Below are 103154 nucleotides of genomic sequence, written 5' to 3'. Positions count from 1 at the left end.
GCCATTTCTCCCCATGCTGAGGTTGACACAAAACTTCCCAATCTCCTCAGCCGTTCCCTTGTGGCCTTCCAACAGGCCCCTGACTCGAGTGCCTGCAGCTGCGGGTTCCCTCCCAGCGTAGGGCTGTGTTTCAGTGCATGGGGCATTTCTGGATGCGCCTCCTACAAGAGTCAGAAACGTGCGTGTGCAAAAGTAGCGCCATCCCCTGGGCTTTTGTTTTCAATCACTCCCAGTTTGTTTCTGGCAGTCAGCTTTGTAAGCAGGGGGTAGCCAAGCTGACTAGGAAGGAGTTGGCCTAAAGTGAGCTGTGGTGGCCAGCCGTGGCAAGGCTGGTGCGTGCGAGAAATGTGCAGCAAAGCTACGAGAGGTGCTTAATTTCCCAGGTAGAAAGCATGGTTCTCTTTGACGTCCAGCAGCGGCTGCAGGTTGGGTGCAGAGCGCATGTCAGGAAGGGGCATTTCGTCAAGCAGTTCCATCACAGCAGATGAGGTTTTTGTGTTAAATGTTGTTCCTTCCTTGTACACATGCAGTCCCTTGGTGAAAGAGGGAGCACGCTGGTTTCCAGACCCACGCCTGCAGACTCTGGTCTTAGATTAGGACACTGAATCTGCTTTGAAATTCTCTTGATGCCAGCATCTGAAGAAGCGGAGGCTGGTGCACTCGCTCCTTCTGCAAAAGGCAAAGCCCCCCCGAGGTTTCCCCAAGAATGGCAGGAGAAAGCACCCGATGAGATTGTGAATCAGAATCTTTATTTGAGAAAGGTTTGAGAGACACTTGGGGTGGGGTGGTGTGGTGCGGAGGCGTGCTGAGCTCTCTTTGTCCATAGCTGCGGGGCCTGTTGGTGTGCTTGAGGACTATGGCCGGGTAGAGACAGGGTCCTGGTGTGCTTCCTGCTCCTTCGGTGGCTGTGGTTGTAGAAAGCTGCACCTGCCTTCAGGTCAGTGGCTGCGGAGGGATTGGGCAGAGGAGGGAAAGGACAATGGCAGGCGTTGGTGTGCTTGGGGCTCTGAGATGGGGTGAGAAAGGAAAATGATCAAAAAGAGCAGCCGCAGCCCATTGCCAGGGTCAGCCCCTGCATCCCTGAGTGAGGCTCTCCCAGCCTCACTCCAAGGCTGCCCATCTCACGTCTCCCTGACAGCCAGGAGATGCCCATCATAGCTGAACCATGTTATCTCCTGGCATGCTGTGAGATCGTGGTGGGATGTGGGTTGGGGATCGCTTACGTGTCCCATAGTTTGGTCCCATTGCTGTGTGTCTGCTTTAATAAGAAGGAACAAACAGAGCAGCAACCCCCTGCGACCCCAGGCTCCCCCTGCCTCTGTGCCTGAAGGTCTCAAGTGTCTCACCATGTCCGTCTGTGTCCCGTCATCCTGATGGAGCGGTCACTGCCGTCCGGGCCTGATCATGTCACCCAGCTGCTTGCTGTTAGAGCCTGGTGGCTGTGGGTTGGGGTGATCTTACCTGTCCTGGACAGCGTTGGCAGCTCTTCCTTCCAGCTGAGTGGTTGAGGGCAGTGAGGCCAGGATTGTGCCGTGGTCTGGTCCCATCGCTGTGTTTCTGGCTGAAAGAGAAGAAGCACCAAACAGAGCAGCATCCCCCTGTGACCACAGGCAGCCCCTGCCTGTCTGCCCAAGAGTCCCTAGCGTCTCACTGAGGCTGTCCATGTCCTGTTGTCCTGATGCAGCGGTCACTGCTGTCCCGGCCTGAGCTTGTCACCTTCCTGCTTGCCATTACAGCCTGGTGGGTGTGGGTTGGGGCGATCTTACCTGTCCTGTAGGGCGTGGAGAATTGTCCGGCACTGTGCTGGAAAGGAGTGGCCAGGAGTGTGCGGTGGTTTAGTTTGGTCAGTGTAGGGCGCTGAGAGCCGTTTGAGGTGAGGCCCTGAGGAGAGAGGAGCTGAATTCCTCTGCCTGCATTTGTGTCCGGAGCTGAGGCTGGAGCAGCAGGAGCAGGCAGCTGAGCAGCCTCCCTGTCAGCACGGGCAGCCATCGCAGGCCTGCGTGGCCACTGGGGCGTTGGGGCCAGTGTTCCGGGGCAAGGCTGTCCCCCCCCTTTGTGCCATGGGGCACCCCGTGCCTGCTGTGACATGGGCAGTGCATCACTGGGGGGTGGCAGCAGGTGATGCGGAGCCCAGGCCCGGGCCGGGCGGTGGAAAAGGTGCCCGGGTGTGTGTGCAGGGCTGCGGGGCCGTGCCAGCAGGCTGTGGGAGCAGGCTGGGGTCTGGCTGGGGCTGTGCTGCCTGCCCTGCAGAGCTCTGAGAGCTCCCCTCTGAGGGGGCCAGGAGCGTGCCCGGGTTCGGTCCCATCGCTGCCTGCGCATGCGGCTGGGTGAGGAGAGGCAAGCAGAGAAGAGCCCCCCATCTCTGCGCAGGGGGACACGTCTGTTCCTGCCCACCATGGAAGCACGAAGGAAGAACTAAATGAATAATAAACATTGAAAAGCCCGAGGTCGCGGGTTGTGATTCTGGGGAGGGGAATCAAGTAGCTGTAGCAGCAATTGCAAGAGCAGCTGCTCAGCAAAGGTGAAACGAGTTCGTTGAAATGAACTTCATTTCAGCTAAAGAGTAAAGTTGAGGGAAAGCTAAGAAATCCCAAATCTCTACTAAAAATGAAAGCAGCTGAAGTGGTGTCAATTTTATACATCATTCGCAGGGACGCTTCCATTAAAAGAAAGGATACTCCTGAAGGACATCGTTAAGATCAGTCTGACCTTTAGTCTCCATGTGACCGAAATCAGTCCAATTTTGGGTCAGAATTCTGCCTGACATCGTGCAGGGGGGCTCTGCTGAAGCCAGCAGAGTTCCCCACGCAGTGGGGCCCCAGCCCCAGCGACAGACATCAGTGACCTTTGTTGGTCGCTTACAAGGATAAAGTGGCATTTGGCTTCGTTTGACCGTAAGTAATTCCACAGAGCTTGCAGAGCAGCTTCCATGTTGCTGCATGAGCACATCAGGCCGTTGGGAACTTCAGCCCGTGTTCTTGCAGAGCCCGGTTAGAAAAAGCATGGTGGAACACTGCCTGGATGGCCTGCTGCCTCCCCATAAGGAAGAGAAGGCATCTGTACACAGAGTGCCCTGTATTTTCCCCTCCTTTCCCTACTCACAAATACCAAAGCTGTAAGAGGAAGTCAGACATTTCTTCCCCAAGAAAAAGGGGGAAAGCATGCTGAAGGGCACAACACGTTGCAGGGAACAGTGACCGATCTGGAGGCGAGAGAGGCTGCTGCGTGCAGTGGGAGGCACACCTGAGGCTGTCCAACCTGGCCATGGGTCCCCCTGAACAAAACTGCTGTCAGGGACGTTGCAGCTCTCTGCAGGGATGCTCCTGGCTGTGCCAGCCCAGGGTTTGCTCTGCCCTTGCCCCTCAGGGTGCAGCAGGCTGTGGTTTGCCACGTTCTTTGGCTTTCTCTCTGGAAAAAGGCACATGGCTAGAAGCACGCCTGCTGTTGCAATCCAGTTAAATTTAACTAGAGTTAAATCCAGTTGGAGGCTGGTCACTAGTGGCGTCCCCCAGGGCTCAATACTGGGGCCAGTTCTCTTTAATGTCTTTATCAATGATCTGGATGAGGGGATCGAGTGCACCCTCAGCAAGTTTGCAGACGACACCAAGTTAGGTGCGTGTGTCGATCTGCTCGAGGGTAGGAAGGCTCTGCAGGAGGATCTGGATAGGCTGGGCCGATGGGCCGAGGCCGACTGTATGAAGTTTAACAAGGCCAAGTGCCGGGTCCTGCACCTGGGGCACAACAACCCCAAACAGAGCTACAGGCTGGGAGATGAGTGGTTAGAAAGCTGCCTGTCAGAGAAGGACCTGGGAGTATTGGTTGACAGTCGGCTGAATATGAGCCAGCAGTGTGCTCAGGTGGCCAAGAAGGCCAACAGCATCCTGGCTTGTATAAGAAACAGCGTGGCCAGCAGGTCCAGGGAAGTGATTGTCCCCCTGTACTCGGCTCTGGTGAGGCCGCACCTTGAGTACTGTGTTCAGTTTTGGGCCCCTCGCTACAAGAAGGACATGGAGGTGCTTGAGCGAGTCCAGAGAAGGGCAACAAAGCTGGTGAAGGGTCTGGAGAACAAGTCTTATGAGGAGCGGCTGAGGGAGCTGGGACTGTTCAGCCTGGAGAAAAGGAGGCTCAGGGGCGACCTTATTGCTCTCTACAGGTACCTTAATGGAGGCTGTTGCGAGGTGGAGGTTGGTCTATTCTCCCATGGGCCTGGTGACAGGACGAGGGGGAATGGGCTAAAGTTGTGCCAGGGGAGGTTTAGGTTGGACATTAGGAAAAACTTTACTGAAAGGGTTGTTAGGCATTGGAAGGGGCTTCCCAGGGAGGTGGCTGAGTCTGGAGGTCCCTGGAGGTCTTTAAAAGACATTTAGATTTAGAGCTTAGTGATATGGTTTAGTGGAGGACTTGTTAGTGTTAGGTCAGAAGTTGGACTCTGTGATCTTGGAAGTTTCTTCCAACCTAGATGATTCTGTGATACAAACAACCCAGGCACAAACTGAGATTTGTGTTGAACAGTTCCCATCTGTTCCACCCAAACTCAAAATTGGGTTGCTGAGGGAAAGCTATTGAATGAAACAACCTTGGAGACATAAATGATAGAAATGAACAGCTGGGAGTAGGTTGAGGACAGTAACAATTTCAATTGCATCTGCTACAGATGGACTTGGCCAGTTCACTGTGTCTTCCCCCCCCACATACTCACATTCAAGTCAATGGGCAGCATTCATGTGGGTGAGAACTTGCACAACTGTTTGTGCAACCTGCCTGTCAGTGTGTTCACAGCCTCTTGGGACTCGACAGATGCAGGGATATCAAGTTCAACCTGCACACCATGCAAAGGAGCTTTCTGCTTCCTTACAGTATGTGGCATTCTTTGTGGTGTGAAGGTCAAAACCACCCTTTATGGAACAAGAAACACGTCTATGATCTGGACACAAGAGAGATGTCAGCTACATACAAGGAGCAGCTCGTGTACAAACTCTGAAGCATTAACAAATCTTTAAACAATAAACTTGCTATTCTTAAGATTTTTTTTCCCCCTTTTAAACTTCAAACTGGTCAGTCTCCTATCACTAACCGTTCCCCAGGCTCAAGGGAATGCCTGCTCCTTCCATCTCTAAGGCAAGGTAAGCAATACGGGCATAGAAAATTCAGTTACACAACAAATAATTGTACAGGTTGGTAGTGTACACAAGTCTTCATGAGAATGCAATGTAAGCTAGCACAGGCGTATGGAGAGAAAAGTTGCTGCAGCAGCAAGCCTCATCTTTCAGTTTTTCCTGCCCTCTTCACCCCCAGACTTGTGCTCTATGCTGTTTCCTCAGAGTACAGCATACTCCCTGCCACAGAGGTACAGACCTGAAAGCCAACAGCCTGATAAAGAGACCACTGCCAAGGACAGTAAGGATGCTTTACAGAAGCTAGGAGCGATGAGATTTTACAGTGATAAAGATCCTAATTAAAGAACCATGCTTACAGAACAACTTATACACACACTTCTTGCATCACTCCTTACACACCAAACACTTGAATTGGTCAGAGACCAGAGAGCACACCAGCCGCAGCTCCTCAAAATGCTGGTCAGGGTACTTTGTGGTACTTGGTGCTGAAACCAAGTTCTGCTGTGTCCTCTCCAGCAACATGTCCTAGTAAATGAATGGGGAAGGCAGCAGAGCAGTGTGATCCAAAAGTAAATGTCAGAAGCTCAACATACTTTGAAAAATGTGTCATTTTATTTGTACACTTCGAAAGTTGTACATAGAAACTTATAATACAGTCCTGTAAATTAACTCATTGCTAGAACTGCCAAGTAGAGGGGAAGATATTTATTGATTGATCATCAAGAAGTTAGAGGGGAATAAACAAAAACACAGGAAAATTTTAAAAGTTATGGAACTCTCTTTTTTTTTGTTGTTTTGAATCCCCAGTACAAATTTTATAAATACAAAACAAATTCACAAATTACTTTGAATGCTAAATAAATATCTACTTAATAAACTCAGACTGAATACCTCCAGCCAGCACTGGTACAGTACTTAAAAGATATGCAATTGTACTCATTCATGTGTAGTGTTGAGAAGATATACTCAAACAAGTTTTAAACATGCACAGTTTCTCCAACTGTGCTACAGCAGAAGATTTTATCTGAGTTGATAAAGCCCTCAATACCACAGCTCCTACAAAATCTAGAGGATGAAACAAGTCATTTGGTGCAGGAAAAAAACAATGCATTTCTGGAAGATATTTGGACACATGAATGTATTAAAAATGTACAAAACCTCTGTAAACCAGTACTGTACCCAGTACATCTATCAAAATTATTAGACACTGAATAAAACTGTAGCAAAGGTAATCTTTCCTACGTTCTCCTGAGTGCTTAATATTACATTGAGAATATAGTGCAGGCCACACTTCAAGGTGGTTAAACAGTTGTTATTGCTTTATACAGGTATGACGACTGCATGATTTAACATTTCATTTTAATGAATTTAACAGATTCCCTCAAAAAATCCTTTGGAAGGCAGAGGTTAGATTCGTGACTTCTTTGCCATGGGAGCGGCATGGTCCACATTACCAGATGTGATAGGAAGTCCAAGCTTTTGAGCCTGAATGTGGAAGAAAGCCTGAAGTCTAGTTCCAGCTTTTGCTTCACTTGTGTTACGAGGGTTGTATTCAAAGCAGTTTGAAAACATCAGCTCAATGTCTTCAATGAACTCCGCTAGTAAATAAGAAGTAAGTAAGTGAACTTAGGGTATCTCATGTCATCAAATAGCAGTATAATAAATGAGTATGACATCACTGAATGAGTGCAGAGTAGCCACCCTAAAGATATTTTTACACATGCATCAGGTACGTTACCATGTATTAGTGAAGAGCCACGTATACATTCTTAAATTCCTGATAATCAATAGAGAGTGTACAGAACAAGGAACAACTGAAGCTTTTCTAAGCATTTAATCAGTGTCACACACTGATATCAAAGGCTTGAGAAATGAGCTGGATTATCTCAGATGCTCATTTCTTATCTATCCATACATCATATACTTTGGTAGTAAAAAGCATTTTTAAATGAGATTTGTTCAACATGAATCATGTTATTTCAAAAAAAGATTTCAGATGCCGACACAGCTCTATTTTAGGATAATTTATTTTAAAGAGAGAAGAGGGTTTGTTACTTTTATTGATACTTACATGCAAGCTTGTATTCACATTTATTCACTTTTTCACGGATTATATTTAAGGCAATAGGTTTTTTGATGATATCATAGTAGTCTGGTACCTTTAAAAGAGCAGAATTTTATTCATACAAAAAACAACAGAAGTTTAAAATTCTACTTCAGTAAAAAAAAATGCTTTCTGCTAATGCAAGACTTCCTTTGGTTTTGTTTTTGAACAAACAGAGGAGTCCCAAGAAACAACCTACATTTCCTGAGCTGAGTGGCAGTTTGCGGGTATTGCTTTTCCATTTTTATATATCATTGAAGTAGCAGACCACAGCAAACACCAGCCAGCAACTTAACAAATAAATCTAATCCTAAATGCCCTGTGAATAACTGCAGGAGATAAAGTTACATGAGCAGATAAGCATTAGGGTGTTACAGCTACTCTGATCTGTTGAGAGCAAGTTTTCCAAGATTTAAAAGCGTTTCATTTTCCTGTAATGTAATATTAAAAGCTCCTTAATCATGAGTAATGGCCATTTTTACTCCACTGCTGTTCACCTTTCTGCAGTGTTCTTTGAAATTGCATTTCGTTATGTTGAAAGGAAGGTAGTGAACTTTCTGTAGCAAGCAGGACGCAGTGTGCAAGTGCCAGAGATAGTACCGCTCAGAACAGCGTTTGTGTGTTAAATGTTAGAGGAGAAAAAGGACTGCTTAACCCTTAAGAGTACTGATCATTTGGATGGTTTTGAGGTCCAGGTGAGCACCAAGGTATGGGTGCTTTCTTCTCACCCACAGAGCAAGAGAAGTGCTATCTTTTTAAAAGCACAATCTGCTCTAAATATTGCTCTCTTATAAGAAGAAATACCCCTGAGCACCATTATAAATGTTCAAAAACCAAGTTCTTCATTATTGCCTGAAACTTTACCAGATCAAATACAACCCGCAAATGAACCTAGAAGAAGAATTAGCAGAGCAACAGAATTAGATCAAGTTTTTCCATTCTTTTCACTTTCAAAGTGCTGTTTACGTAAACACTAAAAAGAAATGTAATTTTCTGTTTCTGGCATGATGAAGAAAATTTGGGGCACTCAGGTATGGATTTTTCTTTCTGAACTGTACAGGTCATCCTTAAGCGATTCATTTGTGCAAACCTGAATGCACTGAACTCTCATAGTTTCTTCTCAGGGTCAGAATTAAGCTGAATTCTCCAACCATCCTCCTTAAGAAGCTTCCCCGCGTTCACCAGACTCTTGCACTTCCCAGAGCAATTCCACTATTTTGGTAGCCAGATGCTCGTCCTGAAATCATTCATTCAAAACTCCCCTTCCTTTACCAGTTACCACTGCTAATTTTAATAAAGCACTTGAAGATAAGCACTGAGCTCTAACTCCTGCAAGACGACTATTACTGCTGTCCACGCAGAGTTGCCCCAGAGGGGCTGAAGAGGACTGGCACTTTGTTACGGTGGAATAAATCCAGCAGTCTTACAACTGACAGGCTAGTGCAGCCTGCAGAAAGCCAGACATGCTTTGGGAACTTTTACTGAAATGCAAGTCTCTAACGCGGTACTAAGGATACCTACTTGCCATCAAGCATTTTATAATCTAAATCAGGAGGAAATTAAATTAAGAACTCAGCTAAGAAGTCACCTTTTTATTGTATCACAATTAACATCAGAATGAAGCTGTTTTTACCTTATTTTATTGGAGATCTGTTCTGAAAATACCCTTGCATAAATTGAAGATCAATTGAACTAATTAGTAACCATACGTTTACCTTTAGCAGTGCACTGCTCTGTTTTTTCCAAATCAAAGCATTTCAGTTATACACACTTGATGCCAAGCATATTTAAAATTTGCATTAAATCATGTCATTTGGAAAACTTAGTTCTGGCACCAAGTATTTGAGCTGAAGTGTGAAAATTCTCCTGAATCCCACTGTATTCTCCAGTTGGATAGTGCTATTAAGTTATACTGACAGCAAACAGGATTCTCTAATGTTATCATTCCTTCTGCAGTTCTATCAATTACCTGGATTTTGGAAACCAGTTTCATGAAAGGCCAGCTGTCATCATGTCGTACCAGTTCCACTACAAGTTGTTCGAAAGCTGAGAGTTCATGAACTCCCCCTTGACGTCCTGAACTTCTCCTGTTCAATGAGGTTTGAGGAGATGATTCTGAGGAGGAAAAAACAAAAACATCCCGCCAGATGAAAATAAAAGCCTGACGTAAAAAAACAGACAATGAAATGCCATTATCCTACTCTATAAGAAAAACAAAACAGATAGTACAGGGTACAGGTCGTTAGAAGATGCAATGCCAAGCTGAGTTTTCAGTTCCTGCCCTTTGAGCCCCTGTATCTTGTGAGCTGGAGGTAAGACACAGATTTTTCTTTTTGCTTGGCTCTCTCATCCTACACCCTACTCACAGCCAGCAGGGGTAGATTCCAAGAACAGTTACATTACACTAGGAAAATAGAAAAAAAAATCAAAATTTAAGCTACAAAAACCTGGAGAGAAATTAAAAGATATGAAGCAGATGTTTTAATCCTTAGATTTCTGTCTAGCACAGTATCATATATTGATTTCAATTCTGTGTTACTGTTTTACTCGGGAGAAAAAAAAAATTTCTACTTAGCATCCAATAACAGTTTCTGGTTCAACTGCTCATAATAAAGTTAACAGATCCTGCTTTTGGAGACCTGAGGTATTAAAAGTACTAATGCCATAGTTTTAGGCCACGACTTACGCAGTTTGGCCTCAGGAATTAACAAGACTACAGTTTGTTATTAACCACTAAACATCTCTCTCTCTACATAAAACGCTAAGTGCCAAGACTTCACTGGGTTCTTCCTCCATCCTTCTTTATCGTGTTAGTTTTGGAAATGATTTTTTCCACCAATTTCAATTTTAAAACAATGTTAAACACTTCGAGAAAAGTCTTATTAGAGGAAAAACAGAACAAGCTGCCTGCTCATAACTTTTACTTCCACAAAACTACACTGAATAGAGTTTTTATCTGCTTTCAAGAGTAGTCAGCAGGGTAGTTACAAGATAAGCCCAGGAACTCCCAATGGTGGAGGACAGAAGAGGTACAGAACACAAGGCTGCCACACGGGAGTGCAAGCTCTCTTACACTCTTCAGTCTCACACTGGCTCATTTTTGTTTTTTAAAAAGGTATTGTAGCTTTCCAAGCATTTCACTGCAGTCTAATACCTGGCATTAACTTAACAAGAAAGCACACTGTTGGTCATAAAACAGACAGATGGCATTTGTTTTCTGGTGGCTGTTTCTTGTTGGACAGATATTCCTAATTTCACTACCTTGCCTACATCTGTGCTCTTGAAATGTTTAATTCTTTAATAAAATTATAAAAACTGTAAGTAAACATACATATGCCTTTAACTATGCAGATTTTATATACAAATCACTTTCAGATTTATCTCCTTGTTAGTGACTGTTCCACACTGCATGCAAATATGAGATTTCTAAAATAGATGTGGAAAATCTCCTTGGCCAAATATGTATTCTTTATATCACTGAAATATCTTTAAGGTTCCCTCCCATCACTGTAAAAAAAAGGAATGTTTAATTGGAAATGGCAAAAATGCTTTCAACCATCATTTCTCACTAATTCTAGTCGTCTTTGCTCTACCACACAGATATTTTAGCAAGCGAGCTTTGTTTTCATTCCAGATAAACAGATTTCTCTAACCTGTGGATTGTCGTTTCCTGCCTCTTCTCTTGGGTTCGCTAACAGGAAGAGAAAGGTTTGAGGCAGCAACTGGATACTTTCTAACCCGTTCGTTTGAGTCTGCAGTATCAACAATTCTAAATCCGACAGAATTGGAAGGACTATTTTCCAGTGTGTTATCAGCACTCTTTCTTCCTCTTCGTCTTCTTCGAGGACTGAGCAATTCCACAAATACATCTGCTTGTAATGAACTTTGGCTCTGACGAGTGGTCCGACTACTAAGTCGTAAAGAAGGCTTCGTCACTGATGGAGGGGCCGATTTTACCTTCCTTAGACCCCTCCTGGTAACCCTAGATGAAGATCCACCTTGCTTAGGCGTATTCTGCTGACTCCGAGAAGCGTATCTTGCCTGACGGTGGCTGTTCCGACTTGAGAAAGGATTGTTGAGTTTGGCTGCTCTCATTTTTAATGGAAACTTGACCTGTGGTCTTCCTTGCTTTGATGGGCTACAAAAAGTGAATAATAAGATTTATCCTCAAGTTCTATTCCCCTCAGTTTTCTAATTCAGCATTTAAAAAACTCCCAACCACTCAAGGCTGGTAGGCAACAGGTTTTCACTGATGCATTCACTCAACCACAAGTCTCTTAAATACTGCCCTGAATCCTTTTAATCAAATATTATGTGCTGCACATACTTTAAGGAAATGTTCAGAATTCTGATCGCCGTGGCAGTTTGTGCAATGCAGATGTGCTACCTGGAGCACCACCTATCAAGTTCTTGAAATTGCCTACTTAGTTCTCACAGCAGCTCTAGCTACCGTGATTTCTGAACACTGTCAGCTACAGAAATAAATCAGTTCTATATAGCTAAATGTTTCACTCTAGTCAAAATTTATAACTAATATTCAAGCTTCTCCTGCCATTACAGAAAGATCCCACAGACAAGTTTAGTTATCAAGAAGATGCAACTTCTGTCCTACTCAATCTCAATTTTTGGAGCTAGATATATAGCTTTGCTTCAGTCAATTCAAACAATTGTACTGAACAGACAAAAAGCACTCTCAAATTAGAAGTTTCCTTGAGCATTTATACTCCTGCTCTGTATCAAATCCATCACTTTCCTGAAATTATCACATTAGATTATTTATGTTTTTTTTTTTTCCCCTTCTCCTTAAGTCAGCTATTGCAAAAGTCATAGAATCATAGAATCATAGAATATCCTGAGTTGGAAGGGACCCTTAAGGATCATCAAGTCCAACTCTTGACACCGCACAGGTCTACCCAAAAGTTCAGTCCTCAGTCCTTCCAATGTGACACAGGCTCAACAGGTGATCTTGCCTTCCCTACTGTTCTTATACTTACTATGTGCATGCGCCTAGTCCCCCAAAATTCAAAATTGGATGAAAACAACTGTTTTGTCTGGAGAATCTTTACCGTTTGAAGTGCTCTCCACTGTACATTCAGGCAATAGCTGTACAGAACCCCAACCCTGATGGCCATCCCTGACCCACTACACATCTGAGGGTGGAATTTTCATTCTGAAAAGCGAGTTTAAGTCCAGTGGAGCTAACTTTTCTTAATTTTAAACTCCATTAGTAAATGCCAAATTCGTAACAAGCTTCCCTCTGCCCCACCCCCTCAGTGGATTTTCAAGACATGCTTACACGAACAATTACTCCACCTAATAATCAAGATATTTCAGTAGAAAAACACTTTATTGGATGCCTGTTTACCTCATCTCTTCATCCTCTTGAGATTCTTCATCTTCCTCTTGCTCTTCTTCGTAATCCTCTTCCTCACTTTGTCTCACTTCATCATAGTTTGCGTCTTCCTCCCCTTCTTCTATTCGTTCAGAGGTCTCCTCATCGCTTTCCACAGACGGTCTCTGTCTGGAGGACAGGCGTCTAGAGCGCTGCTTTGGTCGGCACTCTGGACAGAACCAGTCTCCTTCAGGAATGACCTACAAACAGAAGGAAAAGAGGGGGGGAAAGCAAGCATTAGGAAGACACTTAGCTGTTAAGAAGTACTCAAGTTTTATGTGAAAAGGAAGGTATTTTTCCTCAGATACCTTAAGCTTGGGCCTGATACAGTAAGTATGATAGCCTCGATCACAGCCATCACACAGCACCATGCTTTCCGCGTCACCTTTCTTTCGACACACTTTACAGCGAGCATTGAGGATGGACTTAGACCAAATGACACTTCGATCCAATGTAGAGAGATGAAGGAAGACTTGGGATAAGCTAGTAGAAGAAAGAAGTGACTCTCTCCAGCGATCCAAAACAGTTTTATAGGATCGTCCACCATCACTGGCATCTGCCATGAGAGAAGAAAAAAACACAACAGGATCAAACTTCTTTTTCAAACATAGAGGTTGTTCCAGACGGTGGACTAAGGCTTGGTATTTTAAACAGATATGCAGCAGCAAACTTGGATAATAATCTTTGTCTTATCTTTTCAGCACTCAAGTATTTCCTTATTAGTTTCCCAGCTGCTGAAGCTGTAGGATTTTATCTTTCAATACCAATTCAGCTGCAAACTCACACATACATAAGATGTAAGACAAAAATCTTACTCAGTTGTCAGCCTGAAACCTGAAAACGTAGCAATTTGCTTCAAGAGGTCTTTCTTAGATCAAAATCACGTTCCTGATCTATTTTTCCTTGCATGTATGTTGAGATTTCAAAGTGTTTTCACCTGAATAAACTGCCTGACATTGAACAGAGACTTTATTGAGGAGAAAAAAAAAAAAAAAAAAACACACCACAAACCACCAACAACCTACCAACAAAAAGGGCTCTCACACCTTCCCTTGTCCTGCCCCACTATAGCTCAGCAGACTGTTTTGCAGCACTCCCCCCGTGCTTCAGTGCCTTTACTCCCATCCCTGCACTCTGCCTTCACAGGAATTTGCATGTCAATGTGCTCAGACAGACTGGGTGACTGATCTGATAGAAAAATAACCGTTTTCTTGATATTTTATAAGCAATATAGCACATGGGAAGCTGTGGCATACACCTAGTGGCAAAACAAGTTAAGACCTGGGATCCTCTTCAGGTTAGAAATAAATGGGGGGAGAAGTCATATCATTTTTTCCAACAGGTTTCACTTTGAAGTCCAGGCCGCTGAAGTGGTCACACAAATACACATGCAGACCAGTGAAAGGGGTGGTACAGAACAGGAATGTGCAGCTGGGAATTACAGAAGCAAATGGGCTGTTTGAGGAGCTAAAGAAATGAGGTGTAAGTTACACCCTGTATTGCTGCTGCTAAGTGGAAAGGAAATTTGAGTGTTGAAAGCTATTTCTTGCATTTTAAAGCAAGAAGGTTTAAGAAAAATATAGCAGTACCTTTAATAATAGATTTAATAATAGATGTGTCTAAAGATGTCCCTTCTAAAAGTGGTATCCCAGTTATTACTGTGTGATCTCTAGCTGATTAATGATGCACCCAGGTATAAAATGCTACCTTGCCTGCTATACTAGTCACAGCGGGCACAGGAATGGCCTGCAATCCTGCTGTCTGCCAAGTGATTTCTCCTCAGAAACAGGAAGAAAAAAACATCTAACAACAGATAAAATGAAAGAACAAAAATGAGACTAATTGCTTTCTTGGCAAGGCCTTTCTGCCTTCTCAGCTACTGTCTGCCAGGATTTGCCTAATCTTGCATACATTTGCATTAGCAGCAAGCAGCACAGGAGAAACAATGAGCAAAGGCAGGGGATAAACAGGCAACACAGCTCCCTAAATAAAATTTAGCCACTCCTGAACTGCAAATACAGATCTGTATTTCTCATCATTTCTATTACTTTGTCCTTAAAGTTTCCTTCCTCAAGTTCAGTCTCACTACACACAGTGCCCAAGCCCCACTTCGCAGCACTGCAGTACAGCTCTCAGTGTATTATTTAAAGTTCAGTAAGAAGAAAATGACAACAACTCGTCAGGACACTAAGATGATTCATCTTATCTGTACACATACTTTAGCAAGTGCTTCTTTTGCTGACAATAGCAGCTTGAGCATTATTACCTTTATTTTTATTGGCAACTATTTGTAACCTGGATGGTTTACCAATGGAGCTCAGCACACAACGCAACAAATACGTGCAGCACAAAAGTGCAGTTGCAATACAGAAGGAAATCACTGACCATTACCTGCTGAAACATGCCCTAGCACTGAAAGAAAATGTGCCAGGTGACACCCGCTGTTTCAATTTCCAATCTGGGAAACACAAGTAACACTTTCTTCCATCCATCATTTTTCTCATTCATATTGTTATCTGGGAGGGAGAAATGGCCTCTTCCTTTGTGTCTGAGCAGCTCTATATGGCTCAGTGGGATACCCCTCTGTCAGCTAAGCCCTCCAAGCTTTGCTACAATGCAAATGAAGTTGTTTGACAGATCTATACACTCATCTATCAATAGCTAATTGAGTTCAGGGAAGGGTTTTCCATCTTAGTATTTCTAGAAAGGATATGTAGTTGCACAATGCTGCGAAGTTTCAAAAAAAAAAAGGCATTAAAAGAAGGGGGGGGGGGGGAGGGTTTATGTGAACATGCAGATTTCTGTCCCAAAGTGATAAATACAGTTCTTTATCTCTGGATGCAGATTTTATTTTCATTTTTTATTTTAAGTCTTTGAGTCATACGTTTTACTTCCAATAAGGTTTAAACCTTTTAAGGATTTATACTACAATTCCTTCAGCGTAAGGAACTGGCTACAGAATTAAAGTGAAGAAAAAAAAATTTTTTAAGTGCTCTCTAATTCTTAGCAATACAAGTAAGCATTTAAAATTTACCATCTCTCTGACTAGTCTTGTCTTCCACTCTCTTCCTCTTTTTATCCCCCCTGTGGCTTCTTTTATTATCTTCTGCATTACCTAACATTAAATTCATACAGTTATTTCAAATACATTTTTGAAGTGGGGGGGATATTTTCAAATTAATTTTTATAATCCATATTTGCATAATCTAAAAATGTAACTAGAACAGTTGTTACCATATGCATATAGAAGAAGGTAGGCAGGGAAGGGTAAAGAGAATGCTGCGTGTGGAGTGATTGCATAGCCCAGGATTCACTTTGACTCCCACTGCAAGCAAAAGGCTTAGACCAAAAGCTTCTTAAATCAACCCTCCCTTACCTTTATGTCCATCTCTGGTATGAATGGCTATAGAAGCACCTTACTGAACAAAGGTTTTTCTCTCAGCAAACACGTCTGGTTTGTGCTGCCATGAACATACTAACACCGCAAAAGTATACCTGCTTCATGGTCACAGCCATCAAGGACTAAGAAAACTAGCTTGTCTGTCCACATGAAATGACCTAGTTATGACAGTTGCGTGCAGGAACCTTCCTGAGTATCAGAATGAAATTACTCTCCCAAAAAGAGACAGAGTAGACCTTTATATGATCCAAATGCAAGGTACCTTATTTGACTGCCTTTTCTGAAGAAAAAAACAATCACTGCTGGAAGATGCCTATGTTATCATGAGGAGGTCTAATTATAAACAGAAAGCAAAACAACTTTGAGAGTAGAGGAAACAAAAATAATCTGAGTCTAGGAAAAAAGGAATGGAACATAGATGAGCAAAAAGCAGCAAGAAAGATGTATTTTTTAATTTTTCTTTTTTTTTTTTTGTCCCACAAGTGCATGGCAAAAATCCACACAGTATATGACTGTACCTGAAGGATGTTTATTGACTGGAGTCCTGCACTAGTGCAGGAAGCAACTATATTTTCTTGGCTGCCTCACTGGACAATGGGGTGACCAAGCCACATCATTTTAAACCTTGGTTTTCACATCTATGTAATAGGAATGGTGAGACTTGCTTCTCCACTAAAGTATTTTGAAATGTAAGAAAAAGCAATTTATGCTAAAAAAAAAAAAAAAGGCAAAATCCACAACAAGAATTTTTTTTTGTTGTTAATTAATACTTCAGTTTCCATCAAACAGCTTAAGTTTTAGGACAAAAAGAAGTAACGTTTTTGTTATGTTTCAATTCAGAATTTTGCAGGGAAAAACAAGGACTGCAAGCTGTACCCCCCCCCCCCCCTTTTGAGATCCTCCTCAAACATTACTTTGGACTGAAGGAAGAAAATCAAAGTTTTCATGGCTAATTCATAATGAAAGGATTTCTAAAAACACAATTCATAATAAAGAAATGCTTACATTACAATTCAAGTCAGGTACTGTTACATTTTATCACCAAACAACAGAAGATTATCAGTCATCTAGCAGTTCTGCAAGGCAGAGGGTGCTGTTTCTGGGGTTTCTAGATCTCCTTTAACTTTACTATCTTCTGTGTCAGCCTTTTCTTGCTCTTCATCTTTAATATTTTGTATGCAACTCATCTCTAAACTTATCAAAATCACCAGCAAGGCTCTTGGCAGCCTGATAGAGCCTTGGAACAAAAAAGGAGCAAAGAGGAGCAGCTGGTCCTTTTATTACTGTGCTGGGTCCCTTTGTCTGCTCTGCACCCTGGAGGCCACCAGGATAAACTTGCCAGTGACTGCAGTGAATTTCACTACGCTTCTTTAGTGCTACAAGCTGTAAATAGAGCGAAAACTAAAAATTGTTAAGTATGGCTCCAATCCCTGATGGGAACAGGGCACATTGTGAAAAGGGGTGGGGGGGGGGGGGGGGAGGAAATGCTACAGTGAAGGCAACAACTGAAATAACGAAGACAAAGTAAGGTTTAGGATGGTTTAAAGCAGAAATGCAACAGAGTACTAATTTTATAAAAAGTGCTCCCCCATCCTGCTACCAAAACAGACCTCTTGCAGACCTGGTATGTCCTTACTTCAGTGGTAATTCAGTCATCTAAAAATATGGGTTTCTCAGGTTTAATATTAAAAGCAGATATACAAGCATTTACTCTAGGGGAAAGTTTCAGTAAGTAGTTGGAATAACTATTTAAAAAGTTAGAAAAATTGAGTGTACAGACACAGTAATCCATGTAAGAGCAGACAACAAGCAGCCCACAAACCATGTGGTTGCAAATTAAAAACTAGTTTCTGTCCTCGTAGTTCTCTTGTCTATTTTCTAGCGAGGTCAATGAAAGAAGGTATCGCAGTTCTGTGACAAAGTCAGTCCCAGAGTAAGCAGCTGTATCCACTTTTTATTAGGATCTTTAGTAACATACCTAATGCCGCCTTATCTAGGAGAGGAGAGAGCTTTGCCTGTTACACACAAGCAAGATGCATACTAAGAAACAAAATTTGCTTTGGTGACATACGAAGTCATTGGTTCCGCATCAGGAGTTTAAGCTGAATAGAAGACTTTACAAATTTTATAATATTTTCTTTTGTTGTTTTGTTTGTTTTAAACAAATCTGAAACACTGAACGGCTATATCCAGAAAGGGCTGCATCCACATCTGCTGCTTGACCTCTGGAGTACCTCCATTTGCCAGAGGCCTCTCTGGCACACAGGTTTCCTCAACTCTGCAATTTTGCCTTCTGGTCACATCCAAAAGCTCCCAAGTTGAGCTATAAGCGTGCTTTAATTCTTCTGCAACCCTTTATTTCCAAGTCTAACAGCATAAAACAAAACCTAAGGACTGGAAAGTTTGTGATGTAAGTCAATAGAATATTTTACAGTAAAATATTCTATTATTGTTAAACAAGGTGATCCAGATAAACCAGGACTATTGTTTTCACAGAAATGGTATAAAAAGGAGTGTAAATTTTACAACCTAAAGACAAGCAAAACTCATAGTACAGTTCTGTGATACATTACCTTCAACAGCAGTACTGAATTACGGACTATTCACACAGAAAGCTCACTCACTGCTGCCTAAAGGTACAGCTTATTTCCCAATGCATCACTGTAATTGTGAGACCATGTAAACAAGATCACTGAAGTGATCTTAAATAGGTATGTATTTAAATAACAATGTATTTTGCTCTAATTTGTATATGTTCCTTTTTTAAAAAACATGTATTTTTCTTTCTGCATGCCCTGAACTACAAATATCTCCTCATGATCTAATGTGCGTTGATTTTTTTTTAAGCAACGGTACATAGCAATAGGTTAGCTGTTTGTTCTTTTCCCCAACCTATCCCTCTAAAACATTTAGTCCCACAAAAGAAGCAAAGACTAAAGAAATATGACACGAAACCGGAGACACGCAGTTTCAAACCTGAATGCTTACCAAGAGGTGCTTTGAGAAACCTGCGCTCAATTCCTTGTTCTATCTGGAGCAGTGCAGATGCCAAGTAGTGAACCACATTATTAACTGGCTGAGGAGTACTTGTACTTGTTGATGCAGCACTTGGGGCTTCAGTTTTTAATCCGACAAGTCTAAAATAAAAGCGTATTAAGCCCATTTTAACATATTTTGAATTTAACACCAAGGACACTGCATGTGTCTGTATTCACAGGAGGTTTCTTTTTTCCTCCACTTAATTTATATGCACAGAATATAGACATGAACAGATACTGCTCAGGTGTGATTAGTCATGCCAGTTCTCAAATTTGCTAATTAATCCAGTTAATTGAGATAAATCATCCTTAGGTAAACAAAGATATCGAATTTCAAGAAACATGGATGCCTGATTTTGCTACAATTAAGATTTTCAGAAGATTCCACTAGACAATTTATGAGAGATTCCTATAAGGAGCACAGTTTCAATAATTTTTCCAATAAAAATAGATTAAATAAAACCCCAAAATAATTTGAGAATGTTACATTGAAAAGTCTTAGTTTATATTCTTATCTTTTAAGAACTTGTCTAAAATATTAACTCTTCCTGTAAGTTAAAAAGAAAAAAGATCCCACAGCAATAAAAGAAACATATTCAACATCCATTGCAAGTCACTTAAAAATATTTCCAATCTTTTCATTACACAAAGTATGTCTTCAAAAGTTTATACTAAACAAATGAGCAAACTACATAATTTCAATGACAAAAACGAAAACAAACTAAGCCAGTATTTCAAGTACATGGTTTCTCCTAAAGATTAATATTAGGAGCTTGAGCCTCAGAATATAAGGCACCCAAGATCCTGGCCTCAGCAACCATGCTGCATAAAAACAAAACATGCTGACTTGAAAGGGATGTGCTGTGGGTGTTTAAGTTTATATATTTTATTTTCCTTTTTTTTTTTCTTTTAAATTCTCAACCAAGAATTAAGGTAGATTTGCAATGAAACAGTCTTTGGTCAATGAAGGCAGCTAAGTAATCATTTCAAAGTGCAGTTAATCTTCTCAACCACAAGAATAAGTATAGTGTAGGAGAGCAACTAAAACTAATGAAAATAAAATTTCTACTTGGGGTTTATCAAAAAAAATAACTAATTAAGACCGTCTGGATTGTGCTTTATTCTGGTGAATGTGCAAAGCTTTTGGTTGTCCCTCTTCTTTTTTCACACTTAAAAGCTGTTCATTATATTTTGCAGTCGCACATTCAGAGAGCCTGAAAGCAGACAGAAAAAAAGCTGCATGCTTATTTACATTTCACTAGTCAAACCCCACAGTCCTAATGAGATGTCACTTACTCCGGGTGGATAAAAAGCCCAGCATCAAAAAGATTCTGTCATATGATTGCAGAATCCCATAGTCTGGTTTAATATTCAAGACTTCAATATTGAAGTGGCAACAGTTCAGAAACTTTGATGGAGTCTGTATCAAGTGCTAAAAATGAAGCAACAAGCTTCTGCCACTAAACTGAGAGCCAGCAATAGAAGCAAGCGCCCAGGGTAACTGGAGACAGTCAGATTTTAGCTACTTGATAAATGAAAACAGTGGAATATTTTTATGTTACAGTTCTCAGGAAGAGAACTATAGATTGTGTCATTCATATAATGGAGATGACCCTATGTACTTTGCATAGAACTGGAGAACTCAGATTCAAAGGAGAGTCTGACAGAAAAGTACTAGTTCAGCAAACTGCAATAAAAGGGGAAAAAAAACAAAGAACCTTAAAAATTAAATTCCCACACAATATAGGATTCAAGAGTCTATCCAAGAATACTGCTTTCATAAAATAAAAATTTAATTGCAGAAAACCTCACGGAATACATAAGCAAACAGTACACTAGTACAATAATTGCTTCCAGTGAATCTTTTTTGCTTCAGTATTTTAACATTTACATCTTTTCAAGACACAAGTTTATATGTATTAAGTAAATTTAGGTATAATTTTATTTCTGAGAAGTATGTGACTTCTGAGAATTAAATATTTACAAGTTTTCACAGAAAAACCTTAGTCGCTATGGTTTGATTTACAAACACTGATTTAGTGAAAGTCTCCCATCTCTCTCAAAAGTTTAAAAAACATGCTTTTGTAGTTGCAACACTGATTTGAGGATTCTTTTTTTTTTTAGTTTTTTAAACTAGGCCACATTTTGCTCTATAAATTATCGTTATTAAAATTATAAGATTATATTGCTGCTTTGCTACAGCTCCAAAGGCTAATGCAGACCATGGCCTGTTGCACTGACAGCTGTTACTGTGACTCAGATTGGTGCATAGTACATGACTATTACCACCGTCCCATCCCTTTTAAATGCTCTTACTCTTTCCACAAAGCTTTTATTCTGGAAAATGAGAAAGTCAACAGAATATTTCTTCCTTGTATTTTAAATAATTTTTAAGTTTGGAATATGTGAATTCATTCTAAAAAGGACATTCACTTTGAGCAGCACAGTATCTGAGTGGTAGCACCTGTCAAGCTGGCCTGCCGCTGTCTTTGTTTTATTTGGTAATAGAACTGTGTCATTTACAAAATACAAACCCATGCTAAAATACCACGTTTTACAACTCAAAACTTAAAACTTATATTTTCAAAAATATCAACTCATAAAAATTAAGAGTAAAAACAGTTTGAAGATGGAAAACCAGAGTACTGTTACAGAATTCACAGAGAAGAGTCATTATGTAAATGGCAGTTCTTACCGGTCTTTCACAATAAATTTATCTTGATCATCAGTTTCCATTTCTTCAGATTCTTCATTCACAGCTTTAATTATACCATTTTCTTTGTTTTCATCATTTAAGAACTCATACCGCCCATGTTCTAAGGCTGCTCTCCAAGACTGTCTGTCTATAACCTGAAGCAAACATACAAATTTTAAGTTTCTGAAGAATCAAAGGCCACAAACTTCTAGTGCCAATTACTGTCTACACTTAATTATATTACGTTGTCAGTGAAACCCACAGCATGCAAGAGTTCTCATTTAGGTTACAGACTTGACGGCACCACTGTGCTCCTAGGTGCTGTACAGTTCACAAATACCTTAATAGCCCCGAGTGTTCCTTGGTAGATCCTGTCTTCGATGTCCAAAAGGAAGTCTCTGAGTCTCAGTTCAAGCTGCTTTTCTGCAGAGATGTGGGATGCATCATGGGCATTCTGCATTCTTCCACGTCCTGAAGGAGGTCTAATGTCACTTTGAGGTTTGTCTGTAATAACACCAAATAACCGTTAGTGGACTTTGTTCCTTCTAATCACTGGCAGCGGAGGTAGCAATAGGTTGTACAAGGCAGAAAAAATCTAAGAAATTGCTTCCTATAGCAACAGTTGTCAATATCAACATCTCCACACCAACTAAGGCATCTGATCCAGCCAAGCATAGTATCCTTTTAAGAGAAGACCTAAAGACCAGCATCTGTGCATCCCAACACGGGATAAGAAATTCTTGTCAATTTTAAAAAGTAATTGTTTTGCATTTATCTACTACTTTTATCTGTCAGGCATGTTTATTAACAACTCTGCTATGAACACAAGAGGAAAAATCACAAGATGAATAAAGTCACACTTCTGGCATTTTTTGTATTCCACTATTCTTACTTTGCAGGACAAGCACAACTCACTTTTCCTTCGTGCACGGATCTTTATCTTAACATTTAAAACATGCACATGCAATTGTCAAGTCTCAGAAAGCAACAGAACAAGGTATAGTCCCTTTTTATAAAATTACTTTGAAACCAAACAGATAAGATGCCACAGGAATGCACTAGACTAAACTGTGCCCTCTAATTAGAAGAAAGTGGAGCTAAAAAAAAGGAACAAGTCAACAGATATGTTACAAAAAAAAGGAAGAGCCGAAGGACTGATGATGTACTGTCAAGCAAAAAGACCTCTTCAGAGGAGAACCAAACATTTATGCAAAAGTTCAGAAGCCACAGGAAAGAGCTGAAGTTACACACACATCTTAAATTACTGTTTGTAAATCTGCAGAGGTGGCACTCATCTCTTCATACGATTCATCTTAAATCCTCCAAATGTAGTGATGAAGAGAATATGCAAGAACTCAGAGGTATTTAATCAAGTTACCTTAGAGCTGCTGTTGAGGAAGTACAGGACAAGTTTCTAAGACACTCAAGTGCAGAAATAATTCCCTGTAACTGAATGTAATTATGCAAATATTCTGAAAAACCGTACTAGCATACTCTGATGTCTGGATGTGGGAAACGTTCCTTTTAAAAAAAAGGAAGAGAAATGTCTTTTCTTGAGCAGAACTAATACAGCAGCAATTGGCTTGCAAATAATTGATATGGAAAAAGTAATTCCAGTGTCCATTAACTTAATATTACTTAATTATACCCTAAGTAATAGGGTATATCCATTTTCTTTCCTTGCTCTTGTGAGTGTGAGTGGGAAATGGAAAAAGAAGAATGGAAGTTGAGAGAATCACAGAACAGTTCTCAGTTACTTGAGAGTTACTCGGAGTCCTGCAAGTCATGGGAGTGAAGGAACCAAGGCAGCAGCTCAATTCCATTGTAGTAAAGCTCTCTTTAAAGGAAAGCTACATCTGCTTATTGTCTATCACATTAAAAAGGAAGCACTGCATTTTAATTTTCTTGTTATATTACAGTGAAAAATTTGAAGTTCAAAGACAAATTTTTAAATTAATGCCATTCTAAAAATTCTAGCATCAACAGAGAAGAAAAAAATTGATTTGGAAATCAAGTTGCTTCAGGACAGAGCAACACACAAAAATGCATATAAAGGAACTTCAACTAGGAAAATAAGGAAAATCCCCCAAACACGTACACATGCATGTGGCATAGTATAAAGTGAAAGATTTTCCTCACCAAAACCCAGGAAAATAGCTAAGCCCTCCAAATAAAGCTTAATTACTATGCAGAGTCAGTGCTGTGCTAGCTTCCACCAGAAGGGTAGATCAGTTATGGATTAGTACCTGTACTCAAACTGTTAACAGCACGTCCTGGCATGTACAATCCAACAAAAACAGAATTCAGTTCTGCTGTAAATAACTCTCCCTTGCCCGTGTAGAGATAACATGAAGCCTTCACAGTAGTTTTGTTATAATACAAAACAAGATGCCATTTCTTGAACATTACCCTCAGGAGTTTACCTTTGATAACATCCTCTACTCAATACCATTCTACAAACAAACCAGGTGTAAGCTTACATATGCAGGATTTTATCAGCAATTGGAGCCAATGCTTTGGGGCAATAAATGGAAAAAGTACTTGGCCAAGAGGAAAGAGGGGAAAAACAATCAAACAAATGAAACCTAAGTCCTAACTTTAGCATGGTTTTACACATTTACTCTTTTAAACCCATAGGAACAATACTGTTCTGCATACGCCTCCTCCTCTTGTAATCATCACTTGCCAAAGGAGAGGAAAAAAAACAGCCCAATACAGAATCCACAGCATTAATGTTAAGCCATATAACAACCAACACAGCTACACTTTTTCCTCCCCAGATGTTCTAGTACGACCCTGCAATAACGCTATCTTTCCCTTGTTCACAATACTCAGTCCAGCAAAGGCCTTTGAGTAAATTCATGCATTGTTATGAAAGAACATGTCCCACCTACTCAAAAATAAATGTGATAAATCGGCTCCGTTTGTGAAGTTTCCTTCTCCATTGTCACACCTTGACTCTCACCACATTGGAAATGAGGTCGTCAGATGATCAATACTATGACTTTCAATACTATGACTTAATCTTTAACAGGTATTTATCTCTATCCCCTAGTAATCTTTTCCCAAAGCTCAAATTGCTTCCTCAATGAAAATACTGCCTTTTTAAGCATAAAATGTCACAAAGTTAATTCTCAAAAAAAAAAACAAAAAAAAAAGAAACGTTTTCCACAGAGCAAAACAACGCTTAAGAAATAAGAATTATTCTTAGGAATTATAATTAGATGAGAGTTAGAAGTTTCTAGTATATAAGATAAGAATTACAACTGCAGAAGCAAATTAAAATCAGGAACCTTTCCTTTACCTGGAATATGGAATTTTTCCACAGGAAAACTGCTTAGTTGTTCATATATTCTATTTTTCTCCTGTAAAAGAGTTTCTTTTAAGGCACTCTCCCTATGTCCTCGGGAATTGAGAGCCTCTAGAAGTTGGTCCAGTTGTTCCCGAGAACTGTAAAAGCACCAACGGTTTGGTTTATATACTGGCCTTGGCACCTCTACAACAACACTGGTGTGTGAATCTTGGTCAATATTGGAGGTAGATTCAGAGGATTTCAAAGACTCTCCAGTTTTACTGAATACCTGAGGTTCATTTGTGCAAGACTGTACACTATTCTGAAACGAAGAGGTTCGAGGCAACAACATGTCTTCTGTGAGACCAGAATAGTCCTCTTCTATAAACAATCCAGGAACAGAGGGGAAAATCCAGTAGCGTCGGTACATACGGTCACGACCTAAGGGGGTAATATTTGTGCAGGCTGTTGCATTCTGAATCTTTTCTAGTAGTTCCTTCTCTTTCTTCTGTTGCTCCTGTTTTAAGGCTTCTTCGTCTTCAGCAGTAAGTGGTTCACTCTTTTCAGAAGTCTCTTCTTGTCTTGTGAATTCTTTATATCCATTTTGTCCTCTCCTTCCTTAAAAGGAAAAGGAAAAAAGAGTGGTAGCAACATGCTTAGATTTATTTTAGCTAAAGAAATAATTTATATGGGTTGATTTAATTAATCTCCCTTCACAACTACCTAAACTTACACTGTCAAGAACTATCAGCTTAGTCAGGAAACAACTCCAGCTTTATTAAAGAAAAAGAAGCGATTAACTCACTTCCCTGATAAAGAAAAAAAGGAAGCTATCTTCACTGTACTTTCATTTATCAAGATTGAGATTTTTAATAGTATAAAAAAAACTAAGAACTTAATATGTCATAAAACTGTCTTATCAAAAATCTGGCTGTCTTATCACAATAAAGTAAAACTCTGGCAATTGAATTCAAACTCTGTTTTGGACTTTATTTACCATACTCAAAATAATGAGCTTAAATTCCCAGAAAACCTCAAGCAAAGTCAGAAGTCATCAACAATTCATCTTCCTCTGATGAAACCTATGTCTAGTTACAAGCAGTAGGCTATGGCAATTACTGTACCAGAGCTTCTATTAACATACTGCTTAGGAAGTCTGGGACTAAGTCTGATTTCATTCTTATACAAAAGGCACACCCTCTCTTTATCAAAAGCAAACTAAATACAATCACTCAATGTAACATTTTCTTTTGGAAACCTGTTGTTATTGAAGATTTCTAACAAAAAGAATAAAAAACACAACGTATCTTATGAGATTCTTCCAAAGTCACTGAGGTACATTACTTGTAACTGTAATTGTCTGTCAGGCAAGTATACAAGACAAGATGCAGGAGATGAAAAGAACATACAGCTGACAGCTAGATCTACATCAGGCCAGCTAAACTCACTTAATAGCCCACTATAATCATGATCTTTTTTTTCTTTAAAAAGTTATGAAGAAGATAGATGTTTACTGAAAGTTTAAACAAGAACTGCCCAGTTGTGTGCATGCATTCATGCAAACACACAGATGCTTTACAGTATTACCTCTTCTTCCTTTTTTGTTTGGTCCCAGCTCTTCTTCATCTTCTGTCACTGTGTCTACATCTTGCTCTTTACGTTCAGTTTCCTTGCTCTCTGTACTAGTATCAAGGTCTTCCCGTTCCTCCTCCCTGAGGCAATTAAAAAAAAGGTGACAAGCTGAGCAACCACGTATTAAAAGCTGAATGGAATGAAAAGAATACATGATATAACATGGCATCTTCAACACAAACAGTATTTTCCTCTCAGAAGTACTTATCCTTGTCAAAAATGAATGTTTTTTCTCCCTAATCCAACAAATATAATCCAAAACCAACAAATTACATGCAACCATTACAGGGTAACATTTTGCACAAACACACACACCAATTATAGAATCATAGTACAGATCTGTCTTTGGCCCATGCTCACCTCTTGCAAGCAGATTTATTTAGCTAACTACCTTCCTCAAGCAGGTAGGGATACAGTGTTATGTAAACACTTTTTTCCCTGGAATCCAAACAGTTGTATACATGAATCTTACCTCCTAAAATCATACAGTTTTAATAACAGAACAAAAACTTTGGTTTTATGGAAGTCACCTGGGATAGCACAGCATTTTTTTTTTTTTAAAAATGCTACTAAATTTGGTTTGTAAACTGTTATGCAAGGTCAGTATTTAATTCAGATCAGACCAATTCTTCAAATTAAAAAACTAGAATGGGTCTCTTAGGAGGATACTCATAGGTATGAAGCAAGACAAGTAGTGTAAAAAATACAGATTAGATTTTGCAAGTTACTTTTATCAGTAGGTAAAGCTGTCAAGCTTTCAAAGTTATAATAGAAATTAATTTTAAAAATAAAATTGCTTACATAAACTAATTCTAAAACACTAGGAAGAAAAAAACACAAAGGGCTATATACTTTAATGAATATATACCTGTATACATAAACAAGTCAATAAAACTACATAGGCAAGATCTGGCCATGTAACTGAAGAGTGCTATATCATTATGTATCACAGTAATACCACGTTATCATACCCAACAGATACTTCTGTGGCAGGATTTTTTTGCTCTTCTTCCTTCAGCTTTTCTTGTTTCTCTTTCATTTTTAACTCTTGTTCTTTTAACCTTTCTTCTTTCCTCTTACGTATCCTAATAGTATAAAAACAGAAAATCAGTTGCAATTAATGTAGTATCTGATCTGGCTACATCTTTTTCCTTTACAATATCATATAAATATAACAGTAAAGTGGAAGAGCACAATCCTAAGCACAATGAAGTTTCACTGCTCTCTAGGGTCTCAAGAAACAAGTATAAAATACTAACACTAATAGTTTTTTAATATGCCTTTTGCAACTGAAGATTAGACTAATTTGTGTCAACAAAGCTTAGCTTCCTGTATCCCAGGTTTACCTTGCTGCTGCTGCCTCTCGTTCTTTGCGATGCTGTTCTGCCTTTAATTCTCTGAACTCCTGTTTTGCCTGTCGTAATACATCAACAGAATCCTCAATGAAATCTCGAGTGGAGACGAGAGTCAGAAGTTTCCCACAGAGTGCGTGAAGGATCTTCATCTTTTCTCCTAATAAAATTCAGACCAATGTTTACATTTCATTATGAAACTGATAAATAATCCGTACTCCTATACGCTTTGGACAGAAGTATATAAAAACACTCCCTCAAAAAAGTGAGTAGTCAGAAGTCAAACTCTAGTAGTATAATAGCTGCACTTGCAAAGAGGCTTTTCTTGAAATGGCAAAAATATCTTCTTTGCTCAGAAATGTAAGTCTTTTATTTTATCAACTCCTACAGCATGGAAGAGAACTAAAATGCAGTATCACTTTCAAACTAGAGATAAAAGGAACAGTAGATAATTTTTCTCCATTCCCAAATAAACAAAACCCAAAATAGAAAGACAACAAAAAACGGGATTGAATCAAACACTCAGATGCTTCTATCACATCGGTTAGTTTTATCTCTCATAAGCAGCTCTTTTTTATAGGATTATAAAAAGGTTCTCAGACATCATGAGATGCTATCTATGCAATCGCTGATCTGGTGAGACCTACATGACCCCCATAGATCCCTTCAGACCTAAAATATTCTATCACTTAGTTAACTTTGACCATTGTTGATCTGAAGTTACAAAAACTGATCACTTGACAAGCAGTCTAATCATCCCTAATGTTTATTGTCTTTCATTACCTGGCAACAAGTCATACACTGAGGTACTTGAAAGTTTCTTCAGGAGACCAGGATTACTTAATCGCAGCTCCATACAAGCATCATCAGTAGCATCAAACCCTCCTCGTTTCTGGTAGCGGTATTTTGCATTGGCTGATGTTACATCGGCACCTGATGCTAGAATGTGAAGTCTGAGAATCTCAGAAAGAGTGCAGCTATCAAGATCCAAGTTTTTCAAATTGCAGCCTATAGTTGAGAAGAATGAACAGTTATTTTATATAGACATTTAAATATATATAACAATAAAAACATGCTTTAAAATACAGAGTAAAACAAGAACAGTAACAAAACAAGAAGTGAAACCCACACATACCCTGATGTAACTGGGGCCATGCAGCTGCCAAAGTTGCAACTGCAGACAGTGCAGATTTTGTGGGGTCTGCATCTTCATCCAAAGCCTCTGTTAAATCTTTAAGGAAATAAACACTTTATTCTAGTGCAAGTTAAAACTTGTACTGTGGAAGGGAGGAAAGCAAGCCATTTTTTAAAGTTGCAGACAAAGCGAAGGGAGGCCCGATATTTACAAAAGCATGAATATATTCAAAAATCAATTCAACATCCAAATTAGAAGTAACATAACTTTAAATGCAACTAAAACCCAACTAGTAACTACAGACATGCACCACATGCTACACACTATTCTCCCAGTAGTATGTATGTAAGCTGCTAAAGCAACCACAATGCACAAGACATGCACAACGGCAATACAAAAGGCAGTGAAGAAATGAAGCAGGAAACACACTTGAAAGCAAAAAAAAAATCCAAATGCAAACACATCTCCATTTTGTTCCTTCAAAGGAACTGTTACTTCTTATCACTTAAATTTTAGGAAAGACCATCCAAGCCAATTAGACATTTTGATGCTGGTTATCACTATTCACGGTATATTTTTAATATGCAACTTAGAGATAACCTCACTGTTCCACACAAATATGATTACCAAGACTTTAAAAATAAACAATATTTTGCCAAAAGAAGCAGCTGCAGTTAATAAGTACCACCAGATATTAGCAAACTGACAAGGAAAGCAGGGGGACTAGAAAGCAGAAACAGCAAAATTCCTTTTAGACAGAAATGTCCTTAGCACTTACATGTATTTCTCCAGAGGGATGGCAGATTTGTTTTCAGCATTATATGCTGTTTCAACAATTTCACTTTATTCAGTAACTGCCTAATAATTCGGACCTAAGTCACCAATTGAACAAAGTGCCACAAATCCAAACTAAGACTACATAAAATGCAAGTCCACAACTGAGTCTTGAATGATAGATAATTAATGTTGTTTGAAACCTGTTACCAAGACATCACAAAATTAATCTCTCCATTTCTCCCTTCCATCTGACCCATCTTGTAAAACACTGTTTGAGAAAGTACTATACATCAAAACCCTGTGTCCATGATATTTTCTGTCACAGAAGTGCTGCCTGCACAGAATTTAAGTGAGCACACATTCAGGCTGACTACTAACAGTTTGGTTAGCCAGAACTACAGAGGCGAAAACATCTTTTTCTTTTGCAGGAAAGAAGGTTCTAAACGAGAATTACAAAAAATGAAAGTACAAAGGTTTAAAGTGAAAGTAGAAGATAATAGAGCGCTCTGCCCACAACTCTGCCAAACTAGAAATGACGCTGCATGTTTTTGCAATTGCCAGCCCCATGTACTAAAATTAAACAAGAGTTACACTGGATTTTCTTCTACTCATTCCTGTGAACAATATGGAATTTAATCAACTATTCTACAATTACCTCAATCAAATCTTTGCTTATATTGCCCAAGTTGTGCTCCCCGTACTTAAGAGATAAATTTATATAATTACTATTGAATTTAGCAGTTATAGTGCAAATTTCTTAACTCTGCATTTAATCTGTAACTTTACCCAGTTAACAAGAGCAGTATCTCTTTCTGAATGTAGCAGCCATGTCTCACATAAAGATATTTTATAGATTGGACTTAAGTACAAAAGTATTACACAGTTTTCAAGGGAGGAATTAAAGGAATCATCAAATCAAACAGGAAATGTTCTTATATTCCCACCTAACTCTAAGGACATAAGACTAGCGGGAAGGATCGATCAGAGCTTTTTTTTTTTTTTTAAACTATACACCAAGTTTAACAGTCCATAAACACAAGACCTACTGGACAGCAGCAGCATGGCAAAAGCTGTCGTCCCATTCCACCAAGCACTGCATGAAGCAAAAGAATTAGAAGTCTGAGGCCTCAGTTTCAAAACACAGAAGGTACATGCAGCAGTAACATATTGAATATTTTCCAGGCTCCCATTCTGGTGCTTCCTTCTACCTCCTCAATCTTAACACCACATTGTTTGATAGACTGTCACCTTTGATATGTTTGATAGATAGGATGAGCATAACAATAGTTAGGATCAGTTCCCTGATCCACAGCAAGGCTTTAAATAGCTGAACAAAAACAAGCAAGGGAGAAGCACCTTGCAATGGCATAATCAGAAGACTAAGTCTGTGTTATTGACAAACCCTAGGAAAGCACCCTGGGGAGCATCAATAGAGTACAACGCTCTGCAGAACAAACCTTAGAGCATTCACAGGCTACTGGCTGAATCACTGACCTGCCCCAACACAAGACAGAAACAGCTTATTAAGGATGCAGACGTAAAATGTTGTTTACTACATAAATTTGAAATAAATTCTGTGCTTCCTTCTGATAATGTTTATAGTATAATGAATGCCTGTAAAAACATGTGCAACTTTCAGCCTTACCGTGAAGTCTAAAGACAGAGTGACACTGGAAATCTACAAACCCAGTAAGTATTTCATCACTGTAACTTGTATGTCTTGAAGGATGATGGATATTGAAATCTCCATTATACATTAAGAACTTCCCAGCACAACTAATGAGATCCAAACATTTTTTTCCTAAGTTAAAGACCTTTGAAAAGATTTAGGAAAATTACTCTTTTTCCTGACCCTCAGGAGAAAGATCTAGCAGTGCTGAAGGAGGAACAGCGGGAGGACAAAGGTGAACACTAGTTTCCTTCACCTCCAAAGCGTAAGCAGTGCTGTTAAATGCTTATTATGCTTTACTGGATACAACTGAAGTAATAATGAGCTTGCTTTTTCTGTATTTTCCCCAGCCCCCACCCTCCATGCCCAGTTCAAATCTTCAGTTTCACATAAGTGAAAAAACAAGACCATTTATATACAATATCCATGCATAATAAGATGAGGTTAAACAAGGAAATGACACAAATCATGCAGTTTAAAGTTAATTCAAGTGAAGTTTCATTTTTTCAGCAGTAAAATTAAGGATCTGACCTTTGGTCTCAGCATCAGCTATTTGATCTTTGGCCACTTCTTCCTCCTCTTCGGCCATTGCCTGAAAGATGGCAGTCAGGAAGAAAAACAGCAATTCACATAGTGGGCCTTCAGTGTCATTTCCTACAAGAGCTTCCTCTAAAACTTCTGTGAATAAAGTTTAAGAAGCGTCACTTTTGCGACAAAGTTGGAAAACAGTTATGTACTGAAGAATGTAAACATTTTTTATTTTTCCTTCAGGTATGACAATCAAGTTACTTTTCTATAATTTACTGAAAATATTCCTAAGGCGATGCTGTCAGAAAAAGTGCTAACCAAACAAGGTTGTTTTCTTAATATAGAACTGCAAGAATAAAGTACCAGGAGACATTTATAATGAGCAGATTAACAGCTTTTAATTGAAATTAATTTTCTTTTTTTTCTTTTTTTATAAACACTGCAGAAATTGACTGTGAGGAGAAAAATTGATTGATATGCATGTGTAAGCTCTGCTTTATTAAAGCTGCATGGACAGCTTTGTAGCAGTGGTATAAGGGTGCACCTAAAATGGTCAGTAGGAGAAAGGACACCACAGAATTGTGGCACTTGGCCACATAAGTAATAACTTGCCTAAAGTCACTCCTTCAGGAAATTCATCTTGAAGATCAAAAAGTTCACCAAAAGCATATAAAAACTCCAAAACCATCAGAGCATCACCAAAGATCTCAGGAGGAAGTCTTGTCTTCACTGGCATCGGAACAGGAAGTTCCTGCAATCCAAAGGGAACAACTTAATATTTTATCTGGTTCCTGCAGAATACACAGGGTGATTAAAAACAGTTTGTGATTCTAAGGAATCTATCTGTTAGACTTTTTTTGTTTGCTTATATTTTACTGGAAATAGTTCTGCAAGACAACCTATTACCATGGTAACACGTGTAACATTTGCAACAAAAAAACAAAACAGCATGCAACTTGGACATAAGCCTTTTGTAAATACGTAAGTTATTTAACTTCACAAACAAGTAATTTTTTGTCGTTGTTTAAAGGATCTCAAACCCACAAGTTAAGAACAGTGTGTGTAGAGATACTTCATTTAAACTTGTAATATTCCATAAGAGTTTGACTTTAAAGTTTTATGGAATTGTCCAGACAAGCAAAAATAAACATTCTGAAAAAGCTACTCATCACTGCTTGCAAAGACAAGCTAACAAAAACCCAACACATACATATAAAACACACCCATATAACACTAGGATACACAAGGTCATGCCCAATGACTGCAAGTTCTGGTATTTGTCTTTTTGCGTTGGTAAGGCAGTTACACCTGAAGGCATTTCAAAGGGAGTTGATAAAACCATGTAACAGGACTGCTTAACAGACACTACCAAGAACTCACAGACAGTGTCTAACTCTTTGACCTTCAAGTTACTATCTTGATGCAACTTTTCAAGGTTTGTCTTCACATAATGGTTCTCACTAGACGGAGTCAAACTATTTCCAGAAAGCATGGCTTCTTTCCACAGAAGTGGTAGTTCACAAATATGAATGAGAAGAATACTTGGTATTACGCTTTCAGAAGAACACACAAAGCATTTCATCTATCACCTGAGAAAGGTATTTTTTGAGAAGCAGTCTGTGGATAGAACTGTCTTATTGCTTCCTCAGCCAGGCTGATCTTTACATTCTTCTCAGTTTTCACTTCAAACAGCAGCACTGTTTTGCACAGCTTCCTCTCATTATGACAAACCCCTTCACTTTTTTTTTTCAGTTTCTTCTTTTCTATACACTAGCTAAGTTTTCACTCCTCTTCAAAGGCCTATTACAGCTCAAACTGCAAACATATTGAATATGTTTAATATATTCATATATTCTTCCCAACATATGCTATCATTTCAATTAATTTACTACTACTCTACTATTACTTGTCCTCTTTGCTTCTATCGTCTTTCCCTACGTATCTCAAACTCATCCTTGTGCTTTTGACAATTTTGCCTCCTTTTGCTATCTCCTGCCAGAATTTATCATACTAAGTGTTACGTAGATGTATAATAGCAGACAATCTCCTGTTACGTAGAACCACATTACTCTTGTTTAGAACATTACCTTTGGGAGGTAAATTCTTTTTACTTTGTATAGGTTTCCAGTATTATCCAGAAAGATTCATTAAAAAAGCACCTCTCTAGAGTTTAAATCAAGAGTGCACTACAGGTGGTAATGAACTAACATCCTTTGTCTTTTCCATCCAAAAATGTGGCTTCTTCATTACATAAATCTTGTAAATAACTCAGGCTTACTCTAGGTGAACTCATGTTGCATAAATTTAAACAAAAAAAATCTTAGAAATATATCTGTTCCACAGTAAGACTAAGAAGAGCCTATTAAGTTTTTCTGGAGTGTGAAAGTGCAGATACACACTATCCTTGTAGCATCACCATTGGGAAACATATGACCACAGCTGACACACACCTACCTCTGTATAAAATAATCTGGCTTAGAGACCCTAAGAAGTACAAGTTTGAAGTATTCCAAATTCAATCATACCTTAAGATCATCACACTCCATATCCTCTCTAGGCTTACTCCACTGTTTAAGGTATTCCACGTATCTTCTTTTTTCTTCACGCAGCTTTTCTCTTTCCTGAAAAGAAAGAATTGTATTGAAGATACAATTGGATTGCCCCACTACGATTTCTAAAACTATGTCATTTACTGTTTCAATCACACTGAAAAATAAAATCAAAGAGTGTTTCATTAGAACGAAATAATCTTATCACTTATTTTGTATAAGATGTTATTAGCAAAATGTTTTAAAGTGAACTTCAGTAATGCTTTGTTAGATTAGACTTTCATTTGTTTGATATTAAAAGAAGGTGAACTGAAGGAAAAAAAAACATCTAAAATAAAAGTATTCACAAAGGTTGCCAAAAAAAGGCCATCAAAATATATACTGATGTGGCTGTGGCAGAATATAGTGGCATAAACAATTTATTTACATTCAAAGTGACAGACACTTATTTAGCAATTCCAATCCAAAGAGAAACCACACAGAAATCCACATCTAATATGCTGTGAATCTGACACAGCACGGTGACTCTAAACTGAAGACAACTATAAGATCAAACACTATCATGCAAAATTGAAAAAAAATCAAAATATTTCTGAAGTATGTACAAAGTAACTTTCTCTAGTTTGTAACATTAGTTCACAAAAAGTTTATCTAGAATTGCAGTTCCCTAGTATGTCTTACAAATACCTATTCTAAAGCTACATTTCTAGGAACTCAAAAACAGTTCATGGAAAATAACTAGAAGCAGAGAGCAACTAAGAAACAAGTTAGAAAGCCATTATGCTGTTCCTATATGAAACATATACTGCAAATGTATTACTTTTTCCTTTTCGATTTTGAGTCTCTCTTTCTCTTCTTTCTTCTTCATCCTTTCTTCTTCCACAATCTTCTTTAATTCCTCTCTCTTTTTCTCCTTATCTTCTCTCTCTCTTCTCCTGGCTTCTATAGCATTTGCCTTCTCTCGTTTTAATCTAGCTTTTTCAAAAGCTATGCAGAAAAGAAAAAAGTTATTTACAAAGTATTCATTTTATTTAGCTGTGCTTAAATAGACTGATCTTTTTATAACTACCATATGAAAAAGATATTGTTTTGAAGACTGAATTGTTTCTTTGCAACCAGAAATTCAATCACTTGAAAGTTCTTTAGAGAATCAGAATTTTAGTGCTTAAGTATTATACATGTTTTACAAGGTTGTCATCACTGTAATAAAGTCAACATTCTCTGTTCTTAATGAGTATGCAGATGTTTATTGCTTATTTTTTTCTACAAAACAAAGATGACAACAGATTCCAACTGGGTATAATTACAGCATTATATTTAATAATGTCTGCTTAATAAAACCATGTCATAAGTAGGAATGACACATAACCATGAAATACTTGTGATAATAAAACCCTTTAAAGTTGTTTTAAAATATTTAATATAATTATTACTGAAAAGTCAATACATTTCAAATCTAGTTAGTACCTGAGTGTTTTTTTGTGCAAGTTTTACTTCTGTTACACAGCCTAAGCTAAACTTTAGTTGTTAATAAATGTCATTGCCTGAGGAGATCCAGATTTTCTTGCAGCTGTCTGCAGGAAAACAGCAGGACACATAATTCCACTTTCTGTGGACAGACAATATCTGTGAACTGCCACACAGGCTAACAAGTAAAAAGGTATCAGCAGGCTTACCATTTTAATTGAATAAGCTAGAAAGCTAGAATCACAAGTGAAGAAAATGAGAAAAAGATCCTTACTTTAATGCAAAGCATGTAACACCAGAAGAGTTTCCAATTCAGTTTTCCTGTGAAATTCTGAAAATAGGCTAGATTGTTTTTACAGCAAGGTGTGGGATATTACAGTAGTGACTCTCACCCAGAAAATAAAAGCAATGATGCTCATTCCCCATGTTCTTCTACATAACAAGAAGGTTGATCTTCCAAGGTGCTCGGTATTTTGCTACACCTTTTCACATTAGTGAAGTGCTATAAGCAGCTCTTTTTAAGAGACTTCATGAATCTTACTAATTACCATTCCAATTAAGTATTATTTACAGGTAAAAAAAATTTAGCTTAATATTCAGTTTCATTAACAGTGCATTTGAAAGTATATGTTTAAGCTTATTTTACAAATAGGATAATTTTTCAAGAAACTGGTATAGTGTCATACTTGTTTCAACAAGAAAAGATGCAGTTCTTAAAAAATATTTTAGAGTCATGGGACAACAGTAGGCTGAAAATGAACACACACAAGTGTGACAACATGTATTTAAGGTTTTTTTTTTTTTCCATTTGATTCCTTCATTATTTTGTGTCCCCAACAAAGATCAGAAAGCTTTTTTTTTTTTTTTTTTTACCAAGTCTGAATATCAACCTGCTACAAGGGCTTTTTTTTAGCCAGGTGGCAGAAGACATTAAGAATACACTTGGATCTCCATGTCAGGCAACGTATTACAAGACTGGTTGCTCTTTCATTGTTTGAAACCATATGTTCTAAGAGCTTTGGGTTCTACTGTGCAATCAGATAACAAAGGTAAAATTAAGTCAAAGAACATCTGAACTAGCCTTCCAGAAGCTGTAGTGAGTGCCACTCAAGAAAGGAAGCAGCTTTGATGGTGGTCCATTATTACCCTATTCCATGCGGTCAGTTTCAGCACATAAGAAATAAATGCCAGTTGTGCAAAGATGTGGACAGAAGATTGCAGAGCCCCTTAAAACCTAGCATCCTCATCTCCTCAGAAGGTCCTGATCAGCCACATGCAGCTTCACAGTTAGTCCACTTAAAAGCAAATACTGGACTACATAATTTCCCAAGGTCCCTTCCATATTAAAACATTGTATGGCAATGGAAATAAAAGACAGAAACCGCAAGTTCACTGGACTATGTCCAAAGATGAAAGCCTCATGAAGGACCTCTTCAAAAGACCATTTCTTTGTTTGGGCAAGGAGATGTTCTTTACCATGTCTCTACAAGAAGATGTGCCAGTTTACCTAGTTAAACCCCCACAATAGGTATGTGGGTCCTCCTACTGCATTTGAAACCAAGTTTAAATAGACCAGAAACACATCAAAATTAAGCCAAGAAATACTTCTAAAGTGTTTTGTGCTCTTTTAATTAGAAAAATGTTGGTAGTTTTCCTATTTACAGATCTTCCTCAACTCACATATCAGCTTGCGTTAAAAGCCTGTGCTTTGATACACATTCAGCAGGTAAAATTTGGACTCTGAAGATATGTATAAACTTCTGCAAAACTTTACTTTGCTCCTTACTTCTCTAAGATAGAGACCAACATAGCTGGACTGCAAGCCTCATCCCCCTTCCACAGTTTAGTGAAATAAATAGAATCAGGAAATGATTCTAACCACTGAGGTACCCCTTGCAATACAACTGTGGCAGTACATTCTTATTACTTTCTCCCCTTGAAAGGTGCAATTCAAAAATACTTTAATTATGGCCATCTCTCAGACCTCCAAGAACAGGTTCTACAAGTCACAAGACTAAACCTCAACTTACCCATGGCTTGCATATCTTCTTTTTGCCTTTGGAATCTCGTCTTTTCCTTTGTTACTTTATTTTTGTTTCCTTGGGTATTTTGTTTAACTGCTTTAGCTGGAATGTTGTCCTCCTGATAGAGGGTTGGGAGGAGGGAGCGGGAAGAAAGAACATAGCATCTACAGTGAAATGACCTGCAACAAATATTCCCATTTTTTCCATCTACTCTCTAAACCAAAACTGTAACTGTTTCTCAAATACATTGACTATTCAGAGATCCTGTCTTGTAATGGAAAAAGAAAATAACTTTCATCCATCTTTCTTTTTACATAAAAAAATTAGTGCATTAAGCTTTCATGTGTTTAATTACAGGAAACTAACAAAATTTTATCTGAGGGTATGAACTCTGTTTTTTAGCAGATTATTTATTAATCATTTCCAGACAGGACAGGTACTCCATATGCCTTCACAACACACTGAAAAGCTAATTTCTTGGTGGGATTGCAGAAGTAAGAATGACAAGAATGAGAAAATAAAGACAAAGTTTGATCTCTCTCACAAGGTTAAATACAAAGCAAGCTACTTCAGTAACAATTATGCAATATTTCCCAATTTATCCTCAAAGAAAAAAAAGTGTCGATCTTGAATTCCAACTGTTCTGAAAGTTCACAAAGAAAATGGAAGAACTGAAGTCCACACTGATTTGTCTTGATCTGAAGTTTAAAATTTTGTCATTACTTACATGAGTAATGGATGCCCTCTTTGGAGGTCTTCCTCGCCGTCTGCTTGCAGGACTGAAGATAAATGTGGGTGGATCATCAGGAAAGAAGTAGGAGAAATGTTGTTCGGCTAGATTGTATTTTGCAATTGATGTTGCCTTAGTAAGATAGATGAAAACAGATACTCACTGTGAGATTGTTTCATTTTCATACGTGTAAGTTAACTAATGAATCATTCATTCAAAAGGACCATAAAAGTAACTAGATTCACAAGTGGCTACCTTAGTATAAGAAATAAAACTCTGCAATAGTATAAATGTAGAGTTAATACATCAACAGGATAATAAGTAACAAGTACACATTTGAAAAACAGAATTTGGCTTAATTTGAGATTTGGCTCAGTGTACGGTAAAATATTTCCACAGCTAAAAGCATCACAACAGAATATATTAGCTTACTGTATCAAAACTGAAATGGTTAGTTCTACATGACTTAGAAATACTAGCTACAGACTTTGATGAATGTAAACAGACTAAGTAAAAAAAAAATACATCTTTTTTAATGTAGGTAAGAGCTGCCATTTTTATTCAGGATCTTCTCTAAACTGGTAATTAATGAAGATCTTAGAGAACTAACTTCTGCCTGGTGTACAGGAAACTACCATGTTGTTTACAAGCAAATGTTAACAAAAACCCATTTCTAGAAAAAAATACAGTGTTCTTCATTTTGGAAAAATACTAACAATATATTATACTCAGAATAAGCTAAATGCAAATGGAGTTTAAAAACTGAGTAACAAGTAGAGAAGTGCAAGAAAGGACAAAAGGTTGATTGAGGTCACTATTCTATCACATAAGTTATTCCATCTTATTTACCTTAGTTTTAATGACTCCATCATGTGGTTCACAGTGTTGTTTCAGAAAAAGTTTAAGTCTATCACGAGAAAAGAGATGTTTCCTCCGGCTGTTTTAGGAAATAGAGGTAATATCAGCTAACAATGTAATCGTTGTTTAAATGAAGCTGACAACATGTGCAAGAGCTCATGTAACTGATCACATGATTAAGCTTTTTTGCCATTTTCTTAATTATAAGCTACATCCTTACTATTTATGCATATTTAAGCAGAAATATGCATCCATAATTTCTGTTTTGAAAATCCTAGTATGTCCTCTATCTCACACATACACACACCTCCACAGCCTATTCAACCTCACTAGATCCTCCACAAACATTCCATGCAATCAGTGGCATTTATAATATCAAAATAAAAGGAAAATCCCATTGCTTTAGATGAGAGTACAAAACAAACATTAAGAAAAAAAGGGCACAAATGCAGTATTCACAATTCACAAATGACAAGGTAAGGCATGAAAGTTTCAAGCTAGCAAATGTGAAAGATGAAGTTTGGTCAAGCTGTATACCTCCTCTCTACAGGGTGAGTGGGCACTCTAAATGCTTCCTGGAATTTCAGGGAATCTGTACTACTTCATAGAAAAGAGAAAACCAACCAGGAGTTGCTGAGTTTATAGAAACCTGGAAGTGGTTTGGAAGTACCATAAAGTTCAGCAAGTGCTTAAGCGCATGGAAGAATATAGATGATTACCTGAACAAGGACTAATTACATCAAGTGACTTGCTCATGACACAGGAATAATTTATGAAAGAAATAATCCTGATTCATGCTGGAACATAATTACTTGAAAGCCCTGATGTTTTTTTCAGAGCATCCAGATTATAAAGTTTTAATGCACAATCTACTCTTACAAAACATAACACTTTTGTTTTCAACCAAGTTCAAACAAAAGTTATTTTTAAAAGGAAGTCTTTGCAGCTTTCTATTTTATAATAGTAAAACACTCATTGATAATGTCTACTTCAACACTTCAAACCAGTATCACTATAACACAAAAAGATTTCACAATGCCAATATTTAATAAATGTTACACAATAGAATTCTCAAACTTTTTTCACCTACTTCAGTCACAGCAGTAGGGACAGGTATTATTAGCAATAGCAGGTCTCATCCATATGCCAGTGAAAGTACAGATGTGAAAATAACTGGTTTATGCATTAGAACTGGTAAAGCTTAGAACCCTTAATACAGAAATCTCAAGAAACAAAGCAGTTTGTTGCAATGTCTGTAATTAATAGTTCTAATATATTATCATAAAATGTCATTCTACATCAAAAATGTCTTCTCAGTGACACAACTTACAAAGTTGTTGTAGAGAACCACTTTAACTTTCATATACTAGTTTTTACCTTAGCTGAGATGCTTTAACAATGACAGATTCATACAGTTCTTTTTTAACAGGCTGGACTTTGTATTTGAACAAAGAAGGATCAATTATGGCTTTCTTCTTCCTAAAAAAGGTTAAAGAAAAGTTAAGTAAGTTAGCTACAATCACAAAACACTCATTTTTATTCTACATGTTATATGTATTTGTATACATACACAGCAGACCACTTCAGAATACCCAACCAGATTTAACACAGTCCATTGGTACCAAGCTGGACCTACTCACTCCTGCCAACTTTTCTGCTACTTGTTTTAAAACAAAGTCAGTAGAACTGTCAGGAACAGGAAAAGAGAGAATGCAGTTTTGTGGACTGTACAAACTGGGATTTGTTGGGATGACCAATTTTGTTCTTCAGAATGTCAAACCCATCTCTCCATACTTCTCAGAGGTTACTTTGAACCACTGGCAGACACAAATCTTATCAATCCTTCAGTTGCTTTGGTATGGTGACCACTTGGACTGCTGTGTTAGATTCAGTCAGCATAACCTTAAGGTAGCCATTACCACAAAACTACTGAGACAGACTAAAACATATTCAGTCCAGGGCACGACCAGCTCGATATCCAGCCTGAGTCTCATTGGAGCTACCTATATATATGCTGCAGTAGTCATGGAACTACAAAAGTTGCCAGGCAAAATACTAAGGGTTAGAGGATCAGGAATCCATCTAAAAAAATACTGTTGTCCTTTTGGAAACAAGATAGGGGAGTTTCGTCTTCTCCTTGACTAGAAGAGCATTTGGTAACACAAAAAGCTCACTTGGAGAACGCCAGCTACGTGACACAGTTTGTTCTATTTGGAACTCTATTTTCTGGAATCTGACAAAACCTTCAACATGCAAAAACAGGAACTTGAAGACTGATAGCAACATGCTGGTTATACCACTCTGGGGAAAAGGCAACTGCAGTTAGAAACAAAATCCTCACTTTGAACATTTTGGTGAAGGCTTTAAGCCGCCTTAGAGCCAGTACTTCAGTTTTTCCTTACAGTAGGCAGTAGACTTAGACCTACCATCACCATTATTAGATTTGGGATGAAAGAACAGAAGAGAGAAAGAAAATAAGAACTGAAGATGAAACAAGATTAATGCTATTGAAGATACTGTATAGCTTTATTGACAAGCTATGACTATACCTTTTAACATATTATTTTCTTATTTTTTCCCCAAATAAGGGCAGAAAACTAGGATGAAGATTGTAACAGAAAAAAATGAGAATGATGAGGTTCCACTAGCATTATTTTCAAAAAACTCAGTTACCTCTGTTTACATTCCCAAATTTGGGAAAACAATTAACCACTCCCTAAAGTAAAGATGATACAATCACTTCAGATTAAATAAACAACCAAATTTACTGCCACAACCTAACGGGCAAGCCAGTTTTTTTCTTCTAATATTTCTGATGTTGGTGGTTCACATTACCCATAGTCCTTCCAGAAGGAATGCCATGAATTAAGTGCAGCTGATATTGTATATAATCACCAGCACAAGCCCTTCAATCTCCTGTCTGCTGCTGACAGGAAAGCAAGAGCTCAGCCTTACCATTAGCACACCGTGACAGAAGTCTAGCAGTTTGAGGTATGAACACAGCTATTGTATCACCACCGCTGTTCTCCTTTGTATCAGAGGATTCCAGACTATAGCATCAACCATTTAAGAGCCAAGAGGACTGCTACCTTTTGCTTTGTAACTCAGGCCGTGCAAGGCAGCCTGTTTTTCTAAGTACAACAGTGAGACTGTTCTGGCCTCTTTCTCCCAATACAACGTAAGCTTTTACTGCAGAACACACACACACACACACAAAAAAAAAAAAAACCACACCAGGAAATTCCCCCTTTTCTCCCCCTGAATACTTGACTATTTCTGCCCCAAGCAAACACGAGTCGGGTCAGAGAAAGGTTGGGATCTCTAATGACATCTATTTTCAGTTAAGATTCTCTAGCCTTACAGATTCTTTAGGAAAAATATTTGCAGATGGCCCATCAATCTGTGCTGTGCTCCCCTCCCCCCCTCCCAAATACACCCAGCATCTGCTGCACCATTGTTCGGAGGCGCTGCAGCTTTGCATGGAAGGTGGCTCTCAAAACCTGGGGATTTGTCCGCAAACGGAGGCTGAACCATGGTTTTGAGTACATGGACCTGACATTGGTCCCAAGGCTAATAGCATCCATATTCTCCACATTCAAGATTCCCCTCAAAAGAACAAGATACAGCCTCGCAAGGATTAGATCTGCTAAACCATGTCATCAGTAAGGGTGAGATGCTAATACACAAAATCTGACAACAAGGCTCGACTTTCAGATAGCTTTTGCAGGTTTGGCAAATATTTTTTAAGTTGCACATTCCCAGAAACTAATCAGAATGCTAATGCATTTATTAAAATACTAGCTCAAAACTTTTCAGTAGGCATTTTAAAGCTGTAAGAGGCTTACATTTAAACCTTGTAGTATACTTTTTATTTTTTTAGAAGGCATGGCACAGAACAATGCCTCAAAAACACACTCTTACAACTTCTGTTGCTAAGAGAATTTTTTTTCCCTCCTTTCTCTGCATTGCCAAAATAAGTAATCAGGTGGGGAAAACCAAAGTCTGAGAGCATAAGACTGCCTTACTAACAGCTCTGCACACATTAAAGTGACAGCAATAAAGTGATCAGTCCTGTAGTCAGCTCTGTGTGCTCCTGCAATATTCCAACAACTTCCTTTCAAATGTCATATGCCTTGTGGAAGAGAAAATGCATTAATTTTCTCAAAGATGTAGGACCTCTTCATAAACAACTTGGACAATGCCTTCAAATGACAGGAGAGAATTAAAAAAAATAAAAATTAAAAAGTTATCCCACACTACTTTCTTAGCCAAGTGAGGAGTTGCACCTTAGTTATTCAAGGCATATCAGTCCATGGACGTCTTAATGCAGCAATCAGTAACAGATTAACTTCTGCATCCATGTGGTATCTCAAAGTCTGTAACAGTTGGGGTGAAACCTGTGTGTTGCTAGATACAAGACTGGGGCCCCTTTCAAACACTCCTCTTTCATCAAAATTGTGCTTGCAAAGCCCAGGAGTCTTTCCTCTCATAATACTATGATAAGCTGGACATGAACTCAGTTACTGGTCAGTAAAGGGATATTCCACTTTTAACACTCCCATCATAGGCCAGAAACTCTCAGTCAACATTACTAAGCTACTGCAGCATATGTACAATTCCTTGACACAAGATGTATGCTTTTTCATTGCACCTAAAATTATAATCAAATCAATGAAATACAATGGTATAATATAATATTTACACACACACACACACACAGAAAGCTTTATAGACTTTTATATTTTGGACAAACATATGACGACTTTGAAAATGCTTTTCACAGCTATAACAAAATTGCGTCCTTCCATGGTAATCTCAACTTTGAGTCTCATTATGGAATATTTACAGATAAAGTAATACATCACGCTAAATAGTACCACACTGTAGAATTTCAGAATATAACTGCATTTTCCAGAATACAGCAGCACAGGTTCTGTACCACAGAGAGGACCAGTGACTGGCATACATGGCTCTTCCACCACCTTTCAACACAAACACTGCCATTCCAAACAGATTAACAACAATTATTCTGTAGGTGCTCAATTTCTCATAATACACAGTTCCCTGGCCAATTATACGTGGTGTAACTGGCATGACAGTGTAAGGCACCTGTGAATGTTCAGCTTGTCACTTGCAAGCTGGCTGAATACTCACGATCCATACAAATGGAGCAATTTGTTTCAATCAGACCCTGCCACATCTGCTTTAATCTTATTTCCACCCAACCCTCATGCTTTTTACTGTAAAAGTATCATTTACCCATTTTGTGCAGAACTATTGTGCGTTTCTGAATCATCACTGTCGCTGATGACAATGGTGTCTCCGTCAGCACTGCTGACATGGCCATTCGCCATGCCGTTGTGATGCGCTGGGGCAATGACTTCCAAAATCTTGCACTGCAACCTGAAATAAAAGCAGACATTTAGTACTGCTGAAATCTTTCACTAATGGACGAAGTTGAAAATTATAGCATCTGTTATTTTAAGACTACACCTGTAACTGAACATTGTATTAACCACTGAATAAATGCTTAAGTGTCTTGCACTGAAATACTAGGTAGAATATTCATTTCATGAGTTCCATCTAACAAACAAACAAACTCGTATGCTTACACAGCTGCCACCTTCACTAACCAGTACAAATTTCAAGTCATTGGCAGAATTGAGTAAACTTAGCACGAAAAGGAAGCTTAAATAAAGTTTGAAAAAAGACATTAAAAGTTAATGTGTTACTTTACAACCAGACACCACCAAGTCTTTTATATTTATTTTTGTAGCAATTAAAGAAAAGCAAAAGACTTCAAATACCAAAATGTTTATACTTGTAAGAGACCATGATCTACCGTTGTTGATGACCTAAATAAACAAGGCTGAAATGATCATTATGCATCTAATCTTAATAATGGCCCATTTATCTGCTGACACATATTAGGGCTCCATCTGGCATGCACACAATTGACAAAACAAGTCTATCCCTTTGCCATCCTGAATGTTAGTTATAAAAAAAAAAAAAACACAGAATTAACTATATATCAAAAAGTATAATTAATCGAGACTTAATGCTGGGTAACTACCCTAGCTGATTCTTAACCACTTTCACCCCTTCCTGGAGCTCTGTGGTTCGTATTTTTTAGTTTAATCTCCTAAAGCCTTGTCTGTTTTATGAAAATTAACCATTGCAGTCAATGGATGCTGTCATATACTACCACTAAAAGCTCAAAGGGTCGGGGAGGAAGAAAACAATGATTCTCTTCTTCTAGGCACCAAACACTACCCCTTGAAATGAATAAGACAGAATACATGAAGCACTGGACTTGAATTAGCTTGGCATTATGCCTCAATTTTTTTTTAAAAAAAAAAAAAGCTAAACTAAAAGAAAGAAAAGTTTGCAACAGACAAATTCTAAGGGCTCTTCTATGTAAACTGAACTAACCACTTGCAAAAAGGAAAAAATGTGAAGTATTTCTTCAAACCAGCACCTCTTTCTGAAAGTGAATAGCACTGTCCAAAAACCTGCACACAGAGGAAAAAACAGATGGGCAGAGGGAGAAAAGTTGAAAACATTAAAGTACCCTAGGTCACATTCACTTGTGAATTTAGCAAGGACCAGTAAAACAGTTAGTGCCTGAAGGTGTCCTCCCCAAACTTCTATCCAACAGAGGGAGAGCTCCAAGATGCTCCAACAAGGTATGTAATCAAGTCAATAAAATCTATTAACATCCTTATGTATTCCTAGAGTAAGGATAACAATGTTTAATTATCCATGGGGACACCAGAGTTGTCTTCATGTAGAGTCAGCTTGAGTCCATCAGACTTATTAACCCCAGGCACTCTGCCATTTAAATGCAGCTGGCCCCATTTCCAAAGCTAGCTGGTTTTGGTCTGGAAGACACATTTTCCTGATGAGCAGAGCTCAAGTTAATTAACTGTGCAAATCTAAACAGGCTCGACATAAAGAACCAAGAACCAAGTGCACCTGACTACTTAACAGAGACGGATCCTAGTGGCTGTCCACAACATAAGTTCAGGTCTAAGGGGGCTTAAGGTCTGGCCCAGCATCAGACACTGCCTCACTCCGAAAAGAAAAGTCAATCACATCAAATATCCTGTTCAACTCAGTATCTTGTTTTTCGAATATTTAGAATATGACAGTCCCCTCCCCCCAATTCATACTGAGTATTTGAGTATTATGGAGTTGAATGGATGGCAGAATGTTTGTCTGTTTTTTAAAAACAAACAAAAAGATTTACCAGCTTAAAAAGACACTTATTAGTAAAATTATTTCTTCCACATTAGGAAATATTTTTTCCTAGAGAGTTCAGTTCAATTTTAAAACACTTAATGACTTTCTAATGGAAAAATAATCAAAAGCATCAACATTTAAGGCTACTTACACTTGCCCATTTTTCTAAATTGTTTACTATTTAAACACCACTAGAGGGAGCGCATATACACTGAATTTGCAATCACAGTAAGAACAGCCACATGAAAGCTTAATCACAACCTACACTACCCAGTACCATGAAAGGACAAAGAGTCTGAAACACACATACACGAATCAATCCTCCTGGACAAAGGAGATTTGAATATTTAGTCACAGAGTATTTTACCAACACTTAATTCACCTGTTTATCCATCAAACAGCCCTGTAATTTACAGGGTATCACATCTTCTCTGAATAAAGAAATTATACATTCTATATACTTGATTCAGTAAGTAGTAAAATCCCCCAAACAGCTGCTTTTTATTGTTATTATTAAGCAGGGAGAATACTAATGGAATAAGCTAACACAGAAAGCAAGTGACACTGGTTCTTCTATAACCTTCATTCAAATCATTACCTAAAATCTTTGGGGAAAGGAATCAAATGAAACACACAGTACCCAACTCAGTAAAAGCATAATCCAATGAAATTTAATGGCTGATGATAGACAGTAGATTAAAGAAAACAATGCAACCTTTCTTCCAGCACTGAAGAAGCAACCTACGAATGAAGACTTATTTTAACCTTGTTACAGTCAATTCATGGCTAGTTGCAGCAAAATTCCCTGGACTAAGATGCTCCACTTGTAATGAAAATGAAGGTCTGCTGCTTCAAGTACTTGAAACACTCCTAGAGTTCATTTATAACATTTATTATTTTGTATCATAATGCATGTAGAAGAACAGAGCTGAAAGCTGAAGCAAGACATCCAGGTGAAGTACACTAACTTAAATACTTTCTAAAAATGATACCTTAAGATCTTTAGAGAGCTTATGTCAAAGTCAAACAGATCAGATTAGATCTCCTCTTCCAGAAAAACAGACACAGGAAAAAAACACCAGAAACAGTGCAATTTACTTATGTTCAGCAGGCCTGCTTCTAAAAGTTACATGATGATAAGCTCTAATTCTAGCCACAAAGACATTACAAGTTGGTCTCAAATCCAGCTACCTGCCATCACAGACAAGCACTTTATGAGACCATTGATTGATCACATTGTAATTCATCAGATTCATCAATTGATCAGATTTTTTAAAAATTTTAAGAGCTTCTTATGACTTTCTAAAATAGATTATTTCAGTACCTTGAATTATTCAGAGTAAAAACTTTTTTGTAACTTCACAACCTATTTTCTTTTTAACATGTCCAGTTTCAACTCACTCATTGCCACATAACAACCTTTAGATCAGCCTTCAGTTGCTTGCTCCAACCTATTTGAAAAAAGAATCTTATTCAAGTCAAGAGAAGATTATGGGAAATAAAGAGTATTCCCAAATTAAGAACTGGGCACCTAATCTTAAAAAGACAGCAGCATTAAATTTTTGTGTATATACACACACCCCTCTCAGTCAAGTAGCACTTTCTTCAAAATAGCAAAAATACTGTAAAAAACTTACTGTCACACTAAGTGAATCCCAAACGTATTCAGAGTATGAACAGATAAAATGGGAAAAGACCCATTACAAACTTTTACACAAGAGTCCCAACAAGTCTAGCTCAGAGAATGACAGACAAAATCTATACCAGAAGATCTAGAAAACAACTACTCTACAAACAGTTTTGCATTCTCTTTCTGCACTACAGGCTGCTATCAACAACAGCATATAGGTCCCAAAGATGGCCTTCATACTCACAGCTTTAGTTTTTGCTAGTCTCAGAAAACAAGCTGAGGTCTCTTTAGATAGGTTAAATAGATCTTACAGGAAAGAGGAAAGGTTCCAATAAATGCTTGGCCTAGATGATTTTTTTTTTAAAGGAAAAGAAGAAGAAACAACACAGGAACCCAACAGTTTTAAATAAAAAGCTAGAAGATGGATCACTAATGTTTGTTTTTTTCTTATAATTTAATTTTAAATACTAACACACATCTGTCTCTGAGAAAAAAAAAAAATCTATTGATTTCTGAGACTTTCAGGTAGGGCTGGTTAGCTGCACAAGTAGAAGAACATAAAAGACCCTAGCAATTTAAGAGTTCTAGAGACCTCAGAGAATACAATATTCAACACTTCCACACTGTAAAATGTAATCTATCTACACACAGAGGTAACAAGAGCTTGCTGCAAAACAAACGAATTTTAAGCACAAGCTTCATAGAATGGTTTGGGTTGGAACAAGTCTTGAATATCTAGTTCCAACCCTCCTGCCATGGGCAGGACACCTCCCACCAGATCAGGTTGCTCAAAGCCCCATCCAGCCTGGCCCTGAACACTGCCAGGGATGGGGACATCCCAGCTTCTCTGGGCAACCTGTTCCAACACCTCACGACCACCATCAGGAAGAATTTCTTCCTTTAATCTGATCTAAATCTACCCTCTCTTAGCTTAAAGACATTACTCCTTGTCCTATCACCACATGCCCTTGTAAAAAGTCCCTTTCCGGCTTTCTTGTAGGCCCCCTTTACAGCCTACTGGAAGCTTGCTATAAGGCATCCCCAGAGCCTGTTCTCCAGGCTGAACAACCCCAACTCCCTCAGCCCCTGTTCATAGGAGAGGTGCTCCAGCCCTCTGATCATCTTCGAGGTCCTCCCAGGACTTCGTGCTCACTCCCAGGAGGTCCACGTCCTTGTTATGCTGAGGCCCCAGCAAACAGTACACCAGGTTGGCTCTCACAAGAGCAGAGTAGAGGGGGAAAATCCCCTCTCAACATGGTGGCCACGCTTTTTTTGATGTGACTCAGGATACGGTTGCCTTCTGGACTGCGAGCACACACTGTTGGCTCATATTGAGCCATCAACCAACACCCCACGTCCTTCTCCTCAGGGCTGTTCTCAGTCCATTCTCTACTCAGCCTTTATTTGTGCTTGGGATTGCCCTGATTAGTGTGCAGAGCCTTGTGCCTGGTCTTGTTGAACCTCATGAGGCTCACGCAGGCCCAGCTCTCAAGTCTGTCAAGGTCCCTCTGGATGGTATCCCTTCCCTTCAGTGTGTCAATTGCACTATACAGCTTGGCGTTGGCAGCAGCCTTGCTAAAGGTACACTTGATCCCACTGTCCATACAGCCGACAAAGTCACAACACCAACCCCTGAGGAATGCCACTCATCCCTGGTATCCACCTGGAGACTGAGCCATTGACTGAAACTCTTTGAGTGCAACCATCCAGCCAATTCCTTATCCACTGAGTGGTCCACCTGTCAAACCCACTCCTCTCTAAATTGGAGAGCCATATGTCATACAAGACAGTGTGCGAAGTACTTGACAAGGCCAGGTAGATAACATCAGTTGCTCTTCCCTTATCCACCAATGTTGCAACCCCATCACAGAAGGCCCCTGAATTTGTCACACATGACTCACCCTTAGTGAAGTCATGTTAGCTGTCACCAATCACCTTATTTTCCATATGCCTCCACATAGTTTCCAGGAGGATCTGCTCCATGATGTGCACTTAAAGCTGTACAGCTACAAAACTGTATTATATTTTTTGAATTCCACATAAACTCCCCTGTAGTCATATTGTTCTGACACTGCAACACATGTTTGGTGCCTATGGAGGCACAACAGGCAAGAGATGCCTACTGCAGCCTGTGGCACAAGGCATGGTTACACCAGAAGCAAAACTCCATCAGTCTCTCTGAAGAATGATTCTGGGATGTATTTTGAAGAACAGCTTGACACAACTAGCAGAAAACCTTAAGGTAGGACTGAACCTTGTCATTCCCAGAAGAATGGTAAGGACATGGCTAACTGAAGGTATACAAAACCAAATGGCATCTTCAGCCTCTGACTACTGCTCCAGGAAATGCAGAGATTACTTAACACTTTGACACTGCCAAAAGAGGGAAATCTTATCTTGCCATTACACCTTCCAGCCACATACTTACTGTGGTGCTTGCTTTTTGTAGCTCTGGCATTCAGTATGATTTATTAATTGCCATTAAATTGAATTCACTTAACTGACCAAAAAAAAATAAACCTAATCCAACATAAAGAGCTGGGTAAGTGTGTTTCATCAGCTACTTCCAGTGGCTCACTGAAGAATCTGATGAGAATCAGAGTTTTTTTTCTCTGAACTCAAAGGCATGTACACAAGCCATTACTACTTCAGGAACAAGCAGGTATTTCCACTCAACTCTGCTGAAGCAGTGGAAGAACACAACTTGAAGATGGGAAAGAAAAGCTGCATTCCCCTAGGTAGCTGGCCAGTAACAGACATCACAGGATGTCAAGCTTAAACCTTGATCCTGCAGCTACATGCAGCTTCATTTACTCAAAGTTCTTCCCAAATGCTCAGTAGGCCTTTAAGTGAAACCAAGGTTTGCAGTTACAAGATCGATAGGAGATAGACCATTTCTTACCGCCCACCAAGTGTTCTGCACAACGGCTTTTGATCCCGTTGATACTACACGTTGCTGCAATACAAGTAATGGTCTGACACTCTGCTACATCCCTATTTCAAGTCAAAAATCAACACCACTCTTCAAGGCCTAGGTGTGTAATAAAGGTGCCTCTTCTTGAATGTGTTACAATAAATGGACCAAAAATCCCTTTGAATACAGGACATTTATTTCTTAGACACAAAGCTCTGTTTCAAACTGGGGGGAGGGGAATACTTTGATGCCGACATTTAACAAAGAAAACAACGATTAATAAGTCAGGAGCAAAAGGAAATGCACTTTTTAAAAACAGACATCTAAATGAAAGTAGTGTTTCAAATACCAGAATTATAAAAGCATTTTTTCTAATACAGCAACACCACTTTGCCTGCCCAACAATCCGCTCACGGTATTACACTGATTAAAAAATAAAAGTGAGAGAACAACCAAAACCCGTATCTTAAAATGTATACAGTTATATTAGTAGGGAGCGTGCACAGAAATGAGCGCTAACAGAAACTGGCAGCAAAAGTAGTTTTAACACTCTTTTGATAACTTGTAAGAAATGAGTTGCAGGTTCTCTCCCACATTATCATCGTCTCAGCTTCCATTAGTCAACTACAAATATATTAGTCAACAAATACAAAGATATTTATATGCCGAAGGACTTAAGGGCAACAAAGCGAATTCTTTAAATATGATTTTTCCAGTCCAGAAGTTGAGTGATCCTTAGATGGCAGTGCTGGAAGTATGCAAACTATATATGCTTTATGAATAAGTAAGCTACTCTCCAGTACCTTCACATATGCTATTTCATAATCTTCACATTAACTTCGCTACTGGAACTCAAATTCCGCATTTGTAATCGAGCTGGAAACTTTCTTTGTATGCAGAAGTTTCTTAAATCTTTCCAATACAAAAATGCACTATATCTTTCTGATTCTACAGACATTAACTTCAGTGCCTCTGCATCCAGCCAGCTTTGAAAACTACCAAAGTAGAAAATGTACCAGTGGACTAGAAGCTGAATTAAATTCAGGTAACTCATTACAACCTGAAGGCTTTGGAAGGCAATTTGCCTTTATTTCTTGGTGGGCTTACCAACTTGTCCTAGCTCTCAGCAGTCAATCATATATATAACCATGTGTAATAACCAGTTATCAGGTCAAATGAAAAAGTTAGAAAGTTAGTTATAATCACCTTCTACCATGCTAACCCCTTATCAACCAGGCGTAGTAATGGTGGCAACATGCTACTGTGCATCCCAGTTCAGACGTACAGAGAAAAAAACAGTATTCAAGTTTCTAATTGCCTGAACTCAGTGGTTAATCCATTATGAACAGGCCCAAGGCATTAGGACACTAGCCAAACAATCAATGAGTTTAAAAAGTCTCACTGCAGGCAAGGTTGTTCCATGATTATCTACATTTCCTGTAGCTTAGCAGTGGCCAACACCACCAGATCATTCAGAGCAGAGACGGTATACCAGCCTCTACCTCAGATGTAGCAACCTTCTTAACAGAGAATATCTATCTACTAGTTCTATAAATTGTGTTCATTTTACAAATACTACAATCTCTTAAAGCGTTCTGGTATGGTTTGCTTACAGACACCAAGCAAGTATTCTTCTGCAGTGGTGTCATCTAGTGGTCACAGCAAGTGAAAAAATACATTCCTTTTTTATATCTTTCACATTCTATATGATTTTTTTCCTTATTCACTACCTGTAAGCAACCTATTTCAGTCTGCAGGTGGTCAACTTTTTAATTAGGTTCCATGCTAACTGCTGGACAACAACTGTTTGTCCCTCAACGCCAGCAGGGAAGGGAGGGCATCATCCCCTAAGCTCTTTTTTTTTTTTTTTTTTTGGGGGGGGGGGGGGGCCCCCCGGGGGGAGGTAATCAAAGAGTTAGTAAAGTAGTCCAACCTCGAATCTCAGATCTCTTTACTGCTCCAGCCAGACTGCAAGCTTACAGATTAGTTAACTAATTATCACACTGCTCACTTGTTTACCCTAATAAAGAAAGCCATTATTTCTTTTAATACCATTAAATCTCAGAACACCGATGATAAATCACATCTGGTTGTTTACACATGCTTTAAATCTAGTTTTTCCTCTGACAATTTTAAAAAAAACACTGCTGACCTCAAGCAGAAAAAAAACAGGTCCTATAGCTGAGAGAATCACACAACTGTAGGTTTTATTTGGTTGCTATTCTGTCTACTAAGGAACTCAGTGATGTTATTTCAGGTAGGCTTCCCATAGCACAGATAACTGGCTTCAGATTCTAAAATACTGTAAATCACTTAAAGTTTTAAGCACTAACAATACAACACAGTACTAAGACAACAACAAATGAACAGATTGCTACAAGATATGCCATTTTATGTGGAAAAACAGAAAAGACAGACTAGTACATATAGGTCTTAAGCTCCAGTTCTGATGTGCAATAGGAAGCAACTCCAATGACATGATCAACGTTTATCCTTCTGCTTCAATAGTGTGAGCCAAAACATTAACTGCTTATTTTAAATCTTAAGGGACAATGGTTAACATGAAATATTACTATTACCCTCCCCTCTCAATAAAATATAGAATGATTTCCATGTCATCATCAATAAAATGTTTTCCATAAACGGTGATTTGACATTCTAAGTTAACAGTATTTACTGACAGCTGCTTTCAATGCGTTGGCAACTCAAACTTGCACTTCATTTGAAATTTTCAGTCTACATTATATGATGTTTTCTGACTGATATTTCAAAAAAGCGTATTTTAGGAAAGGAGTACTAGGAAAACGTTACACAACTCCTACAGTTCTTTACCCTTGAATCTGAACACCTCCTTTTTAAGGCATGGCACAGCTGCCACTTTAGAGGAAAGTCAGCCCACATTTCACCAGGAAAGCTGAACACATACATACAAACACACACTAGCCATTTTTAATCCATACATCATCATTTGAAGAGGTAAAGAGCAAAGAGAATTACCTCCTTGTTGCTTCTACTAGATTACCAAGTTGCACGCATCACTTTGACTGCCTGACCAAGCCACACCAAAGGACTCGGGGCTCTCTCTGCAATTTCTTGTTCTGGTCGATAAGGACTGTTAAGGCACCAGACATACCAAAATAACAGGAAGGACAAAACATCTAGCCAACTCTCCAAGTTCCTCCTACCAGACCTCAGCAACAAGGCAGAAGCAGCCAAATTCAAAATGGAGCAGTGCAACAGAAGGCTAGAAACAGTAAGAGCCTGAAAGGCACCAGAAATGTCACTGCGGCATGAGATTCTGTAACAACCAGAACACAGAGGTAGAATACAAGAACCACAAGTCTCAAAAGTTGTCTTCTGCCTACCTTCTCAACAAAGCACCTGTCTTCTTACTCTTCCAGATCTCCTGTCCACTCCTTACAGTCCTATAGAGTGCTTCTTGTACTCAAAAAATATGTACATTAAGCCAAAAACACTAACTCTTCTCATCTTTGGGTTCCTGTCCATTAATTTTGTTCAACATCTAGAAAACCACATCAAAGTAATCCATCCTACAAGACTATTACACTTGCAAAGTTAGGAATTAATATTTTATAATACTTAAATTGCTTGAGCAGCCTTTATTTACCCTTGGTTACATGAGTATCATGGTATTAGTTTCACATCAAATGATGCATGGACCTCAGATAATAAACAATCTCTGTGTAAAAAGATTCATACCTAAATGCAGTGAAACAGTTTACAACAACACTATGAAAACGAGTTCTCATGATCTGCCTAACTCTGTTGGTCTGATGCTCCTAGATGGACTATGACCATTTTTGCGAGAAAAGACCACGAAGACATAGCTAGTCAGGACAAACACACCAATCACTTCGTTGAACAGCAGTGCTATTTACAAGTAATGAGTTGGTATACTTAAGCCCCAACACAGTCCTTAAAAAAAACAGGTCAAAGTCAACTGCTAACTGGGCAGAAGAATAACTACGCCTCACCTCCTCCCACTTTATATTCTTTAATTATTTATCTCCAAGCATAAAAATCCCTCTGCAGTACCATGTTATTTGCACTGTTTCCTTAAGTTAGTATTAAAGACCTGAAGTAGCTCCCTGCTATACATTTAGCTAGAATATCAGTGGCATACAGTCAGCTATGGAGAATTTTTCATGCTTCATATCAACAGTCACACTTCACGCTCATGCAGTTTAAAGTATGCAATTTCTAGCAGGTTAGTTTTTGATGGGAATAGATTTTATCTGAACCTCCAGTATTTTGAATTATTATCTAGCCTATGCCAAAGGCTGAAGAAATTTAGCTTAAACCTTATTAATAAATTGTTCTGTGAAACTGTAACAAACACAATTGTTAGATATGTATCTCTACACAATTTTGAATAACTAAGGAGACTGAATTAGAGCTTTCTTTATTTTTTCTACCAGCCTTTATCTTCACAAGATAGACTGATATCACAACTTTATCTGAATAGAATTCAGCCCAGATGGTAAATAGAAGCCATTTTCTTAGGACAAACTTAAAGCATGATTTATGATGGTGCACAAGGAAAAGTGAAACAGATTCTGAATTTTGTAAGATGAATAAACAAGAAAGATCTGCATTTATGGCACATTAGCCTACTTTTCATGTAAGCTTTAAAAAGCGAAGATACATAGATGTCTTTCAGCTAAGAGTTTAGAAAAGCAATTAAAGACAAGAAAGTTGTTCTTGGGGAAAAAAGTTTGACATCCTAAAGTATTCTTTTTGTTAATAGTTTGGAAATTAACAATATCTTCAAAGATTGGAAACGAAGGCATTTCATCAAGCTACTGAAAACCAACAGCTGAATTACACTTAAGTTTTGTAATATTCAGGTTCCTGGTAAAATAAAATCTTACTCGCAAAGCAAAATTACTACAATGCTAAGGGTGACATGGGTCTCTCCACTAGACAAGTATAAAATGAGAAAGATAGAAACAGACTTTGGATTTAGGTTTTCTATACTGGAAGCAGCAATTCTACCAAAGCTGTTCTTGTCTAAGGTTTGCAGACTGAGACTTTACTGGTTGAAAGGAATAGAACAGGGAAGAGATGGAAAGCTTTTATATTAAGTCCCATCACATATCAAGTACATACCATACAAATTTCCTTACAATTTATATCCCACAACACAAACAGATTTCTCCTCCCGATATAGTACAAAATTTACCTTTAATAAGATCTGGAGCAGCCACTAAGAAAACCCATAGAGAACAGAGATACTCTCCGACAACCACACTGAATCAGCCCACTCCTACCACCCAACATACACAAGGTTCTTATGAAGCCCATATTGCCCTGGTTGCACCCTGTCTGCTCTGCACTGTAAACTGGCACCTTCCTCCTGGTCAAACAAGAACAGGTGAACCCACAAAGGCTTTAATGCACATTCTGCAGGTATTTCCAAGTTAAGCATGTTTAAGTCTTTCCATTTTATATCTCAGTTACATGAAACTGCAGACTCATTTTGACAAAAACAGAGACCTGTTCTAATCCTCTCCTAGAAGTTGCTTAAACAAAGACTCAGGCTAGCTAGGCATTGTAAGACAACTTACTTATACTACATATGTACTAATGATATGAAAAAGCATCTGAAGCTCAACATTCTTCCAAATTTTATCAGTTTAAGATAACAATAAAAATGCTTACAATATATAAATCAGTATAAGCACAGCATTAACCCTGAGGGAAGCAGGATCACAGATAATCTCCTATTACAAACATTTTACAGTTAATTCCTAACTTTTCTGAGAATACACTTACAATTTTAGTTACCACCTAGAAATCAAAAACCCAACTCTAATCAATTCTTTAAGCTTCCTATAGTTTAGCCACTCTGGATACGCAATACACCACTTGATTAATTTTTTCTGGATGATTTCATCAAAACTTCCATATGAATTCTAACTCATAGCTTCCCCTAGTTCCTAATTAGATCTCATTCTAGGAGCAGCCCACCTTTTTTTTTTTTTTAAAAAAAAAAAACAAAACACACAGATGAGCCAAGAGACTGCCATTCCTTCACAAATCCACCACTGGGACTGAAGACTGCTGCGTCAAGACTTGAGAGAATACTCCTACCCCCACAGCTACTTCTAAGCTAAGGAATGAGAAACCAAGCCCAGCAATACAATCCTACTCTTAATTAAAGCAGTTAGGAGCAGTAACAGTATCACTAGCTTAAGTATCACACCTGACTTCTGCTGTGTTTGATGAAGTTTATTTTCCTGGTTTTTGGCTTAAAAGTACACATACATAGAAGGGTGCCCACCAACCCAAAAGAAATACAGATACATATATTTAAATACACACACACACACACTTACCTTGCACCATTATTTCTAACTACTTCCACCATTTCACCAACAAAATACCGATCCTTGACATAAGCAAAGATTTCATCACAGATCTCATGAAGTCGTGAGCGATGGGTAAGGGTGGCCAAGTAGAGAACTGGAATGATGAGTGCCTCTGGAAAGCTTTGTAGATTATGTCTGGCTTTCTTCTCTGATTCCAGTGCTTCCTGATATGTGAGTCCTGGTTTACCTGTGACAGCACAGCTCCATACGAGGCTGTTACACAGAATGGTGCGTTCAAAAAAGTCACTGAAAAGAAAGGGGATAGGGGGGAGAGAAAGAAAATAATTACATTCTAACATCACATTCAGTATGGTCACAATTAATACAGCAGCAACTTTCTCTTATGAGCTTGAAGTTCAAAGACAGCTCTACTCCTATACAGGTTGCAGACACAAAGGTTATTTATGACTTCTTAAGCCATGGCTTGGTAAATTGTTACTGTAAAACCAAGGTCTCCTCTCACTACAGAGTGCAGTCAGAGAGCATCAAGACCTACAAGTGCTGTAAACACACACATTCACATAAAGTAGCCTTATGCACAAAAATAATCACACTGAGTTTAATGTGACATATCCTTTTGCATCCCCTCTATTTCCTCACATATTTGCAGGAGGAGGGTCTGGAGTTGTATAAACACAGAACAACCTTAAAATCACAAAAACATGTTGAAACTTGAGTAAGTTTCAGATTTGGAGTGCCCTAGCTCACAAATGAAAAGATGGAGAGGTAAAAAAAACTTAATGTCAAGTACTTCTCTAAATAGTTTTTATTCCTTCACTGTTTGTACTGCTCTTAGAAAAAGCATTGAACTATTTTTTTCATACAGATTCTTCTCCTCCCTTGTTCCACCAGCAAATATTGATTCTCTTCCTTCCCTGTATTTCCAATTAATGCTAGAATTATAGCATTGTTATTGCTTACTTTCTGGTTACTACACTGGAATCAAGAAGGAAGGGCTGTCATTAGTCAATAGCTGTCAATTTTTGACAGGTATCAGAAACACAGTGATTTGTTTAAAACACTTTCTAGATCATATAGATCAGGTTAGCTACTCACAGAACCACGTCAATACGATCGGTGATCTGACAGCAGAGCAATGTTTCAGTGTGCCCCAATTCAGACATTTGCCTTCTTTTCCAACTCTTAGCAGACTAGTATTTGTAGGTATGCAACCTGACAAATTTGGGGGGTTTTGCTTTGTATCAGTTTAACAGAGCTGTTTCAAGGCAGACACACAATACCTGAAGAGTGTTGCATGCTACTTGAGACCCTTAAACTGAAGTTTCATTTCTTTAAGAAAAGTTACACAGTACAGTGTTGCCGTTTTTATAGGGATGGAACTGCTCAAGTTATTTCTCATAACAGGGTTAAAGAGCTGTACAGTTCACACTTCAAGTTTATTGCAGGCTCCCTGCAAACTCAAGGCAACGAATGTGCACCAGTTACACAGATGATGATATTCACTGCAGCCGGACAATGCAACAATAACATTTTGAAAATGAAAATTCCAGATTAAGGACAATGGAGGGTCCTGGCTCAGATAATCCTTTCTGTACAAGCAGAGGATTCCTCTGAGTGAGAGAAAGATGCTTTAGGAAGAACACCAGTTGTGACAAGAAGGGAATTAGGACAGAAGAGGAAATACACATTATATTAATATTATCTAACAACTACAAAGTTACAGTATTCTTATATCATTTGTGTCTAACTCATACATCTGACAACACGTGTAATGCTGAATAATTTCCATTTGCCTACTCTAAGAAATGGAGAACAAAGGAGAGAAAGAAGGAGATGGATTGTTCTTCAATACATAAGAAAGGCTGGCTGTCAGTCATTCTGTTTGTGGATAGGACAGAATATTGCCTTTTTGCTGTCAACTATATTGAATCCAAACAGGTATTAGCAAAAAATAAACAAATGAATATCAGTAAAGCACAGAACAGTTACTTAGACATTTAAAAATAGGTAAGATAAAGATGAACGGACAGATTTTTTAAGGAAAGGTAATGGAATAAACACCACATAATTATTTCAGGTCTATTTCTGCCTTGCATTTCACTACTTCTGTATGAGATTGACAATAATTTGAAGTAGCCTTACTGACTTCAGTAGATGAAGTTATATATTTACTCAAATCTTCATACCACTGTCTCTCTACGTACATTTCTGCTTCTCACTTACCAAAGAGGTTCTCAACAATTACCCTTAGCCGGGAAGCACAAAAGCAATCTAAGACTTACTCAAAAACCCATCAGCACATAGTTTTCAAAAATTGCTGAGGAAAAGAGAGCGTGCACACAGAGGCAGGGGGAGCCGGAGGCTGACGGTGCCTTTAAGGGCTGCTGCTGCTCTCTGTGAGGGGACACTGGGCACTTGGGCTATTTAAAGCAGCAACATTGAACTTCTTTTAAAAAAAATAAATAAATCCATACACAAAAAAACACCCTCTGAAGTCTCTTTTCCCATGATTACCTCAAACACAAAATTCTAAGATTACTTGAACTGAAACATATTTGAGGAAAACATTTTTCCATTTGCATACAATGCTTTGTGTATCTAGTTTCATTGCAGCTCATTTCCTCTTTTGTTTTGTGTGGATTTTTCCCCCGTAAAGTCACAAGGAAGAAGAAATTGTACCAAAAAAAAATTTGCTTTCAGTTTTGAAGGCCTTATTTGTCTGTAGCTAGTCATTACACAGAGCACATCAAAACCATCTGTGGCTTAGTCTGTTAACACAGTTTTATTGCAATGTTTTAATGATCTCACTTTAACTCGGTTCGAGGGAGAGGAAGAAAAAAAAGAAATCACAACAGCACAGCAACAGATTTTATTTGTAGCACTCCTCCTTTCCCTGTCTCTGTGGTACGTTTCGGTTATCACGAGAAGACTTCCAGAGCGCACACACAGCAGCTACCAAAACAACAGCCCAGCAGCAGCGCTCTACTTTCTCCTCCCAGAAAGAGCAGCCATACACTTGATCATATTCCACACTCGATTCAAATTCACAAAAGCAAGTGCATCTGCTGCCACGTCATACCTAAAGCCTTATCGACGTCCTTATCTAGGGATTACAACCTGTGGGGCTTTCTCGCTGTTTCAAGACCTGTGCAGCTCCCTACAACATGGTTCTCACGAGACACGAGGGCTCGTGCAAGTGCTGGAAGCTCACCCATGAGGCCCCACCAGGCCAACGGTGCCCACGTTGCACCCAGCTGCAGGCCATCAAGTAATTAATGCTGACTTCTCTGCTGGGCATCTTCTGACATGTATGTTACAGAGATAGTTTGCCACGCAAGGTAAGCTAAACTGCAAAATGATCAGCAAGTCATTGAGCAGTTTAGTGCCGCTGCTTGTAAGTATTTGACAGGAGGCAGTTCATTAGTAGAAGAAAATATTTCTGGAGATAAATTACTTGCCGTTTCTCTGCTGACTGCACTTGCAATAGATATAAAAATAAAGAAAGAAATCAATCAAGCCTAGCAGCAAGAGATGACTTGTGCCTGAACTAACCAAGTATTGCCACCGAGTCTAAGTTCTACTGTATTTTTAGTACTTCAAGCACGTGCTTGTCTCAAACCAGTTACTTTCATTCATTTATTTAGCATATCTTAAAAACAAGTCAGGGGAGGGCTTGTTCTTGTTTAAACAGAAGAACTAGATTCTGGAGAATGTAAAAAAGGAGAAAGCTTTGTTACATGAGATCTAAGAGAAAAGCAAGAAAATCTATTTAACGGCTAATATGTAGACAACATGATTTTTAATCCTGAAGCCCTTGTCAAAATCTAACATGTAATCTACGTAGGCTATGGGATGTGTAATCTACATAGGCTATCTGGATAGTCACAGCAAACAAACTTTGCCATCCAGTTCATGGCAAACAGGAGCATTCATGTACTCTACCTGTTTCCAGAAGTGGGCAACAGTACATACTACAAAGTAACGTACAAACTAAAATCAAAGAAAGACACTTACTCTTTCAGGTTTCAGATTAATTACACATTAAGAAATATATTTCCAATTTATGGGCTTATCTTCAACAAAATAGAAAAGTCCACCTAATTAACCTAAGGGTACTTTAAAAAGCCTTTAAAAGAGACCTCTTTCTGACTTTAACTTACAATCCCACAGGTCAATCTATAAATAACATTTTAGTAGGTTTTTAAGGTACACAATTTCTTCCACCCACCAAGTCCCTATGTTTTAAAATGAGAAACATTCCTTCCACTGTCTACTACTCTACTTTCTTAGCTCTATGAAATCCTCTCTTTAAATCAATAGCCTCCTAAATGGGGAAAATAAAACAGACTGTCTTCATGAGGAAGACTTCCCATAGTTTCCTAGACAAGGTGAAAAAGACTGGCAACTACATCCCACTGTTTTAATGTGCACCTCCTTACTTGCTTTTCCATCTACTACTCTTCCAGCTCACACTCTTTTGTTGATCTATCCCCAGATCCACCTCCCATTCAGGACGACAATTAAGCATTAAAAACATTGGTTCCCTCAGCTCCTCATAAACACAACTGAACTTTGCTACCTCGCTGTGCCCCCTTTTAAAGGATTACAAAATTATGTGACAGTATTTCAGATCAGAAAGGAAATGCATTCTTAACAGGAAAGTCACTTTACAAAACACTAGTCTTGCCAAATTCTCCTTGCATTAGTATGAGTTCTTATGGAGAGAAGAGTAATACAATGTGTGATTCGTACTCATCTCTGCTAGTGCTGCTGTGAGCATGAAAGAAGCTTTTCAACGTTCTAAATTTGTACTCTTAAAAAAAAAACAGCTTAAGTACTAGCGGTTTGTAGTAATTAAAAGTGTACGTATATATTTAAGGAGGTGGGGGTGAATTCAGGTTACCATGCGTATTGATACAGCCTGTTTGACCTAGTCAGATTCTGCAATCTTTAAATTTCCCCCTTCAAAAAAAAAAAAAATCCAGTTATTATGGCAAAAGTAGATGCAGAAAGGACCGATTTGGACAACAGTTTTCTTTCATGAAAGAACTAATACAATTTTTTTAAAGTGGGCCCTCCCTATCATTAACCTAATTGCCCTTGTTTAGACAAAGAAAAGGGAAGTGTTCTCAGAGGACAGTAGCTATTTGAAGCATTGCTTTGCAAGTAGGAAGAGTTGCAACCAGGAGGACAGATCAGCATCTGTAGAACTTGCCAAAAGGTGACCCACTGTTCTCCAGCAGAGTAGATCATTGCACGTTGTTTGTGGTGTAAACAAATACAGTTGTGCCAAAAGAACATTGCATGTAAAAAATACGGAGCTTGTCAATCAAACCACCAATTTTATCCAAGGTAGAGAAGTACCAAAGACGAGGAAAAATACAAAAGTGAAAAAGAAAAAACAAAAAGGGATGAAAATTCTGCAGGAAAGGCGACAGTATTTTCCCAAATACCATATCCTAGCCCTAACCTCTGAGCTAACCACCCACTGACATTTCTAGGGATAGCTTGTGTGAACACAAGTCTAAATTCATCCCTCAATTCATGAACTTTGGTTACACACGGAATTTGGTCTTTCATGCTTTTTCCTAATGGCAACATCCTCGCAATGTAAATAAGTCTGTTTTAAAAAAAAAAGATACCTTTCATGCTAAAATTTACTCAAAACTATATATACCTAAAGCACATTTCAGGGGTGTCAACAAACGCAAGAGTCAGCTAATTATGTGATAATAATAATTGTAACCAGAAAAGCAGCTTTCAAAATATTAGGAGCTGGGGGAGGGGGACTTAATTCCTACAGAAACACGAGGCTGTCAGCTCTCGCTTGTTACCTTCTCACACGCCCTATAACGAAAACACTCGGCAGAAGATTCCCAACGAAATATTCAACGCCCCTCTCCCCCCCACACACAGCGCATTGCCCAGGAAACAGCGAGGCATTACCCTCTGGAGTTACCTAATCCAACTTCTTCAAGATTTTATTAGGTGAAGTGTATTTGAGTCGGAAAAACAAGCCTAAACATGAAAAAGATCTAGGTGTGCTCTCATTTCATATGCTGCGAATGAAAAGTATTTCAGATACAATCTCATTAGTCTACACGTCTTTTTTTTATTATATATATCAAATGAGCTTGGATTTGGGGGACTTCTGTAGGCGGGGGCGGTTCTGGATGAGGCTGTAGGGTCCGGAGACACGCATGCAGCAGCTTTAGAAAACCGTCTAAGTACTTTCCGTCCATTGTTCTTGCAAGCACTCAAGTACGTGACACTAACTTAGGGACTACCCCTGCCTTTTCTCCACCGCGCCGTGTTAACGACGCTTTCACAGTTTCCATCGGTCTTTTCACCGAGGGGTTAAAAAAAAAAAAAAAAAAAAAAAAAAAAAAAGGCCGTGACGGGACACAGCAGCCCTACCAGCGGCGGGGACCCGGCGGGGACAGGTGTCCCTCTCGGCCGCGCCGCTCGCCCCTCTGGGGCCAGCTTCCAGCCCCGGGCGCTCCCCTTGCTGTGAGGACGCCCGGCCGGGCCCGGCCCCGCTCGGCGCGGGGACCCGCGGACAGGTGCAGCGCCCCGCGGCCCTCCCGGGGCGGCCGAGCCATTTCCAGCCGGGCCGGGCAGCGGCTCCTGGGCCCGCGGAGGGCGGGGCGAGCGCGGCCATGGGCGGCGCGGCGGCTCTGACACCCCGGCCCGGGGGAGGCCGCCGGGAACAAGGAGTTAAACGCGGCGGCCGGGGGTCGGCCGGGAGCCGGGCCGGGCGCTCCCACAACAACGGTGCCCGCCGGGGCCCGCACACAGGAACGGCCGCCGCCGTTGAGCAGCCCGGGCCCGGCCCGGCGGCCGTTGGCGGCGCGTCCCGGCCTAGCGACATGCGGCGGGGCAGGGGCCGGGGCCGGGGCTCGCACCGCCCGCCGCCTCCCGCGGTCGCAACTTTCACTTCCCCGCGGGGGTGCGCAGGAGCCGGCGCCCCCTGCCCCGCGGCGGCGGCAGCAGCAGGAGGAGGAGGGGGCCGGCGGGATCCCCCCGCCAGGAGGGGAAGGCGGGCAGGGATTCCCCCTGCCCAGGCCGGGAGATCCGCCCTCTCCCCCCACCCCTCGGCGGAGCACGGGCTCGGCGCCAGTCCCCCCCCGCCGCCACCACCAGCACCGCCGCCACCTCCCCTCCGCCCCGCCGGGCTCCCCGCGGCGCTGCCGGGGAATCCCCCGGCCGCCTCCCCCCGCCTCCCCGCCCAGGTGTCAGCCGTTGGGGGCTGCAACCGCTCCTGCCCCGCGCCGCCGGCGGGAGGGCGCGGGGGGGTCCGGGGGAAAGGGGCCGCGGCTTACTCGTAGTCCCTGAAGATCTCGTTGGTGACCCTGCAGTGGAAAACGCGCTCGTCCGGCCGCAAGTCGGCGGGGGGCTTCTCCCTCACGAAGGGCTTGCGGTGCAGCAGCGGCATCGCCCCGCTCCGTCGTCTCCTTCCTGCCCCGGGACCCGCTTCGAACCGGAGAGAAAAAAAAAAAACACGGAGGGAAGGCGGGCAGTGAGTGCGGGCGGGCGGCGGCACCCCCGGCCCGGGGAGGAGGGAGCGGGCCCGGCGTGTCCCTCCCCCCGGGAGGGCCGGGGAAGAAGCGGCGGGCTCGGGCGGCGCGGCGGCGGCAGCCTTTTGTGTGCCTGACACGCCGCTGCCTGCCTGGGACTGCGCGGGGAGCGAGCGGCGGCTCCTTCCTCCCCCGCCTCCTCCCGCAGCCTCACAATGGGGCCGTGACGCCGAGCGCCGGGCGGGGGCGGCGCCCCCCCGGCCCACCCCGCCCCGGCCCCGGCCGCACAGAACGTGCTCGGCGCGGGGATACCCCGGCCGCCGCCGCCGCGCTTTGTCTCCGCCGCTCCCCCGCCGCCCCCGGGTCACCCCTTCCCCGCCTCTGAGCCGCGCACGCCGGCCCGGACACCAACTTCCACTCCTCCTCCTCCTGCCCGCCGCGACCGCTTATCGCCCTCCTTCGCTTCCTGCCCTAACGGGGTCCTCGCCCCCCCCCACCCGGCACGGCTCGGGGGGTTCCCCGCCCTCCGGCCCCGCCGCCGCGGGGGGCCCGGGGCTCCGCTCCCCCCCTGCCGCCTACCTGGTGCTGCCCCGAGCCGCCCGGGGTGCGAAACGCGGCGCCCTCCGCTCGTCCCTTCTCGCTGCCCCCCCCGCCCCAGCTCCCGGGAAGTTTTTGATCTACTTCTCCGAGCCCTCAATCAGGAAGAGCGGCGGGGAGGAGCCTTCCACTTCTCTCCCCTACATCTTTATTGGCCGCTCGGTGCCTTCCAGCGTGTGTCACACAGGAAGACAGCGAGCTACATTATTAATTAATGGCTGAGAGGGCTCATCCTCCATTTTCGAATTATCAGCCTGCGATCTGCGCCGCGCCGAGGGGGGGGGAGGCCCGGCCGGCCGGGCTGCGCTGAGGCGGCGGCACCCCGGGCACCGGCAACCGGGCACGGGTGCCCGCTGCCCCCGGGCCGGGCTGCGGACAGCGAGGGGCTCCGCCGAGCCCCGGGCGGCGAGGGCAGGGCTTTGCCCTCGGCCAGGTTGCGAACATGTCAGATGGGGCCCTGCCCGCCGCCTTGCTTGCCCCCCTGCGGTTAATCGCCAACGTCAGGACGTTGTTCTGCTACTGAACTAATTTTTTACCGCTTTTTTTTTATTTCTTACCCCGGTGCGCTCACGGTGCCGTGGGTGATTAAAGAGTGGGATGTTAATCTAATTGTGCTCTCCTAAGTGCCAGGCGGCTTAAAGACATAAAAACACAGAAGGAGGTCCCCATCCATCGCAGTTCAACAGTGCAAGGTCTAGAGAACGTACTGCACAATTGTAAAAACCCCACAGGACGACTTAAGTGACTGGTATTTGAAGGCTGACACCCAAATACAAGTTTACAACCTGAAATTCGGTTCGGGCAAATGAAGATCCTGTGCTGTTTCCTGCACCTGTGCATAGGTTGTTTTTCATTAGCACTGCAAGTAAAGGCAACGAGCAGCACTGCGGTAGCCCGGATGACTAAAACCTAGAAGAATGTTTACACTCCAATTCGTGAATTACTTTGTTTAAAAAGTGATCAGGTCTTAATCAAAAGCACCGAGAAATGCCACTGCTCCCTTCTAGTTCAGTTTACAAAATCTGAAGGTTGAACTACAAAACAGGTTACCTCTGAGTCCTACCAACTTATTTTCATTTGCTAGTTGGCTTCACTTTCAGTTTTTAATTAATTTCTACCAAAGGGCATGAGTGCAACTTCAGTTAATGCACTTTTAATGCCTCTAACATTTCATAAATTTTAGGTTTGCATCAAAACCGTACAGTTTGCCACTGTTATGACATTTAGTGTTGGCAACTCTTACGATTACAGTGAGATTTTGCAACACTTAGCTTTGTTTTAAGCTCTGGCTCTTCAGCAGATGTGATTAAATTGGAGCCTCAGCTTCCCTTACAAATAATTACATTTCTAAATCTCAAGTTTGAGAGAAGAGCCTGAGTATGTGATCTCAAAAGGCTCACAAATTAGAAAGGAAATAAAAGTCTTGAGTTTATATATATATATATATATACATATATATTGTGTGAATCTCATTATTTTTAAGCCAGTGTCATGATATTTGGGAGCTTGGCTGTTTGTGTGTGTGTGTGCGTGTGTGTGCTTGGATTGTCAGCACAGCATTATTTCAGAATTAGTTGGTATCCATGAAAAATGCATGAGTTGATAGAACTGTGACATCAAAAGCAAATCCCCTTTTCCTTTTTTGCTCTCTCTTGCCCTCTTTCTCTTTTCTTCTCACCTTTTCCTCCCTCTCTTGTTCTTCCCCCCTCATTATTCCCTCAGCGATTTTTCCAGTGAACAGATCCTCACTAAGTAATAGGGCTGTGCTAGGGTTTGATATTCTTAGGATACAGAGAAGCAATTCAATTTTCACCTCTGAATCCAGCTCTGTTCTTTAAAATCCACTAATTCAGACTCTGATTCTGCTCCCAGTAAGGTCAGCAGGAACTAGGATAATTTTTTACAATACAGGGTAACATCCACTAAGGGGACATTGTGATTTCAGTGGAAATTAATTCTGAGAAATCTGAAAAATGTTCCTTCCATGGGAATATTTCTTGTGTTTTTACACTGTATTCAATTTTTTTACTAGTTTGGATTGGATTTTTTTAGGACATCACTGAAAGTATAGTTTTGATTCAAGACACAAGAACAGGGTTGTTGATGTGGATTTTACCACAAAAGGGCAAAAAAATAAGTTGGTTTGTTTTTAAAAGATGTTGTTGTACACTAACAGCTATACTAGATGGAGTTCCTTTGCCAGTGAGCAAGGTTGCAGTTCTCATTCACAGAACTTTAAAAATAGTTGTACTGGGAAGATAAAATCTTACAAAACACTTGGTCTCCATGCTTTACAGCAGTAGGACAATTTCCTAGGGGTAGTGCTGGCAAATCCCCCAGCTGGTCCTTCAAAGCTCCCCACAATTTTGCTATTTTTAAATTTCTTTTCACTTGTTATATCACAATTTGTTTTTCTCCTCGTCCTATTCTATTTCTTCCTGTTCTTAAGCCACCAAGAACTGATTTACACAGAGATACTCCAAAATACCTGTTCCCATCAACCGTTACCAAATAGTTCCATATGTGACTCTTGTTATTCTGGAACAAGTGCAACACATGGAATTATTTTAGTATAGTCTTGCCACTTTAAATTGACACCTGACTTTATATTGGAGTACCTAATATTTAGTCAAATCATATACTTGGAACCATGCAAAAATAAAACTTTGACCCAACCTGTTTTACCTGTAGTATCACACAACTGGGAGAGTTTTATCCTCAGAGTCTGCTTAGCCACTTGCTTGTAATCATTTAGTGTGGAATTTTTTAGCACATCACTTATAGCTTTTGTTCATTTTATTCATCTTTTTTTGTTCATCTTCTTCCCAAAAGTTGCCACTTTGTTCTTTCAGGTTTTGGCTGAAGTCAGAAAAAAAATAATTAAAAAAGTTAATTGGACTCACTTCTTCATATAGAATTTCACTGGACTTTGAAAGAGACTCTAGGTTCTCAACTCTATTTTTTGTAAAAAACATGGTTGAAAAGATAACCTTGAAAAATGAACATATTTGTTGAAATGATATATTACTAGTGAATTGTTCAGTCAAACACCATAGTTATAATATCAACAGTCTCTGTATTTGTCTACATTGATGAGTGTGTAAAAAAGAAGAAAACTATAACGTATACTTGAGCATCATCTCAGTTTTAATGCACTGAATAGATTTTCTTGGGATAGCAGCACCCTTTTTCTTTCCAAATGCAGTTTTGGAAATCCTTCCTTTCCATAACACAAGCAAACCATAGATCTCTTTTTTAAAGCTTAAGGCACCCAGCAAAAACACCGTATTTATCTGATTGTGTGTTTTATAACATACTGATACAGCTTTTTTCACCTTTTGCCCTTTCTCCACCACCTTGCTGAGCATTTACTCTTTTGATCATATATCTTTATTTAGACTTTAAACTATGTGAGGAAAGACAATGTGCTGGTTTTATCAATACACTCCAGCTGTGTGTAACAGTAACATTTGGTCTATTGTCTTTTACTGGCTGTAAGGAACTATGCTCAGCTTTAATAACTTACTCACTTATAAATAACATACTTCAGTCAAAAAAGGAAGAGATACACAGATGATTCTTTACAACAGACCTCATTTTTCTTTCATTCTAGCTCAGTTGCATTTCAACATGTTTTTAAACCAGTTCTGTAATCACAAGGAGAGTAGGTTCCTTATTCTGCAGCTACTGGGTGCATTCAATATAAGACACAAATAAAGGAGATAAAGAATCAATCCCTATGGTCAGTGACTTTTTGATATATTCACTTTTTTTTTTTTTTTTTTTTTTTTTTTTTTTTTTTTTTAGTTCCATGATAGTCTTAACACAGACATCACACTTATAGCAGGATAGAGGGCAATAAGTCATGACCAGAGTCTGCTCTGTCTATTGCCAAGTTTTGATATGGTAATGTACATCAGGGCCAATCTCTCACCACAGCCCTCTGAGAGCAATGAGGTGCTTCTTACCAGAATTGTTCTACAGAAAGAGTTATTCTGTGTTCTTTTATTTTCATTTTTCCACAGCTTAGTAGGATTTAGACATATAGCTCTCGTTGCTTTTAGTGGATATTGCCTGCTTAATTCACTTGCAGCTCCAGAAGTGAGGGGATACGTTCCTTTAAGGTTTCCTTTAACCGTATCCTACTTTTTTTTCCTTCTCAGAAAGGGCTATTAAAGGTATTTAGGCTGATAACCTTATACTAGTGGGGAGGAACTCTGACCTCATCTGCTTTGCAGCAACGACCATGTATGATTGGCCTCTGACCTGATTACAAAATGATAAAATGATGTTGTGAAATCAGTATTCATTTCCTAATAGTGTCTCTGAAACCAGCTTAAACTCTTGAGAGGATTGGTACTACATTTTCTTAGTTACAGTTGTAATGCACAGGATACAGAGTATTGACACTACTGTAATTTTCTCACACTAAAATACGCTGAATTTCTCATTGCTAACCAATATTTAGAATGATTGATGACTGATGAATGATTCTGAATGAAAGATGGCTGAATTTGCTATCTTTTGCCATATATGCACAGTCACTACTACAGTGATCTATGGCATTTTAGAATATATTGAAACACCTTGCATCAACCTGTTTGAAACCTAGACCTTAATCAACAAGATATTCTTTATGCAGTCAAATTTAAGATTAAGAACTCAAGAACTGCATAATACTAACCCACGACTTACTAAGTTCACATTGACTCTATTTTAATTAATTATATTCAACACATCTCTGCCCAGTTGATGAGCAGAATCCATAATTTCAAGGATGTTGCTTTACTTTATGGTTTTGCTATGACTGCACTCCCCACATTTTTTTTTCTTTTCAGTTACATTGAGATTAGAAAATTCGTTTGCTTATCGAAAGAGATCCCATGCAGTATAGATGCTGCCTAGTAGCACATGAAGAGAAGTTGGCCCAGTAGCTGTTCTGGGTCATTTAGTCCAGGATTACAGTGATGAGCCAATCAGAAGCATAAAATTCTGCTCAAATACACAACATGTTGGGTTTCATTGAGCCATTCATTTGATAAATGTAATGACTCATGACTATGACTAGTATTCTGACTTACCCATTTCATACAGGGCTGCTTTGGCCTACACCTTATTTTCCTCTGTCCTGCTACTCACCTCTCAGAGAGCTTTTGGAGGGTTGAGGCACAGAGACTGACTATGTAGGCATTATTCTGATGGCAGATGCCAAATAAGATGCCAAATAAGCTGCTTGAGTCTCATCCTGTCTAGAGGGGGACCCTGGATGTCTCCCAAATAGCATCACATGGGCTAGTCCTGGGCACAGGCCCTGGGCACAGGCCCTGGGCACCACTTCAACCCAGGTGGATTGAGGGCAGGACTAAAGCAGTGCTTTGTCCTGGGTACAAAACAAACTGCAATTTTTAGTTCATGCTTTTGCAGGACACTGTTGGAACTTCTCTGTTTTTCCTTAACTGTTTGTGTTAGCAGGGTGCTGGCAGAGTCATCCAGGCCTGGTGTGCCGAGTCCTAATGCTGCAGGGGAGGTCACTGTGCTATGTCACAGCCACAAAATACATTCCTTAGGGGAACACTAAGGAGATCCTCTGGAAGGAGGGTTCCTTTGGCACAGCCTCCATGATGACCTTCCCTCCTCCCACAGATCTGGGGTCAGGAGCGTATTAGATGTACACCACTGCCACATGATGCCCCTGTTTCAGCCTCAAGCACAAGAGGAGTTGAGATACTGATGGAATATCTCCATTTCTTGAAACTCAGACACTTGAAAATATGCCTATTTTATACAAATCGTGCAGGAAAAAAGCAAAAGTGGTAAACACAGTGCATGCTTTGGTCTTGCTGGCTTTTGAAGACAGAACAGCTGGCAAGTTACTAGCATTGTTACTGTATTACTGTTATTGTACTGCTAAGCTTTCAGAGCAAAGAATAAAGTTTAAACCTTTTCATTATCAGTACCAATTTGATGCAACAATTGATAGGAAATTGCTAAAGATCCAGGAGTTTGTGCATTAGGAATTGAAAGTTATTTCAGTAGCAATTTCCAGTCATCTAGGGAGCTCCTAAACAAAAAGCAAAGATGAGACTTCACAACCAGGTTCACACATGGAAGTTATAATAGCTGAGACCTAATTCAGTAGAAACCCACAGTGTAGACACAATACAGTGTTGTAAAAATGCTTCTACCTCTACAGTTTGTTGTTCTACAGGGACACCTTCTAGTGATGCAGTTCATGCATCTCTAAATGTACCCATGTTTAAGGTTGAATTAAGATAAATATTTCAGTCCAAAATACTTCTGTGAGTTTGCACCCTAGTTATCACAATAACAAAATGTCATCAAAAATTGTACATAAATAAATAAATAAATAAATAAATAAATAAGGTTTACAGACTAGGACATTAAAGTTTAAACAGGCATACCAACAATCCCCTTGTCCCCCAGGAAATAGAAAGTGACTTTTAACTACAAGCCTCCTTTAAGGAGAACTAACAGGTCACCTACAGCTCTGCTAGTCCCTAATGGATGCAACTGGTTAGACTCCCCTCTCCCCCCCTTAAAAAACCTTTCAGTTACAGGTAGCACCACTTACTTATCTGATCGAAACACAATTAATAATGAGAAAAAGGAGAAAGTGTTGCAAGGTGCTTCTTTCTTATCTAGGCAAGTGCCCCCACTAAAGCCAGTACCTAGGAGAAAGCTTTTCTCGTACTGTGAATTTTGATGGATAGAGCACTGGAACAGGCGGGTAACAGTTTAGATGCCAGACCTCATGAAAATTCAAAATATCAGGTTATGCCAAAGGCGTTTCTACCAATCAGATCAGTTTATAAACGCCTATCCCTTTTCATTACTGCCCTGAACTACCTTGATTTTTGGTGTGAGTGGGTGTGTTGTGCATCTGTGACAAAGCTAAAGTTTAGTGAGAGAATTTCCTGCTTCCTATATGGGTTTTTAACCATGCAAGGCATATGCATGACCTCAATTCTCAATTTCTTGCCTGTTGTGCAACTGAGAATTTAGCAGCAAAAGGAGTTACAACCTCAGCATTATCTAGTACTTGTGCATATTGCATGTACATATGCTTGGATAAAAATGCTTAACAGCTGACATAAGTTGAAATAAAACACTTTTTTTTTTTTTTTTTTTCTTTCCACAAATAATACTTCATTCACACAGTATTAAAGACTCTTCTGGCAGGAGGACAAATTGTCGTAAAAATCAGGAGGATTGGAAAAGGTATGCCAGGAAACAAAGCTCAGTTTTGCGTAAATGGCGAAATTCTCAATGAGTTCCACAACCGTCTGTGATTAAAACTGATTTCTGAAGCCAACAAATATGAAATCCTTTTAATGTTCACATAAAACGTTGCTATGAAAAGCTTTAACTTTTTTTAACCACTTTTCAAAAGCCAGTAGAAGTAGTGCTCTTCCAGCTAGCGAAACCCGGTCAGCAACACAAAGGAGTGAGGAACTCCCGAGAACTCCTCGCCGCAGCCCGGCTGCCTCGGCGCTGGGCAGGCGACACCAAGCCAGGCGTGGATGAGCTCTGCGGGTGTCAGTGGTGCTAATCGTGGGCTTTGGGAGGCAGAGACCTTCAGGAATTACACGTTTTGTCTCAGCGGTTGCGATGGGTATTAAGCAGCTCGGGGGCACTCATAAATCAGCGGGATTTTCATAAGTGAGGTACCGCCGCGGTGCCTACACGCGGGCGGCTCCCCACCTCGGCAAGGCACGGACGGACATTTTCTCCCCCTGCCTCGGCCGGGGACAGGGACACGCGTGCCCAGGACTGGCGGGATCCCGGCTCCCTCAAGCCGCCAGCCCCTGAGGCACGCCGGCCCAGCGCCCCATGTCAGGCTCCCTCCCGCCTCAGCGGAGCTGGGGGCCGGGGCGAACGGCCCCAGGGCCGGGCAGCGGCTGGGAGCGGGGCCGGGGCCCACGGCACGGCACGGCACAGCACGCCGCTCCGGGCGGCAGGGCGGCCCGGCCGGGGCTCCCCCTGGCGGCGGCGGCGGCGGCGCCGGGCGGGGATGGCGGCGTGGTGCCTTCAGCGGGCCGCCCCCCGTGCCCCCCTGCCGGCACCGCCGTCCTCCCGTGCGGGTGGCTGGGTCGGTGGGCGGAGAGAAACCCGCAGCGACCCGTGCAGGATTAAGCCCCCCGCCGGCTGCTCGCTGCGGCCGGCTGGCAGCGTGTCTGCGCCGTTTATTTAAGATAAGGCGGTTGGTTAAAGCTTAACCCGCGCAGGCCGAGGAGGCGAGCGTCGGCGGGAGGAAGCGCTTCAGAGAAATGCCCCGCCGCCGGCCCGGACCTGCCTCCCGGGGCTGCGCGGCAGCGCGAAGCGGGAAGGGGCCGCCCTCAGCGCGGCCGCGAGGCCGGCGCCGCTCGCCAAATGGCGGCCGGGGGCTGTGGGGCGCCCTGGCCGGGCTCCCCCGCCGCGCTCCCTCTCGGGCCGTGCCCGGTGCCTGCGAAGCCTCTCGGCACTAAGGGGTCCTTCTGCCGGCAGCCAGGCCATTAGTCCCTCCAAGGGGCTGGACAGCACAGTGCTGCTCTGAGTTTGGAGCTTGTGCCTTCGGTTAAACCGGAATTTACATATAGAGAAAGTCTTCTGTACTGCTGTGGGGTACAGACCTGGTGTACGAGACAGTCCTTTGTAAAATTCAACCTGTCCCTTCTATTTTTTTTGAACTATAATTTCATACGTGTTTGTGGTATAATAAAAGCCCCTGTAAATTGTTTCCCATCATTTGGGAGTGCAGGAGGGAACATTTCTGACCCTTTTTTTTTCTAAACACAGTCTTCTCCTAAACCCTAATCTTAGATAAATGGTGAGCCATGCACGTACACAAGGCCTAGAACTAGTTTAACTAGAGTTATTCTGGCATCAGTTTAGCTGCTGTGGTGTGAACTGTCATGTGGACATACTGAGAAACAAGGTGTAAACATTATATTAGCACATTAACACGGTGTGTTTAGTTAAGTAGGTGTAAAAAGTGATCTAGATGAGCCAGCGCGAGCTTTGTGCGTAGACTAGTTTTAGCATTATTTGGAATTAAGTTCCTTTTGTCTGGAGTGCCAGTTTGGCAATGTAGGAACTCAGCCTAATTCTGTATCAGATGACTGCTGTAAGTATATGCTTGTTCCACCGCTGGGAGATTTGCCTTGAAGTATCTGAAATATGTGACATAATATGCTTTTCTCCTATAGTAGCAGTCAAGCTAAAAATCCAGCCCTATCACCTGACTTAACACGCTATTTTCTTTACACTCAAATTTAATTTATTTATTCATTTCAGATGGTGAAAGTCAACAGCCATGTATTTCAAGACACACATATTTTCCCCTCATAAAAGCATGTTCCAAAGCCTATGCAAAAAGTCTGTGAGAAGAAAAACTCATTTGTGTGCTTGAACTTTTAAAAAAATACAAAGGTATGGTGAACAATAAGAAAAAGTATCCAGAAGGAGGGAATGTTACACCCATAAGTTCAATCATATGAAAATTACTCTTTAGTTCATTATAAAACCTGATGATTTTGTCCTAACAAAAATAATACAGGCTACGATTGGCAGCTTCACATCAGGGAAGAATATGATTACAGTTTTTCTAAAAGAGAAGGTGAATACACACACACCCTTAGCAGAACTTTTAAACGTTTGATAGTGTTCAATGTGTCAAAACTTGAGCAGCTGTAAGGTCAGAGCCCAAAGGCCTACATGCAAGGATGCAAGTTCTAAGGAGGGCAATTAGGGTAAAGTGAAAAATGCTTACATGGGTCCTATTATAGTTGCTATGTAAGTAACCCTATCTGAACTTAACCATTGTACTAAAAAATATTCAAGTCTTGCAGGTTACTTACGCTTATGCAACCCAAAAACAAAATCTATCAGTTGAGCCAGACCCTTGGCACTACTCCAATAGTTCAAAACAGCTCTGGAGCCAGCTTAACTGCCCTAACCATAAATATTACACCTCTGCAGGGCACAGACCCATTGAGACAACCTTCACTTCACAGTTTCTGAACTCTGATTCCCAGAACACATGGGAAAAAAAAATAATAAAAAAAAAAAATGGCATGGGCCGCATCTACCTGGTCTGCTGTGATTCTCTGCCTGGGGAGCACTCCCCCTGGGCTAGGTGTCACAGATTAATTCTTCAAACAACCAAACAAACCTCAGGACACTTAAAATGTTCACCAACTTTTTTTTTTTTTTAAAAAAAAAAAAAAACAATCTGTGGAAATAGTATAGATTCAGCAATAAGAAACTATTATTTTTTAATGTCGACAGATAGGATTCAGACATGTTTGCTTTTCCTTGGTCTCCACTGAATGAACCCAGGTACTGTTTTAGAATTCCTGTTGCTTGCTTATACAAACATGCTCTCAAGCTTCTGTCTGGTGAGAAAATAATTAGAATTTGTACAGCCATAAAAGAGAGTCAACATTTCAGCATGCTGAAAATTGTTCATCATCAACATCAAAAGGTTTTAATCTGTTGACAGTCATATACTTGATCTGTACAGCCTGCTGCCCTACTGACTTCTCTCAGGCTAAGTGGAGGGTGCCCTTGGTTATGTGGCTTTGTACACTGATAGCTCTGGAAACATCGAAGCAACAACTATGCAAGGCAACGGGTTGAATAGGAAGGCCTGAGCAAGAAGTAGTCTTGGCAGTACGTGTGCTTTTCCCAGGTTGATGTGAATGAATTAAGAGCAAAGGCACTGCCTCCAGGAGTCAAAACAAAACAAAAAAGCCAAAACAAAACAGAACAAAAAAACAACCCTCTGTCTAGCAGTTGCCTAGAGCAAAGGAACGGAAATTTTGTTTTTGTGTTCCTGTTGCCTAGAGTCATGTAAAACCTTTGCCCTTTTACAACTAGCTACAAATCCTGGGGCTGACTGGGTATTACACTGTGTGAGAAGGAACAAGAAAGAAAAGAGAAAGAGCCCTTTGGGGCATTGAATGGACCTGAGGGCCAAGCATGGGATTTGGGCAAAAGAAATTGCTTACTGTCTGTTTATTTACAAGGACTATAGAGGAAGGGACAGAGCCAGTATTATCCCTTTGTCCTCCTGATAGACGCCCTAACTCAAAGACTCAAATAATAACTTCTAAGCCAGGAAGAAAATGCTATTTTCCCCTTTTATGACAATCAGATGTTTAGTGGGAGGAACTCTCAATGTGCATCTAAGAGATAGGTAATGCCAGTTACAAGGAAAAAGGAACATTGCACCCTCAAACTAAATTAGCTTGGTTGCCAGTACAGTAAGCAGCCTGAATGTTGCAGAGATAGGTTCATAATCACTTAAAGTATAGTAGGTACCACATAAAAAAAACCTTATCTAGAGACACCATAAACTTACAGGCTTTGCTTAGGAAAATGAAGTGGCAGGGAAGGTTCCCCAGATGTGGGCTATTCTCTTCCAGGTTTACCTGAGAAGGGAACAGGACAAGGACCTCTGAAAGAGATGCTGATTTCAGCCAGTTTAAAGCTGCTTCACTGGCATAAGTGATTATCATGTCCTCAGTTCCTGCAGGTGCATGAAACCCTGTTTCAGAGAAGGATTTTCATCAGTACCATATTTTCAACAGTCAGGCAGTGATGGTGAAAATGATGAAAACATGACAGCCAAAAAAATAAAAAGGCAACGCAGATTCCTGTTTGAAAGTACTCTTTTCATCATTTCAGAACTCACCTCGTGATTTGCTCCATCTCCTTATCACTTTCTGTGAACTTTGTCTCGTGAAAAGATAAGAAAAGGATTATGTACCAAATGATTCAGCTGGGTCCCTATTCTGACAGTCTGCAAGGGAAGTAAGTGGTATGCAAATATTAACTGTACAAGGTGAATTTCACCTTGTTTTTCACAACCCAATTTTAAAAGACACGTTTCTACAAGATATTCCATGTAAGATTTATAACGTTTCTGTTAGCACGTTCCTTTTCATTTTTTTTTTCTTTTTCTTTTACATCTTTGAACACATTAGTTTCCTAGAATTTCTATTCCAGAATAATATAATTATTATGAAAAATAAGTTGCTAGTGTTACTTCAAGTGCATTCTTATTCATGAACACAGCTCAGTGTTGGCCTGTCATATCCAGTTTTACAGTAGTAATGTACATCAAAAGTTAGCTTGTTCTGATGTTAAAAAACTTTTCAGGGGAGAAAGAAGTCACAGTGCATTGTGATATTTATAGGATTTAAGAATGCTTTTAAGTATCTTGTAATAACAGATGCCATCGAGTACTCTGTCATAAGTGGTTTTCTTATTCATAACAAGTAATGCATATTATGATATGTTTCAAGCAAGGCCCACATTAAATTCTGTGGGAAAAGCAAAGACCACATCTGTATTATTGTCTAAATTCCATTTGGGTTTTGTTAATGCCACGTTGTATTTTTATTTTTGTTTTGAATGCAACTCTCACGTGTGGTTTTTAGCCATCAGTTTGGTAGTCTAATGTACGATGGATTTTAATGGATTATCTAAGAAGCTCCAACACAAGTATCAAAGGCATGCTGAATGGTGTTACCCTGGGGTGGAAAAGAGATTTGTTACAACCCGACCTTTCGATAGCTTGGACAAGAAGTCCATGAAATGAGATTCCTGCTCTTCCACATGTTGGCCCCCTTCTCCCTTTCAAAGCCATTTCCTCCCACCTCTATTACTCAGCCTCTCCCCAGAAGTGTCTTCTCTTAGCCCAGAGTACATTCTTGTGGCTTGCTGCCCTAGCAAACAGGGAGATGCTACAGCATATCCTGGCTTGGGGTAGAGGAGCAAGAGGGAATTGGAGGACCACTAGGAGCTCAGAATGGCTGGGACACCCCTTCTAGGATCTAAACAAGCTGCACTGTTCAGTACCTCTGCTCCAGAAGGATACATGATATGGAGCTAAGAGCTGGAAATGCACTGGAAAGACAGATTTAGGACTTGCTGACATGTAAGTAATAGGATCAAGTCACAACACCATGAGTCTTCCTAGAACATGACCAAGCCACATTCTAGCAAAAATTGACAAATTTGACTTAAACTCTCATTCTGGCTTCTCAAAGCTAGAAAGCCCCACTCCCTTGAAAATGACAGTGGCTCCCATTTCCAGTTTTCCAGTGGCTCTCCATGAAAATGACAGTGGCTTCATGTGTCAGGCTCCCAGCACAAAAAGCTACCGCCTTCCTTCAGATGAGCAATTTCTGTGTGCCCCAGCCCTGCTTACTGCCTCTGACCTTACCTTCTGACAACCCAGACCCCTTCCAATGTCTGCTCTTAATCATTCAGTTATAAACATCCCTTTAACATGTATTTGCAGCTGTCAACTTGCATGTCGTCTAGAGTGGCTGTAGTCATTGATTATTCAAAGTTGAATTGTAGTTTTGGCAAGTAAGAAGTCGTTTCACAGCTGTTTAAGAATGTCCAAGATAATAACTTTGGAACTTCGGGGCATGTAGATGAAAATATTTACACTCATTGTTAAATAGGTTAAAAAGTAGGTCATTCCTTTTATTTATTTATTTCTTCTCTTTCCTCTGCTATTTAACATACTGTGTGAGGATATTCCTTTTAGAAGTTGGCTTAATCAGCACTTCTTGTCCTTGTCATAAAAACCAAAGAAGCTGGATTGGGAGCTTCTGACATGCTTGTAGTTCCTCTAGTCCAAATTCCATCTTAAGAAGATTTCCGCTGGGAAGCTTCTGCTGATTTTTTTTTTTTTTTTTTTCCCTTTTGTTTGTTTGTTTGTTTGTTCCACATAAAAGTGGAACTGTATTTTTATGTGGAACTATATTTTCTGACTGGAAAGCATCAATAAAAGCAAGTCAAGCGTGTTTAAAAGTATTATCTAAAATGCATAATTGAAAGATAAGTCTTCAAACGGTGTGCCTCGACAAGCTCCTTGAGTCACTCTGTCCGTATTGAAGGACAGAATTAACACCCATAGTGATTTTTTGCTCTAATCCTAGCTGCCTGGTCATAACGACCACAATCCTCCCACAGCCTCAGAACCCAGCATTCTGTCCCTTTTCCTGTCAACACAGCATTTCTCTAAAGAATGTTGTTGACCAAAGGCATACCTGTAGAGAGGATGAGACTTTTATTTCATATGTATCTTCTTAAAAAATCAATCATCTGCTGAGGTGATGAGAATTTGGGGAATTCTCTGTTATAAATACCCAGATGTTTTGTACATCCATGGCTTGCTTGTAGACAAAGTCAGCACTCAGTAGACTTCAGCATATAGCGAGAAATATAAACAGGAAACGTTTAATTCTGTCCCAGTGAATTATATACCAGACACAGAGACTGTGGATTCTTAGGATAATTTCTGCAAAGTCGAGTGTTCAGATCCCGTAGCATTCCTAAATGCCCTAAATGAAGTATGGGCTGAAAGAAGATTCTGGTGGCAAAAGAAATCTTTACATTGCTGGTAGCCTGCAGGTTTCAGTTATTGTCTTTAATTATTCTGAATTGTATCATATTAGCTATGGCTTATTCAGGTGTTTCTCAAGGGCAATGAGTGTTTTGTTTGAGCAAAGTGTAAGGGTTACTGAAAGAGTGACTCCCAGCAAGTAATAATTCAGTACAGAAATGTAGATTTCATTCAGAGGAAACTATTTTTAAGATGTGTCATCACAGACAAAGCAGACTTTGGTTGGTATAAGCTAGTTATTAATGGCTTTCTGATGTTAGGCATGGTATAGGTCTGAATGTGATTAAGTTAGCAGGAATTCTGCCATCCTTCAGTGACAATGACGTTGAGTCCTGAATTGAAAAATAGGAACATCATAACAAGGGAGTAGCTATTCTGAATAATTCAGCTAAAACATTAGAAAATGTCAGGGTAAACGGAAAGAGCAGACCTCAGCATGGGTGATTTAAAAGAACAGTAATTGTTAAGATCTAATTATTATGCAGAAAATGGGAAGGTTAAAAAATCCCTAATATTGCAGTTTACCATTGTCAGCCTTTTGATTGCTTTATTTCTAGGCGATGGCATGATTAACATCTTAACTATGAAGGCAGCTCCAATTCTTTATACTGCTTCAGATGTTAGTAGCACTATCAGCAATAGCAGAATCCCTAGACATAGTTTTCACTACATTAAAACAGGAATAATTTGTTTCTCAACGGTTATTTTGAAACATATTGATTTTTTCAGCCTACACATGTTTTTACTTGTTTGTGATCTTATCTTATTCAAATTTCAGAACCGCACAATTCACTGTGAAGATACAGAATGCAAAACTACCGCCCAGCTTGACTTCAGACAAACAAATGCAACCCCACACAAACAAAGGGATTTGTATCTAAGCATTATTTGCCTGTGTTCTTAATATTTCAGTACTCTGTGGAAGAAAGCAAGTTGGGTAACAAGCTGTTTTGACTTCATATCCAGTACACTTTCAGGTTTCTCTAGTCTACAAAGCCAAGAATCCAGTCTAAAGATGCCACAGAGCTTTAACCTTAAACATGCTTTTTTTTTTTTTTTTTTTTTTTTTTTTTTTTTAAATCTTTGTTGCCATACTCTGGAATAAAATAAAAGTTTTGTTATAGATAAAAAGGGAGACATGTCTGAGACATTACCCAAATACCCAAATCTTCTGTGTCTATTCCATGTATGATTTATGCTTGGAAGAAGGAACCTTGGGTTGGAACTGGTTAGATTTGCTTTTTCTGATGAAATGAGCACTGAGCTTGAAGCATTTCATTGGAAATACCCTGCTTCAATGAGCTTTCAGCTGTTAAGCTGAAGCCAAGTTCCCCAAAATGGGGCACTGCATTGTCCGGGTCTCCAGTCTCCAACCCACTAGCAAATGGTTTGCGGGGACTCGGCATCAAAATCATCCATCTTGCTAGTGGCTGACATGACTTCCTCAAAGAGCAATTTGTGACTTTTCCAGGAAAAGCTCAAGCCTCACAAGTGCGGACATTGCCATATGACTGTTGTTCTTGCTGTCATGTAGGAAACGGGGTCAGCTTTGTAGAGGGATGCCTGTTGACTGCTCTGGGATATTAAACTGGCAGCTTGAAAGCAAGCCTCCCGCAGACCCAGAGATCTCCTCCTGAGAGTCAGCAAGCCTCAACTGCTGCCTGTAAATGACTGCACTTTCTAGGGAAGTAAAACTCTGCTTGATTCCTTGTCTTTTCGTGCGGCTTCAATTTGGAAAGTCTTGTTAGTCCCCATCACTACCAGGGAGGACAGGACCTGACATTTCAAATAACTTTTGTTTGTCCCCAGCAGGACTTGATACTTCTTGCCCAAGTTATGCAAGGCTGTCCTACCCTACGTGTGACAGAGCTATTTGGCAAGATCTGCCATTGTCTTTCTTTACAGACAGGGCCACTCTTTCAGTCCCGACTGACTGGAAAGTGTTTGCCAGTTTGTGTGTGTTTTATTTTAATTTCCTCTGCGCAGATCTGGAGAGTGCCTGCCTATAAATATGTGCTTATAGGGTGCTTGGGGAACCACTGTTTTCTCCAGGGACTGGATTGTGTTTTCAAGTCATATCTCACCATGGAAACAGACGGCTAATGAAGGATCTGAATTGGATTTCTCTGCGTCAACATCTCAGTCATTCATTGAACCAGGTGGCAAATCCTCATTACAAGATAAAGGTTACAGTAAAAGTGGGACCCCAAAAGCACAGGTTTCACAGGTTAATAGAGATAAGCAATCTGTGACATCTTTTCCAAATCAGAGTGCAGTGGTACCTTCCATAAGGAAATTTTCAGGTCTTTCTACAGGAAGCTTTATGGCCAATCTGAATGCCCCTCAGACTGACCTATGAATTAACATTTGTATATTAAAAATGGGACCAGAATATGCAACTAAATTCTAATTTAACCTTTTCAACTGAATGCCAGACATCATTGAATGATTTTCAAGATGTTATTCAAAGCAATGAAATGTATATTTTAAAGTGAGCTTAATCTTGCCCAGATTTTGCATGAAATCATTTGGAAATGTATGCTTTTGCAATTTTTTACTACACCTTAATCTGTTACAGTACTCAGGAAAGCTGTTGAAAATTACAGGCTACGATCCTACAAAGAACATCACCATTAACTTTAATAGAACTACCAGCATGCTATTAACTGCTGCTAATTAACAAGGATTAATAAATAAAAGTTTTCTTAACATTAAAAGCCTTCGCTGAACCAATGCAAAACTGTGTCAACATTAACAATAAATATGTTCAGATTTTTCAGGATGTTATCAAAATTATAATGAATTTCTGAATATACAAATCAATCAAAGCAACCAATAAAAAAAAATGAGGGATTTGGGAAAGATGACATGGAAATGCGTAGAATTGCTGCAGTGGATGTAAAAGATTTGCCATAGAACATCTCTTTATAGTCTTGATCAGAACAAGAGACAAAGAGTGTTCCCAAAAGACCCACCATGTGTTTGACAGCCCTTAGTGAAGACTGAAGAAAGACTTTTGAAATCTCACTTTGTCCAGGCAGAGCACACAGTTTCTATCGGCTTTAGTAAACCTTTTAATAAATAACAAGTCTTGCTGTATTATTTTAAAGATGATTTAAGGAACTTAATCTATAATAGCAGTTTACAATACTGTCATTCCTGGATGGGAATTACTAATTGCTCAGTAATGCTAATATATACTAGCTAACAGGAAAGTGTTGTGGGGACTAGAGAGAAAGTTGGTATAGAAATAATTGTATTATCTTTTGCTTTGCTTAGCTCTTTTCTCTTTTGTATAAAAGAATACTGGCAGAATGTCATTCCTTATCCTCCTTACTCTGTGAAAATATTATTTTGTGTCTGATTTTCATTCAGCACAATGTGTACCTCTGTCATGATGCTGGTCCAGTAAAAGGGCAGTAGGAGCATTGTGCCAGAAGGTGAGGGGAAAAAAAAAAAAAAAAAAGCTGTAGAAGGACTATCTAAGTGAAAATGTTTGAAAGTCAAAGGGAGGGCACATGTTTGACTTCACAAAAGAAAATGCTGGTTTCTGTTGCAATGTTAGTTACACAATCACATAAGGTTTTATTTTTAAAAGCAAGTAAAAAATTATAGTGCATCAGCTCCTCAACTGGTGTAAATCAACGTGGTTTTATTGACTTTGATGGAGCTATGTCGATTTATACCAGATGAGGATTTGGCCCACTGTATGGAGATATTTTTATTTCTCTTCTCACTCTATCAGTTAAGGAAAGGGCAATAATCAGCAAGCTGGAAGCAATTATGTGTGTGTGAGGAGGGGGTAGTTTCATAATAGCTAACTTGATATTATTTCCTGTAAAATGCATCAGGAGAATAGAGCCTGGAGCCTGCTGACCAGTTCGTTTTGTAAAAAAATATTTGTTCAAATCTGTTTATAATAATTTGTCAAGCGATGGACAAGCAGAGCACTTGCCTGCCACTGACAGCAGAGACGGCAGCGCCGCTGCTCACCCAGGCAGCGAGTGGCAGCTAAAGAGAAAGACCCAGGAGGAATTCAGGTTTCATTCACACCCATGTAAATCTGGAGAAATTCTACCAAAATCAGTGGAAATATTCTCTATTTACATCAGTGTGCCTAAAAGAAAAATTTGGCAGAGATTTCAAGTGAGCATTTATAAGCTGTTTCTGGCAGCAAATAAGAACGGGGGAGGGGAAGATTATTCATTGCAGATGCTTTGTGAGATTAACAGAGGCTTTCTGGTGACAATAATGCCTACTAAGATAGTCACTCTTGGAGAATGTTTTTAAAAATGTATTTTGAGGGAGTTTTCTGTCATGCTTTAATTCTTAGAGCATTTCTTGGTGGCAAAAAGTGCTAACCAAAACCTCAAGTGCAATGGTCTAAATCAGCCTCTTGACCCTGGCTGGGCAAATCAGCCCCCACCTGTGATACTGAGTGCGCTGAAGTGGTCTATGCAAGCTAAGATTTCTAAGAAATCACTTCGGATAGAAGTATTTTGAAAGGTTTAGTTTCCCTTATTGTAAAGGAGCCACACATGGACAATGGAGTTGAAGACAAAATGCAATTAAAATAAATTGAAGAACATGTGAAAATATTTTTAAATATAATATTAAAAATATATTTATCTATTTATTTTAAAATATATTTAAATCTAACGCAGATTATTCTTTAGAACATTCCTTAGAATAATCTGAATAACTCAGTACCAACGCTAATACTATTAACACTATCCCAACCAGCTGTTGGAATAAAGCTTAGTCATCAGTTAGCACTCAAGGATCCTTTAAACATTTTTGTAATGTTTTTGACTTACAAACATCAATGAAACTGCTTCACCCCCTGTAAGAGCAGATGTAGCTACACAAGGCTGAAGGTGCTCAGTTACTCTGCTTTGTATCCATCTGGCCACCTCCTTCTGAACTGCTCTGCAGGGAAAACGATGCCCCAAAATGGCACGTAGGTGAACCCTCAAGCACAAGCAGGTAACTCTGGAAGGGTTCATGGAGGTGGTGCCCGGCCAAGCCGCAGGGAACCCTGGCACAGGCCTTTGCCCTGCGGCCGGCTGCCTTTGAAGGCCGGGGCCGGGGCGGGGTGGCCCAGAGGCCGCTGCTGAGCGCTGCTGCGACTCCTCTGCATCGCGGGGCCTGCGGGGCCTTCGCGTGCCTGCGGCAATAAGTTAACTCTTCAGGGAAGGGGTGGTTCTGCTTATTTGGGGTTCCTTTGTTCTGTTAGTAGCTTGGTTACAACCTCCTTAAAGCCAACGTAAGATGGCCTCCACCAGTTCATCCAGAGCAGATGACAGGTTGCTGACGTTGAATTTAAATCCCCTTTCTGGTAGTGAATACATAACTTTCAGGATGAGCTGCTAGCGTTTTCCTCTGTGTGTTGTCACAGTGCATCTTTCATTGGTTTCTTTAGTCAGCTTTCCAACCACTCATGGAAAGTCACAGGTTGTTTCTGCCCACTGTTCCACATCCGTGTGCTGTCCTGCACTGGAAGAGACAACTGCAGGGTCACTATCATCTTTTCTGGGGAGAACAGAGTTGAAAAGAGGGTGCAATTTTGTAACCCATGCTTTTGTAACCCAGAACCTCTTGACTGAATTTCTGATGTTATTAAGACTGTATAAAAGAATCATTCTATTTTTTATAAATACATGCACCCAGATCCTTTTTGCTATTAAATGTATTGCACAAAACATAACAGTATTCCTAGAATCGATACCACAAAATTCAAACTAAGACTAATTTAGAAAGGATGAGAAAACTTTGAATACAACACACAAGCGAAATAAAGGCAGGCTCTTTTTAGTACTTTTCTGCTTAGCTTTTAGGCTGTTACAGAGAAAGGCAAGATACAAAGATCACCTTTAAATCTAGCGTATCCTGTGAAGATGATGTGCCAGCTGACTGATGTGGACGGAGATTATGACTGAAGTCAGGAATACACAGAAGATTAAATCCTAAACCACAACCCTGTCTTCACAGAAAAAAGTATTAAGGGAACAAAATAGACTGACATACCTAAACCAAAGCACTTCTAAATAAGGCATCTGTCGGATTTTTCCATGAGATGTAGGCAGTTAAAGATTTGTTGTGACAGAATTTGAGATGGTTGCATTTTAGTTTTTCTCAGCTTTCAGGGTAAAAGTGCTCTAAAGCCTGAAAATGAATTTCAGGGACAAGCTGAGCAGTAGCCAGGAAAATGATTAATATTGCAGTAACTACCAGTTCAGACATGTCAGCTAATCTTTAATGTGAGAAAACATGGGACAGGGTCACCATTAAATTAAGTGAAGCTTACGTGTATGAATGAATTTGAGCTTGGTGTCCAGCTACACACAGGATTAGATATTAGTGTAATATCTGATCTGTACGTGCTGCTGGATTTAGTGCTTAGCACAGCAGAACCTCAGGCTGCAAGCACAATTTCTCATAGGAAATATCTGTGGGTTACAATGCATCATTGTTTGGCCTTGATCAGGAACCAAGATAATCCTACCACCAGACAGAGCTCAAGTCTGCTGAGAGATCCCTGAGAGGAAGCTCGCAGGGCCCACAGGACCAAGCGCAATGAGCTCGCTGTGTTATTCATCCGAGAACCAGGGCATAGGACAGAAGAGATCCAACTACACCTTGTACCAGCTGCAACCCCCAGACAGGTAGCAATCCAGTAAAAGCCAACAAACTACGACCAATTAGTTCCCTTCCACGCACTCCAGCCTGATCTCAGAATAAATATTAATCATATTCCTGCTGTCTAAAACAGAGCTCAGATATTCTCATAGACTGATGGTCTAGAAACCTCCTAAGGCTCCTAAGGATTTTTTTGTTTGAATTATTATTATTATTATTATTATTATTTAATGTTATTTTGTTTGTTTGTATGTGTGTTTGTTTTCTTGTTTTACTACACACATTGGAAAATAAATCCTTGGAAGCAAGAGCCACCCATCTCTTTTTGATCATCATGTTCCCATAGATATTATGAATGCTGGGCTGGAAGGGTTCTCTGAAGGCCATCTAATCCATCCCCCTTGCTAAGGCAGGTTGGAACAGCTCAGGTCAATTTGCTGGGATATCTTCACTCACAAAACCGCTTTCTAGTGTGAAGCCTGTATCTGACTGCTGCAAGGTTTTACAAAAAGAATTAGTGTGGTACTTGCAGCTCCTCAGGGAAGAAATGAGAAGGGGAATGAAAGTAACAGGATAACTTTTAAAAGGCTGTTACTCAGCTTGGCCCTTAATTTAGTATCAGTTTAGTGTAACTGTTAATTTAAAAAAAACCTTAATTTGATTACTCTGGGTAGTCCTGAAATTTAAGAAGCTAGTGTCAAGGTCCACAGAGCCTGAGACCAGCTACAGTCTAATTACTAGTCTGGAATTTTTTAATTACTACAGATAAGAGTATTGGGGGAAAACTGTCATGATTCAGAATTTAGAAACCACATCCTCCCTATTTGCTAGCCATCCCACTCAGCTGCTGAGAGGGAGTGCTGAGAGTGTGGAGGCTAAGTGGAGGCAAATAACCACATCCCCAGTCTGCTGTCATCCTCAGACAGCAGAATTTCCGATGTGCCCTCTGCTTAACAAAGAGAAGTGATGAAAACAAAGAGGATGTAAGTAACTTCGTCATTAACAGGTGCCTTCACAATAATTTCTCAGAGTTGTCCTGGGCCTACAGACAAAATTTCCATTGGCTTTTTGGCAAAATTCTGTCATGCCACCATTTAAAAAACTTAAAATGAATCAGCTGAAGGCATGAAGACAACGTGAACAATTCAAGACATCTTAAAGCCTATGTAAAGGCTCTCATTCAGCAGCAAAGTGCCTGCAGAGCTCTGATAGCACTCCCCTTCTGAACATCACCTTTGCTGAAAAAGGTCTAAGATACCACAGTCTTGGAGCTTACTGTCTCTTTTGCCATGTAGCAGAGCAGTATTCAAACATTTGTGAGGGACATCCTCATCATTTACTCCTAGCTGTCATAACACAGGCCTGCCTTTGTTATTGGCTTATGATAAAGCACTGTGCTGTGAACTGGAAGATAGGAGGTGTGGTACCTGGTGCATTCACCACAGCAAGGTGGCTGGGTTGGTACACTAAACTGCCGAGCTACCTTTAGCTGAGGGCATTTGGAAGAGTCTTTGGTTCATTATAAGCAGACCCTAGTGAATAGCATCAAACTAAGGCCACTTGATTTCTAAATGGAAACCTCCACTGGGGGCTGAAAGCATTTTAAGGTATCTGACAGATGGGCTCTGTTGGGTTAAACAGCAGCAATCTTTAACATTTTAATGCTACTCTGCTGTCTTCCAGTGCCACCTGCCCCATCAGCAGGGGCACCAGCTGCAGATGAAGATGAAGATGAAGATGAAGATGAAGATGAGATGAGATGAGATGAGATGAGATGAGATGAGATGAGATGAGATGAGATGAGATGAGATGAAATGAGGTTAAGGGTGGCTCCACCGTGGAGTCTGGCCTGGGGACCAGAAGACACCAAGCATCTGCTCTGGCCACCACTGGCGCAGAGGCAATGACCTGGTTCCAGCAGGGAGGTGGAGGAGGTGAAAGGTGGGTGACACAAAGCTGTTGCTGCTAAATCTGTCCAACTGTGATGTCCTACACAGCTTTCCCAGAATCTTCATTCAGGCAACTTGTTCACACGCATAATGATGTGACCACTGAGAAAATTTTGCTTAAAGCAAAGCACAAAAGAGCACTGATGCGGTGCATGCAGTAATCAGAATAGCTTTAAAAGTCCTTTCACAGCTTTGATCTGTGGCTGTCCCTGGAAGGTTTTGGGGTTGCAGTAACCCCGTTTTGCCCTGCCAACAGCAATCCCTACAGGGAGACAAACATGGGTCTCATCCACTCCCACTTGCAACACCCCCCTCACGTCTGGGCCTACTTGCCAAGTTTTGTGCACCTCTGTGTCTGGCACCTATGCAAATTAAGCAATCTGTATCTAATTTAGATGTGGTCATAAATATGACTTTTGAAAATAAGGGCTTTAGGGATGGGCTGAGCCCAGGCCTCTCTGCAAGAGAAGCCGTAAGTGCCAGGCGAGAGCGTGGGGAGGGGAAAGGAGGCCTTCTTGCTGATTGTCCCATAAAGAAAATGTTTTTGTGAAAAAGAACAAGTAGCAGGCGATGGGCAGTGACCACAACAGCAGAAGGATGAACTGGAAAGAGTGCTGTTCCTGGCAGCAGGAGGAGTGTTAGCAACCACCCTGTGTTGCTTCTGCAGTGGGTGCTGCCAGACACTGAAGTCCTCCATTATCAGAGTCCTCCTGCTGCCAACCAGCTCTGGTCCCCTTGTCCCTCTACACCACCTCTCCTTCCTTATGGGACTCACAGGGTCTTAAAACTGCACTGCAGAGTACAGGCAGGCTGCCCGCCAGCTGTGCATTGCCCTGCTCCTTGCAACAGGAGCAGAAACCACAGCCCACACCAGCCAGCTTGCCTGCAGCAGTTTTTTCCTTTTTTTTTTTTTTTTTTTTTTTTTTTTTTTCAGAGCAAGTCTTGCTGCTGCTTCTTTCTCCTGCTTTTTCCTCTTACCTTGCCCCTCTCCCAGCTCCCAGGAGCTGGCGGGGATCCAGTGGCACAGCGGAGCTGCCAGGCATATCCCGGTGAACCAGTCTGGGCAGAAAGCGATTCCAGTCTGTTGACCTCTGTACTCCAACTCCTCCTGACAAAGCAAGGGGTAATGGGATTCACGTGCTCTTCTGAAAACCTTGCAGGAATGAGTGACAGTGAGAGCATGGCTGGGAGAGGTGGGATGGTTCCACAAGGCCGGGGAGAGGAAGGCACAGGTTGGGCTCTTCAGGACGGAAGGCAATGTAAGGAGAAAGGCCAAGCTGAACAGGTCATCATGAGATTGTAGGAGAGGCTCTGAGCAGTGGCATGGCTACCTTCCCCATCAGTCGAACACTGGCATTGGCTGCTAACACCGGCATCAGCTGCTCTGGTGATGCTGAGAAGCTCACACCTCGTTTCTTCTGCGCTGTGATCACAGCAGTGAGGTGAACTTTGTGGGCTGGGGTTAGTCTAAGCTGTGAGCATGGATGTCATTCAGGATGCTTGCCTGCTCTGCCCTGTACCAGTATCACACTACCATTAAGGCATGCACAGAGACATAACTGGTTTCTGACCTGCTATGTGTCCTTTCCAATCCCTTCATGCCCTTGCTGGAAGGATAAAGGAATAAGCCCGACCCTGGACACCATAAGACTGTAGTTACAGGACCATAAACCAAAACCAATCCATACCACTGAAAGGCTGGTAGCTCTGGGTTGAACAGCCTGCTTGTGAGTCTCAGTGAAATACCCCCTTTTTTACTAAATAAAAGTTACTAAATAAAAACTCATCCCTGTTGTTTGTGAGATCTGAGCCATATGTACAGTTATGATGAAATATGGGTGCTGCAACTAACCTCTGTTAATTCAGAGCATGAATATCAACTCAAACCGATGAGTGGTAAGAGAAAAAAATAAGAAAACATGTAAGAACATCCTTCTATTACCAGTGAGCTTTCAGGGTGGCATCAACTGTTTTGAATAGTCAATTTGAGCAAAATAGTTGACCAGAAAACAAAACAAAATAAAAACAAACATAAAGACAAAAGACGAAGAACAAGAAAGGCAGACCACAGTGGCTCAAGACAAAGGAACACTGTGTTGGATTGTGTCATATATGTACTGTGAAAGAGGATCAATCTGAAAGGGACTGGAAAATTTCAGAGAAATCGGCCTGTCATCTATTAGAATAAATACAAATTCTCATGCTTCCCTCAATTGTGCTGTTGCTGAGTGCAAAGCCTTCTCAGAACTAAGCACATCATTTTAAGGTTCCTCTCACCTGCAGGAAAGCCTGAGGAGGATGGGAAGGAAGAAAATAGCCATAAAAGGTGTTTGGGGCTTTCTTTGGCTTTAGTGGGTAGTAGAGACCCTGGAATAACTGCTAACTAGTTCATACTTAGCTATTCTGCAAGTTAAAGTATTTTTTTTCACCAGAGAAAACAAAATAATACAGGTATGGTAGAACTTCAAAGGTAGCTTAAGGACTTTTTTTAAAAGTTTCTCCCTCAGCCCACACCTTTGGCTGTAGCTCAGGATCTGAATATCTGCGCATAAGTAGGCTTAAAGATCCATCTTTAGACATCTCAGTGCCCTGAGTTGGGGGTGGGGCGACAGATATTCAGCTGATAAGAACAGAAGGAAATTCACTGGAGTCTTCTTACAGGCATGGAGTTACACCAGCAGGCATTGAACCAGCTTGCTCCCTTCTACATTTATCTGTCTCCTTGCTCAGCACCTTCTGATGGTTCATGGTGAGTCTTTGGAAGCGAACACAAATCTAACAGGCTTCATGATGCACAGAGATGCTTCAGCTCACGTGGTTACCCACCAAGAAGGGACGAGCAGCCTGGAGCAACCTCTGCGCTGGTGCCAGCCTTCCTCTGGCAATGGGGCGTGCACGCCTCCAGCTCCTGCACAGGCCTCCGAGGCTCCGGTTCCAGGGAGGCAGGCAGCATGCCTCCCACGGAGGCTCACCAATATCCAAGGTGAGGCACGGAGGACAACATGAGCTAAAAAGCTCTGCTGGTGCTCAGCAGGTAGCAGAAAGCAGGACCCAGGGGAGCCAAGGCTGGGCATCAGCCCCACGCAGCAGGGCCAGCCACAGCTGGGCACGGGCCAGCAGGACTCAGGATCATGCCACGGGGTAGAAGAGCTGAGAAGGTAACAGCAAGGAGCCAGGACAGTGCAGGGGCAGCAGGAGGCAGCCTGAAGTAGGAACTGGGAAGAGAAGATGACCATCCCCCAAAGCTGTGTGAACAAAAAAGGAACTACATCTGAAAGGCAGCTCTCTGGCTGTAACCCACGGCCGTGCACACGTGAGTAACACGGCAGAGGTAGCACTAAAAGCCAGCGTAACACCTGCACAGCTGAATGTCAGTAGCAGCCTAATGATGGAACTTCACTCTGAAAAATGCGTAGCTGTGAAATCCGTAGACAAAACTGATGTCTGCTTCCATTAGTACCAAAACAGCAGTTTGACCTAAATAGCAATTTTTGTTTGGCATTGAAAGACAAACAGGAATAAGGTCCAACACATGAGTCATTAAAAATTTTTAAAAAGCCCAACAACATGCACTCTACTCCACAATCAGGCCCTTCCTGAGAGAGGGCCAAAAGCTGTACATAGTTTGGAGTCTTCTCTTCCATAGCAAATCTTAGTGCAGCTTCAGAAATTTTGGCTGACACCTTTATGACACCGAAATAGAGGGAGTCAGTCTACGAAAGGCAGATTTTAACTAGGCGGTGGAGCTCCTTGTTAATTCCAGTTAAGTGCCTCAGAATTACAGACTCGCAGTATTGCAACACCATATGTTGTACTTACATGTGCCGTATCTGTGATTATAAAATCCCTGAATTCTTCCTATGACCCAGTCATTGCCTGGTGCTGCTTTGGATTTTTGCTGACGACCTTCTGGGTGACTGCCCCAGCAGGAACAGAGCTGACAACGAGCTACCAGTCGTTGGTCCAGCCTTTCTACAATGTCCAAGTGCGAAAGGATCAGTGAGGAGGTCCAGGACACTCCTGTGAGGTTACTATTGCCAGCACAGACTTCTGATCCAGATACCCTGACTACACATACCTAGCAGAGTGTGCTGCTAAGTTCAAGTAATCGTATTCCCTACTTGTCACAGATCATAACTGGACTGTACTGACCACTCAAAATGTTTTCAAAATTACCAAGAGAATTTACCAGCTCATATACATCTTCTGCTTGCACACCTTAAGCAGGACTGAAAGAATATACGCAGGCACCCACTATGTCTTGTACAGAACGGTGCTCCCCAACAGGTAGGCCTTGTTAATGGGCAAGTGCTTTTGCAGCATCACCCTTAGTTTCATTTGATTTCTAAGATGCTCAGCTTCATGCTTTGATAGCTTTCCATCTAACTCATTACTAAAATTGTTATTTTTTTTCTTTATTACTTTATTCAAGCAGCTGAAAGCAGGCGGCTCCACCCAAATTCTTCTTTTCATTATACCAATGTCCTTGCTAGGTTTATCCATGTATCAGCTTGTTATCTCTATTCTACTGTTTCAAATGCTTTGCCAGGAAGCTGTCAGTGATGTTCCTCTCCCCTCCTCCCTCCACTGGGGACTATTTATCTTCTTAATGTCATTTTAAAATAGAGACTATTTCTTTTAACGGCGATGTGCATATTTTCATGCTTACAATTATAAGTCAATTAACGCTTTGACCACAAAAGTGTACTCACTACAGACCATGTGCGTGCAATTACCTCATGTACACGATCACAATAACGACACGTAATTCAATGCCCCATCTGTAAGATAGGAAATAATATTTCCTTTCTTCTACCTTTGTCCATGTACATAGTAGACTCTTGAGGATAAGCAGAGTCTCATTTTGTTTATATATATATATATACACACACACATACACAATACACATGCACACAATGCTGCAAACAATCAGAGCTATAAACTCTGGTAGAACATTTTGCTTCAGATTTTGGCACGATATCTCCTGCTGACTTTCCCCCTTCTTGCTATTTCTAGCCCAGGCTGACAGTTTTGGTTAGTTGCTTTCCATGCTTCAGCAAACCTGGGGAAACAAAGCAAAGCAGAAACACTGGAGGACAGAAGCAGAGCCTTCCCCCTCTCCCACGTGTCCCCAGGGTCCTTGATGGGGTTTCGGGCAGGTAGTGGAAAAGCAGAGCCCTCACAACCATTTTCACACAAAAAGAGGGCAGATGAGGTAGAGCCCAGGAGGACTCTGCTGCATCCCGCGATGGCAAATGAAAAATGTTTCCCTGTTCTTTCTGTCCCAGAAGGTGGAGGGAGAGGGACCTCCCAAGAGGAATGAATGAAAACAATTCATGAGATACGGCCTGTGGGTATAGAACTGCCACAGCTGCAGGAGAGGCTGGGATGTCGTGCAGGTCACGCAGCGGAGAGTGGGGGGAGGTTCAAAATGCTAGAAAAGACTTACAGCAAGTTGGAAACTTCTGGGCTTGGGTGTTTAAGATCTATTTGCTGGCAATCTTGAGGTAAGTGGGGAATGACTCCAATATATGCTAATGTAGGGGATTCCTAAGTTACAAGCCCCAAGGGACTCCTGAGATGATGAACTCCAAGCCTTCAGCAAACTGCTTCTTCATTCCTGTCAGAACAGACTCATCTTTAGGGTCTCACAAACATTTAATTGCTTTTTTTTTTTTTTTTTTTTTTTCTTCTTTTTAATACTGTAAGCTGCACTGAGTTGCAGGAATTTAATATATATATATATATTTAAGCATGATGTTCCATCTCACTCTCTTCCCCAAACACTGTGCCACATGAATCTGTTCTCAGACGAGTGGATGTACTGACATTTGCAGGAATTTAACGTGCATTAGTTGGCCAAACAGCATTGCCCTCCTTCTCCACTTATTTCTACAAATACATGCCCCTCTACTGCAGAGGGTTTGTCACAGCCCAAGGGTGAATTTTGAGAGATCATTTGTTAAAATGCTGGCAACGAGCCGCAGCATTGTCTGTGCTGAGCTCCCACATTTCCAAGGCGGGGAGCCAGAGCCTGGGTCTGCCATGGTGCCTCCAAAGTGGGAAGGGGCCAGGTCTGACCAGTTCTTTGGAGGCCCTGATGGGAATTCCTGGAGAGTGCGAAGCAGCCCTTTAGAAAAGCTTCCATCATTATTCCAGGCTGCATTGGCCTGGAGAAGCTGCTCAGCTAAAGTGACTGGCTAAGAGTGCTGTTACTGTCTTCCAGTGACAGAGACAAGAGGCAGGGAATGCCACACTCGGGTGGCACTTCTGCTTGCCTCCAGCTGCACCACAGCCTGGCCCTGGCTCTGGGAGCTGGAGGGAGAAGGCAGCTGGAAAGAGACAAGAGACAGAAGAAACTGAAGAAAGAGAAAAGGAAAGAACACAGATGCAGAGGAATTTAGGAGCTGGACTTTTTTCATGCTTGTCCCACTGTCAAGTTATCCCATCCAATACCCCTTCCAATATTACACACTGGGAAGAAGCATACATGGCCAATGGCTAACCTTTGACAGCCAGGCTGCCCACAGCAGACTTCTGATATTTTTCTTTAAAGAGACAAGATGTCAAGCAAATATTTTGCAATGTTTTCTGTCTGCAAAGTTGTTTTATCATTCTTACAGCTTGACAGTTTTTGCCCTGTTACAGTGGGTCCCAAACACCTTCTATGGTTTACTGAAGAAATTCTCAATGGATTTAAACTTCATATAGCTTGTCCTGCAGAAGCCAGAGCACTACATGGAGAGTTATGCTGCTAGGGAAGAGTGGAGATGCTCTCAGTGTGTGCCAGAAACTCCTGGTGATTACAAGAAGCACTGCAGATGCACAGCTCCCTCTGACTAGTTTGTCCTGATTCAGCCCTACCAACGTGAATTTCCATGATTTATGAGTTGCTCATGACCCACAGGGTTTTGGCGTCACAGCTGGGGTTAGCTGCTCCATCAGGTCATACACAACGCTGTCTTTTGCAGGAAAATGTAGCACACCACCACGTAGCCTAAGAGCTGTTCATGGCAGCAAGCAGTTTCTGGGCTGGCAGCTTGCAACAGCCACAGTGCCATCTGTGGTAGCTGTCACCCAACTGCCCTGTGCACAAACCCAGAAATCTGGATACCAGGGGGGGTTTGTTTCTCTCACTTCCCCTCTTCCTGATGCCAGCAGCCAGCTAACAGCAAGAAGAGTGCAAAGAATGAGGGCACTAGGAAAGAACTATTGATGTATTTTCAGCACTGTGGTGTGGTTAATCGGGGATTCCTTTTCAATGTTGTCTTGTAAAGAAAAGGGTCAGAAAATTATCTGAGAGAAGCACTTGATGTTTTGCTTTGCTTTCCAGCTCTTCTAAATCAGGTTGGTATACAAAGAACAGCCTGGCTGTTCAGCACATTTTATATGACAATCTCAAAGCAGTTGATACTCAGTTAATTCACAACCTTGCTTTGATTTTGGATTTGTTATTCCCATTTTCACTGTAGACACTGAGACAGAAAAAAGTTCAATTGTCTCCCAAGCAGCATGCAGTACAACAATAGCAGAACCGAGAACAGGGACTCGGCACGCTGGATGTACCCCTGGCAGCTTCCTAGAGCCAAACAAGCAAAACCAGAGCTGAGGCAATGCAGGCATTCTCAGGAGAATTCCCCCTGATGACCCAGGCTGCCCAGGTGTCCACACGGAGGACAGATTTCCCACTTATCACACAGCGTTTGGCAAACCTCCTCACATCTTACTTTTGCTTACTTTTGTATAAGGGAATCTATAACAGGACCAAAAGGAGACAGATAACAAGTTTGAAAAGGGACAAATTCAATTAACACCTTCTTTCACACACTAGTTGTTTCTAGCTTGTCATGCTCGTCTAGCGTAACACCCTTAAGAACGGCCCTGTGAGCTCCGGCCCTATGAAGCCAAGTTAGGAAGAAATGTCTGAAGGGACAGAGAACCAAACCAAACCGAATTACCACTACCCTTTCTCTGCAAACACGTGGATGTGTGGTTTTAAAGCAAGGACCTGTTAAGGGCAGCAGAGGAAGACAGACATTTCAACAACTTCAACTCACCTCTGACTTTCTCCTGATGTCTAAAAAAGACATGGGGAGCTTCCCTATTGCACCCTCTGTTGCATCTGAGCTCCAGATGCGTGCATGCTATTTCCAGAGTCAGAGGATACAGATGTCATTAAATATGCTGGTGATCTGCTTGAGTCTATTGATTTTTTTATTATTATTTTTTTTTAATCTGAGATCAACACCCAAAAAGTATTTGAAGACTCAGCATGAAGAGGGGAAACAACTGCAATGAAAGCTATAGTTCCCGTATTACCAAAACAAGGTGCAGGGCACAGATTATTGCCAGGATTGTGAACCAAAAATCCAACTGATAGGGGACAGGTCTTGCAGGACCTCTGCCAACAAGTAAGAAACTTTCCAATAGGGTGTTTTCTTCTCTCATGGTAGTAGGGTTATACAGTAGGTTTTAAAGTCCCAGCCAGTTTTCCTTTTATAGTAGCCTATTTATATACCCTAAATTCAGTCACAGCTTCCACTGATTACTATAGTGCTCATTTCCTCATTCTGAATTGCACACGCATTTCTTTTCCCATTTGTTATTCTCTCCTTGCTTGCTAGATTTATTAGCCCTGCGTTACCTCCACCCTGATGCTTAGTCTCTTCTAGGTTCTCTTTCTAGGGGCATTTGTGGCAAATAAATTGGCAATTAAGTACTCATATGTTTAGTTACTGTACTTTAATAAAATAAACATTTTAAGCAAAGCCTCTTCATTCTTAAATGCACGACGAATAGATGCAATGGAGGTTTGGGGCAGTGATTCAGTATCACTCAAGTTAAAATATCCTCCTCCATGTCAAATAAATCACTAAAAAATACAATTTCTTAATACTTACTATCCTTCATCCGGTATTGTTTACTTACTGTGTTACTGTGTGCCTAATGGCCACTGTTGTTTTTTGCTTACAGGATATATTATAAAGTTCACTGACCTGTAAATCATTTGAAGACTGAAATCCAATTTAAAGTTTTCCCATTTGCACTAGGCATAAGTTGTGTGGCAAACTTTTAGATGCTAACAGTACTTCTGAATTCACAATGCACTTAGTCCAAAAACTCCTGAAGTTAATATTTCTGCACTCAATTGCCAATGTTTGCTAAAAACTGAAACATTCTTCAGCTGACTAAAAGCTTCACATCCTTAGAACGTAAAATCTAAATATAAATGTGGTGGGCGTATGTGGATCTTTTCTCTCTGAGGAGGCTCTGTTACGAATTTCCAATGTTTTACGCCACCACCAAGCCTCCGCTAAGCCGTGACACCTGTTCAAAATTTTCAGCTTCTTAAACTGAAAATAAGCTGAAGCTTATTATACTTCCTATAATCCCCAGAAGAACTGCAGGACATGGAACAGAGCTCGGCAGTACCGGACTTGTGGTATTAATTCTCAGTGCCTCCTAGGTGTCTTTCAGTGTTTTACATTAATAGCCACCTTAAGGATGACTAACTAAACAGATAGACTTGCTTCTCTTAACTAATGCCAGTAAATGCTTGTGTTAGGAGGCAGACCAGGGAAAGAAAACCTACAAATTCCATAGAAGGAACACTACAGATAATACAGGGAAATGGCTTATGCCGAATCAAACAGATAAACTTAACGTACTGCAGCTTTTAAGTAACTATGTTAAATGCAATGCTATCCATCGTATTAATAATCATTTCCTATTCTTAGATTTGATATATTCAGCAAACATTAGCAGCACACAATGCTAGTGAACAAAAATTATTTTGGCATCAATCAATAGTCACTTTTGTACCAAAAATAAACTGTATCTCCTAGCTAAAAGCCAAAATACTCTTCTGAGGCAGTATGCCTCCACAAGAAATACTGTTTCAGAAGACTCTCTCATTACAAACCACAGATACCACTCAAATTAATAACAATAACAATTTTGACCTGATTTATTCACACATATCAATCAGGATTCATTTTAGACTCAAAATATATGACATTACAAGGTTATTAGTAAGTTTTTCCAGGTACTAGAGAATCCTGTATAGATATATTTGTTCAAGTGCTTCTTTGTCAATATCCTTTTCCACATTTACATCATAGTTTAGCTGCACCTCTACTGCCCATTGGCTAAGTTGTATATCCGTCTGAAACAATGAAATCAGATCCTTAAATTAACACAATTCTGAGAAATGTAACAGGATTTTCAAGACCGGTACAACATTACGAAATCAAGACATAAGAAGAGAGATTAGTCATCCCAAACTAGGCAGCACTGATAAACTCATTTCTGGAAATAACATTTAACTTGAATAGGAGAGAATACAGATAACTTTTTAAAATCATCTCAGTTGGTAATGTAGGTATTTTGCTAGTATGCTACAACTGCTTCTCTATATGCATTTGTATAAGCCTCAAGCATCCTGATCTCGGGGATCATTTTGACATAAGCAGTGAGGGAGCAGCTAACTGTACCACGGAACAATCACAGGTACTTTCTTGTTTTACATCCAGGGAATATTGTAGTAAAAGTACAAAGGGCTTCTCATCTGTTGTGTAACTACTGTCTGCTCCAACGAAAGCTCAGATGACAGCCCTGCTACTCCTAGGGCTGAGGATCTATTTCATCCATCAGCATACAGGCAGCAAGTGACTGCATATCTATAAAGCAGACTATTGTGGCCAGCAAGCCACTTTATAAGTAACCTTGTCATGTATTATCAGTGTTTTGTTTCCTAAGTAAAGCCAGCCCGCATAATTTATGTAGGCATCATACACGTAACAACTGCAATCTACCAGTAACTTATGGCAGAATGGACACAGGGCAGAGGTTGGTCCCTCAGAAGTGGTTACTACTCAGAGAACAGCAGTGACAGCAAAGGGCATTCAGCATCATTTAAAGCTGTGCTGTCATTCTGTTTCCAACTGGAATGTAATGTTTCTGATCCAATCAGAATCACTTGGCTAGCTGGGAGACCATATTTCTCCCTAATCTGCTCTCCTAACAGATCATACAGGCAATATTGTGTATAGTTTTTGATGCTGACATCGGGTCAGAAGACAGGATATCCTCATGAATCCTTTCTTTAATGTATTATTTTCTCCCACTGGCTTAGCAAAACAGTTTGTCATGTTTTAAGGCAATGTGCAAATGCAGAGCTAAATAGAGAAAACAATTCTTTTTTTTTTTGCTTCTAAAGAGAAGTTTATAAATACATCTGTACTTCTGAGGGTCTACTCCTATACCTGGAAGTAGTCTGAGGGGAGTGAATACAATCAACACAAAACTTACATCATAATATGGCTTCAATAATGCTTTTGTCTTTTTTTTTAATAATCTCACCACTAAAGTCTTGTTAATAATACACATGATAATACAATGATTCATGAAGCCTATTGATATAAACTGGGTTTTCCATTTTATGGGTAGGAACAATCAAAGTACAGAAAATCATAGGTGATCAACCTGGGAATAGAATCCAGAATCCTACAGGTTTTAAATCCATGCACTAAATTACATACCCTTTCTGATGGCAATACTGGCAAGCAGCTAACCTCCAGCACAGAGCTGCTTTTCCATAGAAAGTGACAAAATGTGTTGGCTAAAACTGACTGAGGGAACTTACCTGAAGCTTTGAGAGCAAATCTCTAAGGCTTAGACCTGTTACTAATAAGGACCCTCTTTTCTCTACATTATAAGCAATAAACTCCCAAGCTCCGAAACACATTTAATGTAGGTCATCAGTTTTGAGGAAAAGAAACACATTTGATATACAACAAATCTAACACTTCTACAGTTCAAGCATCAGAAGTAGACTAAGCTTAAAGACTTGCTGTACATGCTTATTGTCCACTCTTCACATCACAGCAAATAACTGTAGGAATAAAATCGAGCTTTGTATTAAAAACAGAGGGAATATATGGTCTTATAATATCAGTTTTTGTAACTTTTTCACTCTGATACATATGTGCATGTCATTTTGTACTTGTGTACCTTCAGTTTGGACTACAATTAATATCATCAACACTTGGTCCCTTTAAACTTTTGAAGAAAATCCAGTCCCCTCACACACTGTTTTATTAAGCAGCTCTTTACATACTTACGTTGCAGTCGTGACAAAAGTCTCTTAACACATTAGCAATAGCAGTATTTAAATATAGCCCCCAGCATTCCTTTTTTCCTGATTTTGCAAGTCAGATCATTTCTCACAGCACAGCAATTTGAACTAAAATTAATTTCTTCAAATGTCATTTGTCTTCATGGTACCAGTGCAACATTAAGCCACTACACCTGAGTTCTTGAAGAATCAAATGAATTCTCAGTCATGTGCCTGGAAACAAATCTGCTGGCAATCTGAAACACCCACTACCCTTCACCTATCTAGTCTGTCTCTCTGACTGACGTTACTGCTTGCTGTCAAGGGCAGTAGAACAAGCCTTAACTTAAACTGCTAGCAATGTCACACTGTTGGCTGGGCTGGCAGAGACACAGACACGCTTTCCTTTTTACTGCCCATACTAAAAGAAAAGTAACTTTGCCAGGTAAAGTTATTAATGTCTTAAATGGACACTGTTAGATTAACAAAAGCTCATCTGGGAGTATCGAGTACCTGACAGAGAAAGAACCTTAACCACACATTTGTTTGCTGCCTCATCCTTATGAAGATACATTAGAAATATAATTACGTTTTGCAGTGCATCTGTATTAATGCTCTGACATCAACAAGGCAGAGTGACCTGTCTTCTTTCTGAAGATTAAGCTTTACGCTGATAGAGTAATTTCAGACCCTTTAACAGCAAGATACTATTTTAACAGATCAGTGCAAGGATCCAGGGCAAGATTTGGGTAAACAAAGGAGCAGTGTTTAGTGGGTTTAGTAACAAACAACTGCCCTAACACCTTAGCACTTAAGAAAAACAATTGAGTAAAGGCAGTTTAAAACAATTTCCTTATGTAATTTATGTATGTGACTTCAAAAAGCACAACCTTAAGGTTTTCCATAATTCACAAGGTTACACAGACATTGCCAAAGAAATAGATTGCTTGTTTGGACACATAGCTTACCTGGCCTGTTCCAGTCTGTCAAGAAAATATTCAAAGACATTATTCATTACAACAACAAACATCAGCCTTCTGAAGAAGTGAAGCCTGAGTACAGATGTCTGCATGAACCACCTGAAGGAGAAAAATTTCACAAGGCATAAATTAATTTAAGAGACAAATACAGCCTTTAAGTAGACATGAAGCCTGTCAACATAATACAGCAGCTGCTACCACCATTTGGGACTTGTCACAAAAAGGGGTATTTCACTGAGTTAACAGTAGATAAAAACTGAAGTAAATAACCAGAATAAACTTTTTTAAAAAAATAATTTTTAAAATAGACTTTCCTCTAATTAAAATACTTGATTCATTACATTAAATGAAATAAGCTGTATCCAACTTTTGCCCTAGTAGAGCACATGCCATAAAAGAGGAGATGATGTATGTGATGGCTGATACTTTTTATTTATCCATGTAATACCACAAATACTTATTGATTATAGTGAAGGAGTTAAGCTAGCTAAAGTTTTTTTGAGGATACTAACAGGCTCCTCACAGGCTCAGTGGCTTACTAAAGGATCACAGCTAGAAAAGACACTACAGATGTATGTTTGACAACTAAATTCTCGTTACCAATATTGGGACTGGGAATGCTGGAAAGGCAAAATGCTGACTGGCACTGGAGGACAGCAAGTACTTTACCTTCCCAAACAACTGCCTCCCCAAACAGCATAGGAGCTGGCTTGATTTCATTTACTTTCACCTACCAAAAAGGATATTAGCACATCATTTCATTTTCAAACAGGTGAGATTATAGAGACAGGAGAATATGAATGCTCATTAACACTCTGACAAGATGTGTTTGATTTCCTCTTAAACATGGAGAAATACATCACATCCTAAATCTGAGGAGAAACATAAAGCAGAACATCTTTTTTGAGGGGATAAAGGTAAGAATGCTAATCTGCATATTGCTTGCATTCCACATTTTTATTGAAAGTGCATCCATGTATGTTGACAGTGTAGAGAAAAACCAAACAAATTATGGCCTTTCCTGTGTGACCAAC

At 40.4% G+C, this 103154-nt stretch overlaps 1 protein-coding gene and 1 long non-coding RNA gene across 4 annotated transcripts; one reads left to right on the top strand and one right to left on the bottom strand.

The window, feature by feature from the left end:
* Nucleotides 1–5707: 5707 nt before the first annotated feature.
* On the bottom strand, nt 5708–66249 carry BAZ1A (bromodomain adjacent to zinc finger domain 1A). 3 transcript variants are annotated; one of them, XM_035327937.1, is made up of 27 exons: nt 65995–66248; nt 65221–65371; nt 57905–58183; nt 45019–45162; nt 41137–41238; nt 39751–39838; nt 38899–39033; nt 38178–38289; nt 35501–35667; nt 34657–34752; nt 32744–32882; nt 32135–32281; nt 29158–29253; nt 28806–29030; nt 28017–28182; nt 27642–27755; nt 26626–26750; nt 25051–25656; nt 22087–22250; nt 21747–21901; nt 19002–19150; nt 12922–13169; nt 12587–12813; nt 10875–11359; nt 9191–9336; nt 7189–7276; nt 5708–6715 (listed from the first exon to the last, which is right to left on the bottom strand). In XM_035327937.1, exons 2-27 carry the CDS (start codon nt 65331–65333, stop codon nt 6525–6527), a joined length of 4707 nt encoding a protein of 1568 aa, XP_035183828.1. In that variant the 5' UTR covers nt 65334–65371; nt 65995–66248; the 3' UTR covers nt 5708–6524. The 3 variants fall into 3 exon arrangements, with proteins under 3 accessions (XP_035183828.1, XP_035183829.1, XP_035183830.1); XM_035327938.1 differs by having other exon boundaries at nt 38193–38289; XM_035327939.1 differs by lacking the exon at nt 29158–29253 and having other exon boundaries at nt 65995–66249.
* On the top strand, nt 23310–23666 carry LOC118167946. Its single transcript, XR_004751301.1, has 2 exons — nt 23310–23438; nt 23473–23666. It is a non-coding gene; the product is annotated as an uncharacterized LOC118167946 (long non-coding RNA).
* Nucleotides 66250–103154: the final 36905 nt, after the last annotated feature.

Source organism: Oxyura jamaicensis, chromosome 5, assembly GCF_011077185.1.
Source record: "Oxyura jamaicensis isolate SHBP4307 breed ruddy duck chromosome 5, BPBGC_Ojam_1.0, whole genome shotgun sequence".
Taxonomy (NCBI): domain Eukaryota; kingdom Metazoa; phylum Chordata; class Aves; order Anseriformes; family Anatidae; genus Oxyura; species Oxyura jamaicensis.
This window is presented reverse-complemented; position numbering and strand designations above follow the sequence as displayed.

Excerpts from the sequence above, each read along its gene's own strand:
- BAZ1A (XM_035327937.1), bottom strand. The coding sequence starts at position 65,333 with ATGCCGCTGCTGCACCGCAAGCCCTTCGTGAGGGAGAAGCCCCCCGCC. Across the intron at positions 22,251-25,050 it reads GGAAAAATTCCATATTCCAG|ACAAACCTCAAAGTGACATT; the intron begins GTAAAGGAAAGG and ends GTGTTATTACAG. Across the intron at positions 11,360-12,586 it reads CAAGAGGATGAAGAGATGAG|CCCATCAAAGCAAGGAAGAC; the intron begins GTAAACAGGCAT and ends CACTTTTTGTAG.